This window comes from Natator depressus, chromosome 13, assembly GCF_965152275.1.
Source record: "Natator depressus isolate rNatDep1 chromosome 13, rNatDep2.hap1, whole genome shotgun sequence".
Taxonomy (NCBI): domain Eukaryota; kingdom Metazoa; phylum Chordata; order Testudines; family Cheloniidae; genus Natator; species Natator depressus.
In genome coordinates this window covers 20,129,695-20,273,873 of record NC_134246.1, presented here as the reverse complement: position 1 = coordinate 20,273,873, position 144,179 = coordinate 20,129,695, and the positions used below count along the sequence as shown (strand labels likewise).

At 43.4% G+C, this 144,179-nt stretch overlaps 2 protein-coding genes and 1 long non-coding RNA gene across 3 annotated transcripts in view; 1 reads left to right on the top strand and 2 right to left on the bottom strand.

Moving 5' to 3' along the window:
- The window catches only part of LOC141997773 (uncharacterized), a 13,174-nt gene extending 5,254 nt beyond the window's left edge, over window positions 1-7,920 (bottom strand). The window contains exons 1-2 of the long non-coding RNA XR_012641765.1: window positions 7,531-7,920; window positions 6,302-6,416 (exon numbers count right to left, since the gene is read on the bottom strand). This is a non-coding gene — a long non-coding RNA (uncharacterized LOC141997773). The remainder of the gene's footprint in view (window positions 1-6,301; window positions 6,417-7,530) is intronic.
- Window positions 7,921-21,441: 13,521 nt separating this feature from the next.
- On the top strand, window positions 21,442-46,284 carry KCNS1 (potassium voltage-gated channel modifier subfamily S member 1). The gene is made up of 3 exons (XM_074970183.1): window positions 21,442-21,559; window positions 27,589-28,581; window positions 44,835-46,284. The coding sequence occupies exons 2-3, from the start codon at window positions 27,616-27,618 to the stop codon at window positions 45,288-45,290; spliced, it is 1,422 nt and encodes a 473-aa protein (XP_074826284.1). The 5' UTR covers window positions 21,442-21,559; window positions 27,589-27,615; the 3' UTR covers window positions 45,291-46,284.
- A 21,451-nt stretch (window positions 46,285-67,735) lies between these two features.
- Window positions 67,736-140,208, bottom strand: STK4 (serine/threonine kinase 4). Its single transcript, XM_074970180.1, has 11 exons — window positions 139,916-140,208; window positions 134,236-134,316; window positions 131,147-131,275; window positions 129,415-129,529; window positions 128,689-128,853; window positions 128,081-128,248; window positions 126,887-127,024; window positions 125,224-125,352; window positions 121,367-121,553; window positions 107,075-107,232; window positions 67,736-71,197 (listed from the first exon to the last, which is right to left on the bottom strand). The coding sequence occupies exons 1-11, from the start codon at window positions 139,945-139,947 to the stop codon at window positions 71,039-71,041; spliced, it is 1,461 nt and encodes a 486-aa protein (XP_074826281.1). The 5' UTR covers window positions 139,948-140,208; the 3' UTR covers window positions 67,736-71,038.
- Window positions 140,209-144,179: the final 3,971 nt, after the last annotated feature.

The window sequence follows — 144,179 nt, the reverse complement described above, 5'->3', positions numbered from 1 at the left end:
TGGTTAATTGTAGTTAACTGCTTGGGGTTTTTTACTCTCCTACCATGTGACAGTTCACTATCTCACAAAAGGATAATAGAAGGCATGGTGGTAAGATATATAAGCTATTGAAACAGCGAGTTAGACCAGCAGTAAATCTGGGAGCTGTCCCATCTCCCCTAGTGTTTCACTATTACAAGGCCAGGTACTTGGAGGCAGATGGAGAGGTGAAACATGTAGCTTAAGGTTGCAACCCAGACCCACATGTATGTGTTTAGAGTGCAATCTGCAGTAAAAGGTATGTGTTCAGATCAAAGCCTAATCTGTGGCAGCATCAGCCAGGCCTTTGGGAGAGGCTGCCAGGTTCCTTTGTTGCTGAGTGTACTATCTCCACAGTGAGCTGGGTTTGTGATGTAAAATGGCAGCTTGCTTCAAGAAATGAAAATGAAGGAATATATTTTTACAAGGATCAAACATCCCAAAGACAGGATCAGGGCTAATTTGAACTGAAGGAGACATTGGAGTTGGAATAATGGGCCACAAAAACTTTGTTCCTCAATCATTGTCTTGACAGCCGTGCTTGCCGTGTATTGATAAATCAGGGAGATGCAGAGAGAACCAACCAAACTCCAGCTAATTAAACAGACAGCGGCTGAGTAGAACAGCTTGCAACAAGGTATCACCTTCAGCGGGTTCCCTGGCCTTTCTAGCCAACAGGAAAACAGCAGCTCAGGTAGCTTCAGATACCATGGTGATGGGCATGGGATAGATAGATCTGTTTAACCCACATGCATATATTTTTAGAACTCATTAACCCTTCATTTGCTGGATATAAAACACTGAGAAAAGCACACAGCTAACAGTAGTCATACCAGAAAGAGTTCCCCTTTCCCTGACTCCTGTGTGCGACTGCACAAGTGCATAGAGACTAAGGGCCAGGTTCACCCGTCCACTCCATCAGCTTTGTGCCACTCCAGATGTGCAGGCTGAGTCAGCCCTGTGGGTGTGTGAGACCTGGAATGGCCTTGACAGGTGCATGGTGAGAAAGCACGGGTTCAAATAAAGCTTCCTGTTTCGAGCTGGCTGAACAAACCTTCGGAGCTGGGGAAACAGGAAAAGGCAAACATTGTGGTGAAAAAGTAAACCACTTTTCGTTCTCACTTTGAACTGTTGGTAAAAGTGAGGAACAGCTTTTGTTCTTCCCCCACTCCAAGACTGGCAAAGTAACACCTGTTAGCTGGCTTCATGCCCACGAAGGCCCGTGCATGCCGCAGGGGAACAGCTGGTCGCTGCCTGGAGTGTGTACTGTAAAGACCTTGCTAAATGCAGTGTATTTTATGTGTGGCTTGTTCCTCCCAATGCACCATAGCTGTCTCCTCTAGCTCAGCCTCTTCCAAGTCAGCATGAGTGGCTCCTCGTTGTTATGCATTCCTGGGGTCTTTTAAAGGTAACTGTGCAATCTGCTAGTGTGGAGATGAAGCACTGTCGCTTAACCGGAGACCAATGCACATGCTGAGAATGGAAATTGAAAAAGCTTCAAATCCAGCTCTCGAGACGCATTACTCAGCCACTGCCGCTAGTCATCCTCCTTCATATTTCATTATTTTAATGACCACATAAACCCCTTTGGAATAGCAGCTTTGATAATGCACACATAATTGCCTTGGTGGAGCAGAGATCCTGAATTGTTTCAGCAGATGGAGAGACACAAAAGCAGAAGGGCTGGATCCTCTGTTAGGTTCTCAGGAAATTTAACACCAAACTCTTGGGGAGTAGCTGCTCTTGTTGTATGTGGCTGCAGAGACGGCAGGACATTCTCCAAGTTGAGAGGCAGGGTTCTGGCTTGCAGGGAGCTGAGGGCTGTCATCAGCACCGGGCAGTGGTTGCTGTTGTGTTAAAGTTCTGTAATGTTTAACTAAAAATAATCTGAGGGTTAAATACAAGCTGTGTGCTAAAAAGAACAACATGCCTGAGTGTCAGAAACTCTCCTGTAAAATGGGGGTGTTGATAATCACCCTCTACTGGGCATGCTCTCAAGATGAAGCTGTTCATGTCTGTAATGTATTTTCCCGGGGCTAAGTGCTCTTTCAGTGCTGAGCATTATTACCAACCTCATGTGTCACAGGTGGACACAGAAGCCTGCGCTCAGGGCTTTGCTGGGAAGGAGGACCCATCCTTATCCATTCTGTATTCGTTTCTCATTTCCTGGCATCCCAACTTTCCCTGTGATCTGCAGTGGGTTGGTTTAGTCTTTTTTTAAATTATTATTATTTTGCAAAAGTTTTTCAGATTCCTTTTTCACAGACCTGAGGCCATGCAGGAATCTGGCGCCTTTGGGACCTTCTGGGCAGCACTAGATCCAAGCTGTCTCCCAGTTCTCCATCCTTCGGCTGCCCCCTGTTAATCTCTGATGCCATTAGCAGGTAAGAAGGCAAAGAAAATGAAAGGGCTGCAGCCACAGGTTGACCCTGTGACCCCATCCTACTTCCCCAGCTTGACCGATCTACAACAAGAGGGAAAAGGGCCAGTTTCCTGCAGCTGATCTGCTCTGCTCTGCTCTCTCTCTGTCTCACATCTCTTCCTTTCCTTTAGCAACATGCAAAAAGGGGAACAAGTCACTTTATTATCAAACCACAAGAAATGCATCAAAGGGACAGCAAAGATTTGGCTTCATGCCACAAAAGTAAGGGGATGCCGGGAGAGGCTGCACCCTACGGCCTAGCTCTCTGATAGGGCTGGTCGAAAACTTTCTGTCAAAACTGTTTTTCAACAGGAAATTGGGTTTTCAACTCAGTGACATTTGTCATGAGAAGTGTCTGCTTTCCATGTGACTGCCACGATGCGCCGCAAGGGTAGGCCATGGTGCATCATGGAAGATGTAGTCCGATCTATAGAGGCGAATGGGAGCAGGCGGCACCTGCACTACAACTCCCAGGAGGCACTGCAGCAGCATTTCAGAATGGAAATATTCTCAATTTTGATATTTTGATGAAGCTCAAAACTGTCCATGGAGAAAATCCCTGTCGTCTAACCAGCTCTACTCATTGCTATCTAGACACTGTTGGAGGCTGACATATCCTTACTCAACACCCAGGGGCGGCTCTACCGACTTTGCCGCCCCAAACAGCCGCCGCCGAATTGCCGCCGCTGCAAGAGCAGCGGAGCTGTCGCCGAATTGCCGCCGCGCCTGGAAGAGCGGCAGAGCTGCCGCCGAATTGCCGTCGCGGGACACGGACGGCCGCCCCATTCTGAATGCCGCCCCAAGCACCTGCTTGCAAGGCTGGTGCCTGGAGCTGGCCCTGTCAACACCAGACACGTCTGGGGCAGTTATGGACTGAGCCTCTGCGAGCTTAATTCTGAGTTTCCCTGGCCTTGGGAGTTGATCTCTGACCCAGGGCAGTAGTGACATCACATGTAGCCTGTTGCTTTCAGTGGAGCAACACTGATTTACATCAGTGAAGGTATTTTGCATGGAGAATTGGGCATGCTGTCTCCTAACGCTGGCTTCAGGGTTGTCATCACAGCTGCTAAGAGTTGTGGGGTTTTTTTTCTTTCATTGCTGGGATCTCAGCTTATGAGGCCCCCCCGAGCTATGAGAGAGCTGGTGCTATGTATAGGTAGGACTCTCCATTCCAACAGCTCACACCATCAACACTAGGATGCTGCCCTAGTCTACAGAATTTCCTAAGCCCTCTCAGGACCTGCCAGCACACACTGGAGAGAGCATTCCTAGGACTTCAGCCCAATGTGCATATGACTTGCAGACCACCTGCCAATGGTTTGTCTGACATGTGGTTATATGTAATGATCAATATTTCTGACACTATCAGTTATCAATTTGCTGGCAATGGAGGCAGTATTGGAATGTTTGCTATGGTCTACACAGGAATAAAATAACGTGCAAAAATCATTAGCTCATTTTCTATACATGTGTACATTCAGCAAGACAGATGCAAAAGCAGCAGCTATTGTCTGCAGACAATAAGCTTTATGGTTTACTTCTAATGTATAGAACAGAGCCTGATAGATACCCATCTATGCGGAGGAGCAGAAATAACAATAGTAATAATAACAGAGATCAGTATAGTACCTTTCTCCCTGGAGAGTCCCAGTGCATTTTACAGGCTGTCTATATACAAAGTGGCAATTCTTCAACCAAAAAACTTCAAAAACAGACTCCAACAAGAGACTGCTGAATTGGAATTAATTTGCAAACTGGATACAATTAATTTAGGCTTGAATAAAGACTGGGAGTGGATGTGTTATTACACAAAGTAAAACTATTTCCCCATGTTTATTTCCCCCTCCTACTGTTCCTCACACGTTCTTGTCAACTGCTGGAAATGGCCCACCTTGATTATCACTACAAAAGGTTCCCTGTCCCCCCCCACCCCACCCCCCCGCTCTCCTGCTGGTAATAGCTCACCTTTCCTGTTCACTCTTGTTACAGTCTGTATGGTAACACCCATTGTTTCAGGTTCTCTGTGTATATAAAATCTCCCCACTGTATTTTCCACTGTATGCATCCGATGAAGTGAGCTGTAGCTCACGAAAGCTTATGCTCTAATAAATTTGTTAGTCTCTAAAGTGCCACAAGTACTCCTGTTCTTTTAACTGCGATCTCTGTTCCTTTATTGGATTCCTGCAGGTAGTTGGTTGGAAGATGCTCTGTTCTATGTTGTACTTGTGGCCCAAGAATTCTGAATGCAGCGGATCCTGCACAGAGACAGTACAATGCACAATGGCTTGCTGGGGGTCAATTCATGTCTTCTTTGCTCTAGTAAACTGCTGCTATTCATCTCCCACGCAAAGCTCGGCCAAGTCTCAGATGCACAGCATGACGCGTCACCTCAGTCTAGCACAGAACAGGTTCCAAGTCTCGAGCTAACAGCTTACAGTGGCGTTGCAGAGAGCCAAGAAACGTTTGAGATATGTATTTCTAAGCTGAGATTCTTGGCTCTTTACCCCAATTAAATCTACGAAGATCTCCCCGGGATCTATGTCATCCAGCTTTCCACAGAAGCTGGAACCACAGCACCCATCTGCTGCAGAAGATTTTGGGTTCTATAAAGCGATGAAGAACAATATGTTTGTGCCTTGCAAAGGGCACTGACGGCATCCAGCTAGCCAGGGACCGTTCATCCCACGCCCATTGTGCTCTTCCAAATTGAAAGCCCAGTGCAGTGCCAGGGCAGAGTGGGAGTCTTGTGCTCTCTCCCTGCTCAGCTGCTTTTGTGGAGGTTATCACGTCACAGCCCGTCTCGCACCTTGCTCCCTCATCCTCTAGACAAGTTGGTAAAATAATCCATCATGTCCAAGTCTCATGTGCAAGGAATCTTTTCCCCACTGGGTTCATGTGGACGTGGTGCTGACCAAAAGCTCGGGATCTGGAGATCTCAGTGGCTGTGATCAGCCACGTCAACCAACTGGTGACCTGCTGCTACAATTGAGCAGCCACATGGATTTCTTACTGGGGAGGCAGCTGGCTTACCTCCTGAGAGTGTGGTTAGGCCACAAAGCCAGGGACCCAGGCTAGGGAGCGGCAACAGCTGAAGAAGGGGGAATTTGAAGCACTGCTGCACTATCCTCAGACCCTCCTCTTCTTCCCTCTGTACAGGAGTGTCCCCCCACCCATTCCCTTACCTCCACAGCCAGCCAAAAGATGCTGAGGAGAAGACATTGTTCCTGCTAGGCTGAAAGAGGCTATATGACTTCACCCCTTGTCCCTATAATTACACCCTTGCCAGCAAGGTCTGGCCAGTGGCGTTTTCTCCCAATTCCTTCATTCAGTTTCCTTCCTTTGCTAGAAGCAGCTGGGATTTTATTATCTCATATTTACTGCAAGCCAAGCATAACAGCTCTTAACTTAGTCCTGAAGAGGTGGAAAGGCACAACAAAGAAAACAATCAGTGCCCTGTAACAACTGGATACAGAAATAGCACTTGAGAGTCGAATAAGCACAACATGATCTATTGCACCTGCCCTGACATGTGACGGGCCCTCAGCCAGTGGGGCCAATGGAGCTGGTCCATTTTGTCACTGGCTGTAGGGTTTTTTTGTTTGGTTTTTTGGGTTTTTTTTGCAAGGAGCATTGATAAGGGAGCTCAGGCCGGGCATTTGTTGAAGGTAACTCTGGCTCAGTAGAGAGGGACGCTGAGCCCTATCTAAACACTTCACAAGCACTTATATTTTTAATATAGTAAAGTTAAAATGGCAAAGACTTGCACAGACACGTGTGTCCAGGACTGAATACAAATTAGTACATTCAATTAGTCCAGAGGTCTGCACTAGTTTCACAAGTGACCCTGACTCTCAGCCTTACCTTCCTTGTGTTCTTCTCTCCTCCTCCTCCTTTTGTATCCTGCACTCAGGCTGTCAGTGACTTGGGCAGGCAGAACGCATGTGCTTCGTAAAGTACCAGGCACATCTAGGGGGCTCTGCAAGTAACAAAAAATGACAATGATGATATCTACACAAGCACAGCAGGAGTCACACCACACGACAAGGGAGAAGACTCTTGGGGCCTAATCCTGGCTCTGCCACTAAATGCTGTGTCTTCTTGAGCAAGTCAAGCATAGCTCTGTGCCTCAGCCCCACCCTATAAAAGGGGGAGAGGAGGCCACCACATGGGTGTGTGACGTTCGATGTGGCAACCCCCTATATGCACAAGCACTGCGACCTCACCCCTGCATGCAAACAACCACACACAAAACAAACCAATATGCACACGTGCCAGCCACCTGTATGCACACACACTGAACACATACCTATCTGCACAGGGGCTGTACTGGACCACTCACCTACACACAACACAAACCACTAAGCTCAGGCACCTTGGACCCTGCACACCCACACAGCTATGCATATATGACAGAAGCTATCTGCACTGGGATACAGGCAAATGCACATCTGACATATACACAGGGGCATCACGTATCATAAACAAGCTGTCACACTAGGGCAAGTCACTTTTTGGAAACACAGAGGGGTTTTGTAGCAAAGACAGCATGGAAGAGCCCAGAGTCCTCCAGTCATCAAAGATTGTTTTCAGTTCAGGATGTGTAGTTTCCTTCCGAATGTGGCCTCACACCTCCCCAAGTGCCAATCCTGTCTTGTCTGACCTCTTTGTGCCGACATGTCACTGACAGTTATATAGGTTAATAACATGCCATGTGACTGCAAGAAACAGGAAACTCTGACGCTGCGTCAATATTTAGCTTTTTCACATTATCCTTATTAAAGAGCTATCAGTGAGTCCCTTGGACAGTACATGCCTACTGTTCTTTATTTCCCTCCTGTACTGTATGCTCCCAGTTCACATGGGATAAGCATCCATTCATTATTTCTGGAGTTCATTGGTTGCAAACAACATGTCCCAAGATGCTATTCCCAACCACTGGATGTCAGAAAAAATTATATTAATTAAGGCTCCGTGAATTATTCATGACACTGGATTTAACATGAATCGGGGAGAAATGAGCAAAAGTTTACTGTGCTACAGATGATAACATTATATTCCCAGAGAGACAAAGAGATGTGGCTCATACTTACTGGGAAAGATCAGAGACATGGTGTCAAGCAGAGAAATACCCAGGTCCCAATGTGATCAGAGCCTGGCTGTTGAGATATGAAATGCAAGCAGTCATCCATCACCCAAATATCTTCCTGCAGCGGGAGTTCCTGTGTCTTGCTTTTATTAATAAGGCCTGGGCAGCTGGCTCTGTGATAATGAACATCTTCCGAGATGCACTACTGCTTTTTGTATTGTTTCTCGTCTCCAAAAGCTCACTGGATCAATGCACTACAGCTTGGTATTAAAGTAACTAATTATCAGCCTTATGAACTATGACTAAAAAAATTCTTCACTGAAGTGTTTTTACTGGACACATCTACAGTGTGTGAGGAAAACTGGGCATCTGCCCAGCAATGACTACAACACACACAATGCTTCAGACTTACTGTAAAACCGGGGATGATTTCGTAGGCAGTAGACACTTCTTCAGTTGTTCCAAAGTCCAGGTCAGAAATATGGAAGGGATCTAACCAGGACGACACACTTGTTACTTCTCTGTGACAGTGGTTTGGAAACTTATTGACTAAACATTTTTTTGCTGAAAAGTCCCATCGCATCAAAAGCAAAACATTGTGAAAACGTATCAATTACTATGCAAGTTTTGACAGGATAGTTTCTCAGGTCCAGGGTAGACTCTCGGGGAGGGGGAAGTGGAAGAGCTACAGAGAGAGAACAAAAACCTGGCTGTTCTGATCCAAAACCAGACGTTTCGACACTTTCATTCTGCAAAAACTTTTGAAAGTTCTTGTTTTTGTTGCAATGTGGAATGAAAAAAGAAAAGTCAAAAAACCTCAAAAGTTGTCATGAAGTGGAATTGTCATTTTTCCAAACAGCTCTGTTCTCCACGCTTGAGTCCCTGTAAAAAGCCAGCCCTTAACCCCCATTGTGAAGCAAAGCCACTTTAGCTCCCTGCCTGACAACTGCCTCAAAATAAGGGCATCGTAGAATAAGGGTAGCACAGAAACAGTGTAGTAGGCTCTATGCTCCACCTCCAACCCAGCATAGGCAGCATGACTGGGGGTAGGGGGCAGGGACAGAGTGCAGCAGCGCTCCAGTGATCCCTCACTGCTGGGACACCCCTGTGGGTGCTGGGGTCAAATGAGGACAGACAGGATGGTTCTGTCACACAGAGCTGGGTCTAATTTCTGCTCCCTGTCTTTTCTTTATGTCAGCTCCAGCACTCTGTACACTACTCCTCTGCTGGTTAAAATTCAAAGCCTCATAAAATACAGCTGACAAATAACCAAGCCATTTGTACAGCGGGGGAAGTTCTATATTTGACGTAGCACGTTCCAGATTTAGAAAGGAGCCCGTCAGTGAGCTCCATTCAGCATGAGGGACAAAAGCTGTTAAACAACCTTGCTCCAAACTGTCTTAGTTCTGTAGCCCTCCACCGTACAGGGGAGCGAGTCAGAGAGACCTGAATGCTCGGAGCGCTCATCTTCTTGGCCAGCTCATTCATTTCACAGATTGGTCTACAAATGCCAACCCAGTGACTCAACGGACTATTATAGGGTCAACATGCTTTTCTCATTTACCCACACCATCCATTTCTTAGCAGGCATCTTTTGCAAAGGCTTCCTGTCAGAAGCCCTCAAGCAATCCCACTTCACGGACAGGAAGCGGGTCAGAGTTCCAGAGCCAGACATTAGCCAAACCTACTCTGGGCGCACAACTGGCCAGGGCTGTACTTCTCCCTGTGGATCTGGCTGTGGAGTCTTGCTCAAGTCCCATTGTCATCTCAGACAATGAGAGCTGGGTTGAAGGATGAATTTATTGTAGTCAGCACAAAGTGAGCAACTGGGGGGCAGGTGTTTGTGATCTAAGGTGTGGGTCACGTTGGGGATCAAGGGCAGCTCTAGTTATAGGGAGGGCCTGAAACAGGGGAATATTGTGGTTATTGCTATTAATGTGTACAGATTTGGATTTTCAAAGGAGCCTAAAGAAGTTAGGTGCCCATCTTTGGTTGAACTTCAGTGTGATCTGGGTGCCTAACTCCTTTAGGGGCCTTTGAAAATCTCAGCTCTATAGCATAGTAAGAGCATAACGGGTAAAAGACATCCAGCCAATAAGAGGGCCCTGCCCCAAAGAGCTCCAACTTTGCAGGGCAAGATGAACACCGTGAGAGTGGGGAGGGATGCTTCACAGGTGGGCAATCAGGTGGTTTTGGAAGGAGAAGAAGGAGGTTGGTTTGTCAGTGTGATTGGGAAACTGTTCCAAGTGCAAGGGGTGGAATGAAATCAGGTGGAGCTGGCATGGAAAAAACAGGAAGGGGCTGAGAGAGCTGCATAGTGGGAGCTGGGATAGTCCGGATCTAACAGGCCCTGATGTTGATTTTCTGTTGTGCTTTTTCTCGTGGGAAACAAGTGAACTGAGAAAGATTCCAGGATAGACTGGAACTGACATTTGGTTTAAATTTGGCAATAGTTAAAGAGCAGAGCTGGGTTTCAGCACACAGAGAAAACCTGGAATAATCGCCATTGAAATGTCAACCCCAGGGCAAAGTAATCTTAGCTGCCTTCCCTATACACCGCCGCTCAGCAGGGATGTACCGTGGGGCAGCCCTGGCCAGCCACCATGCACTGTGGGGTAACACTGCAAAGCCCAGGGGTCCACACTGTGTGGCTACCACCACATCACCTGAGTTGTACTGTGGGACTGAGCTTCGGCAGCTCTGCTTTTCTCCTGCTGCTTGTGTCCGACTCCCAGCACCACCTCCCTGTCTCCTCCCATTGGGTTGTATTCCCCTCCTCAGCTGCCAAAATCTGCAGCTCTCTCCCCACCAACCCCTTACAGGGACAAGTCCCCCACCACCCCTGCCTGACTCCCTTCCTAGAATCAGAGCCTCTTGCAGTCTCCAGGAGAAGCCCCCCGAAAGTGGTCTGAAAGAAGGGAGGTGGGGGGGGGTCTATCATCACATGGAAGCAGCAGCTTTGGTAAGACAATGCTTAAAGAGCCAGCTCAATATTTATGTCATTGGCTTTTTGGCTGGGCCTCTGACCCCTTGTAGCCCTGCCCCCATACACCCTTTTAAGCACTGCCTGATCCCTCCCCCAACTACCAAACCCTAAAGCAGCATTTCTCAAATGCGGCCATAGTGGCTGCATGTGGCTGCGAGGGGCTTTCCTTGCGGCCACAGCTCCCTGGGCTGTGTATGTGGGTGTGTGGAGGGGGGGGGCAGTAAGAGCGCCTCCCTCTCCCTGTTGCTCCTGGATTCACCACCTTGGTGTTGGTTGCTGGGGCCGCCAGCGGGGGTTGGGCCCTGTCCCCCCTGGAGACACCAGGGGCACAACGCTGGAGGAGCAGGCAGCCAGTGAGTTCCCCACCTTCCCAAAGGCAATGGGACTCAGGCTTTGGGGTTCTGCCCTGGGGTGGCAGGGTCCCAGGCTCAGGCTGCACGGTGGCAGGCTCCAGCAGTGGGGCTTCAGGCTCTAGCCCCACACTGCCTCCCCAAGCCCCTCATCCAGGGCTTAATTTGTCCTCAGGCTTGGCCGGGCTGCGTACGTCTACTGTGAGAAGTTATACTTGTATGTGAGAAGTGATACTTGTATGTTTGTTAATGTCACTTTTCACAGAAGACTTAGTAGCTAGCAATAAATAAATTACAATGATTTGGAACATGTCTATGTGTACATTTATTTGTTTTTCCTGAAGCTAATTAAGTATTTTAGGGAAAAGTGTGAGAGCAGCCACCAGCAAGAGTTGCCACCAGCAAGAGCAAAATCTGTCCTGAGAACCCCTGCCCTAAAGCATGTGCCCATGGCAAGTGCTCTCCCACAACTCCCTTGCCCCAGACCTATCAAACAGCCCCCTAGAAACCAGTCTCCTGGGTACAAGGCTTTGCTCTGTGTGAGGTCTGAGTGATGACCAGACACAAGGAAGGCATCTGGGGCCTGAGACAACTCCCCTGGCAACTGATCAGCCTTCAGAAACACACCAGATGCTGTCTGCGAGTACCTGCAGCCTGCTGATAGGCATTTGCAAGATCTCTTCCAGGTAGTTCCCAGCCAGAAGGCTTTTGCTGCTGGGCGACGGCAGGACTGTATGTAGGACACAGATGTTCTCCCACATGTGCACCACATTTCCACTTTGCCGGCATCAGAGCTCGTATGTGAGGCCTGTCCATGCTCCATGTGACAGAGCAAACCTGTCTTTGCCTTTGTCCCCGCTGGGTCCATCTTGCTGCTCACAGCAGGGGCCTCCTAGCTGTCAGAGGCTCTGCCAAACTGACTCAACTGGGCTTCAGCAAGTTCCCTATTTCCTGCTCAGGTCCTAGTTGGGGAAGTTCTGCAAGTAGGAAGGTAAAACTGACAAGTGATGGGCTTCAAAGCCAATTTCCAGCAGCAGGAGGAGATTATCCTAGCTCTGACACCTAGCAGGGAAGTCAATGCCTCCCTCTGCCTCCCTGGAGGAGTCTCCCTCCGCTGCTGTAACACAAATGCCATAAAGCCATGTCCCTGCTGGCACACGGGTCCTTTTATGAAAAAAGAACAGGAGGCCTTGTGGCACCTTCTCGAAGGTGCCACAAGGCCTCCTGTTCTTTTTGCGAACACAGACTAACACGGCTGCTGCTCTGAAACGGGTCCTTTTACGGAGCTCTCACCAAACCTTGTTTGGGATTTGTAAACATGAAGAGAGAACTGATCTGTCAGCAGACAAACTAAGATTAGTAAGAGCATGGCCCTTGCCCAGGGCAGTTAACGGCTGACAATCTCACACTGCAGACTGAACTACCAGCACATGGGGAACATCATTGCTAGCCCTCCATTCACCCCCTGCATCCTGCAACTGCTCTGCTGCTTCCTGATGCAGTTTTGCTTATGCAGCCTAACCCAGTAGCCCCTGACCCTCCTCAGCCCTGGGATTCATATAGACGATACAGTTACCTGTGGTGCTGGACCCAAGGCTTTGCAGAGAGTTGGGAGGTGATGCTGAGTCCTCCTTATCAAGCTGCCCTGCAGTGGCTCAAGAGCATAAGTACCAACCTCAGGGCACTGTTAAGAGGCAGGGTACAAATCCCAAATTGGCTGTGAGTTTTATATTTATTTCACCAACCAATTTTCAAGTGGAAACTCCCCAGGCCCTATAACAGCCTTAATATGGAGTCACTGACAATCCCCTTGGGTACTTCCATTCTATCTTGCCACCCAGGTAAACTTACCTTTGTGATAGGTGGTTCTTTATACTAAGAATCACAGCAATATCCCAGTCCCAAAGGACCAGTCACTTACCCTCAGTCAATTGTGTCCTAGATCCCGCACCAAAGATAATGCTTGTAGCCAATCCTATAATAAAATGTACACATATTCCTTAAATAGGAAAAGGAAATAAGAGAGTTATTTATAAAGTTAAAGCACAAATGATACACAGATACACAAATGAGTTACAATCTTAAGTTTAACAAATTTATTTGAGCATAAGCTTTTGTGAGCTACTCGAATAAATTTGTTAGTCTCTAAGGTGCCACAAGTACTCCTTTTCTTTTTGCAGACACAGACTAACACGGCTGCTACTCTGAAACCAATCTGAAGTTTCAAAAGCTAATAGAAGCTTCTATAGTAAGCAAGCTCTATATGTCCTTTAGGGCTAACCCAGGCTAAGCACTGGGGTTCTCTTGCTTATGCTTAGAAAACCTTGCTCCCCAGAGTCCAAGCAGCATAGAGATACCGTTCCTTCTTGTGAGGGGTTTTTGCTCCCTTCCCCACATGTGCTCTGAGCTGTAAACTCAGCTGATGGGAGAAATCCACTTTCATGACTCATCTCCCTGAGGTGAGGGGGAAGAGATGAGCAACAAAGTCTTTTGTCCTCTTTAATGTTCCCCAATGGTATGCCTGGTGTCAATGGGCCTTCCTTGTTGGCCAAGATGTAACACCTTCTGTTGGAGATCAGCACTTCACACTCCTTAATGTCTCTCTCCTGTCTGGTGAGTTTGTTACACAGTCACAGAGGCTTACAATACAAATGCTTAAATATTACCTTACAATATGGAATACAGATGCTATAAGTGAGATTAATGCAGGCAGCAACTCACAAGCAACAATAAAGTCTAAACACTAAACACATTATTATAATTCTAATATCTATTTTAACAATATGTCAGGAAGGAATTTTTCCCCAGGTCAGATTGGAAAAGATCCTGGGTTGTTGGTTGGTTGTTTTTGCCTTGCTCTGCAGCACAGGGCAGAGGTCACTTGCAGGTTTAAACTAGTGTAAATGGTGGATTCTCTGTAATTTGAGGTCTTTAAACCATGATTTGAGGTCTTCAGTAACTCAGCCGAAGGTTAAGGGTCTATTTCAGGAGTGGGTGGGCGAGGTTCTATGGCCTGCAATGTGCAGGAGGTCAGAGTAGATGATCATGATGGTCCCTTCTGGCCTTAAAGTCTGTGAGTTTATAACAATGCTTGCACCACAGAGGTGACCCAGACTGGCTCCAGTTATGTATTTGCTAGTGTTCATTTGAGACATGTGGACCTGGGCATGAGCTGGCATCTGGTCTGCCAGCTTCCCTGCATCTACTTCTTCACTGACAGTTGTCAATTCCGCTGCTCCTTTCACAAAGGAAACTTGCGGGTGGAGGCCTTTGCTGGTACTGGCAGTATGCTGGGCTCTCGTCCTGTCTTCCCCCCTCCCTGCTCTGCTCCCTCTTTGCCTTATTCATTTTGTGGGCAGCATCAGTGGCAAGGACAAGGACTGAATGGGGCCATGGAGTCTGAATGCCCCTCTTCCCCAGATGGAGTGTCTCCAGGTCCAGTGAGGCTCAGAGGCAGAGAGGATGGTATGTGTGGGAAAGATAGTACATCCCTTGCACTCACTGTGCCTGTGTCCTGCAGGTATTTATCCATAAGGGACGTCTTTCATCAGCTCTGAATCCACTGAAAAGTTGCTGTAGGAAGCACAAGTGGGGGATGCATTTGGCAAAATCTATCCAGGGGAAAACAGCTGAGACTTTCCTCTTGGATCTGTGCTCTGGGGCTCCATTAATCTTTAGACTGTAACAGAGTCTGTTTTCAAACATACAGTCAAGCACCAAGTTAATTGGAGGCAGTCCTGGAACAGAAGATTTGAGCTTATTGAAAACATAAAACTACTGGGGCATTTCCCACTTGCCAAATATCAGGATCAGTGACAATTAATTAGCAATTAATCATTTTAGTTTGAAATATCAGACTGCATCATCACAGATAGATAGGCATCCTCAGGCTGTAGACATGACTAACTGGGTGAGGAGAGGTGAGATTTGCATTGGTTGCACCTGGATAAACTCGGAGTCGTATGAAAATTGCCAGGGGATATTCCATAGGCCTGTCGATAGAGCTCAGCAAATAATTGATTTTGCAGTTGCGAGGGGAGCTTGCAGGGCCCCTGCAGAGAGAACACTGGTCACATGGGGTCACATTTTCAAAAGGGCTCAGCAGCTCTCCCTTCTGACCAGATTTTCAAAGGGGCTCAGCATCCAAAGGGGCTAAGTTTTTTTAAAAAATCTGGGGTACAATCTTCAAAAGTGCTTAAGTGACTTAGAAACCCAGTTCCATTGACTTTCAATGAGACTAGGCTATGTCCCCTTTTGAAAATGGAAGTGAGACTCCTGAGACACTTAAGTGCTTTGGACAATTTTACTCCTACTCCCTTATTTTGGTGCCTACGTGGGAGCCGTGAGCTTTCAAAGATACTGGCCATGCTGCAGGCTCCCTTCCTTGCCTCCAGCTGCAAGAAAGAACAGATGGGAGAAGGAGACTGAATGAAGGGTAAATGTAGACATTGCAATCTACATATTTTCCAAAAATGATAAAACATTTATTGCGCTACAGACAACCAAAGATACAGGAAATACTTTCCTATCATTACTGTTGCAGGCAAGGAATTGCTGTAGGTGCCCAGGGATGTTGTGCATTTGGGACTGGAAGGGGAGGAATACGACATGGTCCAGACTTTGGAAAAGTTTAAGGCCCTGTGATCCATGTCACAGCTATTGCCAGTTGCCAGGTAACGAGTCCAAGCGTGTCCCATGCCCATCACATCTCACTATTTGTACTACAGGAGGAGAAATGTCATTGATGCTAGCAGACGCTCTGCCTCTAATAGACAATCCCGACAAGAGAGTCTGAATGGATTTATTGATGGCCTCTCCTGTGGTTTCTGGTAATACTCTTCTTTCTCTGTGTTAACCGATCTCCTTACAAATGGCCGCTGAGCACAGTGAGAGCCCGTCATCTTCATCATCATCATTACACTGAAGGCACCGCAGATGGCCCGAAGCACTGAGGCAGGCCAGAGAGGAGCGAGCAGGGTTGTGTGGTGAAAGCTCCAGCACTTATTAAGGTTTGTGGCTTCTTCCAGCTTGTTTCCATTTCCTGGCTATTTATGCTTGTGGGATTTCCATTTATTTATGGTAATCAATCCTTGCAGCTTTGACGTTTCAAGGTCACCTTGGAGGCCCTAGTGCACTAGTCCTAGCCAGGGCTTAAATTCTCAAAGAATATTTCCCAGAGTCCCACCATGGCAGGTGCCTGGGTCCAGGGTGTCAGCCCCACGGGTTTAAAAATATGTATCGGAAGCGCCACTCCGGACAGCTCCAGCTGAATTTAAGCCCTGGTCCTGGCCCTATTGAAGTCAATGGGAGTTTTGTCATTGACTTCAGTGGAACCGGGGCTTGAGCTTGGTTGGCTTGGAAGGAGGGGTGGTTGAGCAGGTAAACTACTGGACTAAGAGTCAGGAGACCTGGGCTTTATCCCGGCTCCACCCCAGGCTCCCTATGTGACCAAGGACAAGCCCACCGTGTGGCCATTTGCCTCTTCTATGCATTTCTGCATTTTCAGAAGGGGAATTAAACTCAGGGCCTGAGGAAGGCAGCTTAGCTGTGCATGGTCTGAAATACGTTATCTTCTGAAAGCTGCAGTTTCACAGCCTGGCACACAGGATGCCTCCTGTAGCGATAACCCCAAGAGACAATGAAGTGAGTCTCTAGATAACGGCACGGGGAGAAGCAAGTCTGTCAGCAGGCAGCAGATGTGTGGGGGGGGGGCGGGGGAGTAGAAGTGCAGAATATCTTTTTTTTTTCCAGAGCGATGCCCCATCATTACAGAGTGTGAAGGTTCCCCTGTGGAAAAGGCTCACAACAACACAAGGGGGGCAAACTGGTCTGTTGGTGCAGAGCCCAGCTGTCATGCGCTGAGAAGACTAACAAAAGCCATCTCCACTTCTGCCCTAATTTAGTTTTCTTGAACGGAAAAGGATTACTATTATTTTTACACCTAGATGTTAAAACCCAGTGTGCTAACCGAATGCCAGTTTGGTGATGGCTCTCTGCCTCACAAACTCCTCCTGCATTTTCAATTAGATACAGGATCCTTCTTCCCTTCCTGTCTTAAACTGCTGGGTTGTGGAGCTACATGCTGTCAAATGGTTGTGGCCTTTAGCCCCAGAGGTGGCTGCTTTTCCGTGATCCCTGTGTGTAGTTGGTAGGTCAGTTTGTTGCTTGGGAAGTGCTTTAGGATCCTTCTGTGCTGAAAGGAGTTATACAGATGCACTAGATTCATTTTTATCCTCTCCCCTGTATTTATTTACTGCTACATTACCATCGGCAATGGAGAGGCAACAAAGCCGACGTAAGCCAAGTGCTTTTTGCAGTGACTCATTGCATTCTTGTGATGGCTGCTTGCTTCAGACTATCCCTACCTCTGTGATTTGCTTCTAAACTGTAGAGAACACACAGGAAAAAGGCTTCTTCTCTCATTTCTGTGCAGGGAATTTACCATCCCTGGGGATAGCCACGCAAAGCCAGTGGGCATTGGTGGGAGGAGAGACACCTGTCTGCACAAAGGAAGAAGGGGGCAGACTTGCAAAGAAGAGACGGTAAGGCATTTTCAGCTGACCTGCTTTCGTGCCTATTTCCATCTCCACATCATCCTGAGTTAGTTCAGAAAAGTCATGCTCAGTACACATACCCACGCTGCACTGCTATACACAGTGGCATCTGGAGTACGCAAATAGAGAGCTCACAACGGAGAGGGGGGCCTGATTCTCAGTGACACTGTGGCCTCTGTTACCTGGCTCTGGCAGCATAAAGGGCCTGAAAGTGGGAGTAACTGAGTCCTGCTCACTGCAAGGCCCCTGTGGGGTGGGGTGAAAGGGCTTTGTGGAAAGAAGAGCTCAGACCTTGGTTTGCTAACAGGGGAGAACGTTCTCGCCCACATCTGAGGCTGTGCAGCAAGAGGGAATTTCACCTCAGCACAAAGTCTGTGCACCACTTAAATCCCAGTTAAGCCCTCAAGTCCCAGTTAAGTCCTTTGAGGGCTTGTGCGGGCCTTCTGCACAGGGGTGACTTTCACCCCAAATGTGCCTTTTCCTCGTCAACTTCTTATGCTCAAAGGGTCCACAGGGTTGTTGGCATCAATAGAAAGTATCAAGAAATGCCCAGGATTCCGGTGGCCCTTCCCAGCTTGAATCTACTGCCCCTTCCCTAGCTAGAAAGATCAAATGAAGGCAAGATGAGTCCTTTGCGGCACTCCAGAGTCCCTGATTTCAGACTGCAAACTCCTTGGGGCAACAATTTGCAGTGAAATCCTGCCCCGTGGAAGTGGATGGCAAAACTTCCAGTGACTTCAACAGGGCCAGGATTTCACCCCTGACATTTTCACTTCCCCGCAAAGCCCTGTGGGCACCGATGACTCTCCATAAATAAATAATAAGGGACCTGCCCCTCTCCACAAGAGTCACTGCCTCATCTGTCAGCTGGAGTGTTAGAAAAGGAGTTGGGGGGTGGGGCTCATTCTGGGCAGGGCTTGAAGTTCTGCTTTATGCTGGAGGACTCTTGTCATTGACGGTTATCTTTGCTGGACGGTGGTTTTTAAGTAAATGCATCAGAGGCTACTGATGGGCAGTGCATATTTTACAGCTAAATACAAGAAAGAAATAAAACAACTCAATCTGGAGTATTCCCTCAAAGGGTCATAAAGCAGGGGCTTCAGGGCAAACTTCCTCTCCAATAAAATGGCTGTCTAAAAAATATTTGGAGGAAAAAGAAAATCCAACTTGACTATCACGTAAAAAGGAGATGCTGAGAAAACTGAATTTAAAATACATCCCTGATCCCACTCTCAGGGCTGGGGTATCTGCCACCATAATTAATTATATGGCCACATATTTATTCTGGGATGCTCTGTTCAGATGAATTCACATACATTTACTCCCAAGTTTCCAGGCTGCTGAGCCATCCCTAATTACCATAAAAAATAAATAACTTTTGCTTCATATCACAGCAGAGAGGAATTTCCCTTTGTCTTTTGAGGCCTCCCTTGAAGACTCCCTCCCCCCAGCTGCCTCCTTCCCACGTAAACAAGCAGGTTGAAACACACAGAGACACTGACACATCACACACGGAAACACACAGATCCCCCAACAGGAACGAGCTCATTCTGCTACACAGAACCGTTACACTAATGACTAACCCAGCAGAGTGAAATGTGCAAAACCCAGGCAGGCTCTCACCAAAACTACAATCCAGGACCAGTTTTCAGTGGGACATGAAGCACACTTCAAACACAAAAAGGAGAGATGGCACAAAAAACGTGACCCAGGAGACATTGACAGAGATTGACTTTCTGCACAAACTACTTAGACTGTAAGCTCTGTAGAGCAGGGACCATCTTTTCATTGCACACCTGTACAGCACCTAGCGGCATGGGGCCCTTGTTTGTGTCTGAAACACAAGGGAGCAGGAGGCAGAGGTTTCCTCAAACAACCAGGAAGATACAAATACATTTTTTATCAAAAAGCAATAAGAGAAAACTGTGTCTAACCTGGAAGAAAGGTGAGAGAGGGCAGTGACCTGCCACCAGACTTGGAACAAAGAGGACATGGGATAAAATTCCATAGTATGAAGTCTCATTCTGGGCTGGTTGTGTAGAGATCACCTGTACAGACTCTCATAAATACCGACACAGCCACGTTGCATTCAAATGTAACCCCCAGCCCACACCCGATGGAGTGCTAAGATTTTTCCTTTCCCATCACTCTACCCTGGTAACTGACCTCTGATATAGGGTGTGGGAGTGTAACAGTTTCTGGGCCCTCCTGATTCATAGAGATTGCTCTGGGTGGCAAAGGCAGCCCCGTGAGCTGAAATGGGATGACTGCTATGCCTGGGGCTTTTCTGGATTCAATCATCCTACAACAATCTCTTCTTAAAGAGACAATGTCCTCCTAAGCCTCCCTGCCTAGGTCATTCCAAGTCAGTGAAGATGCCTACCAAATGTCCTGTCCTGAGAGCATCTCAAACATGAGGCATAGCCTGGTTTCCCAGACATGCACAATGCTGCCTCATGGTTCTGCAAGATTCTAAATGCATTTTGAAGATTGCCCGCTGTCTTAACTCTCCTGAGATCACCTTTCCACCAGACACAGAGTTTAGCAATACATGGACAAGAACTGCTGCCAGGGTCACATCCTTGTGCTGGGTGTGCCAGTGAACGATGGTGACCATGTGCCTGGAGCCTGAACACTCTGGGATAGATGCATCCCTGGCATAACTGCACTCATGTCAAGATAATTTCACCCAGGATAAATTTGCTCACACTAGCAAAAGTGGGTGGAGAATTCCTCCTCCACCAGCACTAGACTAGCCCCTGGGTGGTGCTATCTCATCCTGCTCAGAGCAGCCAGTCTATGGCAGCACTCCCAGTGCTGGGAGCTCAGGAGAGCTGCACTGGTGGTAGGAGGTTTTCACAAGCTAGACAAGCTGTAGTGTAGATGGCGGGTCAGATGACAGTATTAAAATGCCGGGCCTTGCTCCATCTCTCACTGCTAGTACCACCTGCAGCTGTGCCAAGGGGGAATTATCTGTCCTAACCTTGCCAGAGCAGGCAAAAGTTTTATATCCTCACTGGGAATACTTAATCCAGACCTTTAATATTCATTGAATGTGGGGGTGGTGGGGGAGGGGCTGTCATTTCCCCTAAAGCCCCTGCAGGTTTGTTCACACATCATACCTGGTTATGCTGCCAGTGCCGCGGGAAGAACATGTTGAATGTTATGCATGTTTAGTTTTTCCAATGACTACTCCACTACATGCGTGTCTTATCCCTGTAGGGCCTGATCCAAAGCCCACTGGCACCAACGGGCATTGACTTTGGTGAGCTGTGGATCAGCCCCAAAGTCCCTCTGCCCCCTCTCTCCTCCTCCTTTTGGTCGGTCGTCCCAGCAGATGTCCTGCCTGTTCCAGCCTGGGGAGCTCGCTCCTGGGGCTGACTTTTATGTCTGACACTTATTGGGGGCCGTTTGGAGACCGCAGCTTGGGGAATCTCTTTCTCTCTCGGAGGCACAATCAGAAACAAATGCAGCAGCTATTGACTGCGGGGGGTTATTCTGCCAGAGACCCCTTACGGGGCACTTTCCCGTTCGGACATTAATTGCCCCCCTCCCCCCTGGGGGTCCAGGCTGCCGCCCGGGCACAGCACAGCTGTAATGCAGCAGGGGGCCTGGGCACCGGCTCCCGAGCAGCCCGGGTTCCTTTCGGGGATTTGCTCCTGAGCTCACAAGGGAAGATCCGCCCTCGGCCGAGAGGGGCAGATGGCAGCTCGGAGCGCGTCAAATGCCCCCTGATCCCTAAGGAGTTTTTTCTTGCAGTGGATACAAGGGGAACTTCCAGACGGTGCCTAGCACTGAGCTGTCCGCTGGCTCCTGGGGCGGACGGGCTGGGCTTCGAAAGGCAGAGGATGGGCGCGCGCAGCCCGCTCCCGGGGAGGCTGGGCAGGTGCCTCGCGCTCACCCCTCGCAGGAGCGGCCAGAGGGAGCCCGGAGCCGGCACCGCGCAGCCCGGGCGCTAGGAGAGCAGGAGCGAGGGCCGGCCACCTCCCAGCTCCGCTTGCCGGCCGCGCGGGGCGGCCAGACAGAGGCAGGGTCCCAGCATGGAGGCGCCAGGCTCTGCCCGGGCTCCCCGGAGAGGGCGCAGGGGCTGAGGGGCTGCTCCGGGAGGCGCACACGCAGCGCTGCGGCTTGCTGGGCTGTCAGGTAAGAGAGGGGCACGCGGTGCCCAGCGCCTCGGGGAGGCTTTAGGGGCATCCCCACCCCCTGTGCCAGGGTCTCCCTCTTCACCCCTCCCCTGTACCAGGGTCTCTGCCTCCCCTCCCCCGGGTGGCACACACCCCGTGCCAAGGTCTCTGTTTCCCTGGGTGGCACCGCCCCACACACGCACCCTGTGCAGGGTCTCTGCTTCCCCTCCCCTGGGTGGCACCCCACACTCACCCTGTGCTAGGGTCTCTGTTTCTCCTCCCTGGGGTTGTTCTTCCCCCCCCCCCCCCACAGATCCTGTGCAGGATCTCTACCTCCCCTCCCCTGGGCAGCACCCCATGTGCCAGGATACCCTAGCCCATTCCCCAGGCACAGGTGGGCTTTAGTGGCAGCCTGTTTTGCCCTCCCCTCTTGCCCAGGACTTTCTGGCTGCCCGGGGCTGTGGACCTTGAGTCACTCACATGCTTTCCATGCAGAGCCGCAGGCTGAAGGAGGAGGGGGCTCCCACTGGCAATCTCTGGCACTGCTGCTTCCCACCTGGAGCAGAGGCTGAGTAGCAGGAGGGGGGGTGGCTCTGGGCTGGGGAATCCTGCAGTTAATGTGGGGATTCCCAAGCAGGGTCTGGTGCTTCCCCATTGCAGTGAGGTTGATGCACATTTGCTGCCACAGCCATCTGGATGGGACCCCAGGGAGAGGGGAAACCTCTCTGAGCTGGGGAGGGAGCAGGAATGCGGATCCCCAGTCCTTGGCCCTGGGATTTTGCAGAAAACCTCAAGCTGCTCATCCCCATCTAATGCAGCAGTCTGAGCACCTCTGCCCTGGCCCCTTGAGGCACCTGACTGAGCCATAGCATCAGCCCCTGGGAGACTGCTTTCTCCACTGGGGTCCAGGGAACCTCCCAGGGCCTGATCCCAAAGCCCATTAAAATCAATGGGAATCTTTCTGCTGATTTCAGTGCAGCAGGCCTCCAAAGAACAAAGAGGGTGCCCAGGAGGGCAAAGGTTGCAGCAGGGACTGTGTCCCTCTCCCGTCACAGGGAGTGCCCATTAGAGGCAAACTGCAGCTCTCCAGGCCAGGCTCCCAATGGCTTGTTGGGCATCCTTTGACAAAGAGAATCAGTCAGGGGAAGAGGCAGGAGGACTCTGCAAAGGCACTTTGCATGTAATAAAATTATTGCTAAGAATTCCATGAGTGCTGCTGGACCCAAAGTGCATTTCCCCCAAATAGCGCCTGCAGATCTGTTTCCTTGTCTTCACACACTAGAAAAACAGCTTAGATATTGCGGCCATGTGTTTTAATGCAATCAGCACTACTGCCCTCCCCCCACCAAGGGACACTTTACAGGTGACTTTCATACCTGGTGCATCGTAATTCACGTACCATGTAAACGTTTCTAGGATTCGACTGCAGCAGTTTGTCAAAAATATATTCACAGAATTTGCAGGAGTGAGGATTTAGAAGTGAGCTACAATGAAAGGATGGGTGCCTTAAAACTAAAAAATACCAGCCACGCTAACTGCTTCTGTTGGGGAAATTTGCTTTTAATCTCAGTCAAAATGGGAAGTATCCATGTGCTGGGCAAAGTTCTGAAAGCTGTTAATCTAAAGCACACTTTACACTTCAAGAAAAATACATATATGCGTTTACTTCAGGGCTGCGATTCAAGTTTTAAGCTTCTCAGCAAGTGCATAGTATATATTTCATTCTTCCCAATATTTTCAGAGAAAAAAGGTCTTGGCCATTTTAGAATAAATGTATATACCTTCTATTTGAAAGTTTTATTTGAAAAAAGTGTGTTGTCCAAGGAAACTGTTTTAGCATGTTGTATGGATGCACTTATATATATGCGATATATATCTACTGCCTCAGACGCCTGCTTCAAAAAGAGAATGTTTTCACAAGATTGTTTTTTATTTAAAAGCACAATGCATTTTTAGCATCCATCTATATGAAACTTGTGTAATTCTGATGACTGTCTCCTTAAAACACTTGAAATACATTATGTAAATTTAGCAAGAAGAGACCAGCATTATCCCAATGTATTTTTCCATTAAGGTATAGATTTTTGAATGAATACTTTAAACTAATGGGGAAATTTTGCAAATTTACACCTAATTCCAGACAGTCTCATTCGTATTCATTGTCCATTGTGCTGTAAAAAAGCTCTCCAAAAATCCACGAGAAAACAAAAGCTTATTTCTCTAAGTGTAAAACAGCTCCATGTCTTATTACCTGATATTGGAGATAGTGCTTAGGTCTTGACTCAGGGCTTTTTTTTTTTTTTTTTAAGCTGAACATTGTCACTAATGTAAGTGCAAGGAAAAAAAACAATGAAACCCCCCAGGGAGAGCCATCAAAATATTATTTACCGTTGCATTTCTAGACAGCAGAGTTAAATGTGGGCAGAACTAATGTCACCCATTAGAAAACTAACATCAGAAGAGACCAGTTCAGATTGTTCATGACACTCCCCCTACCCCAATATTTTCAATGCAAGAATGGGGATTTTCCCTCTAATACAAAAGGCTTGTGATCTCCACAGGCCCATTTTTCCCAAGCTGGGAAATAGCCAGGGCCAGCCTATCGGATGCTTTAAAGGGTGATGCATACATCTCGTATCTGAAGATATTACTACAAGAAGTTATCATGTGTAAAAGGAATTCTAAGGTGGAGCACAGCATTCAAATGCTTTTGACACCATCCCTGACTGCAGATGCAAACCTCTGAGCCGGCACAAGTTGCCTGTTCCCCCGAGGGCCTGATCCAAAGCCCACTGAAGTCAGCTGAAGTTTCCCTTGTTTTCAGTGACCTCTGGCTCAGGACATTTGAGCTGCTGCTTCATGGGGTGTATGCAGATGCTCAGGCACGATGTTGGGCTATGTCTCTTCCCCACAGAAGCTTGAATTCACAAGCATCCTTCTGGAAGGAACCTGGATTAGTCATCACTTCGCCACAGATGGACTGCTAGGAAGTGTTCCATGGAGAAGATTATAGGTCATGGAAATTCCATTTTCTCCCTTAAAAGTAACATACCCCCACCACCCCCCCATGTTCATATTTTTTTTAAAATGTTGATTTTGAAAGGACTTGAAAGGAAAGACACTGATGCAATTAAGCTCTGAGGCTTATCACAGACAATCGCTTCCTCCAGACATAGTGAAATGTGAGCGTTTGTTTTATGCATTGATGAGCGTGTTTCTTTACGGAGCTATGGCTCAGAGAGACAGTAGAGTTAAAGGATGCCTTTGCTAGGCTGTTTAGCACAAATCTGGCATTAGTCTTTCTCCCGGACCCTCCATTTCAAACCTGCCTCTGGGTTTTATTCCTATGACTAGACATGACTTGTGAAAGGGGAACTTCCAAAGTCCCTTTCAGCTTTTTTTGTGCCTGCATCTCTGTTAACGGGCACTCCGTTACCCACCCAAGACAAAAAGGATCCTTCTGTAGCAAAAGTTGCAGGCTCCCTGCTCAACTCCAGGCTTAGGCCATGGCTATACGTGCAGTGGCACAGCTGTATCAATGCAGCTGTGCTACTTCTGCAGCACATCTGGCGAAGGTACTCGCTGATGGGAGAGAGCTCTTCCGTCGGCGTAATAAAACCACCTCCATGAACGGCTGAAGCTCTCCTGCCAACATAGCGCTGTGCTCACAAACGCGTATGTCGGTGTAATTTATGTCGCTTAGAGGGGTGGTTTATTCATACCCCTGAGCGACATAAATTATACCAACCTAAGCTTTCGCGTAAACCAGTGGTTCTCAAGCAGGGGTACGCAGAGGTCTTTCAGGGGGTACATCAGCTCATCTAGATATTTGCCTAGTTTTACAACAGGCTATATAAAAAGCAGTAGCGAAGTACGTACACAACTAAAATTTCATACAATGACTTGTTTATACTGGTCTGTATACATTGTACACTGAAATGTAAGTACAATATTTATATTCCAATTGCTTTATTTTATAATTATATGGTAAAAATGAGAAAGTCAGCAAGTTTTCAGTAATAAAAAAGTGTGCTGGGACACTTTTTTGTATTTTTAAGGTCTGATTTTGTAACCAAGTCGTTTTTAAGTGAGGGAAACTTGGGGTTACACAAGACAAATCAGACTCCTGAAAGGGGTACAGTAGTCTGGAAAGGTTGAGAACCACGTGTGTAGACATAGCTTTAGAAGTGAGAAACATAAGCAATCCCTGCCTGACTCTCAAAACATTCTCACTGGATTTCGGAGACCAGTGGAAGCCACGTCCAGCCACTCCCGGCCTTGGCGTTTTGCCCAGTGACCTATGAACCCATTAGAAATCTAAAAATGTCAAGTTCTCAATGTTCTAAAAAGCACATGTCCTGGGGATGCAGTTGTGTAACGTGGTGGTGAATAAAGCTCAGCAATGTGGCTGAAGATGTCAAGGAAGAGCTTGTGTATAAACTTCCAATTGCAAACTCTTTGCTCCTTCCCTGTTGAAAAACAGGCTCCACACTCAGAGGGTTAATAATTAATGGATATTACTTGATCTCATTCAATCCATTTCACAGAGAGAAATCACAGGTTGGCAGCACTTACAGGAACCTCAAAGCATCAGTAGCTCCACTTTGAAGCCAGCAAGCTTTGGAATATTACATTGAGATCTTTTGAAAAGAAGTTCAGAGCAGGAAAAATACCTCATCAGCAATATCCCTGGAGTTGAGCCTCTACTATCGTCACTGTGAAGTACTGTAAGGGAATCTCTCTCTGATCAGAGCTCCAACCATTGTGCTGCATAGCAGCGTTCACTATTAGTGCCCTGTCTTTCACAGGGTATATGGCCTCTGTGTGTGGTGTGTTTTGTTTTTGTGCAACTTGTGTGTTTTGAGAGATTCACCATGTGACTGAGGCAGAGGAGCAAAGGGACTTTTTTAATACCAGGCTGATCAAAACCATCAACGGAAAACCCTGAGAAACTGTCTGTCTATGGAGAAATTTTAATCTCTGAAACTGAGCACCAATCTAATGTCTGTTGGCAAAGAGACCAGCACTCCTGGCAAAGAGACCAGCACTCCCATCCCACCAAAGGACTACTTTGAGATAGGGTGGTGTGCATCTTGCCATGCAAACCCTTGCATGTGAGCTTGAAAGAATTCTAGTGTTAGATTTTGTGCGCAAATTCTGTTTGCCGTAGCGGGCTTTATGGGTGCAGATTCGGATACCTCTGGAATCTTTAAAAGATTCTGCAGGTGTTTGTACCAACAAAGGGCAGGTGCACAGTTTTGAGAGTTCACAAGCAGAAGCCAGGTAGCCATCCCTCTGAAAGTGTGTCTAGATGACTTTAATATCTGCACTTTCATAATTTCTGATGTTAGTGGCAAATTTTCCACCAAAAATTTCATTGAAATAGGCACATTCCCATGAAACATTCTGATTTTGATTAAACTTTATTTTCTGATGGACGAGGACATTTTTTTTCAACCAGCTCTAATAAGAAAGTAAAGAGTTCTTAAGGCTGTAAGGCTCTCTGACTGGAGAATTGATGAAATTGTGATGCTACAAGAGCTGACAGTATAAACTTTAATCTACAACGGGGAAGAGGGTTTTTAGTCATACTGTTTAAAACTCTTTGGGGGGGAGGGGAGAGGAATAAACCCTATCCAACGTCAATTGCTAATTATCACTTTGAACAGGGGAATCACCTCCATCCTTTCAGTTAAGGTGCTGGAGGTCACAGTTAACTCCCTTATGTCTCAGTAGCCCTCAACAAAACTGGAGGCTCACATTTTGAAGGTAAAAAAGAAACGTGAGGGAGGGGAGGGAGGAGGAACCTCTCCAGAAGGGGGAAAATCTTTTCAGGCCTTCTGGGTAACATTATGCAAACCCCCCCCCCCCCCCCCAATTTTAAGTCCTTTGCAGATCATCTTTAAAAACACAGGGAAAATTAATCCACTGCCACCCAGGATGTATCTGGCCCATGACTTTTAACTGAACTGCACTTTTTTTTTTTTAAGACCACTACATAAAGAGACTGTACCTCTTTACTTCAACTGCACTGTCTATTATCTACAGGCTAAACCAGCAGCAGCTCCACTGATCATGGTCAACAAGACCTTAAACTACTGGGATCCTGATTTTGAGGACGATGTCATCAACATTAACGTTGGGGGTCTGCGAAGAAGGCTCAGCTCCAGTGCTCTTTCTAAATTCCCCAACACCCGGCTGGGGCGTTTGCTGTCCTGCGACTCGGAGGAGTCCATCCTGCAGCTCTGTGATGACTATGATGTAAGCGCCAGGGAGTTCTACTTTGATAGAAACCCAGGCTTCTTCCTATACGTGCTGCACTTCTACCAGACCGGGAAGCTGCATGTCATGGAGGAGCTGTGCGTCTTCTCCTTCTGCCAGGAAATAGAGTACTGGGGCATCAACGAGTTCTTCCTGGACTCCTGCTGCAGCTACCGCTACCACGAGCGTAAGCTGGAGAGCCGGCACTACAACTGGGACGAGGAGAGCGAGGTCAGCAGCGTGGACACATCCCCCGACGAGATCTCTGACTTCAACCACGACCTGCTCCGCTACAGCACCCTGCGCTGTGGCAACTTGCGCAAGCGCCTCTGGCTCACCATGGAGAACCCAGGCTACTCCATCCCCAGCAAACTCTTCAGCTTTGTGTCCATCAGCGTGGTGCTTGTTTCCATAGCCACCATGTGCATCCACAGCATACCCGAGTACCAGGTACTGGACGAGGATGACCACTTGCTAGACGACCCCGTCCTGCACAACCTGGAGTATTTCTGCATTGCCTGGTTCACCTTTGAAGTGTCCTCCCGCCTGCTCCTTGCACCCAACCTGAAGAAGTTCTTCAAGCACCCGCTGAACCTGATTGACATTGTCTCAGTGCTGCCTTTTTACATCACCCTCTTGGTGGATGTGACAGTGGGCAGTGAGTCAGAGCTGGGGAACCTGGGCAAGGTGGTTCAGGTGTTCCGGCTCATGAGGATATTCCGGGTGCTGAAGCTGGCTCGGCATTCAACTGGACTGAGGTCACTAGGGGCCACCTTGAAGGTAAACGCCACTCTATGTCCTTATCTATTGCTGTGGTGTTTAGGTGTGAAAGATATGTTTGGTATTGCAATAAGGTGTAGCTGGTAGACGTATCTACAGTACTTCCACTGGGGTCCCAGCTCATGGAAGCTGGAAGGTTCCTGAGGGTAATGTCACAAATCTTGCAGTACACTAAAAAAATCTGGCATGCTAGGCACTGTGTGCTCCCCTTAAAATGCCTGTTGCACTTTACATCCACACACACACTGCTCCCAAAGGTACACAGGCATTCACACTTGGATTTGTAGACATGCTTCAAGGAAAGCTAACGGCCATGTGATACTCCACTATGCCAGTCTCTGCCAATAAGGTACCAGAGTGGTCAGAAAGCACAGATGTAATGGAGCCAGTGGTGTGACTAGTTCCTGGCTTCATCTGGCCTGTGTTCTACGAGCCACACGGGCCAAGCTAGCCAGAAGCCACTTAATGTTCTAATAATATGGCACACAACATGGAGCTCAGCTGTGTGATCTACTCCCAAAACCCAGCTTCTTCAGCTTCATTCTACTTCTGTCTCCAGCATGGCTGAGGGGGGGCCTTCCTAGGAGCATGCTGCCAGGAGGCCAACACTCAAGCACTGATGTCCCTCCCTCTAGAGAGATGAGGAGATCCTGGGCCAGGTCAGCTCAGTCGCTCGCAATGCTCTAGTGGTCTGAGTGACTGGCTGAGGTGGGCTTTGCTTGGAGTGGCAAGCAGGTGCCAAGAGAAGGCCAAAAGACTGAAGGTACATCCAGTATAACAGGGCCTGGGACACAACAAGAGGCCCAGATCAAGGCAGAAAACGTAGCTTTTTGACAAAGAGCTGGACTGAATTCTGGGCACTTTCCCTTCTACACAGTCTGTAGTCTCTCAGGCTGCAATTCTGAGGGCTGAGCTGGAGAACGCTAGCACCCTGTCCTGAGCAGGCCAGCGGGACACAGGTCCAGACAGGGAGATGCTTGAGACACTGGCAGGATCTCTTTGAGCGGACCAGGATTCAGACACAGCAGAAGAGACAGCAGTTAAGCAAGTCTGGCAGGAAGAGGAGTCTGCAGTCTAGGGGCCCTCTACAGAAGGTATGCAACTCTTTACTGTTCAATGAACTGATGGGGGCTGAGGAAGAGTTTTTGGAGGTCATTACAAACCCTGCTATTAGTGTCCGTATTAGGACCCTCACGAGGCTGAAATCTCCATCCCTAACCCAGTCTCCACTCGCCTCTTGGCCATACCAGTTCCCCCCTGCCATTCTCCATTCACCACCACATAAATAGCAGCTGCTGAGGCCTGGCCCAGCCCAGCCCAGTCAGTTCAATCCTGCTGTAATTCCTCAAGGTCAGCTCCTCACTTGCCTCAGGCTCCCACGCATTGCTGCAATACAAACAATTAATCATAATAATAGCAATCATGTATCGTCTAAACAGTAGAGACTCTTACTGTAAAAAATTCCATATTGGGCACTGTGGCCAAAACCTCTCCTTTGAATTCCATCAGCCCACATGCCAGACAGAGGCACCTAAATACCATGCAGCTGTTCTCTTTACTTGCAGACACACTTCATTGTCTTTCTAGTTACTGTTCAGAGAAACAGTCCTACTCCCCTTTTGCCAGCAAAGTGATATACATCTAAACTACCACATCCCAGGAGAGTTAGGGAAATAACTATACTGCCCGCCCCACCTACTGTCGGACAGCAAATACATCTTTAGAAAGCTAATGGAGATACCAATTAATCTCAGCCTGTATTTTTCTCCAGGCCTTGGCAGCTATGTCCAAAAAAAAAAAAATTCATAAAGATTCCTTGCTATCAAAGTGTGAGGCTATGCATATTTGCTTCCACTCCCACAGAAAAACACATACAGATGATCCTCCTATATCCTCATCCATGTGAATAGTTCACCAGTGCAAATTTATCAGACTTCCCCCTTGTTTTCTCTCATTCCCTCTTGATGGGCCCCTCTGCAAAGAGTTGTTTTCAAAAGTCTGGTCACCATTATTAGTCATACAAAATTACCATCCCATGCACCCCATATTAACTTGTCAGTACCACATACCCTTATTTTCCTAAGTGTCTGTTAATTTCTATTGTATGCCCTTTATCTCTAGCCAAGGAGACAGTTAGTACCTTCCAAGAAGGTATTAGAATTCAAATCTGAACTGAAATGGTCACTTAGCATGTTTATACAGCACCTGGTCCATGAGTTGGACTCATAGACCCACCCCTGCAATACAAATAATAAATCCTGGAATTCCTAGGGATAGATGGGGTATCACTGTGGCTTTTAACCCTTTTCATTTCTTATTTTTCAGTATTGTGGTCACTCCAGCACAGCATACACACCAAAACCAGCCCGGGGTCAGGAGGACTGGATTGACAGTGGTGGAATGGCTGCGAAACCTGAGAAACTGGGAAGACTAATTCTTGGACATGCACAGAGACAAAAATAAATTAGTGCTAGGGTCCCAGGGACCTATATTATGATCCTCATATGTGGTTCTGCAGTGTATGGTCAAGAGGCCCCCTACCCAGACCAGCACACTTGAAAAGTGGTGTGATTTAAAATCACGAACATGTTTAAAGGCCTGAAACACAGCACATGTCTTAAGGCCCATGTTTTCAAGTGGTTTTTAAGATTGCTGTTTCTAAAGTCATAGCTGTTCTTACTTAAGTAGATAAAACAATTCCATTTCTTTCTGAAAACCTGTCTCAAAAGTGAGCATTTAGCTGAGGAATCTGGCAAAGGATGGCTACAAACATAATGTAAAATTGTTACTTTCTTGGTTGCAGAATTCCAATAAAGCTGTAGATGTGGGAAAGGCTCCCTGAACTCTTTCAGTATTGCAGCTAAGTGTGAATGACAGCACAACAGAGTGGGGACTGACAGGCTCATTGTATGTTATGCAGGGGGTAAAGCCTGGGGAACTAGGATTTTCCTGTGCTTTGATTCAGCCTGAGCCACTGATTCGCTGAGCAAAGTCTCTCTTGATCTACTTGTGATCCCATCAAGTCCAGCTGTAACATTTGGGAGAGATTGAAATCTCACTGAAAACACCAAACTGCTGTGTCAGATTTTAAGTCTTTTTTTTGCTGGGCACATAAATTACAAAGTATTGTTAACATTAACTTCCTCCCTTCTGCAAGAGCACACAGCATCAGAGGAATGAAAGCCCATTGACATAAGAGGGAAGTAGGGAGTTGGTATCATCTTTGGCAAGTGGACTGATTAGCATTAGTGCCACAGAGACATGAGTGGTGAGATTTCTGCTGTTCGTTATTGTAAAGAGGATGTTCATCAAATCACCTGGGGCCTGATCCAAAACCCATTAAAGTAATGAGCCTTCCCATTGCCTTCTGTGGTCTTTGGATCCAGCTCTTGGTTCTGACAAAGCCTCTCTAGGGGACATAGGCCCATGGGAAAGAGGATCTGCTACAAGCCAGCCCCAGCCCCACTTCACCCCAACCTAATTGTCTGCTCCTAGCTATTGTACTTTATTCTGTCCCTCCAGCCTCTTTTATTTTTATTGACTTTCTGAACAATTGGCCCTGGCATTCCATGCTGCGAAGAGGCTGCCTGCATGAAATTGACTTCCACAAGATGCTGCCAGCGAGGCAGCAGTGGCAGCAAACATCAGAGAACCTCTCTGCTCTAATTAGCCCCTTTCAGGGTTGGAAGGCCAATTTGTGATATGGGATGCAGCTATCATGCAATACAGGGGAGGTGCTGTATCTCATTGAAAGTCAGTGGTAATGCCTAACTCAGGCGCTTTGTAAAATCCCAGTAGGCATCTATCTATACCTTTAAATCCTAAATACCCTGGGCAAGTCGCTTAGGGCTAGGTTTACAAAAGTCACACAGGAAGCCTACAGCTAAGCCAGGAAGTGCATCCAAGTCTCCCGAGTCTCAGTCCCGTGCTCTATCCAGGAGAACATCCTTCCTCCCCTTAATTCTCACTTGTGCCTGGGTGGGACCGTGATTCCAGAGTCTTACGCCACATGGGCACAATAGAATATGCCAAGGAGTGACTTCCAGTCTTCACACTGCAGTCCCTTTTGTTTATTCATTTGTATCATCACCCTAATGTCCTAAGATTGAAGCTGAGCTTGATTTGATTTTCCTTTATTGCATTAGAGAAAATATCTTGTGTGCTCTTTTGAAAAAGCACTACCCTGACTCACGTGAAGGCCAGTTATGAGCAAACCTCTCTGGCTTTAGGGCTCCAATTTCATCAGAGCCAGTTAGTTTAGCTCCAGTAGTTGCATAGTAGGGAGTCTTCTAAAGCAGCTGGTATTGGGGTGATTATAGTAATTTCTTCCAAACCGACCGTCTCTCCTGCACAGTCACTTACTAGAAGCAGCTGTGTTCTTATGGAGTTACCAAGGAGCAATGCATTTTGAAAACAAACGACTGTGCGCAGGCAGCTGCCAATTTCCGAACATGACAATCTCAGATTCCTCAAGCCCCTGTGTTCTAGTCCTGGCCGCGGTTTGTAAAACTGAAATCACTCAACTCCTACTTTTGTTGCCCTCCAGTAACTCCCAGTAGCTAAACAGATACTCTTTAAAAATGTATAAACAATTTTTCTCTTGATTGCTGCCAGGCTAGGGCTGTTGAAGGTGCTGCTATGCTCCGGCCTGGAGCAAGTGTTTTATAGCCAGTTGGTAAGTCCCTGAAAGTCAGGGGCTGCATTGCACACCCTGACCTAGCTTTCCCCACAGGATGTCACGTTGGCATCCACAGCTGCAGGTGATGGTAGAGGAAGATTAGCTTGTTCCTCCTTTGAATTCTTGTCAGGAGCTGTGCAGTTTCTGATCGCACTCTAAGCAAGGCCTTGTTTGTACCCTGTTGTGGGATCAGCCTCCTTATTCTCTCATCTGGACCATGGACGTTCTTTTCCCAAGACGCTTGCTCTTCTATGTTCTTTGGGAGCATCTGTATCTGTAAACACTGTTTAATGGCTAAATAGCACAGTCCAGTAAAACGTGTGTAAACACACACACCAGCTGCTGGACACCTGAACATCCACATTCTGATTTCCTTCCTCCAACGGGTGAAAAGCAAGTTGGCAGGTGCCACATCACTGCGTGCGCGCACACACACACACACAAAAAATCTGCTAAGTACAGTCACTAGTTACAATCAGAAAGCTACTGAACTGCACCAGGAACCCTCCCATCTGAGGCATTGGGCACTCTGACTAGCATCAGGTAAGTATACCTCTTAACTTAGCTAGTTCTTAATCGCTTAATGTTTCGCTCTAGGTTGGCTGTTTTTTCTTTTTCACAGTCTGCACTGATTCATGCTGGTTTTGTCCATCTCTGTGGGTATGTCTTCACTGCAGAGCTAGCTCAGGCTCTTACCCAGGTGTTGCCCATAACCATTCTCCCATTCTCACACACACACACACACACACCTCTCTCACCTGACTTTAGTGCTTTCAACCAAGGCAAGCTGGCCTGGCTAGGGGTTTGGGTTACAGCCCAGGTTCCACTTTCAGGCTGGTAACCTACCCACTTTGCACTGAGAACATAGGCTGACTCATGTGAGTGCTGATAATCCTCCAGTGCCTACCCACAATTCCCTCTGTGGGCCCAGAAGGACAGACAAGTTCTCCCACTATTCACTGGGAAAGGATCAGAGCAGCTCAGCTTACTACAGCACAAAGAATCATGGGATATGTCCCCAAGTGTCCTAGCAACACATAATGTGGATGGTGTGGTACAGCTACAGTGCAGATGCAGTAATTCAGGTAGGGCTTTGCAGTGTGGCTGCTCACATCAGGCCCAGGCTAACTTGGGTGCTCAGACCCAGTTGCCAATCACCTGAGTGAACTCTGCAGAGAGAACACCCTAAGTTTTAGCCTCATATTTTGAACACGTGGTGTTATGAGCAGCACTTTCTCCATAGGCAGAGTTTGACTTCTACACTAGGGTGGGGGCAGCTCCAGTCAGGTCAAGGAGGCCACCCATGAGGAGGAAAATTCCATGCCTGCCCAAGGCTTGCAGTTCAGGGGGGGCAATGCCCCCCACTCCTCCAAACTATGCCCATGACCTTATCTTTAAAACGAACACACACAAATAATTTGTGATGCAGTTAGGACTGCTGCACTCAGAACATGCCCCTGGGTTTTGTCATCTGGCTATTTACTTGCACACACATCTCTGTACTGTCCCACATTGAAAACATGTCCCTTTTAGCGGTTGGGTGAATTTATATAAGGTAAGAAAACCAAGTGAAATTGCTTCCTTTTTGCTGAATTGTCCTTGCTATACTGACTGGCTTAGCTCCTTCTCTCAGGGCTAGAAGACAGAGTGGTTGCCATCTGCCCTGCATGCACAACTCCCAAGGTGAAATCTTGGCCCTGTTGAAGTCAATGACAAAACTCTCATCAACTTTAATGGGGTCAGGATTTTTTCCCCCAGTTTCATTTGATTTTGGAGGTCTTCACTTACTATCCTTTCTGCTTCCAGAATGTCTTCCCTTTCTGACCTGAGCCTTTTGAGTTGTAGTTGTTTTTACACATTCCCAGCAGATGGACAAACCACTTCAGAAGCCATAATTGGCTCAAACTGCCAAGCAAAGAAAATCCAGTCCTATGGAGGATCAACCATCTTGGATTAATCCTCCTTTAGTCTTTGGCATTTCCATCCTATAGAAAATTCCAATATTTTAACATTTGTTTTTGTCCCAAATCAATCTGCTGACTTTCAATCCTGAAACATTTTGTGGAATGGAAAATTCTGAAATTCAGATATGTCAAAATGTTTTGGTGTTTTCTTGATTTGACATTAATCTGTGTCACTCTGAGCTGTCATGGTACCTCATGAGAGTTGTAGGTTGGGTAACTCTTGTCCCCACGGTCCTCTATAGGCCCAGCTACCTGTCCAGACTACATCTCCCATGATACACTGTGGTTAGATGTAACTCATGATGTCCTGCAGCAGTCCGACCAGAGGAGATGACAGTGCACCATGGGAGATGTAGTCAAACCTTGGCCCACTGAGGAGAATGGGGGCCATGAGGCACTGCAGTAGCTCAAGCACATGTAGATCAATGTAGAACTGACCAAACATTCCAGTTTGGTTTGACCAACCAAAATGTATCGATTCAGGTCAACCTGATGCACAACAAAATTCTTCATTTTGATTTTTGCAATGGAAAGTTGCATTTTTTTGGCCAGACATCCCATGGAACATTTTAGTTTTGTGGAAAAGGCATCTTCTGTTTAAAAAAAAACCAAAAAATTCAAAAATGTTGACAGAAAAATCCTGATCAGCGCTTGCCATCACTAACCCATCTGCCCTTGTGGTCACCCTCCTGGCCTCTCCTATCCCCCATCATTAGGGCCCTACCAAATTCAGAGTAATGAAAAATGCATCACAGACCATGAAATCTGGTCATTTGTGTGCTTTTACCCTATAGCAGCGGTTCTCAAACTTTAGTAACCCGAGGACCCCCATTTTGATTTTAAAATTTGCCACAGACCTCCAAGCCCCCTACTCAGCCCCAGGCCCTGGCCCCACTCCACCCCTTCTCCCAAGGCTCCTGCCCCACCCCACCTCTTCCCTCCCCCCCGCTCCACCCTGCCTCTCCTCTGCCCTGCCTCTTTATGCCACCTCCCTTGAGTGCACCCTTTCCCCCCAGTCCCTCCCAGCGCCTCCTGCATGCTGGGGGAATGTTCCCCAGCACTGGGAGAGAGGGGGAAGAGTTGATCAGTGGGGCCGGTGGCCCCAGATATGATTCCACCCGTTCCTCCCCTTCCCTCCCAAGGCCTCCTGCACTCTGTGGAACAGCTGTTCCCAAGCGTGCAGGAGGCAGGGGGAGGAGCTGAGGGGGAGGGCCTGTGGACCCCCTGGAGTATCCTCGCAGACCCCAGTTTGAGAAATGCTGCCCTATACTATACAGATTTCATGTGGGAGACCAATGTTTCTCAAATTGGGGGTCTTGACCCAAAAGGGAGTTCCAGGGGGCGGTCACGGTATTGCCACCCTTACTTCTGTGCTGACATCAGAGCTGGGCAGTCAAAGCGGCTGTTGGCCGGGCGCCCAGCTCTGAAGGCAGCACCCCACCAGCAGCAGCGCAGAAGTAAGGGTGGCAATGCCATACCATGCCACCCTTACTTCTGCGCTGCTGCCTTCAGAGCTGGGCAGCTGGACAGTGGCAGCTGCTGACTGAGGGCCCTGCTTTGCAGACAGCAGCGCAGAAGTAAGGGTGGCAATACCGTACCATACCATACCATGCCAGCCTTCCTTCTGTGGTGCTGCTGATAGCGGCTCTGCCTTCAGAGCTCCTGGCCAGCAGCTGCCGCTCTCCAGCTGCTCAGCTCTGAAGACAGTGCCGCCGCAGCGGCGCAGAAATAAGGGTAGCAGTACCGCAAACCCACCTATAATAACCTTAAGAAGAAAAGGAGGACTGGTGGCACCTTAGAGACTAACCAATTTATTTGAGCATGAGCTTTCATGGGCTACAGCTCATGCTCAAATAAATTTGTTGGTCTCTAAGGTGCCACAAGTACTCCTTTTCTTTTTGCGGATACAGACTAACACGGCCGCTACTCTGAAACCTATAACAACCTTGTAACCCCACCACAACTCCTTTTTGGGTCAGGACCCCTACTATTACAACACTGAAATTTCAAATTTAAATAGCTGAAATCATGAAATTTATGATTTTTAAAATCCTATGACCATGAAATTGATCAAAATGGACTGTGAATTTGATAGGGCCCTACCCATCATCATTGATCCGTCCTCCTTCAATCACACACTGGTGCTCTCTTGCTAACTTAAGTGTTCAGGCAAGCAACAGCTGCTGAATGCTATCCTTACAGATGGTACAGAGATTGACTTGGTCAGCTACACTGGGAAGTTACTGCTGTGTTAGTTTTTCCCCATGTCTAAGCTGCTGGGGCTATCCCAGTAACACATAGGGCTGGAATGGAACTGCTTAGTCATTAAGTCCAGCCCTCTGCTATCACAGGTAGCCCTGTCATATAATCATGTTCATAAATTGCTCAAGCATTAGCAGTGAGCTCTTGAGTCTTATGTGACCAGTGCATGTTTTCAAGGTTGCTGAAAAGAGTTATTCTCTACTGCCATGCACAAAGACCTGTTAACAGTAAGGCCCAGCAGAGGCAGCTGTGTAATTCCCAGCACAGCACTTGATATTTAACACCAGGGCCTCCTCTTTCTTCAGCCCCCTTTCAGATGCTGGATATAGGTTCTATCACGTGTACAGCACCATAGGTTAGCATGATGGTTGCTGCTTTCTTCCCTTCATTTATACCCTCGGGACTCAGTCCTGTTCCCAGGGCATGGACGCACATCATGAGCCCCTTGTAAGATCAGCTGCTGCATGTTTGTACTGTGCAGGCCCTGGGGTGCAGTGAGGTGCATGACCTGGTTATTGGAGAGCATGATCAGGCTCTAGATGGAGTTGGTCAGTTGTTACTGCAGAACAGGAGCATTGGTCATTTACTCTAATTCAGTGGGGGGCAATTGCAGTTGCAAGGTGTTTCCAAAACAGCTGCACAGAGTTAAGGTGACAGCTACATGAAGGAGGTGCCTGGTGTATTTTGTAACTTAAGAAGCAAGTCTGGTTGCTGTACACAGACACCTGCAATAATGCATGTTGGGGCCCTTTGCTTTCTGGTATCTTGCTTCTCTGTGCTCCAGATCAGAAGGAAACACATTTTAAAACTCAGTTGTGTAAAAGCCATTTCCTCCTGTGCTTACCTTCTGAGGAGTGAGGTTAGGGTCCTGGGATTCTGCAGCAGCTGATGATACCTGCCTACAATGCTGTATTTTAGCTATGAGTGAGAAACACAACACCCTGTGGGCATGAACACTGGCTTTAACAGATCAAAAGCCTTCCTGAGCATGGACAGGGGAAGTCTCACACTTCCACAATCCCCAGCTGGTGTTTCTGCACTGTTGCCTTATCATTGATTTTCTGATTTAAAAAGTCAGAGCATAAAAGGATCCATTTGAATGAGCAGTTCTGTTGCGCACACATGCGATACTGACACACACACGAGTGATGCCATCACCTCTAAGTATCTGGGGTGGTGAAGTGGCACGGATTCCTCAGCACTGCATGGAAACCCCTGGAGAAGTCATGCTTCTTTTCCCGCGTCAGCAGGCAGAAACAGGGGGGAGTGGCTGTTGTCTCAGTGGTGGCGGTCCATCCAGTCCTCGCCAGTTCTGTGTTAGTTCAGTGTCCGATACACACTCTTCTCAGTGACAACAGTAGAGTGGGCATCGCCTCTTCTTTGGTTTGGAGACCTGAGCAAGGCAGAGCCAGTGTGCAGGTTGGATCACAGAAACCCCCTTGGGAACTGCCAACTGATGTGCTGAGACTACTTCTGCCCTGGCAGCTTGGGACTTCAGTGCCCTGCCTAGTTTGAGCCAGACCCGCTAGCCTGGTGCAAACCCAGACCCAGGTCTGAACCACATCCCACAAACTGCAAACTTAATTAAAAGCAGCTTAAGAAGCGTTCCTGTCTTTAACACTGATGCCCGACTGCCAACGGGGTTCAAACCCCAAATAAATCAATTTTATGATGAGTGGGAGGGGAGGGGAATTTCTTCTGTTTTAGCTACTATCTAGTGCTTTACTGGGGGTGGGGGGTGTCAACTTCACAGGACAAGGAGCGTCCTGTGAGAGCCTCCCATTAGGAGTGATTCTGTTCTTGTGCTTAAGGCATCAAAGAGAGTCAAGCAGGGGTGCAGGAACAATTTGTATCGTGGGGGTGCCAAAAGCCATTGAACCAAACTGTAAACCCTGTCTATAATGGAAACCACTTCAAGCCACCCCTAGTTCCAGCATCTATGAAGTCAAGTGGCAATTTTGCTTACTTCCAGGGACATCTGGACAGACTAGGATTCTCTGACTTCTTTCTGGCTGGTTTCAGGCCCCGGAACAGCTTGGAGATGACGTTGGTCCGTGTGATGGATGGTCTCATTTGAGTGATGGATGGGAGACAGTTTTCCATACTGATAATGCCAGGTCTTTTGAGACCATTGATCGCTAGCCAACGTTGAGCTGCCTGTGTGGAGTCTGAGTAGCTGGGGGTGGATGGTGCTGTGCTGTGGCTGTGAGTGCTGCTCTATAGATAAACCGACTCCCGGGCTGTCAGGTCAGCACCTTTCACTGACACTAACATAGGAAAGAGCAGTACTGAATAAGACTGAGGGGGAGTGACTCCCAGCCTGAGAGGGGCTTGGAAAGTTGGGGACTGTGTTTGCGTCAGGGGAGCAAGTGTGATGCAGGGGGAGCAGGAAGAGAAGAAAAGCGAATGGAGATTAATCTCATTTTGTTTAATATCATTCTGCTGAAAGGTGTTAACAGATGCCATTCAGCAGGTCTCTGATCTATAAACTGTTACAGACCTGGTTAAAGCCTAAGCATCCTTCATTCAGGCAAAATGGAAGGAGCAATTAAATACTTCTTTATGTTGTGATAACTGAAACAATAGGAGGCTACTGTCCAAAGCACTGGGACACGCTGCAAAGCTTGAATAGGGCTAAGGCCATGTCTACATTACAGGTGCTGCAGCAGCACATGTACGGTACTGTAGCGCCATAGCATAGTAGACACTTCCTGAAGCGACAAAGGGGTTTTCCCATTGCTGTAGGTAATCCACCTCTGCAAGCAGCAGTAGCTAGGAAGACGGAAGAATTCTTCCATCGACCTAGCTGTGTCTATATGGGGAGTTAGATCACCATAGCAACAGCTCTCTGTTGTGAATTTTTCACACCCATGAGCATCGTAGCTATGTCAAGCTAACTTTTAACTGTAGACCAAGCGTAAGCCATGTGGTCTGAGGGATTGCCCTAGGACTGGTTGCACATGCAGGGGTTCAGGGACTGATAGGCGTGAGAGAGAAAGCCAGCAGAGAAAGCAATGTTTCCAGTGTTTAATTACCACATTGTTAATAATTTGCACCTTATTTCCAAGCTGAATTTGCCTGTCTTCAACTTCCAGCCATTGGATCATGTTATACCTTTGCTAGACTGAAGAGCCCATTATCAAATGTTTGTTCCCATGTAGGCACTTATAGATTGTAATCAAGTCACCCCTTGACCGTCTCTTTGTTAAACTAAATAGATTGAGCTCCTTGCGTTTATCACTATAAAGCAGATTTTCTAATCCTTTAATCATTCTCATGGTTCTTCTCTGAACCCTCTCCAATTTTTCAACTTCCTGTTTGAATTGTGGACATTAGAACTGGACACAATATTCACAGAGCCAAATACAGAGGTAAAATTACCCAGATTATCCTGTTTACCTTTTTAAAAATATTGGCACACCATTAGCTTTCTTCCAGATTTCTGGAACTTCCCCAGTATTCCAAGACTTATTGAAAAACAACATTAATGGTCCAGTGAACTCCTCAGCCATCTTATTTAAAACTGTGAGATGTAAGTTATCTGGGTCTGCTGATTTACAAAGGATTAACTTTAGGAGGATGTTAAAACAGCAGCTACTGAGTGGAATGGAAAGAGTTATCATATGATATGACTACATCATTTGGTTCCCCGCCCCCCAGAGAAATATTTAGTGAACACTTCTGCTTTTTCTGCATTATTAGTGATAATTCTATCGTTTCCATCTCGTATTGGATCAGTACCATTGTTAGGATTCTTTTTGTTCCTAATATACTTGGAAAAAACTCATTGTCCTTAACGCTGCTGGCCATAGAGTTCTCCTGGTTAGGAAAATGCTTTATTTCTGTTCAGTGAAACCTATTTCCAATCGACTTAAGCTAAACCAAACTAAACCACTCTTACACTGAAATGAATGTCCCACATGGCCTTTGGTACAGGTTTAATTATCAGTTTAAATTCACACCTTAAGTGATACCAGTGTGACTACCTTGTGTAAACAAGCCCAGGAGAAAACATCCCATCTTTAAAGATTTCCATCTTTTTCCTGTCCTGCCTTGATCTACCAAGACTCAGGAAAGGACTCCAGATCAGTGCAAGGTAACTATCCCTGGGGGCTGGTAAGTGACAATAGATGACATGCTTCTGTCAAAAGCAGCCTGCCCATGTTTAAGGAAGGAGGTTGTTAAAAGGAAGAAGCTGTCACTCTGCCTGTCAGCTCCCCTTGGGATCATACAGCAAACATTGCCAGGTGAATAGAAATAAATCTCCACCAAAAGCCTGAGCTTATTCAAAAGGTTTGAAGAGGTTATCAGCCTCAGTTAGAGGAGCAAAGTGGGTTCATCAATTCAGTCAGTACAGCTCTCAGCCATTTCTCCAACACCCAGTAGGATGGGGGCTTTCTAAAGTAAACAGCCCTTCCCTTGCAAGGTGCAGTCCCCCTCACTCCTATTCCTTCCCAAGAACACAAGGCTTCCTCTCCTGCCAACAACACAAGAAAATTATTTCAGTGGGGGAGAAACTTCCCATTAGAAGATATCCAGAGTCCTGCCAAGATAAAAGGAGAATGTGTCCAAGTGTAATTAGAGGAGACCATATTAGCAGGGGTGATGGGGGAAGGGGTGGGAAGCCCTTCTATTTAGAAGCTTTTCTGGGAAGAATATTTTTCCTCTCCTCCCCAAAGGCCGAGGAGTAGAAGCTGACAGTAATGTAATGATTGCTATAAAAAGGTTAGAGTACAGTATTGATTCAGGAGGCTGCGTCCCATTAGCTCCAGGTGTAAATTACATACATATCCAGAGAGTTTATTTCCTATAACCGTTTCTCTGCTGCATTGACCTCTGGATTCTTGTGCCTTGATTAGTTCCTCCTGTAGCAGCCTCCCCTCACTACCCTCTGTCTCCATGTTGTGTAGGATGAGATCTGTATCTCTGAGCTGTCTGCACTGCTCTGTGTTTTGACTTCCATGTGCTGTCGCTGTGCTACTGTCCCTCCCGATTTGTCACTTAGGCCCTGCCTATAAATAGCAGGCTGCCCGATAGCTCTCGTTCAGCCCACGTGACTCTGTAGTCCTCCCCTCTGATGAATCGCGCCCGCTATTTCCCACCTGACATGTGACAGCACGACATGCAGCGGTGACATTGATGGATTGACACGCTACGGACCTGGCCTGTTGGCATGACAGCAGCTCAGAGTGGTTGGTGCGTGTGAAGGCGCCCTGCCCACAGCAGCCTTTCTTGAGACGTGCACGTGGCAGTTGCCGAGCAGAAGAGTCCTTGTCCTCGGCTCTTCTTTGCCCGAATGTGGCAGCAGTGCCAGGAGCACTGCCAAACCGTGCTGATGAAACCAAACCCTCAGCCCGCGGAATTAACAGGGCTCCAGCCTTGAACCTTGACCACCCCTTGTGCTTCCCACAGCAGAGGCAGCGACCCCAGGCCACAGTGGACCCGGGTTTGACTGTAAGTTGTCAACTTCCAGCCATCCCTCACTTTAAACTCCAGTGGAGCGCCAAGTCCAGGGGAGTGGTGGATACCCATCACCTCTAAAAATCCAGCCGTGTACACTGAAGGCCTAAAGCTGCAGGTGGGAGCCTAATTTTAGACCCCCAGGTTTGAAAATGCCGGTCAGTGTTATCTGTGCTAAAGAAGTGAAGCCTATAGCATTTAAACCTCCTGTGGCCTTCACTCGCAGCATACATCCCACCTCTAAGCCTCAGGGGGCAGAGGAGTCTGGAAGCACTGATAGGCTTGGCAGTGGTATGGGGCGTACCGTACGGCTGGACTGAGTGGGTCAGGGGGCAGGACTGAGCTGCTGGTCGTGGAAAAGAGTCTCTGGGGCTATTCTGATCTCTGCCTGTGCCCCGCCTGCCTTCACCCCCGCAGTTGCACCTGCGCCTCTTTCACCCTCCATCCTCTTTCCAAGCCCATCACAGCTGCCCCGTCCATCTGCAGTTCCTGCTCATGCTGCAGGTTGCAGTGTTGGACCTTTGGAACAGCAGCAGTGAGCAGATGTTTGTGGGGCTCTAGAAAGCACCAAAGTCACAGAGACCCCATTAATCTAATGCAGGGGGCTTGCATCAGTTCTAAACTCAGACACAACTCCTCTTCCCCTGGCCCTCCTAGCTTGGGAGTTCTGTGAAGGCAGAATGCTCTGCTCCCGAGGACAGGGAGCACCCTGCATTGCTCTCCAGCTCCCCAGGAAACTAACTTAGCAATGGTGACACACTGTCTCTAACCTTCTTCTGCCAGAAGGATGGATCGATCCCTCATGGGGTCTGGTGGTATGGAGGGGGTACAAAGAATCATCAGGAGGCTCCCAGACAAGCCTCCCATGAAATGGCAGTGACAAACAATGAGAGAAAGCCACACTAGCCTTGCCTGGCTCATGCCCTTCTCTTGAGCTGTACAGCTGCTGGCAGGGCCTTGCTCATTGCCCAGCATGTGGCTCCATGGAGGTGCTTCCTTCCTATTATGAATGCAGGCTTACAAGTGGTAAAAGGGAAGAGAATGACGGATATTGATTCGCTACTGGGAAATCAATTGTGTCCCTGACAAATGCTACAGACCCCAGACAGGTTCGCATCTCAGCTGCATACAAACCAGAGTCTAGTCTAAAGCATCAGTGAACACTCGGCCCATTTGGACTCCAGTAGCTCAGTGCAGAAATTCCATGAGCGCTAGGCAGGAGAGTCACTGGTCCCTCCCTGGTTCATTCCTCCTTCACAGTAACCCCACTGGAAATGGCCAGGGCTTGGCTGGTTGATCCTGCAATAGGCAGGAATTGGAATCAGCAGCGCAGCTCGAGTCAGAGCTGGAGAGGTGCCCCAGCAGGGCATGGATTTCAGGGAGCCTCAGTTGCCCCCATATGTAGCTCAAACTGGTGCCAGCTCTTGGATAGACGGCAAGTGAACACTCTACCCAGCAGCTGGCTCAAGACTGCCAATTGCAAACAATTAGAATAGCACGAAGCTCCCGCACCCAACAAGTGCAGAATTCTGTCTCCAGCTCGGCTTCCCACATTCCCAAAGAAATGCCTTTTCTCCATATGGTGGGAACCTGAAATCCTCTACTGGAATATTTAAGGTGCCCACACACCAGAGAGAAGGGAGAGAGACTGCTAGTTCTAATTCAGTGGGATGGATTCCCGCCTTCCCATGTGATACCAAGGCAAAGAGCAAAGTTCCAGGGAAAGAACATGAGACACGAGGCAGGAGAGCCAGTCGGAATATTAGAGAACGAGAGGGAGGGATGTCGGAAGCAAGCCTGGTTTGTATTCATGCTCATTAGGTCTTGTTTTCTGGCCCTGTAGACAGCGTCAGGGCCTCTGCTGACTCTCCCTTTGCTTTGCCTTTCAGCACAGCTACAGAGAGGTGGGCATCCTGCTGCTCTACCTAGCAGTGGGAGTCTCCGTGTTCTCTGGAGTGGCCTACACAGCCGAAAAGGAAGAGGACGTTGGTTTCGACACAATCCCTGCCTGCTGGTGGTGGGGGACAGTCAGCATGACAACTGTGGGCTATGGCGACGTGGTGCCAGTGACGGTGGCCGGCAAGCTGGCAGCTTCGGGGTGCATTCTGGGCGGGATCCTGGTGGTGGCTCTGCCCATCACCATCATCTTCAACAAGTTCTCCCACTTCTACCGCAGGCAGAAGGCCCTCGAGGCTGCTGTGCGGAACAGCGACAAGAAGAAGCCTGAGAACTCTGAGAATTATCCCAGCCAGAACCATGACTCAGAGGCTCTGAGGGAAGCCTTCCAGGCAGAAGGCAGAGAGGATTTCCATGACCTGACCAGAGACGCCCTTCCTGCTCACTGACCGTACTGAGGCTAGAGAGTACGGCTCCTCTCTGGCACCTTCTGTCCTGGAGACGCATGGCAGCAAGGATCTGGTTTGTATGGTACTGTCCCTTCTCCCCTCACCGCCTCTCTCACTGGAAGTGAACAGGAGCGGAGACTGCAGACCTGCTCACGCAGTGCATCGTCCTTCTGCCAGGGTGATGAAGCTACGAGAACTAGAACAAGAGTGACTCTGTGGTGCCCAAGCTATCCGGACGTTCATCTGGCCTCCCTTAGCACTCCACACAATGCTGGACTTCATCCTCTGCCGAGCAAGGGCCATTCAGAGCCAAGGGCTCAAAGCAGTATGCTCATCAGGTGCCAGCTGTTTGTCATCTTGAGTGGGGCAGCACGCAGCAGCTGTACCCATTTGGGCACTTCTTGAATTAACCATATTTACTGTATTAATGGCAATGCTGTCAGTGCCCCCCAAAGGACCTATAAGCGGGTGCCAGGAAATTTGGAATTAAACATAATGGACTTAGAAAAGGAAACCAACAGAAGAAACAGGGAGACCTCAATGTATCCAACTAGCCTCCAGGAATGGTTCCCAAAGTCCTTGGTTAGCTAAGGGCAATCATCCTGCAGCCTAACGTTCTGTCACTGTCCATCATAATGTTAATGCCCAGCCCCTAGTCCCCTTCCCCGCCCTCCCCTAGAGAAGAAGTGAAATCCAAATTGCAATAGTGTTCACAATGGATAAAGTTGCCAAAGGAGGGGGGTGGAATTCACGGCCTCACAATGTCTTCTCTGCAGCACTGGAGTGTGATGAGTAAGCCCATCTCAGACCTGGCTGGTTGCCTTGTGGGTATACAGTCAGGGCTGATATAAACGCTGGGTCCCATCCTCCTTACAGCTTCAGTCCTGGGAAAAGCCTAAGCTGGTCATATCCTTTCAGTGAATAAAGAGGAAAAATAAGGGTGATAAAGTTAATGGGGCCTAGATACCATGGTGAGGGGCGTACCAGGAAAAGAGAGAGAGAGAGAGAGAGTTACATAGGATGTTCTGTTTTACTCCTAGTGCATAGCTGAAGCTGGAACCGTCCTCAGGTGCCCTTGGAAGGACCCTCATCTCAGCGCATGCATTTGTCTTCATTAGTGACATGCAGTCATGACACTTGCTGTGTTCAGAGCATCATCCCCCCAAGGAGCAATGTTCTGGAGAGAGGCAGAAGGCTGGGTTTGCCCTGGGCTCTCTGACACCACATGGGAAGTCCTAGGAGAGATCTCAGTAAGGCTGTGAGATGACTTCATGTTTGCCAGCATTTCCCACATGTTCCCCAGCCTGGCACTGAGCCACATAGCATACCTGTGTGAAACTGGCATGGTGTGCATTGGCCAGACAGCCAGCAAACCCACTGCTCACACCAAATCTGCCCCAAGAGATGTGTAGAGAGTGTGTTTGTTGGCAGAGGTTGCGAGTGCTCTGATAGGAAAGCCCAGGAGAGAGCAGCTTTGCAAGAGATTTGACAGATGTAGCAAGAAGAGGCAATGTCATTGCTGTATGCGTGATACCCTAAAGCAGAGTGATAAACCATGGCCTGTACCTAGACACATGCTCCATGATCCCTATAGGGTTTTTTGCCTTCATTCTCACAGCTTTCTACCTCTGGCGAAATTGCCGAGTACTGGCCATTCCGCTGTGTGCAGTGACTGTCTGCTGCAGGCTAGTTACATAGCGAAACAAAACTCCAATGCACTGAACTGCTGGACAGGATAGTCTGCTGTGTCTGGGCAGGGCTTGTGAAATCTCCAACTTAGTTTTGGTTCCAAATTCAGCCATCTCTCGCTGACCCTCCCCACTGCTCTTCGCTGCCTCCTTGGATGTGCTCCAGTCCTTTCTAACTCTGTTACCCTCCAAGGCTTTTCAAACTTGGCCCTTCCAGCACCCACCCCCCTGAAACTCCTTATTTGCATGGTCTTGCTCCACTCCCCGCTCCACACCTGCATACAGAGAGTGGCTAACGTCCATCCCCAGATCTCTGCCGGGATGCGTTTTTGGTTCCAGAGACACATTTTTAGAAGCAGCCAAGGCCTTGTTTTGCTCATTCCGATCCCTAACTTTTAGAATGTAAGTTGCCCAGCACGTTCTTTTACCGTCACTGTCCCCCTCCTGAACCCTGCTCACAAGCACAGGTGCTCATCGCTTAACACTCCTGCACCCCCATTCCTTACAGCAGAGTTTATCATTTAGCTTAGCAGAGCAGAGCTGGGAGCTAGCTCCAGAACACAGTGTGCACATCCAATGGGTGATCTGACTGACCCCAGATTGAAACAAGAAACCAAGGACTACCATGTGTGGCCTCCGATTTACCAACTCACTAATGGATAGGAAATTGGGGTCGGGGGGGATTGCTGGCAGTTCCAGCCCTCAATAAGGCTAAGCCCTGAATGCAGAGGGGGGGAGTAAACCATCCCAGAAACAGTCCCTGTGGGTTAAGGAAGGTTGAGACACGTTGGCAGAAGGAAGAGAGCACATGATGGAGGTGGGGGGAAGTTCAGACACTGGTTGTCTGTGCGTTTAGCAGAGTTTCAGGCTCTGCCAGGCTGCACCTTTCACCAGCCACAACATTACTTGAGAAAATGCTAACTTGATTATGCTATTCCAGCCCTGGACTCCCTGCCCCCAGCTCTGCTGATGCCCCTCACTTCTGACCTGTACCCCCCTGCTATTCCATTCCTGGGCTCCAGCATGCAGCGCAACCCATCCTCTGCAGTCCTGACCCGGACACACACACCCCATTGCAGTTCTGCAGTGTCCCTGTCCCAGTTGCCTGCACTTCTCAGGGCTGGGATGTGGTGCCAGGGCAATGAAGACATCAGTTCTCTAGTATCTCCTGAAAACTCATCACTAAGGCTAAGATTTTGTCTCGGGTACTTTTAGTAAAAGTCATGGACAGGTCACGGGCTGTGATATTTTATTGCCCGTGACCTGTCCGTGACTTTACTAAAAATAATCGGGGGGCGAGGGGGGCAGGGCTAGGTACGGGGGAGGAATGGAATCCCAGAGTGGGGGACTGACAGACCAAGCCCCCTGCCATGGCGGGGGCACAGCCCCGGCTCCAGAGCTGGTCACAACTGCAGGATAGGGGTGTGCGGCCCAGCTGCAGCCCTCAGCAGAAACCGCAGGGCTAGAGCTGCAGGGTCCTGGTTCCAGCCAGCCCCAGTTTTAGGGCAGGGGCGCACAGTCCCAGCTCTGCCTCTTGAAGCCGTAGAAGTCATGGAGGCCCGGTAAAGTCACGGAATCCATGACTGCCGTGACCTCCGTGACTAAATTGTAGCCTTACTCATCACTGATCTCTGCCCTGCCAGCCAGCAGCAAACAGGAATAAACACAGACAGAAGCAATTAAAAACACTCAGGGACACACATTGATCCTTGGTGTAACTCTACTGACTTCAGCAGAGTCACACCAGGCTGGGATTTGACCTGTTGACTCATGTAAAAGATTTTCCATTCACTCCCACCAACTATAAGGCAAAAAAAATTATTGATAAAACATCTTAACCAGAATTTCCAAAAAAGGATCAATGACTCTCCAACAAGAGATGCAGTTCTGACACATCTGATGACATAGGTCAAGACACAGAAAATGCAGCTTGCCATTGGACCAAATGGGAAACCAGCCAGTTACAAACTGGTAAGGAAAGTTCCCTGCATAAACCAAACAAGCCCACTATTAGCTCTCAGAAATAAATGAAAAATCAGAGCTCTGTGAAGGGGCTCATTTTAATCTGACCCCCCGGTGAGTTCTCGGTGCCTTTGAAACATCCACTACTTTGGTTTGTTGTTTTAAGTGTAATGTCCCAGCCAGAATTTATGCACTTGCTTACCTTTGCAGACTGTGAGTTGCTCCACTGATTTCCTTGGGGTAATTTGCAGTGCATAGAGTTAAGCATGGGCGGGACTGGGGGCCTAACTGTTTGAGTTTGACTAGCTAGGTGTCTTCTGCATAGGGGGAAATCAGGAGCAGAAATGATATAAACTCATGTCAACTGATGGTATATCAGTGCTAACTGCCTGTGATGGGGTGTTCACCCCACACCAACTCTGAGAGATTAAAATGGTACAGATAGGTCAAATTAACCCTGCAGGCCACACCTGGTGGAGAGTCAGGCTTGATTGAAAATGACTAATGGCTGATGGGGAGGGGTGACTAAGGTATACAGCTAGGAAGTTTGTGGTAGAAAGGGGCTGTAGTGTGGAAGGTGGTAGTTAACCTATGGGTTAAAGAGGGAAAAGGAAGAAACCTAGAGAGAGAAGCCCTAGGATGCTGGCCCTGAAGGTAGGGTTTACCCAGAGGTATGGAGAAGAAAGCCTGTGGGAGGTGTAGTAGGAAGGAGCCCAGGGAAGGAGAATCAAGGTGAAGGATTGTGCAGACCTTGGCTGCAGATTATAGGGTCCCTGGACTAGAACCTAGAGTAGCAAGTGGGCCTGGGTTCCCCTACCAGCTGCTGGGAAGTGGCACAGGATTGTGGGAGATATCACCTTGCCAGCTGGTCCGGAGGGACTCTGTTGTCCCTGAAGGGGAGGACTATAGTGACCTGCCTGGAGGGCTGAGTCACGAAGAGGGAGTAACCTGAGTCCAGAGGCCAAGCCTATGGGGTGAGCAGCCAAAGGAGGGGGCATCAGACTGGATGAGAGCTAATCCCCGGATGAGACTCAAGGAGGCATCTCTGCGGTGAGTGTACCTCCAGGATGCTGACATAGCTGGGCTCTCTAAAGATCTGCCTTGTTTCCAGGGTGGCTTTTGGGTTTCTAGGTCATGTTTCTTGGTAACGTCATCAAAGGGGAAAAAATAACCAATTTGTCTTTCTAAAAATAAAAGCACTCCCCTCAAGCCACGTTCGAGTCCCCTGCGCTGGTCACGGTGTCAGACGCTGAGCTGCCTCTTCTGCTCTCCAACAGCATCAGCAGGCTAGGCTTCCTGCTGGGAGCGGTTGGGGAAAACAGCCACTCAGACTGACAGGCCTCCCAGCGTGATGGAGGGTCTGAGACAGCCAGGCTGGCCCAGGGGTTTCTGAAAATGCAGTGCTAATCTCTGTCCCTGTTTGGGGCCTGACCCAAAAACCCACTGCAGTTGAGGGGAGTCTCTCCATTGGCTTCAGCAGGCTCCAGAGCAGGACCCCTGAGTGACTGTAATGAATTCAGTGGTGTTCCCCCTAACAAAGAACCTTACAGCCAGCAGATGGAGATTAGTTTGCTCACAAAGGCAAGTGGTGCTCATGTGAAATTGTGCTAAAGGAAGCCAGCAGAGTTCAGGGGCTGGGGCTCGCTGCAGGCAGCCAGAGGCGGGAATGCTCCACCGCCCCTGCTCTGGGGCCTTAAGGGCAGGGTAGGCGAGACAGAACGGGGCTCCTCTGGGCCCAGCGGTAGGAGAAGGGGTGTGGGGTCCATTTGGACTGTATGGGTCATAACTGCTTAGAAGCTGCCCCCTTGGAGACTGCACATGGCAAAGGAACCCAGGCTGGCATGAAGCAGCTGGTTGGTGAGGGAAAGGCTGCTGTGTGGGTGATGGCGGCGAAAGGGATGCTGTCGCCCTCCGTGGGCTGCTGCAAAGCCAAGCAATAGGCCAAGCCCTCCTTGTGAGGCTAAAGTGAGCTGGGCTGGGCCTGGCCTTTGCTGCATTGGAGTAGACGGTGTGCTGTCTGGGATCTGGGCAGAGCAGTGTTCTTCTGGGCACCATGCACTGCAGAGGCCTCTGCCAGAGGCGCTCAGCTTTAACCCAGCCCCACTGGCCATGCTTTCTGGAAGCTTCTAGAGTAAATCTAGCCAGAAAAGTCCAAGTAGGAACAGACCCTCCGCAGCTGTAATCCCCCAGAAACCGGAGGTGGCAGGTACTCCCTGCACTGTCCCTTCCTGGGACTTCCTAGTCTTTGAAAGCAATTCTTTATGTCCCGTTCGACGTAAGGCTGGAGCCAGCATAAGGGTGCATTGTACCACGCATTTAGCTATTAGGGTCTTCAGCATCAAGAGCAGAAAATACAATTATGTGAGTGTCTCTCCCTCTACCCCTCCTCCCACCCAACGGGCACAACCTGTCCCAAACCGAGCCATTAACAAACAGCAGGGCTGGCAGCTCTGGAAAGGCACCAACGTTTCTTGTTCATGGCCTGGGTAAAGGTTCATTCTTTCTTTGTAGAAGCCAGGCTCCCTTTGTAACATTTAGGGATCTGTAACCTGGGGCAACAAGCTAACTTGGTTCAGTTTGCTTTATAAAGGTTAGCAAAGATTTCCCTTGAGAGCCTCTAGTTCCATGAGACCCAGGGACAGACCGCCAGTGGGCATCAATTTGACATGGCTCCCCAGAGTTCAGAGCAATGACACTGATTTACATCAACTGAGGCTCTATCCCATTGTAGTTAAGTGCAGAAAATAGCTATTCTAGAGCTTCTCTGCTCTCCTGTAACCACAGGGAAATGCTAATCTAACTCCCTTTAAATGAATGGGATTTGCTCCCTTCTAATGCTTTGCAAGGGTATCCTATCTGCACTGGACATGGAGACAATCATCTTTCTCAAGTGCAAAAGTAGCTTCTAGGCAGCCCCGGTGCCTACAGAGATGGGAGGAATTTGGGAAACCTCTAAAAGATTTAAAAAAACAAAAAAAACCCACAACCTGATTTCGGGCATTCCTTGCCCTGTATTGCAGCAAAGCAGGAGGCTTTATCACACAAACCCCAGCTCCGCATTGCTCAACTGCTAGATTAGTTGTTCTGTTTGTGTCCAAAGGCAACGAGCATTGTGCAAAGCTTAGAAGGTGGGGGTGGGTCGGGATGGAATGAGACTTCTGTGCTACTCCACACTGAGTGTATGAAGATGGGGGTGTAACTGTATCTCTGTGCACTGTTAACACACCTATGCATATTGGGTCAATGTGCAGGTGACCAGAGCCAGCCATTTGTGTTTGCAGTGACCTGAGTTGCAGGAAATGCCTGTGCCAATCAGGCCTGCAATTGCTTAACTATAAGCCTTGAAAATCTGCCCTTAATGTTATAAATGAATTATATGCAAATGGAAATACTTTGATTGCATGCCCTCCACTGGAGCATACCAACAAGCATCATTTTCTGAGCCAGTATGGCCGGGGGGATCAAGGGAAGGGGCATTGGGAAGGTCAAAGCTCTAAAAATTTTCTTGTAGCCACAGCCAATTTGTTTCCATGGCCTCAGCCAAAAAAAATTACATTACATTTACCTTCAATATTGACTTCTAGGGATGATTTAATCACTCTGCAGCCACCAAGATCAGGAAAAGCAGGTTAGAACTAAAGGGGAAAGTGACAAGACTAGACCTCAGGATGCATTAGAATTAATAAGTGGTTGTTGTTTTAAACTGAGATGTTCTGATTATAATTTATTGCCATCCATGGTGCATGGTCCTGGGCTCCCTGCCAAGCCTCCTCCTAAAGCCTGGGACCAATTGCTATCTGAGCTCTCACCATCTACTTGTGAATGAACCATTGCTACAGGGACTCCTTGACTGGGGAATCTGCTTTCCCTTTTATGGTCCCTGATCACTATAGTATCTGTGCACCTTGATGCTGGGGAGAGGGTGTTTCCCTGGAAACCAAGCAGAGCCCTGTAGAGAGGGGACTCTTCATGTAGAGGCCAAGGATGCTGGGTTTTAATAGGCAGCTTTCTTGCTGCAGAAACACAGCTTGATACTTACAGCCTTTATCTTTGGGTCTGGCTGAGCTGGGCTCAGTGTGGGATGTGAGGAGCTGGGAAAGTTGATTCTGAGCCACCTCTTTGTTCCTCTGATCCCAGGGTGGGCTGGGGACTGGTCCAGCAGGGACCACTCTGCCAGCTAGAGACTGCTGGAGTGTCACATCCCTTCCAGCTCCTTACACTGGTAGAGAGGTGGGAGCTGGGAGTAGACGCCATAGAGCCAGCTTTATGCCATGCCAGAATTCCCCTCTGTTAGGGGACCCCAACTACCAGGGAGGGGAACTGAGGACTTGGCCTGTTATGTTTTGAGTTCACCAGTACAGGGAGCTGCCATGAGTTCAAGCCTAGAATCACTTTGGGTGCTAGGATGTTGCAGATTACTGACCGGACAGGAAATACAGTAAAGGCTGCAGACCGAGGGATCAAATAGACACACACACACAGGGGTTTCCTATTAGGGTTGCTGATAGAAGAGCTCCTGGCTCAGTGTTAATCACACAGATATTTTTCTTATCCCAGGCTCTATAGTTTGAGTATTTGCTTGAATAGTGAAATGTATTTTTTTTTTTTTTTTAAAAGTCAGATTTTTGGAGGACAATGTGGATGCTCCATCATTTAAAGGTCTCAGAACATAATATGGTCACAAATCCATGAAGCCCTGGTTGTCATATCTGTGCAGATGAATAACCAAAGTGTGTAGTTTCTGCAATGAGATGTCCCAACTGGCCATCTGTGCAGGCAGCTAGGGTAGCGCACACGGGCACACAACTGCTAACTGATTCAAAGGGATCAAATGTGCATGTGCGAAAATCTGGGCCTAAAACCCCTGCCAACAACCCCTGCCGATTTTCATTCAGCTGTAGGGATGGCAGCTCTCAGCAACACGGCAGCATAGGAGCAGCTGCTCAGAGGGAGAAGTTAGACAACGAGAAACAACTGTTTAGTCCTTTCAAATCCACGCAGGAAGGACAACATGGGTGCATTGTAAACTTGTTCCAAGAGAGACATTGAGCAATGAAAGGCAGCTAGACTGATATTATTCATCAGAGTCTTCCAGTATGAAGAAATCAACATCGCTGTGATCCAAGCCTCACTCATTCTCTCAGTGAGAAGTGATCACTGAGGAATTACCCTTCTGGTCTGGGAGTCTACCAGCTCCTACTACACAATAAAAGAAGGGGGTTTCCCTTCACTCCTTAAATATTCCAGTAGCAAAATGTATTTAAATGTGAAAACCGTGTTAACTGAAAGAATTATGCAAATTAAAAAGCATGTAAAGTAATTTTATATCTATGCATGGAATGCAAACTGTATATTTTATTAAAGATCTAAGTGACCCACTCTGCAGCCTGGTTCTCTTTCTGGGGCAGCTCAGAGCTTTAATGTTGTGCAAAATTAAATTGGCTTGTTTGGGCTGGGACCGTTAGGAAGTTTGCCCCCAGCTATTGAAGTTTCAGCCAACCTATTTCCAGAATGACTTGATGGATACAGCAAACCAGCATATTCATGGCAATGCCCTGTTGGGTACCACATGGTACACGGGTCTGATTCCTGATTTGCAGAGAGAGAGTCATAGAAGGGGGGTGCCTGTGACAAGCTCCTTTAAAAGCAGCCTTAGACACTTGTGAGTATTTACAAGGGAATGTCAGTGAGCTGGAACAGAGTGAGGTGTCTGTTGCTGACACCTAAATAGCTTGGAGAATCTGGGCCCTAGTCCTGACTGGGTTAATTCATCTTTTTCTTGTCTTCTTGCCATGCCCCCTCTCTACACAGACACACCACACACCCCAAGCTGTTTGGGCTAAACACGTCTAGTTCCATAGCATGGATACCTGTAAAGTGGAGTTAACATCCTGAGAGCTCTCCTAGGGCAACTGAATTAACTGTAAAAAGAAAAGGAGACTTGGAGACTAACAAATTTATTTGAGCATAAGCTCACGAAAGCTTATGCTCAAATAAATTTGTTAGTCTCTAAAGTGCCACAAATCCTCCTGTTCTTTTTGCGAATACAGACTAACACGGCTGCTACTCTGAAACCTGAAGTAACTGTTTCAGAGTAACAGCCGTGTTAGTCTGTATTCGTAAAAAGAAAACAAGTACTTGTGGCACCTTAGAGACTAACCAGTTTATTTGAGCATGAGCTTTCGTGAGCTACAGCTCACTTCATCACTTCATCCGATGAAGTGAGCTGTAGCTCACGAAAGCTCATGCTCAAATAAACTGGTTAGTCTCTAAGGTGCCACAAGTACTCGTTTTCTTTTTTCTTTTTATGAAGTAACTGTGTCTCTCCCACTGCCTTTCCCCTAGAAGGCAGGCTAAGGGACCTTACACATTGCTGAGATACTTAGATTTTACCTCCTGGTAAATTTAGGATCAGCCACCCCACCAGTAATTTACACTTAGTTCATTAAACTGTCTGTCATATCTGCAGGGTGTGAAATCATGGATTAGTAGTTCCAAAGCCTTGTGAATAGGAGTGAACGTGTGCCAGGCACCTGGGTGTGAGACATGCATGGAAAGGATCCTTAACATTAAAAACTAATGTTGCATTTCCTAGGTATAAAGCAAGCCCCATTTGAACTCTGGCTCCCTCATCCCATGAAAAGGCTGTTCTGACTTCACAGGCCTATCAGAAGCTATTGGAAACAAAGAAGCAATTTGCAGGGTTGTGTTTTAAGAGGCTGTGCACTCCTGGGGCTCTGTAAACTATCAGGAATGGAAGGCTTTAAACTGAGTGGTGGCTTCCTCCTTCTCCATCTGGTAAATGTGGTTCCAGAAGGCTGCAACTGTGTGTAGCTGTTTCTCCTAGTAACCTGCCCTGCTTTAAAATCAACCTTTAACCCAAGTCTGGTGGGAACCTTCTGACCTAAAAATAGAAAGGGCTAAATTTAAAAACAGACATTGTTGTCATAACCTCTGTTTCAGCTACTTAAACATAAGAACATCCATACTGGGTCCATCTAGCCCAGTAGCCTGTCTTCCAGCAGTGGTCAATGCCAGGTGCCCGAGAGGGAATGAACAGAACAGGTAATTATCAAGTGATCCATCCCCAGTCGCCCATTCCCAGCTTCTGACAAACAGAGGTGAGGGACACCATCCCTGCCCATACTGGCTAATAACCATTGATGGACCTATCCTCCATGAATTTATCTAGTTCTTTTTTGAACCCTGTTATATCTTGGCCTTCACAACATCCTCTGGCAAGGAGTTCCACAGGTTGATTGTGCATTGTGTGGAAAAAAAATTACTTCCGTTTGTTTGGGTTTTTTTGTTTTTTAAACCTGCTGCCTATTTATTTCATTTGGTGACCCCTAGTTCTTGTTATTTACTCCTTCTCATAACACTTTATTTACTTTCTCCACACCAGTCATGATTTTATAGACCTCTATCATATTCCCCCTTGGTAGTCTTTTTTCCCAAGCTGAAAAATCCAGTCTTATTAATCTCTCCTCATATGGCAGCCGTTCCATACCCCTAATCATTTTTGTTGCCCTTTTCTGAATTTTTTCCAATTCCAATATTTTTTTTTTTTAGATGGGTGACCACATCTGCACACAGTATTCAAGATGTGGGCATACCATGGATTTATATAGAGGCAATATATTTTCTGTCTTATCTATCCCTTTCTTAATGATTCCTAACATTCTGTTAACATTTTTGACCACCGCTGCACATTGAGTGGATGTTTTCAGAAAACTATCCACAATGACTCCAAGATCTTTCTTGAGGGGTAACAGCTAATTTAGTCCCCATCCTTTTGTATGTATAGTTGGGATTATGTTTTCCAATGTGCATTACTTTGCATTTATCAATATTAGCAACCTCTTTAAAGGCATCTTTGCAGTAAAAGACTAGTGGGTTTTATAGAAGCCAGTGGCTCTCAGCCTTTACAGACTACAGTACCCCTTTCAGGAGTCTGATTTGTCTTTCTTGCATGCCTCAAGTTTCACTTTTCTTAAACTACTTGCTTACAAAATCAGACAAACATACAAAAGTGTCACAGCACACTATTACTGACATTGCTTACTTTCTCCTTTTTACTGTATAATTATAAAATCAACTAGAATATAAATATTTTACTTTATAGAGCAGTACAAACAAGTCATTGCCTGTAGGAAATTTTAGTTTGTAGTGACTGCTCTAGGGCTTTTTATGGAGCCTGTTGTAAAACTATGCAAATATCTAGAGGAGTTGATTTTACCCCCCAGAAGATCTCTGAATACCCTCAGGGTTGTGTGTACCCCGGCTGAGAACCACTGCTCTGTTCCCAACTATTTCTCTCTGCGATGTGCTTATGTGTGAAGCTAGCAGATTAACCACTAATGGCATAGCTACAATTTAGCAGCAAGGAGGCAAGAGCTCTCGGGCCCTCTGTATTCAGACCAATTAAGGAACTGGTCCCCCTGCTCCTGAACCATACCAACATAAAGGAAAAACTGTTGTTCCTTTGAGCCATGTGCCAGTCAGGCTAAGGTTTGCCTGATGTCCACGACAGGAAAAATACCTGCTGCCTTTCTTGTACCTCTTACTGGCCTAGGGAGAATCACAAGATGGTAGGAAACGGAGAAAATAATACACATTGACATTCTCCTGCAGTATGTAGGCCTGTGAGAAGGCCTTGGATTTTTGGTGATAATAGTTAAACAGAGGAAGGATTATCCCGTGAGAGGAAGGAGATCCCACTGGTTAGAGCTAGCCTGCAATTTTTTGTACCTGAACCCAGGTCTGCCAGCTGTCCTGTAATACCTTGGGCAGGCCACTTAGGCCCAGATCCATAAAGAGACGTAGGCACTAAAGTCCCAGTCTTGACTCCGCTGTGATCCAAACTTCTGTCAAACCCTGTGAGTCTCTCCACTCACTCAGCACCTATGTCTTCAGTGGAAAAGTTCCCTTGGTGCCTTTGTTTCGGCCATTGGGCGTGTGCGCTGCTGCCTCCCTCCAGGCAGCCAGATGCCCATCTCCCACCTAAGCCCCAGAGCAATCCACAAACGTGGGGGAGACAGGTGTTTGGCCACTTAAGTTTCCTGTGAGTAGGCATCCTCTGAACGCACTTGTCGTAGCTGTTCCCGTTCAAAACCTGGCCTGAACAGGCAGTGCTGCTGCCCACCGTATGTGTGGCGTTTAGCCCAGGGGTTAGAACTCTCCCCTGGGTTCAGTTCCTTTCCTCCTTCTAGGGGAACTAACCTGGGGTCTCCACATCCCAGGTGAGGGCTGTAACTATTGGGTGGAAAGTTATATATCCTCTTCCTTCTCTAGCCATTTTGAGTAGCACAAAGCAGGCACCTGACTCATTCCCAGAAGAAGCACCTGCCTGCAGCCTGGACTTGCACACCTATTTCTGAGAGAAGGGTGGGGCTTAGGCCACCTGCTCACAGTGGCCTCTCCCCTTGGTTCGTTTCGGTGGCTCCCCAGCTAGCGTGCTGGTTTTTGTGGATAGCATTGTAAGGCACCTCTTTCCCTGGGCACTGTACAGCCTGGCTGTCTCTCAGGCATTGTGCATTGCAGCGGTGTTCCTGTGACTCTTTTTTTTCCCCAGGCACTTATGAATTGGGCACCATGATTCTCAGCCTTGCAATGCTGAGTTCTCTTTGTGGATCCGGGCCTAAGCCTCTCTGTGATGTTCCCCGTCTGTCATGGGGATGGCAGCACTGCCTACCTGACAGGGTGTTACAAGGGTAAATACAGCCGAGCCTGAGATGCTCAGACACTGCAGTGCTGTGGGGAGCCATGTAAGTACCTCAGAGAGACCAAAGGAAACAGCAATCATAGATCTTGGACTCTTCAACAGATAGCTAGATAAGGCATTATGTCTGCCACTTGACAGTGAGGTGGCTGACTAACCCAGCTGAGCTATAGGTAAGTGTAGCATTAACCAGTAACTTCCCAGCCAGCAGCACCCAGGACCTAAGGGTGAAGGGGATTCTGTAGGGTGCCCAGGACAATGTAGAACACCCTGACAGTCACTCACCTTTACAAGCAGGTGCTTTGCTCTGCACTCCCTGAACCTTATGCTCCACGTCACCTCAGCCCCTGTCACGAAAGTGAAACCAAATGAAAATCTCTGTGGGCATCTACTACTTTTTGCCGATTGAAAACGGACTCCTGGCAGGCTCCCGGAATTACAATACAGACCTGACCCGAAGTTCAGTGAATGCTATTGCTATATTCTTCCTCTAGAGGGGCTGTGAGAACCCCAACTCTCGAACGATCTAGGGGACAGAAAAGCATCTAGATTCAGATACTCGTATCTTACTTCTGGACTTCTTTGCTTCCCCTCAGCTCATTAGATATTAAACCCAGCTGATCGGGGTCCTTGCGGATAATGAAATGCGGAGTAACTTAAACTGTACTAGAGATCAAGTAGCTAATACACTGCTGCCTTATTTGAAATATGCCTCCTAGGGCTCCAAAGTTTAGCCACCTGGTGGTTCCTCCTGCAACCTGTACTCAGACAAGCAATTCTATGGACATCAAAAGCATTGCTCACAGGAGGCAGGGGCGCAGGATCGGTCGCACAATGGAGCAGAAGGGCAGCCACCTTCTTTTCTATGAAGGTGTTGCTCACGGAAAATCCCAGGTGCCAGACAGTCTGCTGGGTGCATGTTGAGCCTTGCGAGCCAGGCCCTGGAGCCTCCATGCCAGCATCACCATATCAAAGCCAAGCTGTGTAACGCCCAGGCTGTGGTCACCCCTGCTTTTAACAATAGTCAGAAAACGCTTTGTGGTCCATCTTGCTCATAGGTCTGGAAGTGCCGCCCCCCAGATAAACTAATAGTCTGGAATAATGACCGAGCACTGAGATAGTGCTGTATACCCTCAGAGAACTGCACAAGCATCAGATAGTTACACCGTACAATGACCTGTGAGGGTTAACTATTAGCAACCCCACTTTAATTGTGATATAACAATCCACCAGGAATACCCTCCTTTTGTGTCGGTCTCCTACTCATGCTCTACAGCACAAGCTTGCCCTCTTTTATCGTAACTTTTCCCCAGCATACCTTTTTGCTGTTGGCGTTGTACAGTTGGCAGAATCAATCAGCTGTATCTCTGAAGTAGCCCTTGCTGCTTTCCAAAAACCCAAACCCACGCTCTTCTCCTAGGAGACTCTCTGCATTGACATTGACTCTTTGTCCTTAATGTTCCAGGCAGACAGCTCAAATGACAAACTCAGAAGAGCTGGAGTGGTTCCTGATACTCTGACTTCTACAGGACTTTGAAACCACCTTTCTGGCTTCTAGAGCACCTGTCCCCAGGGAAGGAATTGCAATGTATAGGGAGGGAAGTGTAGGCCTCTACTGTTTAAAGAGTTATCAAGCTGTCTTTTTAGCTAGAATTGACCAAATGATTAGCAACAAACTGGGATTTAATTTTCTCCTACTTTACAGCTAGAAAAAAATTATATATAAAAACACCTTGTTTAAATTCTAGCCTACTGTGCTCTATGAAATGACAATGCTACCCTATCTTTACCAGAGTTTCGAATGGAAAACCTGTCTGAACCCTAGTGCTAGAGCAAAACCAGTAACACCTGGGGCAAATTCTGCCGCCCTCAATTGAGCAAAACCACCATTGTCTTCAAAGGGCACTTTGCTCAGTTGAGAACCACAGAATGAGATTGAAGGATTAGGATGATTTGAGCCTCTCCAGCTCTTTGTGAGGATGCAAAGGGTTGTATTACTAAGTAATTATATCAGGATTGGAAGCCTATTGGGAAACCCTAATGGCTAGCATCCGAGATAAAATGTGTGGTGCTAGAGTTTGTCAGAGCTAGAAAGAAGTCAGAGCATGAAGGATGGACTGTGTGACTCAAAAAAATAAGTGATTGATTATAGCCCATTGTGTTACCCACCATGCTTCACTGCATGAATCCAAGTGCAAAAACCAGCTGTAGGGTTGAAAGCATAATTTGTAAGAACAGTACCAGACTCGCTCGCTTTCATGGGGCCCCTTAAGTAAACATTGTCATGATGGTGCCGTCTTCATAATTTTGCTAATCAAATTCCCTAATCTCTTTTCATAAAACTGATTGTATTTTCATGTGGGACAGTAGGTAAATCAATTAAACACTTTATCAAGTTGTTGCTACAAAAGCTGCTCTCCAGGCTGAGGAAAAAATGGTTGATTGATATTGATTAGTTTGCCTTGAGATGATGATGAAAAGGTAATCGGATTAAGTGTTTTCTTCTAGCTAAAGGTTATAAAACTAAGATTAAAAGGAGAGTTAATTTAATTACCTTTTATCACTGTATTACCTACCTCAAATGCTCAAAAACTATGAGTCAGGCCCCGCAAAAACTCATGAGATTAAAAACAAGCAAATCCCACACATTTGGGGTTATTTGCTTTCTGGTTTTTGAGCCTTTAAATTGTTGCAGGTGGGTGACATCAGACTTTTCTCTACAGCAATGAGGGCTAGAAACTCCTTTTTTAATATGAAAGCTGAGATTCTCTTAGTCATGTCTCTCTAAGTGCCGGGGTTTTAAGCAAAACATCAGATCTCTCCAGCCTCCTAATAAAATTATGAATTAGCCACACTAATATAGAAAATTCTGCTAAAGGAAAATATTTTTGCAGTTTATTTGCTTTATGCATTTGATAGCATTCCGTGTGTAGTCTGTCAGATTTCTCTTGTTTTTGTGTGCCTTTCACACAGCAAGGGGGGAGTGTGAACATAAAATAAATAGGAAAATTTTACTGTAAAACCACAACAGATGGTAGGGAGGACACGGGTGGGTGAAGTGGTCTTTACAGTTTGTTTTTGCAAGGTGCATATAAAGGAATATCCTAGCGCTTCTGGTAGAGATCATGCAGATAAACAAGTAGCTCTTTGCAGATGAGTGTGTTCTGTAGCTGAGTTCTCTGCATGCACAATGCATGGAAGAGTCCATTTTATACCATTGTCCCTAGCTCAGGACTCCTTAATTTTCCCAGAGTTGTATCTCGGTTTCTGAACAAGCTGTTCAGTGGTGGTGTGCTGGAGCCTGCTGAAATCCATGCCTGTAACACTGGGATTCTTTTTGGTTTCCATTGCTGTGCAATACATAAGATTGCTGTTTCTCAAAGAAATATTTATATTCTCATGCAATCTTCAGGCAGGGTCTCCAAGAGAACATCTTTGGATGCAGTGGAAAAATGTTCAGTTCTCCCACGGTTCATTTGCTGTTTGCATATTTTCCCAGTATTTCTGTAGTCTTACACAATTCCATGGTATAGATATGAAATCAGCCTGTTGCCTGTGTTTTATCTCCAGTGGGGGCCTTCTGGAGTCCAATAGCAATCAGTCGAGAAACAATGTTATACTTTACATTTTGCATTTATTGCGATAGTTGTAATACAAATATTCACTCATTTTTCTAGTGTTAAGGGAGTCCTCCCATGTGCATGGTTGCATGTGTCCAGTTCTATATCCATGACATGAGTAATAGCATTTTAAGCATCGGTAACAAATTTAATTAAAACCACTCTAAAAATTTTTGACTAAATTTCAAGTTCTCCCTTTAACTATCTCTTTGAGGTTCTTGGATAGACCATAGGTTTAAGCTACTCAGGAAGCTGGCTAGGAAGGATTTTGGACTATTGTGTGTAAACATTCAACAGAGAGAAAAAAGTACGACGACAATAATACAAACAAGGGAGCAGACAGAGCAGGATACTGCGTTCCAACAAACATGCATGCAACCAAATCATGAGTCCATCAAGATGTTAGACAGCTCCAAATCCCAGAACTGGAAGGGACCTAGAGAGCATCTAGTCCAGTCCCCTACACTCATGGCAGGACTAATTATCTAGACAATTCCTGCCAGGTATTTTTCTAACCTGCTCTTAAAAATCTCCAATGACTGAGATTCCACAACCTTCCAAAGCAACATATTCCAGTGCTCAACCACCGTGACAGTTACGAAGTTTTTTCCTAATGTCCAACCTAAACCGCCCTTGCTGCAATTTAAGCCCATTGCTTCTTGTCCTACCCTTAGGTTGAGAAAAACAAATTTTCTTCCTCCTCCTTGTAACCACCTTTTACTTTTTAATAAAAGGGAAACTTGGTAAGTCTTTGGCATATTTGTAGCAGGATCATTCCTATATCCTGTGAATGGTAGCTAAGTGACACTGGCGGTTTAGCATAAATAATTCTTATAGTTCAACTTTTTTAATGGTCAGGACATCCCCCATTTTAACAAACCACTTATTAAAAGGAAGGAGGCTTGGGATGCCATTCAGCTGCATTGACCAACCAAGTCGCCGGCAAAGGATGCTGCAATAAAGGACGGTGTTGGGCTGCAAACACCATCCTAGCCACTATGGATGTAGAAGCCCTCTACACCAACATTCCACAAAAAGATGGACAACAAGCCATCAGGAACTGTCACGGCAAACCTGGTGGCTGAACTTTGTGACTTTGTCCTCACCCATAACTATGTCACATTTGGGGACAATGTATACCTTCAAATCAGCGGCACTGCTATGGGTACCCGCATGGCCCCACAGTATGCCAACATTTTTATAGCAGACTTAGAACAACGCTTCCTCAGCTCTTGTCCCCTAATGCCCCTACTCTACTTGCACTACATTGATGACATCTTCATCATCTGGACCCATGGAAAAGAAGCCCTTGAGGAATTCCGCCATGATTTCAACAATTTCCATCCCACCATCAACCTCAGCCTGGACCAGTCCACACAAGAGATCCACTTCCTGGACGCTATGGTGCTAATAAGCTATGGTCACACAAACACCACCCTATACCGGAAACCTACTGACCGCTATTCCTACCTACATGCCTCCAGCTTTCATCCAGACCACACCACACGATCCATTGTCTACAGCCAAGCTCTACGATACAACCGCATTTGCTCCAACCCCTCAGAGACAAACACCTACAAGATCTCTATCAAGCATTCTTACAACTACAATACCCACCTGCTGAAGTAAAGAAACAGATTGACAGAGCCAGAAGAGTACCCAGAAGTCACCTACTACAGAACAGGCCCAACAAAGAAAATAACAGAACGCCACTAGCCATCACCTTCAGCCCCCAACTAAAACCCCTCCAACGCATCATCAAGGATCTACCACCTATCCTGAAGGACGACTCATCACTCTCACAGATCTTGGGAGACAGGCCAATCCTTGCTTACAGACAGCCCCCCAACCTGAAGCAAATACTCACCAGCAACCACACAACAAAAACACTAACCCAGGAACCTTAGAGACTAAATTTGGTTAGTCTCTAAGGTGCCACAAGTACTCCTTTTCTTTTTGCGAATACAGACTAACACGGCTGTTACTCTGTAACCCAGGAATCTATCCTTGCAACAAAGCCCATTGCCAACTGTGTCCACATATCTATTCAGGGGACACCATCATAGGGCCTAATCACATCAGCCACACTATCAGGGCCTCATTCACCTGCACATCTACCAACGTGATATATGCCATCATGTGCCAGCAATGCCCCTCTGCCATGTACATTGGCCAAACTGGATAGTCTCTATGCAAAAGAATAAATGGACACAAATCAGATGTCAAGAATTATAACATTCAAAAACCAGTCGGAGAACACTTCAAGCTCTCTGGTCACTTGATTACAGACCTAAAAGTGGCAATTCTTCAACCAAAAAAACTTCAAAAACAGACTCCAATGAGAGACTGCTGAATTGGAATTAATTTGCAAACTGGACACCATTAAATTAGGCTTGAATAAAGACTGCGAGTGTCATTACACAAAGTAAAACTACTTCCCCATGCTTATTTCCCCCCATTCTGTTCCTCACACATTCTTGTCAACAGCTGGAAATGGCCCACCTTGATTATCACTACAACAGGTCCACCCCCAACCCCGCTCTCCTGCTGGTAATAGCTCACCTTACCTGATCACTCTTGTTACAGTGTGTATGCATTCGATGAAGTGAGCTGTTGCTCCCGAAAGCTTATGCTCAAATAAATTGGTTAGTCTCTAAGGTGTCACAAGTCCTCCTTTTCTTCATGCAGCTCTAGCATATTTATTTTAGGGGGAGAGTGGTGAAGTGGCATGGGCTGGGAGTGCAGGGGGAGCCAAATTCTATTCATATTTTAAACAAAAACTGGCTGTCTGCTGGGACTTTAGCCACTTAACAGGGATTTAAATCAATTTGTGCTTAGAAGTAGCTGACTGGCGTTTTGGGAGACTGAGGATATTTCTGCTGATCATGCTTTTTGTGTTTGTTCATCAGAGCAGAGGCAGGTTTTGTTCTCCTTCTGGCACAAAAATAGCTGGATCCAAGAGCAAGATGGAAGAGTTGTCAAACATTGTTTCTATAGCCGATTCTAGCCTTCATCCCTTGTGCTCTTGTTTACCAGCACGAAGGGAGAATGTAGGCCACTGGAGGGATGGCTGGGAATAGGAGCATCCTGTGGCCCTTTCCTCTTGTGGCACCCGATAAAATGCTGAACTACCCAGGTCAGTATTTGAACCAGGAGACCTGGGCTCTCCTCCCTTCACAGAGCTCGTGTGTAAGACTTCCCAGCTCACTATTAGAATGTGACCCTAGAAACTTATCAAAAGGTTAAAGGAGATGAGGGTTTCCTGTTAGGGCAACATTAATAGTTCTGGGAGTTTACATTTAATTTATACCTCCTTCAAGTCTCTCTAACCTGCTAGGTTGTGCTATTTGTTTTAGATGCACAGAAGGAGGGGAGAGAGGGCCCTCCTGCCCGTGTTATAACTACCAATCTTGCCAGATATTTCCCATTTACATGGGACAAAGCTCAGGGGCATATGGTCTAAGTACCAGCTCCTGGCTCATGAAGCTTCTTCTGCATTCTTGAACCTTTGCTAGCTACATACTTTGCAAAAATAGCTATGGATGGCAGTGTGAATGATGCTCCTAGATTAATCCTATGCTCGTGAACTAGTCAGTATTTGAGACACAACAGTTCGAAGGTGATGTCCATGCTACAGCAGAAGTTGCACAGCTCCTATCTTCATTCTGCCTTTCCAAAATCTGCCAGTAACCTGTGTTCTGAATAGGCCCATGCTATACCCCATCTTCAGGCATTGGTCATTTTGCTGTAATACCTACAGTGTCCCCCACTCTTTAATTCAGGAATTGTGTTTAAATGCTCTGGCCTAATTTAATTTCTTCCAGCATGGCTAACCAAAGATGATGACTCTGCAGCCAGCATCAATTCAATTTCTTCTGCTTCACTTTGTCATCCTTCTCTATTAGAGATTTTTCCAACTGCAGCAGCAGTTCAAGGAAATGGTGTATAATACAGAGTGCACTGGAAAAGGAGGACAGCACAGTTTCTTTAATTTACTGCTAACTCAAATTTCAAGCTCTCAGGAATTATGAGTTAGCTCCCATGTTTTTAAATGACCCAATGGTCAGATACACCCCTCCACCCCCAAACAATTATTTCATTCTGCTCTACAGAGATAGAGGAACCATTAGGTTAATGTATAGTTTATAAACTCTGTATATCTAACATGTCCATCTTCCATCCCCAGAAACTGTAAAACTAAACTAACGAGGGCAGACCCAGGTCTTCTGCAGGGGACGAAGTATAAAGCTGGATAAAGAAACTCTTCCCTTGCTCACCAATGCCTTATGGCCCAGAACCACAAAAGAACAAGCGCAGGGATGCTGAGCATGGCTATACTTAGGCTTTGAGGATTCCATTGATTTACAATGCCCAAAAGCTGCATGTGTGTCTAGGTGCCCTGTTCTCCCCCTACCCCTTCTTCATTGGAGAGCGGTGTCTGAGAAACCCAACATACTCAGCAGGGAGCTGCCTAAACTAACCAGTGGGAGATGCTAATGAGGTGTATCCTGAACCCTGCCCCCCTCAAGGAGTTAAGTATCTAAGTCTAGGCTGGAGGGAGACACCTAGTTCTGCTTGCAAACCATAGCCATGAATCCTCCTCCTGGAGTCAGGCAGTTTAGACATCTAAGGCATTTGAGGCAGCGGTGGCTGTGGTGGTCCCCATGCTGCTTCCTTTATAACTTTAGTTTCGGGGCTAAGGCATTCCCCTGCTTCTTCCATAGCCTAGGTGAGTGCTCATCTTCACCTGGTTTGAGGATCATGCTGGAGCTACAGTATGAGAGAGGTGCCCAGATGACTTGAAGGAGGCAGTAGTTTGTATGCCCAGAGGCAGAAACTTAGGTGCCTATGGAACTTGTACAGCAAAAACGCAGGTGGAGTGTGTTTAGGTGCCAGATGAGCCAGGGTTTTGTAGCACTGAAAATCTCGGCTTCAAGCACTTAAGTCCCCAGCGTAATATGTCCACTTTCCCTTTGTGAAAGTGATCTTGGAGAGTGAAGTCCTAGGCACAGAGCAGGTACAGCAAGCGGCTGAGGCAGTGTAAGGTACCCCTCAGAGGGAATGAGTTCTGTCTCCATATGCACTTGCCTACTGTAGAGACTAACAAAAGGTGCTAACTGATTTCTGTGGAAAATGTCCAATAGAAACTGGACTCAACTTCTAGGTCATTGAAGAGTCATCCCCTGGTTAATTTATGGGCCCACTGCTGAACAGGAGTAGACTGGAACCAGTTCTCTCATGGCAACAGGTTCCACATCTTGTTACCAATTTCTGAACCAACCTATCCTCAAGAAAACTGCTCTGAAAGATCTGAGGATCTTTCAGTGTTTCTGGTGCTGACTCAAGCAAGCAAATACTATACTATTAAGAATTTTTTAAATTCCACATAAAGTCAAGGCATTATGACTTTCAGTTAGGGCAGTTTATTTGTCATTTTGAACAACTAAGGCAAGATATTTGAGCAAGATTATTCAAACAAAATCTCCTGTATCAAACTCAAAGGAAATGCAATAAGTCACTATTTCATACATATACAAACTAATGACAATACTAATATATACAAATACTCAGATCTTACAAAATAGCATTTCAAGTCAGCACTTTATGCCCGTATCACTAATTTGTTACAAAAAGTTAAAGCTACAAATTTCACATTATTAAGTCTCACGTAACTGACAGCATCAGCATCTTTGCAGGTTGGAAAGTGAAGATGACAGTTTGTCCAAAACACTTTTCAGCAATGAATATGGACCCATAAAGCATGTGAATAAAATTTCACAATGAAATGAACATATTGCTTAAAAATGTTGCCTGAATTGCCTTTCCTTAGGATATGAGCCTCAGTTGTCACAGGCTGGAGGAATTTAAGGAGTGAGCATATATGAGGCTCCTGCAGGGGATCTGAAACAGGAACTGTTTTCCCTAGTTAAAATGACCAATTCCTGAAGGTGAAAAAATTCCCATATTTGTTCAAACTCCAAAAGTAGCAAATCTAGTTGTAAGCCTCAATTCTTATGGGGATTAAAGGCAGATTTAAGAGAAAATTAAACCATTGGACCACTTACTTTCACATATTTGGGTTCTTTTACTGGGATTTTTTCATCAGCAACCATTTCAGTGAAAGTTATTTCACTAACACGTCTTTAGTCGTAAGCACTAATTATAGCAATCAAGTTATGTACTCAGTAAAGTGAAAACTGAAGTCAAGCACTGAACTTTGGTGTTTTAAGTAAAACATGGGCTTCTCAATGTCTTCCTGTTGGTGAAAGAAGTTGTCTATCAGTGGTAAATATAGTACAAAGGAAACCATTCCTAACAGAATGGTCTACTTGACATGTAAGCAACGCACGTAGCTTGCTACCAAGTCACTCATATTGTACATGTGCATCATGCCAGAGGCAAAATGTATATGTACTAGAAGTAACTAAGCCATAAGCCAGTATTTAAAATTAAATTGCATCTTGTCACTGGAAGCTTCATTTAACCAAGGGAATGGAATAAACATTAGCCCTAAAAAAACCCAACCCACATTTCAGCATCTTTAATAAATATTTTTGAGTGAGCAAACACACACATTGGATTAATTTTTAATAAGTACTGCAGATGGTGTGTGTATGTCCAGCATTATTAGTGTGCTGTATTGTCAACACAGGCACTTACTAGCCTGCATAGTTCATTTAAATTGCCAGATTCTTATTACTAAAAGATTGTCATCTACTAACACAAACAGAGGTTTAAATTATTTAGCTTGTGCTGTGAAAGTGATTAACTCAATTTACTTGATTTCTTTCAAGATCTTCATCCTAGAAACTTTTGCAATATTAGAGGCTATCAAAAGTCATAACTTCCCAACAGCTTGTTAATGTGGGTATGCATGAAATATATTGTTCCCAGGTCATGCCAGAACACATTGCCTATGCCTCTCTTTCCTTCCAGAGTCTGCCTGACTAGGCTGCTGAGCTCTTGGAGTCAGTTATATTAGCTCTATTTGCAGCTGAGGAATAAACTGAAGATATTAAAAGCCAGATCCTCAGGGGTGTAAATTGGCATGAGTCCTATGCCAACGGAGCTCACTGATTTACAGCAGCTGAGGGTACAATCCCAAGAAACAAGGTCTAAAACTATAATGCTTCCACCGGCTATGACTAGAACCCTTCTTGTTACTAGAAGCATTTGATTTCAGGAAACTGATATTTAATTGTGTGTGTCGTACCAAGGTCTGGTTCAGAAGGATGACTTGAAAAGTAGGCCCTCTGTCAGAGAGAAAATACTTGAAATACTTGCTCTTTACAAACATTTCATTTTATGTGGAATAACTAGATACAAGTGGATCCTAAAATTAAATCCAACATTAGCTTTGCTCTACTGCTGCCGAAGCACAGCACACCCACTGTGAGGTCTCTGCATCTATAACTGGAGATACCTGGATTACTTTTTCTGTTATGCTCTTCATCATGTCAGTGTAAGTTATTAAATCATTTCAAGGTAACCTGATTCACACTGATGGTAAGTGTACGATCTGGTGATTTTCCACAACTCGTTAATACCATGAAAAAGGCAGACTTTTCTATAGTTATCCCAGACAGAAAACACACTGTTTACCAGTATGTCCAGAAAAACTGGAAGAGAGATTGATCATAGCCATATTAAATGCAGAACAGGTTAAGTTGGAACTTCAGTCGCCCAGCTCCTCTGGCATCAATATATTGTTGTTTAATCTTTTGGGTAACCTAACTTTATTTTCAGCTTAGCTTTTCTGCCATACTTGACCTCTAAGTAAAACATTATGCAATTTTTCCATCTAGAGATGGAGGCTTGAAATTGTAAAGCCCTGTAAATCACCATAATTAGTGAAATGTTTAAATCCTCTCCTTCATGGAGCAAAAAATATCTGATTTCCCGAGTGTTCACACAGAATTTTTTAGCTCTCTAATGCTAGTAGGAACTAAATGAAGATATTTCCCAGGATGCAGATGAAGGGACATTTGCTGCGTTTTACATTGGAACTCTGCTTGGTTTTTGGTTTAAGTGAGAGACTTTTAAACTGCAGAATAGCATTTGATGGAAATAGAGCAATATGCTTAATCTACCACTATTAATTTATACAGTTCTCACAAGACAAAACTACGGTCTCAAAAAACATTTGCTTAAAGCGCACCGGGTAAGGCATGGGGCTTATTACAAGCTTTTTAAAAGTAAGATTTGTTCCTTTCCAAAGGTGGGAATAGTTTCCTGCATCTTCTTGTCTACTCTTTTCAGTGACCTCTTCAATTTGCTAACACTTTCCATGGTACCTTAACAGTAGTAAGATAGTTAAAATGTTTGAAACTGAGCCTGTACAAAAAAAAAAAAAAAAAAAATGCAGCCTTTAAACACCACAGTACATATTAAATTAAAAGGGAAGAAAATGGACTACTGAAAGTTACGTCAAGAAAATGAACCAACGTTAGTCTTATTTGTATCTGTTCCCCTGATTTAAAACAAGTTTAATCTAAAAACAGTAACATAACTCCTCTGAAATAATACACTTTCTATTTTAAATATATCCAACATTAAAACATACCATTATCCATCCATCAGGATGTCCCACTTAATGGCATTCCTGAGTTCAGAAAGGTGCTATGGAAAAATAAGTGAGCAGAAGTTTTGCTCCCTACTTTGCTAACACATTTCAATAGAAATCAATCTGCGTGGCAGTCATAAAAGCAAGGTTCTGATTGTTTCAGAGGGTGGACATTTATTCTACCAGTGGCGCTTTCAAAAGTTCTGCTGCCGACGTTTCTTGGCTTCGATGGCGTCAAGGATTGGCTGCCGTTTAGACTGATACTTCTGGCGGATCTCTTCAATTTCCTGTTCCATCATGGGATCGAGGGCAGAGAGTCTCCTCTGAAGTTCCTCTACGCCCCAGCTCTTTAACTAGCAGAAAGGAAACAGAATGCATACCAACATCAGAGCCTGTGCAAATACTGGACAGAAAAGATCAACATTTCTGCAGGGAATTCTGCTCTGACAGATTATAAATATTCACACAGCATCCTAACAGTAGGTAGAAAAATGGTTCTGAACTAACCAAGGAAAAAGCAAGAAGGGGTAATTGAGAAACAAAAGGACAAGTAAGTGACATGCTTGTAAAATGTACGTGTGTCAAATATGGGTTACTATAGCCCTTTCCACTTACATAATCCGGAAGCAAGCACCTTTTTCTCTTCATAACCAGGATTACTGCCAACAATCCCCATGCACGTTCCAAAATTAAGCTGCTTCTTGAAGCAAGAGAGTGGGAATCAAATACACATCACAACAGGTGGGCCAATTCCCAGGAAAGCAAAGAGTCGGTGCCTAGGCTTCAAGCTATTATAAAACCCTTAGAAAGGAACCTCTCATGATGTGTATGTGGCAAGAACTCCCACTCACTGTCTAGCTACAAGGAATTAAGAACCAGAGAGGAGTGTAGAAAATGTAAATTATAACCAGCTAGGAATAGCTTGCTGTGAGACCCAAAAAGCCAGAAGTCCCAGAGGTCAAACATACTGATACCCTACGATGTCCAAAATATATCTTTCATCCCAAATCGCGAAGTAGAAATAGTACATTCATCTTTCTTATGAATCAAGTCAGATTCCAAGGCCAGGAGGGACCAATGTGATAATCTTGTCTGGTCTTCTGTATAACACAGGCCATAGAACTTCCCCACGATAATTCCTAGAGCAGAGCTTTTAGAAAAACATCCAGTCTTGATTTAAAAATTGCCAATAATGGAGAAGCCACCACAACCCTTGGTAAATTGTTCCAGTGGTTAATTACTCTCATTGTTAAAAAGGTATGCCCTAGTTCCAGTCTGAATTAATCTAGCTTCCGCTTCCAGTCATTGGATTGTGTTATACCTTTGTCTGCTAGATTCTAGAGCCCATTATTAAATGTTTGTTCCCGATGTAGGTACTTAGACTAATCAAATCATCCCTTAACTTTCTCTTTGTTAAGCTAAATAGACTGAGCTCCTTGAGTCTATGGCTATAGGGTGTGGTTTTATCATAATTCTTGTGGCTCTTCTCTGAACCCTCTCCAATTTATCAAACATCCTTCTTGAACTGTGGGCACCAGAACTGGACACCGTATTCCAGCACTTGTGCCAGTTACAGAAGTAAAATACCCTCTCTTCTCCTACTCAAGGTTCCCGTTTATGCATCCAAGGACTGCATAGGCCCTTTTGAAAACAGAGTCACATTGGGAGCTCATGTTCAACTGATTATCCCCATATACATCTTTTTCAAAGTCACAGGATGGAGGACTCCATCCTGAGAAGCAGTATGGTCTACATTATTTATTCCTAGATGTACACATATAGCTGTGTTAAGACACATTGTTTGCTTGGCCCCTTACAAGAGATCTAGATAGTCTGTATCAATGACCTGTTTGCTTCCTTATTTACCACTAGGGTTGCCATCTTTGTAAAGGCTGGTAACTGGACCCCCAAGGCCCTGCTTCCTTCTCTGCCTCTTCCCCACTTCAGTCATTCGCTCCTCTCCCTACTGTGCCTAGATCATCTCCACCTCTCCCAGCTGGGCTCCCACTGCTCTGGGGCTGGGACAGGAGCTGCTGCAGCCTGACAAAGAGCTTGTGTTCAGGTAGGAGGCAACCTCAGCTGAGCAGGGGCTGGTGAGAGTTAATGACCCAGCACCTTCCCCTACTCCGCGGTAACCAGGCTTTTGGTGTCCAGTCAGTATATCTGACCGGAGACTGCCAGGTCCCCTTTTTGACCAGACTTTACACTAAAAAACCAGGCACCTGGCAACCCTACATGGCACCTGGACACAGAAACCAAAAACCAGACTGTCCGGGTAAAATCCAGCTGGGTGGCATCCCTATTTATTACTCCTACAATTTTTGTCATCTGTAAACTTTCTCAGTGATGATTTTACTAGTGGAATGGAAAGTGTTATCGGATATACATCTCGCTATATCTGAATAATGTGTCTTGTTCCTCTAGTGTAGCATCTCATGTATTTGATAAACCCTGAAAGATGTGAAATGAAAAAGTATGTATGGACCATGTGTCCACTGGATTTAGAGGACCAAAGGGATGTTTTTCTTTGTAAAATGATAGGAATTGTATAGCATAAGAAGGGAAAAGATAAGCACCTAACCAGGGTTTAAACTTTGAAATATTAGAAGAAATTTCATAAAATGGGGAACTTCCCATTGGTTTGGGCTAATATTGAAATACAATCCATGAAGCAAATCAAACAAAAACCCTCCGTCCAAGAGAAGCATTGAAGAAATTTGTTGTACACTGCCGCCATCTACTGGATACTGGCAGAAGCAAGAGAGAAACTTAGACCTGCAACTTGAGTGCCCAGGTGACCAGTGCCCAATAGAAAGTAAGAGAACTGTCCTCCTCCAAGAACCTGGAAACAGGGTATATAAACTTCATGCCAACGCATGGACTGCAAAGTTTGCTGAAACTCCACAGCCAGCCTCTCTCTTCCTCCAGGGTTACAGGATGAAGCAGAGTTAACTGGACCCACAAGCAAGCTTCAGAATTCAGACAAGACTTGGACCTGCCTTATGAACAGCTCTTAGCCCTGTGTAATCTTGGAGGAGGGGAGAAGTGTTGAGAGTTTGTTTCAGAATGTAAAGTACAGAATAATTCTGTATAAATAACTGAAAGTTGTCTTGAGTCTACATTGTTGAGTGAGACCTCAAGTAACCATATTTTGGTTTTTAAGTAAGTAATGTTACGTGCATGTTCCCCTTTGTAAGACCAAACAAACTAGCCAAAAAGTGACGTAAGAAATAACTTTAAGCAATTACTTTTGATATTGTAAGTTTGTCCCTTTCACATCAAAGCATTCAACTATCGGGGATCACACTCTTAAAAGTGTTTATCTGAAGACTAGTACATTCTTTTAATCCTTGGAGTACTGGAAACATGATAAATGTATTTGAGGTACTAAAGAATTGAAAACTGATTATGGTAACTGAATGTAAAAAAAAAAAGTACTGTGGCACCTTCGAGACTAACAAATTTATTTGGGCATAAGCTTTCGTGGGCTAAAACCCACTTCATCAGATGCATGCAGTGCAAAATACAGTAGGAAGATCCATTTTTTCATGTTGTGTGTGTATGTGTGTGTTGCCATACCAACTGCAACGAGACCAATTAAGGTGGGCTATTATCAGCAGGAGGAAAAAAAAACCTTTTGTAGTGATAATCAGAATGGCCCATTTCAAACAGTTGACAAGAAGGTGCGAGTAACAGTAGGGGAGAAAAAAATTAGCATGGGGAAATAGTTTTTACTTTGTGTAATGACCCATCCACTCCCAGGCTTTATTCAAGCCTAAATTAATGGTGTCCAGTTTGCAAATTAATTCCAATTCTGCTGTTTTCCAATGAGAAACTTAGGCTTAGTGATAATGTCTTCTGCAGTTTCCACAGTATGCATCCGATGAAGTGAGCTGTAGCTCACGAAAGCTCATGCTCAAATAAGTTGGTTAGTCTCTAAGGTGCCACAAGTACTCCTTTTCTTTTTGCGAATACAGACTAACACGGCTGTTACTCTGAAACCTAACATTTTAATTATTTCTCTTTACTTCTGTTAAATGCAAATGGCACTCCTCTAAATGTTTAATTTTTCATTATGCAGCTATAGTGGTTGTTTAGTCATTTACCAACCAATACCACACAGTTAACACAATTATTTCCTATTAAATAATAATTTGCCTTATACTTCTAATGACAATTGCTGTAATTTCAGAGTCCTCAATGTACTAAAATGTTAAGAGAAATCCAGCTAGTTAATTAAGTGCTCAGCAAATTAGTTACTCCTTTCCTAGACTTTTCTTAGACTGTAGAGTGATAATTCTTGGAAGTCACAAGGTTATCTGTTAGTAGATCCAGCATGACTCAGTTTTTGGAATTTCATTAGTGTTTTTATGCAAGATAAGACATTATTTCCCACCAGCAACTACTTTAAGATCATTATTAATACATACATTATAACAATCCTAGCACAAGAAAGCTTTTTAGCAAGACACAGTGATTTTGCCTATCTAGTATAAAAATTGTTCACTAGAAAGACAAGGTGTTCGCCATCAGATATATATACTTTAAACACGTTAATACAACTTTATTAGACAGCAGTCTAAAGCTGATGTATGGCCCCTGTTATCTTTTCGTACTGATTTAACGATCTGTTTTAGAGAAGATAATTATTCAATATTCTCCCCCTTAGGAATCTGGGGAATATAACGTAGTCAAGTAAAGTTAGACAAGAAGAAAACATTAATTCAATGGCGAGTATGTAGATTAAATGGCTACATCATCTTAAACCTTGAAATGGCTATCATTCCCCACAGAACAGCCAGCATTAATACGACAAAACTAAAGTTTTAGAAATGACATGACACCTCATGCTTCAGGGTTTATGCCAAATTCTAACTACTAGAGATTAGGAGGTTTCCCTGGGGAGAGTATTCTCTGTCTGCCTATTCTCTGCCTGCCTATTGCAGGGTTTCTTGCACCTTCTTTGAAGCAGCTGATGCTGGCCACTGCCTGAGACAGGATGCTGAAACAGGTGGACCACAGGAGTTGATTAAGAATGGCACTTTTTATGTTCCCAACATCACAGTACATGTGAAGTCTCAGACCTCATCTTCAAGGCTCTTACTGACACAGGCCAGGGACACTTAAGTAACCTCAATCTGGGATGAGGACCACAATTGTCAACTATGCACAAAGCAACTATCTACTGCAAGCCTAATACTTGTTTGGCTGGAGCCAATCTGGGACCAGAACTCTCACTTTCAGAAACCAAGACCACACCTCACCAGCCTCCATCCAAGTGCAGGGTGTGCTTTTGACTTGGCTTTCACAAATAAAAGCACACAGCACTTCATAACAAAATAAAATCCATAGACTATTTCTCCCCTTGGTGAGAGGAGAGACATGGAGAAGGTACCATATACAGCACATATTGCTTAATGCATCTGTGGAAGATACCATGCTGATGCGTAGGGTACAAGAACCTGAAAAGAGGTGAAAAATTGGAACAGCAAAGGTGTTGTGGGTCAACGTTGAGAGACGCATTGGTGGAGTGGTGGGAAGGAAACAAAATCGCACCTATCCAAAGCTAGGGCTATGAGTCCTTCACTTTAATTTATAATAAAATTATATGGGGTTATTAATATAAGCCACATATCTTTGCTGAAACCCTATGCAGTTAGTTTTCGGAGTAGCAGCCGTATTAGTCTGTATTCGCAAAAAGAAAAGGAGGACTTGTGGCACCTTAGAGACTAACAAATTTATTTGAGCATAAGCTTCCGTGAGCTACAGCTCACTTCATCGAATGCATCCGATGAAGTGAGCTGTAGCTCACGAAAACTTATGCTCAAATAAATTTGTTAGTCTCTAAGGTGCCACAAGTCCTCCTTTTCTTTATGCAGTTAGTGTAAACCCTTTTCATATGTCAGTAATCACAATTGTAATTGTAATGGATTTCAAATCCACTACAATCTGAATCCACTAATCTGAAAGGTCATTTTATTAAGGTTGTTCCCTACCCACACTGTGTATCACTACCAAAATAAACTCCTCTTTTGCCTAAAAAATGTCATGGCCCCCATTCTGTTTGGGTAATTGGGGCCCCAATACAAACCATACAGACCATTATTTTCTATAATCTATTACATTTTTACCTTACACATCTGTCGTGGAGCAGTGTCACAAACTTCAGTATCCCATGAATTTATGCTGACTGGAATTTATTTTTCTTTAGGAAAAAATGCCAGAGGCAAAATGATAGGAAAGAAAAGGAAAAATTGTCTCATGATGCACAGATATTTGGGGGTAGAGGTCGTCTCGTCCAGTCCCCTGTGCTGAGGCAGGACCACATATATATTGACCATCCGTGACAGGTGTTTGTCTAACCTGCTCTTAAAAACCCCCAACAACAGGGATTCTACAGCTTCCTTTGGAAGCCTATTCTAGTACTTCACTATCCTTATAGTTAGAAAAACTTTCTAATTTCTAACTTAAATCTCCTTGCTGCAGACTAAGCTGATTGCTTCTTGTCCTACCTTCACTGGACATGGAGACCAACTGATCACTGTCTTTTTTTATCCTATGCATCCGATGAAGTGGGCTGTAGCCCACAAAAGCTTATGCTCAAATAAATTTGTTAGTCTCTAAGGTGCCACAAGTCCTCCTGTTCTTTTTGCGGATACAGACTAATACGGCTGCTACTCTGAAACATGTCTTTTTTTATAACAACCCTTAAAATATTTGAAGGCTTATCAGGTCCCCCCTCAGTCTTCTTTTCTCAAGATTAAACATGTCCTAGGTTTTTTAGGTTTTTTTTTTTTTTTAAACCTTTATTCATAGGCCAGGTTTTCTAAACCTTTTATCATTTTTGGTGCTCTCCTCTGTACTCTCTCCAGTTTGTCCACAATCTTTCCTAAAAGTGTGGTGCCCAGAACTGGACACAGTGCTCCAGCTGAGGCCTCACCAGTTCTGAGCAGAGCAGGACAATTACCTCCCATGTCTTACATAGGACACTCTTATTAATACACAGCAGAATATTAGGCTCTCTCGCAACCGCATCACATTGTTGGCTCATATTCAATTTGTGAGCCACTATAACTCCAGATATATTTCTGTAGTACTACTACCTATCTAATTACTCCCCATTTTGAGTGGTGCATTTGATTTTTCCCTTCTTATGTATAGTACTTTACACTTGTCTTTAGTGAATTACATCTTGTTGATTTCAGATCAATTCTCCAATCAATCAAGGTCATTTTGAATTTTAATTCTGTCCTCCAATGTGCGTGCAACCCCCTCCCAGCTTGGGGTCATTTACCCATTTTATAAACATGCTCTCTACTCCATTATCCAAGTCATTAGTACAAATATTGACTAGGGCCCCACTAGATGCATCCTCCAAGTTTAACAGCAACCCATTGATAACTAATCTGAGTACGGTCTTCCAACAACTTGTGTACACACTTGATAGTAATTTCATATAGACAACATTTCCCTGGTTTTCCAATGAGAATGTCATGTGGGACTGTGTCAAAAGCATTACTAAAAATCAAGACATATCACATCTACAGCTTCTCCTCACCCCTAAGCTAGTGACCCTCTCAAAGGAGGAAATTAGGCTGGTCTGGCTTGATTTCTTCTTGACAAATCCATGCTGGCTATTCCTTATATCCCTATTATCCTCTAAGTGCCTACAAACTGTTTAATAATTTGTTCCAGTATTGAAGTTAGGCTGACTGGTCTATAAAATTCCCCAGGTCTGTTTCCCCAACCCCTTTTTAAAGATAGCTAGTATATTTGCCTTTCTCCAGTTCTCTGAGAGCTTATCTGTCCTCCATAAGTTCTCAAAGACAATTACTAATGGTTCTGAGATTCCTTCAACTAGTTCCTTAAGTACCCTCGGATTAATTTCATCAGGCCCTGCTGACTTGAATGTAGCTAATTTATCTAAATATTCTTTAACCTGTTCTCTCTCTATTCTGGCTTGTGTTACTCAATATAATTAATATTAACAAGGGGGAGGGTATCTGGTCTCCATTATCATTTTACTGAAGGCTGAAGTGAAACAGATTTTAAACACCTCGGTTTTCTTGATGTCATCATCTTCTCTGTTACGTAGACGACCTACACTTTGTCTCTCTTACTCCTAACGTATTTAGGAAACTACCTTGCCTTTTACATCCCTTGCTAGGTGCACCTCACTTGTGCTGTAGCCTTTCCTATTTTGTCTTTACATGCTTGTTCTAGTCTTTTATACTCATCTTTAGCAATTTGTCCATGTTTCCTTTTTTTGTAGGAGTTCTTTTTGATTTTTAGGTCATTAAAGAGCTCCAGATCGAGCCATATTGGCCTCTTACTATTCTTCCTATCTTTCCTTCACTTCAGGATAGTTTGCTGTTTTGCCTTTAATATTGTGTCTCTGAAAAACAACCAGCTCTCCTGAACTCCTTTTTTCCCTTATATTCTCTTCCCGTGGGAGCTTACCTACCAGTTCTCTGATCTTGTTGAGAATTACTCAAAATTAACAGCTTTATTTTTCCTGCAGATATTTCAAATGACCTCCTTACATCACACTGATACACAACAGGAGACAAACTATCTGATCAGTGATGCAGCTGCTCATGAGGAAGTCTCACCAACCCAACCAACTGTAAATTTATACATTTGTCCTTCAAATTTTGTACATCGTTTGTAAAGAGTACGGGAATCACGCTTCTATTCTGACAAACTCCCATACATAATCCAAACTGCAGAAAAAAGGGGACTAAATTGCTTTTCAATATCCCTGCATTTCTATATTAGATAAGGTGATGGGCACCTTAGAGATAGATAATTATACCCACGCCACCACTTGCTGAGAAAAGACTCAAGGCATCCATGACATCCCTTTGCAGTCAGATTAGGAAGACTTATAGATAACTTTCTACCTGATGCCATGTAATGTTTAAACCATCAATCTGCTTCTCTGAGTTTGTTTTTTCATTTCAATCCTTAAAAAATAGGAAAAAGATTAACACATTTAATTAGTCAAGTGAGGTGTTACTGCGATGTTTAATTTTATTGAATGTAAAAGATCCTAAGCAGAAAAAAATAATGAATAAATAATGGATCTAAGCAGACATGTTAGACATAGCCACCGGTTATATATCCAAGGGCACAGTGCTCTGTAATTTATACCTCTACAATTCTGCCAGCTCCAGAGACACTCTTATAACAGCTACCGTATTTCTAGCCAGACTATGCCAGATTTAAATTGCACAAAAGATTTAGCTTAAAAACACAAACTAAGAGTGGAAAATTACCACCCTTCCCCACTGCTCTAAACAAGTAAAAACAGGAGACACCAGAGTGCAAGTATTCCAATATAAATTATTCAAAATCCAAAGAGAGAAGCAAGCAAGCAAGCAAGCAGGGGTTCTATTAAATAGCATAGTGAAGTCCTTTTATTATCCAGAGAACACGTACAGCAGTGATAAAAGTGACCTTAATCCTGGTCTTCAGGGACCATTTCTAGGAGCAAAGGGAAAGAGTCATGTCTCATTTGTGACAAAAATGCCACTGATGGTGTCAACTGAGTTGTGCTGACATTGCCCACTAGGAGCTAGTCTGAAACCAATTTTATTTTACATGCTCTTTGCCAACAGCCCGTTAGCAATGTGAAGTCACTACTGATCTGGACCAGATCTGAACTAGTGACAGATGTAAAAAGGCTCCATAGCTTGTGACTAATTATATATAAATAAATAAAAGTTAGGAATAGAAAAGATGCAACTGCAATTTACCAGCAGCTTTCATACATTTCCCCTACAGGCTAGTATTTCTACAAGCCAGTTCTCTGGCTCCAGTGTATGAAATCAGATTCAGACCAAACTGCACACGAGCCACAAAATGGTCTCTGAGGGCAGCTAAAACCTCTCAATCCCAATTCTTCTTGCAATTCTCGTTATCTGCTGACATTGAACCTCACCCCTCAGTTAGCACAAAGCCCTTTCTTAGCATCTTTGCCACGGCTCATGCCGTTTAAGATTTTATTTTTTTTAAAAATAGACTCTCTAAAGCCAGCAGGCTGTCAGGAACTCAGGTATGTGCAGTCAGATCCAGTGGTTAGAGCTTAGGCAAATTGAACCAGAGTCAATAGCTAGGAACTGCGGGGCCAGATGAGGTGGTAGGAACCAGAAACAAGGTGGGGGTTTCTCCCAGCAACAGGTCAGGGATCTACCTTTTTACATAGATGACTTCCTGGCGCTCTTTCCAGGCTTAAATAGTAGGTCTGGGCCAATCAGAGGTCATGGGAGGAGCTGCCAGTCACCTCTACCATGGGCAGCACTTCTTGCAGTGACTGGTTTCCCAGGATGTATAGTGTGTTGACAGTGCCTCTGCCAAGGTTGCCTGGTGGAAGCGCTGCTCACCTGGAGCCCCACAGACCCAGGTTCAAGTCCCACAAATCCTTACACAGGCCGGTGTTGCATTTGCTCCACAAGAGCACAGCCAGTACTCCATTGCCAATAAGGGCACGTGGTTCTTTCAGCACCATAGTTCAAATTCACAACCAAGTACTGATTTTTGCTACAAAAGCAAACTACTGAGGTTAAAAAAAAAACAATCATTCCACGCTCCCCACACACACTTTCAGTAACTGACAATGGCTGAATAAGCAGTTTTATAGCACAAAATAAAAAATGCTTAGTCTTAGTAGCAAAACAATTGCACATTTTATTAACTATATTAACCTCTAAACTACAGTGTCAAATTCTTAACTAAGCTGTAAAATTCATTTTAGAAAATAAACTTTCCAGACAGCCTTTCACAAATGAATGGAACATGATATAGTTTGAACCAGTTACATCATAACCAACTGTCTTTCATCCTGGCTACAAGTGATTAATACAGGAATGCTTTATTTCTAGCAGAAAGGACACAGTTTAATTCCTTTCACAATTGGTTAGAGAGTTCTCATTTGATTATGTAGCTCTGTGCTTTGTCTCTATTGACTAAACTGTTGAGTTTTCAAAATAAGGTGTTATTCACCTCTGAAGTGCATCCTACATACAGTGCATGTCAGCCAAACACAAAGATGAATGTACACAAATGATAGAACAGAAAGCTTTATGAAAGAACAGGAAGCCATAAATAAACAAAGTGCTCTTCAAAAAGATAAATTAAATTCCTAAAGTCAAGACACTATGAAGCCACAGAAAGATTGGTTAGAAATTGCAAGGATTTTGCAGTTTTATTAAACACCCAGCAGTCTTCCATTCTTGTTAACCTGACCATTATTCTTAGGGATCAGAGGGGCAGATTTACAGTTTCTCCATCTGATCATCAAGCAGCTTAAACCTAGTTTTAGCTGTGAACCTGTGCTCAAAACACATCCCAAAGTTGCTGCAGGAGGAAGGTGGCAGGTAAGATTTAAGTAACAAATCCTAAAAGGCTGGCAGCCATGCAAAACCTTTTGCCAGAAACAGGGCATTATTAAAATCTCATGCTAGTATCTAGATGTAAGGGAACAGGATGTTCCCAATAGCATTTCCAAAGCCAACCTCAGTAGCCACAGCTAGAACTTAGTTGCTAATAAGATTCATTTTTTTCAGGAAAATACCAACAAAACCTAAAGGTTGTTAGCAGGAAAAACACAGGGTTTTTAGTAGGACTTCAGTGAAAAGGTACTTGTACCTAGTGCACAGAGAGAGGGGAGTCCCCTTTCCTTCCCCCAGTTACTCTTCCAACTTTCCATACACACTTTTCAATGGTTTTCAACTGATTTTCTCTCACATGCCTGGTTCTCACCTACCACCTTTTGCTCACATATTCTGACTGGCTTTTACTGTGCCTGGGCCTCAGTGTCAAACCTCCATTTCTGTTGTCTATAGAAAATAGGTTTTGCCAAATAATTTCATCAGGAGGTTTGGAAGTTTCCAAGATTAAAATACAAGAGGAATAAAGCTGAAGCTTCATGGGGAAAGAACCTCCTGATGGTTGAAATACATCTGAGCCAGACAAGTAAAGCTAACAAAACGACATTTTTTAAACTTTTATTAAATGTATTTTCCATTTATGCTCAGTTTCACACACCAAAATTTAACCACCTTTGAACGCCTATCAACCATCTAAAATGCCCCAAGGAAATTCAAAACAGCTTAGATTTTTATGTCAGCAGGGTACTAAACTGAGTATTTGCTTTTGGGTATTAGACAGGAGAAATTTAGATATGACTTGGGGGAAAAAAGTTACTCAAGCTATGCTAACTCATTAAATGCCAAAATGTGATCTGCTACTAGAGATCCAGTATCTTGAAAATCACATGCATCCAGCGAAGTGGGTATTTGCCTACGATAGCTTATGCTCCAATAGGTCTGTTAGTCCATAAGGTGCCACAGGACTCTTTTCCGCTTTTATCTTGAAAATGTTATTACAACATGTTTTAGGACTGATATGGATTTTCAGATTAAGTATTGTTTCCTATATTTGTTCCATTAAAATTTAACACAATTACACAAAAAATGGCATGCTATAAATTAGAGTAGGAAGCTAATATTTGAGACCCATTAGTGATTTTGGCTGCTCCTATTTTTGGGTGCCTGAGCTGACACCCACATTAAAGGGTTCCTGATTTTCAGAAAAGTTCTGCGAGTGCATCTGCTACAAATCAAACCCCTTTAAGGAACTGATCATTGGAATGGATACCCAAAAATTGAGGCACCCAAAATCATTAGTCACTTTTGAAAAAATCTTGCCAAAGGAGTGTTACACTATAAAGAGGTTACCCAAATGTAGGGTGCAGAAAGGAAGAAGCAAATAAGGATGGTGTTAAGGGTCACCATCCGCAAAGGGTGATGCTGCATTAATTACTGAAGGGAAACAAATTGGGCACAAAACTCTGAAACCCTAAGGAGGAAAGAGTGATTGATTGTTTTGAAGACAGTGGACAGACTGAGCAGGGTGAAAACTGAGAAGAGATACTTGTACAAGGCCAAGTGCTATTCACCTTAAGTGACATTAGCGAGACTCAGCGGATGGGCAAAAGTTTGATTGCAGAATAGCCCAAGAAAGGAGAGGAAGTTGAAGTATTAGGAGCAGACAGCATTCTCAGGGAGCTTGTATGTGAAGAGAGATGTGACAGTAGATGGAGAGGCAGGAGGGGTCATAGGATGCAGGTTATAAATAGCATGCCTGTATGTTATATAGAAGTCACAACATATCCTGGTTTACTTTATGTCTTCACGGCACACAGATAAAGAACCTTAAATGTAGATGGGCAGGTATATGAACTCATTCAAAATAAAATTTGGCATACATTTTAATTGTTACCAAACTATTTGCTTCAAATTTCAGGTCTTCATGAACTGGATATTTTGCAACAATTTGCAATACCATAAAATAAGTCTCACAAAATATCTGAGCCTCTTGTACATAACAATACAGATCAAGCTGCATGGAGTTGCCACATTTAACCCCAGAAGTGGCTACATTTCAGTGGCGGGTGAAGGGATTCCTATAAATAGTGTGTTAAGTGCTTAGAGATCCTTTGGGATGGAAGGCATTTTATGCAAGAGACTACATGCACTTGTGTTTCAATGACCTTGGCTCAAAGAACTATATCATCAATACTATCAGGATGTTTTCCCTTTAATAAAACCTAGGTCAATATCTAGAAATTTATTATTCAGCCTCCTACTAGTCTGTTTTTGATGCTTATCCACCTACATTTTTGTACTTTTCATTCTTCATTTGTAAACCATGAATTTTATTCCTGGGCCACAATTGCTGATTTGACGTTATTCGTACACAATTTATTTGCAACCCAACAAACTGTATCGAGAATCCAAACTTCAGTGTGTTACGTTAGACACTAAGACAGATAGTATGTAAAGTCTCAAATTTTCAAGTATAAGAGCTGTGACAGATGTAAGAGCTTAGGCCATTCTTGGTACAAGCCTTTTGCAACCTGAAACAATGGTTAAGCATCATGCCAAATATATGCACTTTTTAAAATAAGAGTCCTTGAGTACAGCAAATTATTGAACAATGCTACCAGCTTGTTTTCTGAGGTCCCAATCAACCAGCAAAAAGTTTGTAATTCTTCTGGCAAAAATAAGGTAAATGCAAAGAGGCATTTCATATGCTGAGCAGTGGTACAGAATTCAGATCTTGAAACTGGCAAGATTTTGGCTTTGTTAAAAACAGGTATTTTTCCTCTCTAGCACTTTCCCTTGAAATGCTGGCTCAACATTACCTGCATATATTAAACACTAACATAAAAATTAAGGTCTCATTCTCATCTACATCAAGACCCATGGAAACAGACAAATATTTTATCACTCTAGAACAAGTTGCCCAATGCAAGAAATTGTTTTAGAAATCACAAAACTGGGACCACTAATAGATTTAATTATAAACATGGTCAAACATCTGCAGTCAGTCAATCTTACTCATCTTGCCTTAAATACCACAGGGCTTGATTTTATGTATATTATTTTAAACATGCTAAATTAAGTCATGAAAAGATATTACAGTTAATAAGCACAAACCACAGTGCTCTGCTAATACTACTAATCTCGATTTTTTTTTAAGCCTTAAAATGTCAGTGAAGTTTGCCTTCACATTACTGAGAATGGGTGAATGCAAACACTGTGGAATTTCTTGTAAGATTAAAATACAGATATTAATTTTTCAAAGGATTTGAAAAATAAAAATCTGAACAGCACAAGCTTCTGCTTTTAATGTAACTTAATTATTTAGGTAGTGTTCTGGCTACACACACTGTAGGCTGTAGCATGTTGTATGATTCATACCATCACTTATGCTGGAATTTCCAAGAGGGAGAGAGGGCTGATACTAAACAGTAGGCATAGACATCTCTACACAGAGTTTTTGAATTGCTTTAACTATAGTGGTTTAGAAACTGATTTCCCATCATGGAAATAAGCACTTTCACACCAGCATAACTGTGTCCACACTAGGAGTCATACCAGTTTAATTATATTGGTATAAAAATGACACCCTTAACTGAAATAGTTAGATGAGTCCGCCCTCTCCACACACCCCCGCCTCCCGCCCCAAAACAAAAACAAAAAAACCCACCTCACCCAAAAACCTGAGTGTAGACCAAACCTTACTGGCTGTGAAGGAAAGAAAAGACATAGTTCAGCATACTTGGAATCCTACTCCCAGCTGAATCAAGTGATGGTATTTAAGACAGATTGGTTATGTTACAACAGACCCAGGACACTTGGAACTTGTACATTTATGTCAGTTCTACTCTACTGTTCATGAATATGGGCTTTTTGCCACTGCAGCTGAATCAGCTCACTGTCTCAGGGTTACACAACAAAGCATCCTTCTTCCCACTCCCTTTCTTCCAGGGCCCAAATCCTGGGGATTGCGGAATCTAAAATTTTCTACCTCTCCACTGTAAGCCAGTGGGCTTCACCACTGGTTCAGATACCAAAGAACACTCTCCAGGGATTCCAGTCCCTTTTCTTCCGGGATTCAGTACTATTTCTTCCAATTAAAGCTATTTAACACACGTTCAACACAATCATGTCCTTTCACCTCCCAGGGTCTTCTGCAGGGGTCTATCTACTCCATACAGGTAGACAATCCACAGGCCATCTGCCTGGGAGTCTAGACAAACATCCCTTCTCCCTTCTTCCTAGCCTGCTCCCTGTAGATTACATTTTGCAAGCCATTTGCCTGATAATCCTATGTAATTTGGGCTCTTTCCCCTGCTCCATGGTCTCCTGCAGAAGTCTACCAACTCCCTGCATGTCTCCAGCTCAACTGAGCTACTTGCTGGCTTTAAGAGGATCACGTGATCTTCAAGCTATCACCTGATCCTTTCCCGCACAACCTCAGTGGAAACAGTTGCTTAAATGAGCTGGGTTGCAGCCCCACCTGCAACACGTCTACACTGCAAAGAAAACTCATGGTATCGAGTCTCAGAGCCCAGGCTCCAGACCAAGCGGTAACATCTACATTGCTATTTTTAGTCCCACAGCCCCATGAGCTGGAGTCAATTGACCTGAGCTCTGAAACTGAGTGCCACAGGTTTTTCTTTGCACTGTAGACACACACTGTAGAGTCAGCTTACCTATGATATCCACTCTCCAGTCTCTGTGTCTTCCTGTTTTACAAAAAAATTGGAAAGGTCTCGTTTTTTGTTTCACAAGGGAATGGAAGGGGGGGAGGAGCCCTTAAAACCTTGAAATTTTTTCACAAAACTGAATTCTTGTTTTCTAGCCAGCACAACTTTGCACTGTGGCTGCTCACATCCAGGCTAGGCTAACCAGGTGCTTAGAACTGAAAACCATTTTCTTGTTGGGTTAACTGCAGTGAATACATGCCTCAAAGCACATCTTCCAGAAAGGCATCCAGTTTTGATCTGAAGACACCAAAAGATGGAGATCCTATGACCTCCCTTGGTAATTTGAACAGTTAGAACAATCACCTTCCACTGCTTAAAAAGAAAAAAAACTTTATATTTCTAATTTGAATTTCTCTGGTTTTACTTTCAGCCATTAATCTAGCTAAGAAAGGCATAACAAGAATCAAAGAGCCCTTAGGTACAAGCTATTTGCCCCTTGTGAAGGTACTCATACACCACAACCAAGTGACCTCAATCTTCCTTGATATTCACTACATTTTCACCACTTAGATATCTGACCTTCTGACCCCTTGTTATCTGAAAGGATTACTATTATATGCCAGTTTATGTTCAGACTTCATGTTTTCTGTATCAAGGACAGCAAATAACTTTAGCGCTCACCACAATTCTATTGTCCCTCCTATTTATACACATCCATTCTCTCCTTACAGGTCAGCAAGGCCCTTCTCTCCTGGATTATTTTCAGTCATTATGGGAATATTCCAGCCCCTCCCTGCCATTCAGTTTAATAATACAGAGACCCTGCCAGCTGGCAGGGAGGATGGTAGGGAGAAAAATGAGAGGATCAAAAAAGTCACAAGCATTTGTAGCTTTATAGACACAAATTCTCCTTTCACCTTTTTGACAGATTTATTTTCTTTGCTTTTCACCATTTGGAAGTTGTTCTATTTCCTCTGAGGGGAATGAGAAGCTAAAATGGCATCTTTGTTGCTGGCAAACAGTCAGATAATTCCAAATACAGGAAGCAATTACAGACAGATCATAGTGGCCAGTAGTAAAGATCTGTACATTCACTACACAGTTATTGTGAAGTGACTGTATATTGATTATGCAAATCAGACACCCACTTCCAGATTGTAGGGAACTGTATAACTGAGGAAGCACCATGCAGCGTCGCATCAATAACTAGACCATCACTGACTAGCTCGTATTAGCTGAATTCCATTTCAGTATTGATTATAATAATGCCTGAAACAGTTGAGAAAGGAGAGGTTCCTCCATCAGTGCTTTCATACAGCTGCTCCATATTGTTACTACTATCAGTAATGTACAGGAGTTACATTACAGGGGAAATTGGCTCCAAAACTCCATTCTCTGCTATGAATTATCAAAAAGATTTTTTTTAAACACAGATTTGATCAGTACATTTTAATCATATGAGATCCAAGACCATTTCCTTTTTCAGTCTGAGCAAGTATCAGCGCAAGTAACCTGTGTCATATCTGAAAACACACGCCAGACCACTTCATCTAAACAAAGAAAGTGACAAACTCAATAGTTTTTTTCTGTAACACTGAACTTCAAACATTTTAAATCTAAGCTCCTTCAGGGACCTAGAAAGTAGCTGACTAATCCTAAAAACCACAAAGGTAAGTTCTCACTATTTTTTCAGTAACTGAATTAGAACCCAAGCTAAGGTCATCTTGTCTGGACCAACAGGAGAGCTCAGCCTCTCTTGCTTATCCAGAAGATTTATTTTCTGGAAACAGCACTAAGAAAAGGTCCTTACACAATGATAGATTTCTCTTGCAATTTCAGATGTGTTCCCCCTGCCAAGTGATTATGATTTGTCCGATTTCCTTAAATAGAATCCTCAAAGTCTTTTTACACATCACAGTAAATTACAGTAGCTTCTGCTAGCAGTAAAATTAAACATGGAGTAAAGTTCATGTCATGCCTTCCACACAACACTGCTTGAGAAAAGAACTCAGCAAGCTTTCACTACCCAAGAAGTGTTATAATTAAGTGGTAATGAAACTGTTTGCATTCTGCAGAGATTTACACACAGCTTCCATTTTTATTATACCCTGCTGTGAAAATGCTACTGGAAGACAGGCAACATTGGAAAATTTGTTCAAAAGCTCAATGCCTAGCCAGTTAAAGGAAAAAAGGAGAGAACAGAAGTTCACAAACAAGAACTACAAGAATTGAACCACTTCACCAGCTACAGTCCACTCCCAATGGACTGACAGATTCTGCAATTCTCTGACCCACTCTAATTGTGCTGAGCTTCTGATAGGCTTAGAATCAATTCTATTTAGTAAAAGGCATAAGGCCCAAGGGATAACTTCAATGAATTATGGTCATTTGTCCAAAGACCTGATACATTTTAAAGCTACAGTACACTGCAATTTCCACAGCGTTTTTTTTTCCCCATAAAGACTGATAATTGAGTTAAACAAAGCAGCTTAATGTCTATTAGAGAAGGCCCTGAGTTGGATCTGCTTGTGGTTTTTCCAAGCTTACTCTTAAGTACCAGTAATAGATTAGAAACAATCATTGCCATTTATATCTTTGCTCCCAAGGCCCGGAGTGTTATAGAGGAAGGATTGTACCCATGGGCCCATTTTGGAGTAGAGAGGCAATTCTAGAGTACAGCTGGAAATGCCAGTCTGATTCCTCTATCCACTACAACATTCAGTCAATTTAAGGTACTAAAATCATTTCATCTGAGTGCAAAAGGGATGAGAGTTGCTTGAAAATCCTGTGAAAAAGCACTGAAAATGAACAGTTTATAGGGTATTTTAAAAGGAACAGCTTGAGCTTGCAGGAACGTGGGAGATGGGACCCAAATCTTTGAGATTTCAACCAAAGATTCAGATGACCTTTCAGAGCAACATCACCATATGCGGTCCCTTGTCTAGTTAATGACTATTTTCTCATGCCAGATTTTCATAAATTTTATTTTTGATTCCTAGTAGTCGTCTGTCTAACTATTTATTATGGCGCTGCAGCTATACACAAAACACGAAGGAACTAGACTAGTCACTTGCAAACACTATTTGTTTCAATAGAGACTGTTAGTTTTCAGGGACTTTAAGTATTTCCAACAGGTTTTTACCTCAATAGGTTCTATGTGGATCTACAGCTTTCTTTCTACTCTAATGGCATTATAAATCTGAATTTTTTAAAACTGCTGTCCATGGAGTTCAGTATGAAATATGTCAGGGCAAGCCTTCTAAGGAGCCCATTAGTTGTTTTATTCCACCACAGCTAATTGGAAATATTCAGCTGCATTAACTCCTCCATAAGTAATATCCTAAAAAAATCTGATGGAAAGCTGTTCAATCTTTCAAGACTCAGATCTAAAACCAAGACTCGGGAGGCCCTCATCCACCTCCTCTTCGCTGATGACGCCAGCAGTGGCAACCCGCTACGAGCCCATCTCCAAAACCTCATGGACAGTTTTTCCAAAGCCTGCCAAGACTTCAGGCTTTCCATAAGCCTAAAAAAGACGAACCTAATGTGCCAAGGAGTTGAAGCACCCTCCATCAAGATCAACAACTATGAACTTGAAGTGGTGAATGAGTTCACATACCTGGGGTCCACTATCGCAGTCAACCTCTCACTTGAAACAACTCAACATCCGCACTGGAAAAGCCACCACAACTATGTCTAGACTGAGCCAGAGGGTATGGCAAAACAAACTGACAGAACACACAAAGATTGATGTGTATTACGTATGTGTTATCAGCACACTTTTGTACGTGAGCAAGACAGACCTCAGGGTGGATATAAAAATCAATGATGTAAAAAAAAAAAAATTTTTAAAATAGGATTTTTTATTTAAAATGGATTTTTGATAAAATTATTTTTGAGGAAAAAACCTCTCATCATGGAATAGGGATTATACATTCTAATTCTATAGTAGGAGACAATATATTCATGTAATGTTTAAAAGTTTTGTAAATGAGTTCCAGTAGTTCATGGATTAGGGACCCAATCTTATGGGGTTCCAGGGACTTCTGTATAGATTATTTAGGTTAATCTTTTTATCTACCCAATGGGACTCAGTGTTCAGTCTAGAAGATACCATCAGAGATGCTTAGTTTTGCAGTTCTCAAACTGGATTTGTGTCTCCAGAGATAACATCCTTGTTAAGAGCAAAAATGTTTTTAAATAAAATAAATAAATAGAGGTGAGAAACAACAGACCTCAACCCTATTGTCCCTCTGCAAATTTGTGTACACAGTCAATCCCTTACCTCTTTCTAAAAGTGCAAAGTTTCAAAAAATTCAATGAATAGAAGATCGTTGGGGGCGGAATAGATCTGGACAAGAAGAAGAAGAAGTCTGGAGATAAATGTGAGAAGGGAGGGACAGGCAGTAGAAACAAAAGTGAAACTGTTTGAGCAGCATATTCCAGAATTCTTGAGGTCTGAGTGTAGCCTTCATTGATTTGAGATCTATCAGACCATTCTCTCACTAGAAGGGAAAACCTATAACGGCAACAGGCCGTAAGAGAGACCCAGTTTGGGGATACTTTAATCAAGTTCCTCTACCTGTGGATAAGACAGGCATGCATGCAAAATGCAAACAGTGCAAGAAAGAAATGCAAGGCCTGGTTGGCCGAATGAAACATCATGAGAAATGTTCCCTCTCAGGAGAAAGCTGCGTTGAAGATGATGAAAGGAACATGTCTGAACATGCAGGATCTTGGTAAACTTTTTTTATTTCATTCTTCTTTCTTAAGGACTGCCTGTCTTCGTTCTGGACTATTCGTGAATTCTCATGTTTGAGCAAAAAATATAGTTGTTACTCTATGGTACAACCATTTTAGATGCAGTTGTGATAAAAAATAAATAGCTGAAATAGGCAGATCTTCCTTTTACAATTTCACCTTTAAAGTAGTACTAAGTGTCAGTGAATGCAATGAGTAATACTAAATGAGCAGCATGGTGGTGGTAATTACTGGTAAATAACTGCATTGACTTATTTTGTTTAGGAGAATCCATCCTCAACATACAGGATTCTGAAGACTATCCACCTTCAAGATCACTATCATTTTCTATAGTTTCAGAGTTATCTGCCAATGATAGTGTTTCAGTCACATCATGAATGTCACAGTATATCACCTGTAGCAAAAATCTCCATCATCCAGAAATAGCCATAAATAAATTTGTGATAAGAACCAGCAGATTACAAAAAGAGGTAATTGATGAAAAAATTGCCCAGTTTGTTTATGCAACAAACTCTCCTTTCTATATGATTGAGAACCCACGCTTCATTAACATGGTTCAGTCATTAAGACCAGGATACAGTCCACTCAACAGAGCAGATGTCGCAGGCAAATTGCTGGATGAAGTGTATGAAAGAGAAATTGATCAGTGTGCAAAAGGTCTAGAGCGTAAAATTGTTAACCTGAGTCTTGATGGTTGGAGCAATGTCCACAATGCTCCTGTTGTATGTGCCTGTGTGACAACAGGAGGAGGGAATGTCTTCCTTACAGAAACAATTGATACAATCAGGAAATGCCCACACAGCAGAATACTTACAAGAAGTAGCAGTAAAAGCTATAACAAAACTGAAAAAAAAATTCAAATGTTTAGTATGCAGCTTGGTCACAGACAATGCTGCAAATGTATCCAAGAGAGTCCCAACCTAATAACATACGGTTGCAGTACTCATTTGATGCAACTCCTCACCAAAGATTTCAGTGTTCCAGAAATAAAGGCTAATGTTGTTGAAATTGCAAAATATTTCTGTAACAACCACTTTGCAGCAGCTGCTCTGAAAAAAGTGGGAGGACCCAAGCGAACTCTCCCACAAGAGGTGTGATGGAACTCAGGAGTGAACTGTTTTGAGCACTGTATCAAGAACTGGTTTCATCTGATGACAGTTTGTGAACAAAATCATGAAAAAATAGATGGCGCTGTCACAGCCAAAGTTCTCAACACTGGGCTTAAGAGAAACGTTGAACACATGCTGAGTACCCTGAAGCCTATTTCCGTAGCCTTGAACAAAATACAGGGAAATCGCTGTTTTATTGCTGACGCTGTTGAAATTTGGAAGGAACTGAGTGAGATCTTAAAAAGAGAAATATGCAATGACAGTTAAAATTACAAGCATTAAAAAAAAACAAATGGGACAAGCACTATCACCAGCTCATTTTCTTGCAAATATTCTCAATACTCAGTACCAGGGTCAAACCTTAACTGATGAAGAAGAGGAGGAACTGGCTATGGACATGGACATCCAGCAATCCTCCCTCCATAATGCCAACTATAATAAACTTCAGAGCTAAGGGTGAATCATTCAAGAAATATGTTTGCTGATGTTTTAAAGAAAGTCACACCAGTGAATTGGAAGTCACTTAAGCACTTGGAGTCAGAGACTATTGAAGTGATAATCTCACTTATAACAGCAGTAGCTTCTTCTGTAGAAAGACTATTCTCTTCCTTTGGACTAATTCATTCCAAATGGAGAAATTGTTTGGGACCTGAAAAAGCAGGAAAGATTGTTTTTCTTTTCCAGATTATGAACAAACAGGAAAATGAAGGTGAAGACGACTGAGTTAGCTACAGAAGCCAATATTTTAAGTTTCTCATGTTTACCTGGCTGACATAGTCAATTTAATTTTTTTAAGATTTCATTTAACTATTTTAGTTAAAAACAATTTTAACAAAAACAAACTGATTTAAATACAAATTGAATGCTTAACTAAATTAAAAAATTCATAGACTTGTTTTGTTAAATTATTACATGTTTGCTGTTGAAGAAAAAATTCAGAATACATAATGTTGTTTTAGTTAAATAAAACAATTTAAATGTGTCTGGTGATGTTTTCCTCCTGATACAGCATGTCAAGAAAATCCTCCAAATATTAATGATTAACTTGTTGAATTGGAGATATTTATGAAGTCATTGGGAGGTGAACTATCTACTTCAATTACCTTTGGTAAATGAAATAACCAGTCATTCATTTTCTGATATAGCTGTAAAACTAATCTGAAAAGTTTTCAAAATAAATCACTTTAAAAATGTATAGTGTGTACCTTCTAAAAATGAAACCTACATCTCTATCTCTGAGTTGTGAAGAATATGTATTAAGGTTATAACAACCAACAAGAATGCACTTGTGTAGACATCCATGATTAAATTGAGTCTTCCTGACTAGTGATTTAAATCAAATCCACCCTGATGGACCTTATAGTCTTATCAGGAAAAGGGGTTCAAAAGCTCTCCTAGTCTTGCCTTCATCAAATCTTTGGAATCTCCTGGTGGGACAGAGTCAACAACACTGAGGTGTTCAAGCGGGCCAGTATACTCATCATGCGAACACTCCTCAGAGACGCCTCCGCTGGCTTGGGCATGTGTGCCGAATGGATGATGGGCGCATCCCAAAGGACATTCTCTGTGTTGAATTGGTATCTGAAAAAAGACCCAAGGGATGCCCAAAATTGCATTTCAAGGATGTGTGCAAGACCTCAAAGAAATGGATGCGGACAACTGGGAAGATCACACTCAGGACCGCAGCCTTTGGAAACAAGAACTTAAAGGTCTCCAGAGTTCTGAGAGGAAACCGTCTAACTTAGCAGAGGAGAAAAGAGCTCGCAGAAGGCAGAGCCCAAAGGGTCAAATCATCACCTTTAAATGCGACAGATGCAGCAGAGATTGTCTCTCGAGTGGGTTTTTTCAGCCACAACCATTGCTGCCATAAAACCAACTGAGTAAATTCTTTACCTCTCCGGGGCACATCCCAGTGGTCTCTCAGGACTGAAGGATACCTACTACAGATAACAGCATAAAATCTTAGCAAAGGGGCTTTAGAGAGATAAACAGGGAAGACTACGAGTAATTACACACCTAGTACACCATTAGAATGAGCACAAGTTAGACTTTTCTATGCATGTGTCAAAACTGAACAAAGAAATAAAAAACATATCATGCGGAGTCAAACACAAAAGGAAGAAGAGAGGCATGGAAATGAGATTCAAGTATGTTTTGACCAGCCTAACACAGAAATTCAGATATTTGTCCAAACTAAACTGTGTACTACTTATAGACTGCAGCCAAGAAATGTTTTATAAATATTTTTAGACTAAGCTCCTTAGGCAGTGACTGTCTCTTCCTTTGGTTTGTACACCACCAAGTACGGTTTTAGCACTTAAATCAAAATAAATTTAAAAAGCACTTGTGCCAACTACCTTCTTCATAGAAAATTCACAAATAGGGCCAAGTGTCCCAAAACCAAAGATGTTTCCAATCTTCACAACTCCCACCTAACTACTTATCGCTCATGACTCACAATGGCCCAAGAGAACAAGTGGACCTTGTATAACCTTAAGGTCAGTAAGTCTGGGCTCTGAGGAAACAAATTCTGCACTGATGGACCCCTCCCTGAAGATACCCTAGCCCAGCCTCTTATGGTTGATCTAAGGAATTTTCAACTTTGTAACAGCTGATCAGCGGAGGTGGTAATGTCACATGGGAAAGAGGCATCTCTAAGGTAACCAGGAGCCAATCCATTTATAGCTTTGTAGCTTTAGTCCTGTAAACAACATTATAGGACGGTGTTAGGTTCATAATACTTCCATTTAAGAGGGCTGATAGGCTACAGTACAGCCATAATCTAAAAAGACTTCATTGCAAACCATAACAGCAGCTTATATATTTTACATGCATTTTTTAATTCACCCAAAGGATACTTTTTAAATTAAGCTATATATCAAGCACAGACTGCTATATATGATACAGAAACAAAAATGTAACTTTGGCAGCAAGAATAAGTTATAACAGTGAGTGCTCTGCAATCAAATCAATGTCAGTTTGTGCCAAAGTGAAACAGCATGAATGAATGATGACTCCTATTTTACAAGATGTTTTCCTCCCAGTGGGGGTGGGGGAGAGCAAAAAATGATTATCTTCCATGGCAGATATTTAAAAAAATATTCAAGCCACTGAACTACTTGACTTTTTCCATTTCAAATATTGCCACAAGGTTTTCAATCCAAAATGTGATGTGTCCCTATTTTGTGTTAAAATGGAATTCAGAGCTCTCAGTTTTTTTTATAAAACCTACACACAAGAAGCTAGCTGTAAATCAGATCAGCAATTTGGAGCAACCATGAATTCGTTTATGTGGTTTGCAATGCAGGTTCAAGATCACCTTCCCAGTACAAATGACCTTGAAACTTTGGTCACATTTAGCAAACAAACAAGAGATTGATTATAAGCAATAATGGACTTAGGAATCTTTTGAACAGGCAGGAGCAGAAGATATCAACATAGGACTGAATTAGTGTAGACAGTAGATGCAAACTATTTCAGAATCAATCTGGTAACACCACAGAGTTTTCACATATTTTTAACTAACTGATGGATTTGTGATGGAGATTCAGAACTGTTCACATGTACAGCACTTTGTATTGGTCATTATTGCCCATATGAAAGCATCAGTTGGTAACCCCATGCTCTGGGTGTCCCTAAGCCTCTGAGGGTATGTCTACAGTGCAATTAAAATCCCACAGCTGACCCATGCCAGCTGACTCTGGCTCCTGGGGCTCAGTCTAAGGAGCTGTTTAATTGCAGTGTAGATGTTTGGGCTCAGGCTGGAGTCTGGGCTCTAGGACCCAGTGAGGTAGGAGGATCCCAGAGCTCAGGCTGCAGCCAGAGTCTGGTGATCTACACAGCAATTAAACAGCTCTTAGGCCGAGCCCCTAGCTGTAGATGTCTACACTGCAGTGTAGACATGTCCAGTCCCAGCTTCTGGCAGTCAGGGTAACAGGTAACGGATCACATGATATTTGCCCAGTTCTGTTCATTGCCTCTGAAGCATTTGGCACGGGCCACTGTCAAAAGACAGGATACTGGGCTAGATGGACCACTGGTTTGACCCAGCATGGCCATTTTTATGTTCTTACACCAAAGCTCATTTCTAATAGGAGAGCATTTGATTAAGAGATTACAAGATATTCAATTTTTAATAAAAGCATCACTGATTAAAATTACTGCTGGAAAGGATGTGACAAACATGCCAGAAAGGTAGCAGCAGCACTTGCTTAAAAGAATCGTATGCAATGAGCAGGGATTGCTGGATAAGGAGGGCTGGGCAGGTAAATGGAAATGGCTAATTTTACGAGCCAAGACGTGACATTTAAAACCAATGAATAAAACAGTGCCTCAATAGAAAGATGTCTCATCTTATAATCAAACTTTCACAGTGAAGATTATATCTAGATCAGCGGTTATCAAACTGTGGGTCAGGACCCCAAAGTAGGTCACAACTCCGTTTTAATGAGGTCGGCAGGGATGGGATTAGACTTGCTGGGACCGAAGCCCTGGGTGGCAGGGCTCAGGTTATAGGACTCCTGCCAGGGGATGAATCTCTTGGGCTTTGGCCCCCGCCACCCAGGGCAGTAGGACTCAGACAGACTCAGGCTTCAGTCCCCTCTCCTGGGGTCGTATATAGTTTTTGTTGTCAGAAAGGGGTCGCAGTGCAATAAGTTTGAGAACCCCTGATCTAGATAGTATGCTTTACTGAAAGGTCTCCTTCAATTAGCAGGGACCCATCAGAGGGGTATAATTTCAATCTTGGGAATTCATAACAGTTCCTTTCAGCCTCTACAGTCTTAAGAAACAAGCTTTTTTTTTTTTTTTTTAACTTAAATCCTCTCCGTCTAAGTAGGTTGTAGCACGAGTGTTTTCCCATCAAAAGCAGCTTTTGCATTATGGATTCAATACAGTATAATCTGTATGTCTATTTTTTCCAGCTATGAATAGGGATGAAGTAACGCATAATGTAGATAGAAATATCCATCACTGTTTCCAGACATGACTAGTTAAAACCATGAATACCTTGCCAAATAAATTCAGTTTATGATCAAAGTATGATTATTTTAAAAGCTAGTGCCTAAGCAGTATTTTCTATTCCAGCCACTGCCAGTGGGAAAGGGGAGTATATGATAGATGAAAAAGAGAAACTTTTGGACAGAGAAATCCCTCAAGATTCACTGAAAGCATTTGGTCTAGTCATGAAACATTCAGTGCAGTTGAAGAAAGTAATGTTTTAATGGAAGCTTCCTTTTGCCCTACTCAAAAACTGTAGACATTCAAGTGAATTCTTGATACAAACAACCTTAATTCATTGCATAAGGCTCTGGGTCAGAAAAAGTACATTTAAAAAAATCAGAGTGAATGTTATTTTAAACACATGCTTTTCACAATGATTTAATTTAAGAATACTAAAAGTCATATAAAAGACTAAGTGTGCAAGATGGATTTTTTGTTCTAATAGGGATTTTTTTCCCCCTACCACCAAACTGGATTTTGATACTTCAGCCTACAATATCCATTCAAGCCATGTGATGGGGAAGAACCAACAAAATAAGACTTCTTTGGGATCTTATGTATTTTTCTACACTAACAGATTTGGGTATAAGCTTTCATGGGTAAAAAACCCCCAATTCTTCAGATGCATGGTGCATCTGAAGAAGTAGGGTTTTTTTACCCATGAAAGCTTATGCCCAAATAAATCTGTTAGTCTTTACGGTGCCACCAGACTCCTCGTTGTTTTTGTGGATACAGACTAACACAGCTACTCCTCGGATACTATGCATTTTTCTGTCTCTGGAACCTTGACTTCTATTTTCCAAGCAATTTCATAAATACAAGTGAATTAAACTCAGAGGGCCATATCAGAGGCAGAAAAGTTAAGTGGTAAACAAGCTCAAAAACATCTCACACAAGGTCAGGGTGTGTCCCTAGATTGTTATATGGAGTTTTTGCTATACCAATGTAATTAAAAAACCTTTTCTGTACAACCAGCTCTACAAATGCATCCTTGGTGTGGTTTTTCGCTATTTGAGATGGCTCTTCAGATCTCCTCCTCCGCCAGGTCTACACTACAGACCTATATCGGTATAACTACATTGCTCAGGAGTGTGAAAAATCCACACCCCCAAGTGATGTAGTTATACCAACCTAACTTCTCATATAAACAGCACCATGTCAACAGGAAAGCTCTTCCCATCAACACAGCTACTCACTCTCAGGGAAGTGGATTAACTATGCCTTACTTTTATTGATGTAGTAATGTCTTCATTAAAGTGCTAGAGGGCACTGCTGCAGCACTGTATGTGAAGACAAACCCTAGTTATCTAGCCTGCTACTGTCCTCGGGGTGTCAAAGTGTACAAAAAAAACCACACCTTCCTTCTCTCCTATAGTCCCACGCCTTTGATTAGCACAACTTCCACAAAGTCAGGCAAAAGAAAGGAAAGCCGTAAGTGTCAACAAGAAGTTGCTAATAAATGCCATCCAACAGCAGTGTTCAGAAAGACAAAAAGGAAACAATGTACCAGGTATTGGTATACACCAATGTATTCATAAGACAAATGACACCTGCACGAAGAACTATAATACATCAGACACTCTGGTCATTGTAAAGAAGAGCATGTTTAGAATGATCGATAAGCAATAAATCACTTGGTCTCGGACAGTTCCTCATATATCATTTGCAGTGAAATAAATGGATGGTTTCACTACACAACCACCAGATCATTAACATTCTTCTGAAAGCCATGAAGTTGCCAGTGCATCAGAAAGAAATATGTAATACAGCTTTAAGTTTTAATTAATAAAAATACTCTTAAAACTTTAAAAATTATCTTTCTACCTCTGCAGAAGAAACTGCACTGGGTTGTGAGCAACATGCCACTATGTTAGGATGCGAACAGCAGCTTTTGTGGAGAGACCAGGACTGAATAGGCTATGGAGCCTCAATTCACCTCTCACCCCATACACTAATGAGCCAATGTGGCTGGACCTTACGCTGCCCATGATGTACCTAACCTGAATAACTAGAGGATTCCAGCCTGCAGATGCTCTCAGTTTCACTAGAACTAAAATACAGTACATTGACTTCGCTTGTTCTGAAAACAACAAACTTTTCTTCTCCATTCACAGTATTATTTGCAGACATCTCAGTAAGAGTTAAGTTCAGAGCTCGGTGTGTGTATATGTATATATAATCATAGAATCAAAATTAATATGTCTAGACAAAGGGGAGGGGAATCCACAATGGCACTTCATCAACAATTCTGCAGGAGGAAGCTACTACTAATCTCTAAAATACTTTTCCTTCTCTTCCCTGCTAGTAAAATTACAACCGTTCTTTTATGTTTGTTTTGACTTAAAGATCCCAGAAATTAGCGAGATACTAAATACAACAGATCCAAGACTACACTGCCACAAAGGGATACTGACACAGCAAGAGGGGGGAAAATGCTTTGTTTTTAAAACATGTTGAGATGTTCTCAGTATAAGAGCTCAGAAGAAAAGTGTTACATTCCTATTCAAGTAAGAGAAAGGGCTCACTTTGGGTTACATTATATTGCAGAAGGGAACTGACCTGGACAATATCAATTAAAAGCTCCGGACCAGAACTAGCTTACAGACGTGCACAATTACAACAACTTCTATCATGTACACATAAATGGAGATGACTGCTTCTAAAACTAACAGAAGATAGTTAATATTGCCCTGTGGAAATAGTCTTGTCTAAATATGCACCCTTTAAAGTAATTTAATTGAGAAAACTGAGATGGCACCATTAATTGCTTTCAGGATACATCTGTTAATTACAGTTCTGATACCAACTGCATTCCCAATGCATTGCAGGGAATTTTTAAGAGACACAACAGATGGGGGTACATTTATTAAATTAGTTAAAGCAAATACATTTTACAAGTAATTTTTCCTTCAATTGTTTGACAGATTTCCCTTCATCACTTTGTGCATTATCTGAACAAATGAAAATCTGTGAGACAGTGAGGGATCGTCCTTCAGTATAGGTTGTAGATCCTTGATGCGCTGGAGAGGCCCTCAAGGAATTCTACCAAGATTTCAACGATTTCCACCCTACCATCAACCTCAGCGTGGACCAGTCCACACAAGAGGTCCACTTCCTCGACACTACAGTGCTAATAGGCAATGGTGACATAACCACCACCCTATACGGGAAACCTACTGACCGCTATACTTACCTACATGCCTCCAGCTTTCATCCAGACCACATCACACGATCCATTGTCTACAGCCAAGCTCTAAGATACAACTGTACTTGCGCTGATCCTTCAGACAGAGACAAACACCTACAGAATCTCTATCAAGCGTTCTTAAAACTGCAATACCCACCTGGTGAAGTGAGGAAACAGATTGACAGAGCCAGAAGGGTACCGAGAAGTCACCTACTACACGACAGGCCCAACAAAGAAAGTAACAGAATGCCACTAGCCGTCACCTACAGCCCCCAACTAAAGCCTCTCCAGCGCATCATCAAGGATCTACAACCTATCCTGAAGGACAATCCCTCACTCTCACAGACCTTGGGAGACAGGCCAGTCCTCGCTTACAGACAACCCCCCAACCTGAAGCAAATACTCACCAGCAACTGCCCACCACACAACAAAAACACCAACCCAGGAACCAAACCCTGCTACAAACCCAAGTGCCAACTCAGTCCACATATCTATTCAAGGGACACTATTACAGGACCTAACCACATCAGCCACACCATCAAGGGCTCATTCACCTGCACATCTACCAATGTGATATATGCCATCATGTGCCAGCAATGCCCCTCTGCCATGTACATTGGCCAACCTGGACAGTCTCTACGCAAAAGAATAAATGTACACAAATCTGACATCAGGAATCATAACATTCAAAAACCAGTAGGAGAACACTTCAATCTCTCTGGTTACTCAATTACAGACTTAAAAGTGGCATTTCTTCAACAAAAAAACTTCAAAACCAGACTCCACCGTGAAGCTGCAGAACTGGAATTAATTTGCAAACTGGATACCATCAAATTAGGCCTGAATAGAGACTGGGAGTGGTTGGGTCATTACAAAACCTAAACTTAACTTCCCCAATACTAATTTCTCCCTACTGTTACTCACACCTTCTTGTCAACTGTCTGTAATGGGCCACTCTCTTACCACTTCACAAGTTATTCTTCCTCCCTTGGTATTCTGCTGTTAATTGATTTATCTCGTTAGACTGACCTCACACTTGGTAAAGCAACCCCCCATCCTTTCATGTATTTATACCTGCTCCTGTATTTCCACTCCATGCATCCGATGAAGTGGGTTCTAGCCCACAAAACCTTATGCCCAAATAAATTTGTTAGTCTCTAAGGTGCCACAAGGACTCCACGTTGTTTGAGCTAGGGATGTAAATATCAGTTAAAAAAGTTAACCAGTTAAACGATTAAAATTATTTCATTTAACAGGTTAACCATTAACTGAGGTCGCTGGGGTCCAGCTGGCGTGGCCAGGGCTAGGGTCTGGCTGGCGCAGCCAGGGTTGGGGCGCAGCCGGCTGCCTGACTTAGGGTTCGGCTACACTTGCGAGTTAGAGCGCATTAAAGCAGCCCCGGGCGCCCTAGCTCACTACCCATCCACGCTGGCAAGGCACGTAGAGCACTCTGATTCCACGGCTAGAGCGCTCCTGGTACTCCACCTCGGTGAGAAGATTAACGCTTGCTGAGCCTTGGCTGAAACGCCTGGGCGTCAGTGTGAACGAGACGTTGCGTTACTGCGCTCTGATCAGCCTCCGGAAACGTCCCATAATCCCCTGAAGTCAAGTGGCCACTCGTCCCATTGTTTTGAACTCGCTGTAGGAATGTGGATATCCCCTTTGAAAGCTCCATTTCTGACAGCCGGCATGCTTATTTGCTCCGAGACAAAGCAACCATTACTGTGGAATGCTGTGTGTGAGAGAGAGAGGCGGGGGTCGGGAGGGGGGTCTGCTGCTGTCTGAACTTACAAGACAGCATGCTGACATGCTCTCAGCCCCCACAAAAACGCACTCTCTCTTCCCCCCACATCCACACAACACACTCCCTGTCACACTCCATCCCCACCCCTGCCATTTGAAAAGCATGTTGCAGCCACTTGCATCCTGGGATAGCTACCACAATGCACTGCTCTCAGTAACTGCAGGGATGGGAAAGAGCTTATTCACCAATACCTAGGCATGAACCAAATCAGATTGTTCCCAAAGAAGGTGGGTTATTTGAAGGGAAGAGCCATGAATTTTGTTTCTGAATGGCTGTCTCCTTGCCCAGCCACAGAGCTAAAACTTGCCAGTACAGGAATTCCTGATAGTTTAAGAGAATTTAGAGGATTTTAATGAGGGCTAACAGGCAATGAGTAAAGCTCTCCTGGGATCCCTTGAACAAAAAAGCATACCCATTTTCAACAACTGGATTTCTGCCAGGTATTCACTAGCAGCTCTGGAAGCTAGAAGTAGCATAAATGGCTAAATACAGCTGGGCTATTAACATAACTCTTAAGAGAAGCACCCCAACAGGCCTTCAAAAGCACAGATATTGTGCAGGTGGCTTCAAAACAAACCAACCCAAAATGCTCATTTGAGACTAAGGCATCAGGAGTTGACCCTAGTGCTAATAAATACATTCGGAGAGATACAATCGAAGATTCTGCTTCAATCCTAACTTTTTGCAGTAGAAGTGACATAGCTACAGGTGCCGGTAGGGAAACATAAGATGATATCCAAATGCTCTTGCAATGGTGTCCAACACTGCCCGGAGTGCCAGGCAGCAGGGAGGTAGCGTGGCCCCAGTGTCAGCCACCCTGAGTCCTCTGACAAAGCAGAATTAGTCCAGTGCTGGGTTCAGTCTAGGTTGAATGTGCTTTATATTACTAGTGAAAGTACTCTCACTTCAAGCAGTTTATGATATTGGGGCATTCAATTACTAAGCAGTTTAACAGATGATTTTTGCCTAAAGCCCAACATTAGGTTACTCTATTCAATTTTTTTAACTAAACAGGAGAGGTATTCAGCTTTAGGTCTTTGATTGGATTACATAACATGTTACTGTTAGTAACCCTCATTTAAGGGCTGCAGGAAATACCCTTGTGTATATTAAACAATGTTTGTTGCTTTCAAGTACTTATCCTACAGAAAAGAAAAACTGGAGAGTCAGCTCAATTATAGAATTAAAATGCAAGACTGTGGCATATTCATGCATGGAGGGAAAGCTGAACTAAGGAAGTGTACACTGCTTAGAAGTGAGATTTTTACAAATTAATGTATGAGGGGGACCCAAGCACTTTTAAATAATGTTTGATTTATTGCTTTCAAAATGCTTCCTTTTTGTGTTATCACCAAACTGGTAATCTATGTAAACAGCAATACTTCAGTAATAACAGAAGGCAGTAACCAAGGGCATATAACCGAGTCAAAACAGCTACTCATCACAGGTCTAAAAATATTTCTTCTCCGTTACAATGTTCTGAGCCTCTGTTTGCCAGAAGCCGGGAATGGGCAACAGCAGGTGACGATTACCTGTTCTGTTCATTCCCTCTGAAGCACCTGGCATTGGCCACTGTCAGAAGACAGGATACTGGGCTAGCTGGACCATTGGTCTGACCCACTAAGGTCGTTCTTATGTCACAGAACTTTCCTCTTTACCTTGTGCCTTCTACACTACACACATCCCTCACTGTGTGCACACTCCCAATGAACTAGATGTGCACTGATCCATAAGAGAACACCCCATTCTATGGCAATAAATTGGGGTCTTCACAGTTTTCAAGAAAGTCCCAGAATGTTTATATGAAAAATTTTTAGATGGATTTTGGTATCAACCTATTAGAATTAAAACAGAAGAAATCAATTTTTCCTCCACAACTCTTTTCAAGAGGAATGTGTATCCTTTACTATGCTAAAGTGTCTAGCTTCACATTGTTGGCCAATACGAACACCCATTCAATGACAGCGTGCACACATGGAGAAGGAAAGATATGCAGCACCCCTTAAAGTAAAAGAGGGAGAGAATTATATTATGTCAGAGGGTGGCTGACCCTTTTAAAAGGAGTTGGGCCTAACCCTACCTGTGACTAATGAGCCACCGCCCAGCTGAGGCTGTGAGGCCAGGATTCAGGTGACAGCTTGAAGATCACCTGGTCCTCATAAAAACCAACAGGTAATAAGTAACTCAGGTTAGCAGGAGAGCTGCAGGGGTAGGAAGGCTCCTGCAGTAGTCCCCAGGTCAGGGGAAGAGGCCAGTTTATATAAAACTCTCAGGCAGATGGCCTGCAGTGCATAATCTGCAAGGAACAGGCTAGGAAGGAAAAGGAAACAGAGAGGCTCGCCCTGACTCCCAGGCAGAAGGCCTACAGAGTGTAATCCTGTAGAGAGTAGATAGGCTCCTGAAGATAACCCTGGGTCAAGTGGAAAAGGACATGTTTGATATATTTTCTGTTATTCTGAAGTCCTTGAAGAAAAGGGACTGGAATCCTGTGGCTGGAGTGCTCTTTGGTGCATAGGCTGGTAAATTAACCTGCTGCTTATATACTATTTTTGTAAAATGTGTTTCTGAAGCGATTCTGAACATTAACAGTGGTGCGCAGGGGCAAAACAGGGCTTGTATGTTACAAAGGGCTACAGGAGAAATGTGCGGTGGGTCCTCTAGTGGAGTCTCCATGCCGGTCCTATTTAGGCTAAAGTGGAGAGACTGCACGATCTGTGCTTCCCTGGCTCCAGTGGCCCTATGAATCAGTGCAAGAGGCACAGAAGAACTGCAGATACTATACCAGCCTTGGCTGCAAGGCCTCCTCTGAAGCACTCTGTCATGACCAGGAGGTAGATTTTGCTTCCTGCATGGCTTTATGATGCTGGAGTAAATTTCAACATTAATTATTTCAATCTGATTCCTTCATATTACCCAAGATTCAAGGTAAGTTAAAACAGAGTACAATAAAACAAAAGCAGCTAACACAGAAAGAACTTGCGCTGAAATATCACTGAAAGAGACAGCTGAAAAACACCACAGTAGGGTGGATTATCCACCTTGCAGTACTGCTAACTCCAGAAATCATTCAAAAATCTTAAGTCTGATCCCCCAAAAAGTGAGATTGGCTTAAGAGTCATCATGAGATTTTAAATAAAATAAATTTAAGGTCCAGTTTTGCATTCTGGTTTTGAGACATTGAGGTTTGCATTTTCCAGCTTTTCTCCATTACTATCTATGAAGGCTAGAAACAGGTTTTGTTTTAAAAAATATGAAGGCTGAGATTTGCAAATAACGTGGCTCCTAGAGGTAAAGCTTTAAGATAAAACATACCAATCATCATGAGATTTGGCAACACTGATTCACACACGACACATTAAGGATTAATATTTTCCAATAGCCATGTGGAATTTTGGTTATATTTTAGCCATTACGCATTTCAAACAAAAAAGAATAAAATTACAAAAAGTTTGTTAGTATCTTAGATGTTCTTACATGAAAAATATACCCAGAGGCTGTAATGAGTTAGCATTTAAATTCTCCTTGACTTTCTATTACAATAGAACCTCAGAGTTACGGACACCTGAGGAATGGAGATTGTCCGTAACTTTGAAATGTCCTTAATTCTGAACAAGATGTTATGGACTTCAGCCGCGGGGGGGGGGGGGGGTTGGGGCTGCTGCCGCAGGGTGGTGTGCAGGGTAATCACAGCTCCAGGTGGGGGGTGGGTGAGAGCTTCTGCCCTTCGGGAGCACTAGAACTCAGGGATTTAGATCTTGGGGGAGTGCTGGGACTCAGGGCTTCAGCCCTGCAGCTCTGCTCCTGGTTTCAGCCGGGGGGGGGGGAGGGGGAAGAGGAAGAGAGAAGGGTGCACGATGGGGCTGAAACCGGCGCTCCCCTCATAGTTAAGCCCCAAGCCGCTATGCCCCCTGCAGGTCTGAAGCCAGGAAAGGAGCCGCAGGGCTGAAGCCCCAAGCCCCAGTACTTCCAAGGATCAGAAGCCCTGACCACCACTCCCTGCCTGGAGCCCTGACCCCCCTCACCCTGCAGCTGCAGTCCCAACCCCTGCCCAAACCCCAGAGCTAAAGCCCTGAGGCAATGAAGGGTGTGTGTGTGTGTGGATGTGGCTGTGGGTCTTTGTCTCCCCCCACTGCTGCAGGATTACTTCCGGTTCCACAGGGTGGCCAGTTGACCGGTATGTCTGTAACTCTGGTGTTTGTACCTTTGAGGTTCTACTGTACCTTCTCCAAATAAGAAACTTGTTAGTTACAGTAAGATTAACAGAAAACCTTTAAGATGGCCGTATTACATTTCAAAGTATATACTTACACATTCGTAGTCTCCATCCTGTGGTACTTTCCAATCAGAGGAATTTTTTGTCTGGCCAGATGCATTCTTCCCAAAGCTATTGAGCTGATTCTCCTTTTCTTTTTGTTCAAAATATTCCAGGAATGATGGTTTGGCTGGCTGCATTGTTTCATCGCTCCCTGGAAATATTTAAAAAATGGTAAAACAATGGTCACTTCTGTAAAAATCAGAAACTAGAGCATTTTATATTTCACCAAACAGAATCTGTCTCAAGCAATTAGTTCACTAATAATATTTGGCAAAGCTGAAAAGTACTATCTATGTGGAAAGCACTAGACAAATAGCTAATCTTCACGCCATTACTGTGAGAGAAGTATTATCCCCATTTGCCTCTGTTTCTCCATCTGTAAGAGGTTAAGAGACCACAGAGCCAGTTGCATCAGAGCCAGGATTAGAAGTCCAGAGGTTCTGATTGTTAGACCTGTGCTGAGTCCATCAGAACAAACTGCTAAGTGACTGCTAAGATATGCACTAGAAGCTGCATACAGACTTCAGCCAGCTGGATGCCAGCTTATTTATTACAAACTAGGTTGTATGCATTATAAAATATGAAAAAAAGGATATAAATTAAAGTTCAACAACGAATGAGATCAGAATCAAAATTTGTTTTACAAGTGAGAACATGCTACATTTTCCATTTGACTGGAACAGTACAGAAGGCCAGCTGCCACCACACTCCAAGAAAGCCCCTGTAAGTTCCTTTGTATAACGGTTACATACCCTGTCCTTTCCTGAAGGCGTGGGGAGGGACTATTAATTTTTTAAGGTATGCATGGGGTCGGGGAGAAATAGATTTTAAAATCAACACTTATTCTACCAGATTCTTTTGCTAGGATATTTCCCTTAGTCAAATACAGGTTCTCCTACTGGGTCACACAAGTTAGATTGGATTAGAAATAAGGATGGTAACATGCCCTGCCTTCTTTCAGCCACATTTACATTTGGATTGTGGTTTAATGTGATCTGTGCAGTGGTGCTGGAACTAGAGGTGCTGGAGGTGTAGCCGCACCCCTTGGCTTGAAGTTTTAACACCAAATACATGGTTTCCATCAGCAGCACCCCAACTCTAAATATTGTTACAGCACCCCTGGAGCCGTATACATTTAAGCATGAATTCACCCAACCGATCCCCTCTAGCACACTGTCACCCCTGCTCATCTTATGTCAAAAGTGGAAGTGTCTGGCCATACATTCAATTAGGACACTGACACCGTTTGAAACGGATGAGATTTGAGATGGGATCTAGGAGAAGCCCAGCCTTCCTCAGTTGAAGGATCATTAGGATGCCATATGGGGTTTATGGGTCAGGGGAAAAAAAGAGACAAAAAGTGAACATACTGTAGCCTCAAAGCACCGGGGGGGGGGGGGCGCAAAGGGGGGGGGGGATTAGACAATATAAGAACTGTTAGAAGTAACAAAATATTGAAAGTTTCAATGTGGATTCTTGACAGTATAAAAGGATAGGACTGTCAAATTTAAGACTTACCTGCTAGTGCAACTGGTGCAGTTTCAGATGTTGTTTAATATGTATTCAAATTTATGTCCAGCTGACAAACAAGATTTAAAGCAGATAATACTTTGTACAGAGTCTCAGCATAAGAATAAAAATATGCTTGTACAGAAGATATACTATTGCAGCAAGCTACACCTTAGGATCATGAAAACTGAAACTGTATTTACAAAGATTATTCACAGCTAAATGCAGTATTGCTTTCATTTATGATAAATTGCTGCATATGGTTTTTGTGCACATTACATATGAGTTAGTTCTGGAAGAGCAAGTCAACTAACCTATTCTGAAGACCCTGTTTTCAAAAGGGAATGTTATTTCATTGTAATAAAAAACACAGTTTGCTACACAATGCAAGAAATCTATCATGTCTAAATATATTAAGCATTACAGAAGTCAAGTCTCACATGTCCATAAAAGCCAGCAACTCATAAATTCAGCTTCCCACAACAGTTACCCCAGGTCAAGTGCTAGTATAAATGGCACCAAAATTAGCCAAACATAAGCCAGGTCTAGACTGGGTAGTTAAGATTACACCATCAAGTGCCACACAAGTGAATTAAGTATAATTGCCAAAACTAATAAAAAATGGGGCTTAAAATACATAAAATAGTCTCTTAAGTGATTTGCCAGATGTCCATAAGACAAATCTTTGGCAAAGAGTTTCACATTTTGGAGATATGTAGACATAAGCTTGTCAAAGATCTAAATTTTCCAAGAGACTGTATGCTATTAACTGGTGCTTTATTTTTGGTATCTGGAAATCCATACATGGTTTAGTCACAGAAGTAATTCTTTAAAGTAAAACTGACATATTATATTGTAGAACTTCATTTCCAGATTTTATTTGATTATTAATAGATATAATGGTTTGAATTCTTGTACCAACTTGATATTTTAAGGACATCTTGTATGTTTACAGAGATGTTAAATATAGAGTAAAGTGAACTTCCATAAAGCAATAAAATATTTTAGCATGATCCTTGGCTTCAGATACTGAAAGAGACAAAGGGGTGGCTGTACAAATAATGTGAAAATATCATTACAACTCTTTAAGCAACACTGCAAATATCTTGTAGTCTTTCCTGAGCCAGCAAACAGCTGAAGGATGAAAATAAATGCTTACACATCTGCATCATAACAGATGTTAAGACAAATTATTTTATTCTACCACTGGCAATAGTTTCCTTTTTTAAAAAGCCTCATTGTACAGAATCAGATCAACAAAGACACCTTCAGACAGACTGCAGCAAGGTCAGAGTCTGGAAACGTGTTTGCAAAGTAGAGAAATATTGTGCTATTGGGGATAATTACTGAAGTAGTATAGAACTCTAATTACCACTGTGGTGACAAAACATTTATTTAGAGAGTGAAGATACTCTATGCATACTCATTCTATGAGACTGCAAGATACTGTTAGAAGCAAGATGCACATTATAAATGTTAAAGTCAATGAATACAGAGCAACGTTTTATGTGGTGGAATTTTGTAGAATAGGCATGAACTCACGTTGGACAGTACAATCGAAATGAGGTTTAAGGGGCCTAATGTGAGTAGCTCCGATTGAGGACAAGCTGAAGGAGGCTGGGCTACACTGGTACGGGCATATCCAGCGGAGACCCAAGAGTTATATCAGTGGGATGGCTCTTGACGAAAGATGGCTAACGGGGAGACCAAAGACTCTGTACGCAGACCGGATATCTGTGGACTCCAGAGAGACCAATCTGCATGACAGCCGAGAAGAAGGCTACAAGAGTCGCCAACCCCGAATAAGCGAAGTGTCAAGAACGAGGAGGCAGCAGCATGAACTCATCTGTGTAAACACACACACACACACACACTCACTCTATAATGGTCTGGAGTTCTTTTTTAAAAATCTATATTAGAATGAACAGTCAAATTAGTGGTTTGAAAAAGTCATTTTTAAATACTCCTTCACAGAGTACTACTTGATTTTCATGAGCTTATATTCTTACTGAAAGATAATTTTGCCTAGATGTAGTTGCTGTACTGCAGGAATTAATTCAGAAAGTAACCTTTAATAAAATTAAAAAAAAAAAAATCTCCCCCTCTTCCCAGAACAGTAAAATTTTATTCTGCACCAATTAACTGTTGCTCACAGTAACATCCATGGATAGGTGCAGTCAATCACATCACTAGTTACTTCAGTCATGGAAGGGTCCTTTGGTAACTTCAGTGAAACCAAAATTACACATTTCTGATATTTAGTCAACTAAATTTCTGTTTCCACACAGAAGAGCAACATAGGGATACAAATAAAAGGCAAATGACTACAAGCAGCTTCTGGGTTAGATTTTGATAACTGTACAATAGTTAAAAGAAAGCATGTACTGTACTTCTCATCCACCACTAACCATGAAGTCAGCTTTGTCCTTTGAGAGATACAATAACCTTCAGTCTTTAATAGCCACCAATTAAGTACATTTGTACGGGACATATTTTTAACCTTAAATATTGATTTACTAGAATAATTTATTGAACTGATTAAGATGCAGGTTTACTAATTGACGAGGAAATGATGAATGGAAAAAGACTGTAAAATGACAAATCTAGCACAGCTCTGGGGATTTTTATAAATTTTAATTGCTACTATAATTTCAGAGTCAGGTTGCTTATTTAGAAAGATTGACAGAAATGCTCCTTGAGAAGGAAAGACAATACACCAAGTCAATGTCATTCTGGCATGGTAGATTTATTTTTGTAATCCTGACTTATATCGATGCCAGCTTTGCAGAAAGGTCATCTGCTATTAATTCAATACAAAGTTCACCTGTTTAATTCTGTTTAAGGTTTTCACAGAAACCAAAGAAGAAACTAAAAACTAAGTCTGGTTCTGTAAAGAAGGGTATCAGATATTGGCCACTACTGGAGGAAGACACCAGACTAGATGGGACATTTCCTAGTATTACAGGGTGATATCAAAATATTAATGTTTAAGTGAAAGTGCAGAGAGAGAGAGAGAGAGAGAGAGAGAATTGCTACTGGTTATACTGTGTGCATTATGCATGTCAGACTGGAATAACTTCTTTATGTAAGCATATACTTAGGACCTTAAAAAAAGCCATCTTATGGAGATGAATCAATATAGCTCCTCTGGAGCTGTTAATGTTTCATCATTTAAATATGTAGTCATCATTTTAGGAGCCATATTAATTACAAAATGGAACACAACAGCTCTGTTGGAGCCTTTCCAGTCTATTACATGTTTAGGATATTTATTTAGCACCATCAGTGCTCATAGCACGTTACTGTAAAGTTTGCCAAACGAAGAATAAAGATCAGAATCCCTACCCAAAAATGAACTATGAAAAAAGAGAACACTCAACTGTGCTGTTGGTATAATTTCTTTGAAAATTGAGAAATATTAACGTTTAAAATCTATTTTGGGACAGATGTTAAAAAAGAACAGCAGTGAAATGTCACTGCCATGGCTGCTCAGGTGAAGGGAAGATCACAAATCATGTATGGCAAGTCCCCCCACCCCACACACCTAAAGGTGAGAATTTTAAATCAGTGCTATACGAAGTACTCCATATTAACATTAAATTTCAAAATTACTGTTAAACATAGCCTTGTGTCTGGTAACTAGCCACTGCTTTGAATCTTCATTAGTGTTGCCCAATAAACTCTAATGGCATTTGGACGGGATTTTCCAAAACCAAAAGACTTCAATAGGAGTAGAAATAGGCCAAGGAAGAATGCTTTTGAAAATTCCACCCTATTATTCAAGTAAGCTTGCTGAGTAGTAAAACTATGAACGTAACAAGAATGTTTCTCCCCTACTAAAATAAATACGAAATAGAAACCAATGCAATAGGAAAAAAATCCTTATTTTACTATTTTTCCCTCTTTATAGAGATTCCCGCTCCATCACCGAAAGCACGTTCCGGAGCTGTTACTGGCTATGATAGAAGTACATCTATTCCTTCAAGAGCTGTAGCTCATGAAAGCTTATGCTCAAATAAATTGGTTAGTCTCTAAGGTGGCCACAAGTACTCCTTTTCTTTTTGCGAATACAGACTAACACGGCTGCTACTCTGAAATCTGTACTCTATAACCTCTTGTGTGTTCTTTAAATCCATGTTCTGTTTTAAACAGACCTATGCCTGAAGCATGTAGATTTTCTTCATTCCAAATCAGAGCTGGGGAAACTGCACTGCAAGTACATTAAGATTTTAAAAGTAAATGTTTAACCTGCAGCCCTGCCAGTTTGCTAATGGACATCTTCATGTACAGAACTATAATTCTATCTAAAACCATAAAATGTTCGCTCATGGGGTTCGTAATATTATATTAGAGAAGTTAGATATTGAGCATGTGTATATTTTCCTGATAGGAAGACTAAAGATTATCAAAACAAAAATTTGATTCTTTCCTCTAAACTTAATAGAAAGGTTTTTAATTAAAAATGTTGAGGATAAAAACGAGCTATTTCGTTTTAAACATTACCATGAAGTGCTGAAAGCCCAAATACACAAACATTGCACTAGTGTATAAACTGTCAGGACATGAATTGTTTTTAAGTCAGACTGTATTTTTTGGTGACAAATGATGTCACCAGTGGCTAATTAGACTACAAACTTCTATATGAGGAACCTATCAACACAGGATTATCTTGGAGTTTTCCCACCAACTACACACAGGTAAGTGCTTTGAAATTCTTGGATAGAAGATTGTAAATACAAAGTATTTTTCTTGTACTCTGTCTTTCATCATGGCTTAGACTTGTTGTATCGAACTATTTGATATGCCTATCCACTGAGAATGAGAAAAAGTTTGACAAAATCTGAGTAGTTGGGCATACTTTCTGGAATTACATACTAGAGTACTAGGAAAGAACTTGACTGACTTTGTTAGACAGACTTTAGTTTGCTCATGATCCTAGTAAGCTGCAGCATCTAGACAAGTTACTAGAGGACTACAATTAAGTTCCAGAGAGTGCGTGATTTGTGATAATGGGCTATAGGGTGGCAGGAGCATGAACACCAAGGACTTTGGAAATAACTTACTATTTGTTTTGTGGTAGCATGAAGAGACCCAAAATAAGGATCATGGTGCTCCACATCCAGGAATACAGAGTCCCTGTATAGAAAAGCTCCTGATCAAACTTTGTGAGGATGTATCATGTTAGTTTTAACTTTAAAAATCAGAAAAGCCATTGCTGTCTTTTATAGTTTAACTCAAAGGTCTAAGCTAAGCATTTAACAATAATAGTGCCCAATGATTACATACAATAAATGCCTAATATGCAAATTTCAAATGGAAATTGTAGTTCTGTTTGCATCAAGCTTTTCCTCAAGAGAACTATAATGGAAGTTTAAAAGCCACTTGGGATAATTTGTACAGAAACTAAGAAAGATTAACAGAACTGCATCATTTCATTCAGCATAGCAGAAAGAGGCAAATGTATTCAACTACAGCAAAAAGTATTCCACCATTAATTAATTTCCTACACTTTAGTAACATGACCTGCAATTCACCCACATGAAGTGCAAGGCATGCAGCATTTCACAACTCCTTAAATTTACACTGATAAGTCTTCCCATGACTATGAGAAAAATTTTCTCAGTCCCAAATGAAATCTAAACCATGCCTGGTGGGTCCTGCCACCACTGCAAAGCAACAGAGAACCATTACAAATAATTCAAAGCATCCAAACTAATTTATTTTGTAAACTATAAAGTATCTTATATTCATTCAAGAAAGAATATTTGTTCATAATGACACAGAAAAGTCTATGGTACAGATGATAGAGGAATCTTTCTATAAAATGATAAAAGGCTCTGTGCATGTTCTGTGATGCAAGAAAGCTAGTTAAACTGAGGACCACCCTTTTTGACATCTTCCTTTAGGATGTTTTATTAAGAACTATGACAATATTATACTAGCCCACAAGCAAATGAAGGGACAGAGGCTGCTTTCCTCCCCATACATCACCACAGGATTTTCTGACAGGGAATTCTTCTCTCTCAGCTTGTTTTCTTTAGTCATTGGACTAAATACATGAAGGCATTGGAAAAAAAAGCAGAAAAAGGGGAAACAGTGACAAGTTCTGATTGGATAACTCATTCCTAGCCCATATCATAATCTTACCCAGCAGCAACTTTACTTCGATTTGTTGCAATCTTTTATATCCAGGGTCTCGCACACAACAATCTAAGGATTTTGATTGGTATACAGCTGAATGAGAATACAGACGTGTCAGCAACTCCTTTTTTAATGTTTGTGGCCATAAAACTTACCAATGCTTAAGACAGAAGCTAATATTCATACATCACATTTGTTGCTGTTCTTCTGGGAGAAAAATCCTCAATAGCATAAGTAATGGCTAGTAAGAGGAATTCGGATTTAGAAGTGGCACTCTCTTTGATCAAAGTACTTTAAGATTTTATCTGAGAAACTATTTGTTCCCAGGAGGAGAACACTTCCTCCACAGTTCATTCTGGTCCTCACAGGAAATAAACTCCTAATTATTCTTAGAGGAGACAGGTAGGTCAGAGCTAGCCTGCAGATGAGATTTACTATTTTGGGATAAAGTTGTGTCTAATCATAAATAATTCACCTCTTTCCTCTACATCTTTCAAGATACTGTTGTGGTATACGGCCCACTGTATACTACTCAGTACTCCATTACTCATGATCCCCATCTTGATCAAGTCATTGCCCGTGTCCGGAAAACTTCTAGTTTCTATCACTGGCATTCATAGATATACAGTACTGTAAAAGCAATAAAGGCACTCAGCTGTATACTTCCAAGATTGCTACATTAAACACTTATATGTCTGCTTCCAATTTCAGAATGCTGGATGGAATTTATGTTCATGTATTATGGGCTTTATTAATGGTGAGGCCATGTACAATATTCAGCATGCAAAGAACTGAAAGTGGACAAGTGTGTAGCTCGGACTCCAATTGTAACCCATTTTAAAACACAATCTGTTGGGTAATGCCTTCAGATTCTCAATATGTTTTAGAAGACATTACTCTACTGTTAAAAAACACACCACTTTTTGTCAACACCATAATGGCTGTATATGTACTCCTACTGCTAGTCTACATGACTGTACTCACAGCTACATGACACGATATTCCTGTTGCACAGATGGGAAGTAAAACAAACAAACAAACGAGCAGTCATCTTCACCAGAGGTACTTCTGGTGTGTGAAGGTGAAAAGCAATACAGACTATAACTACCACAGGGAAATATGCCCAGTACTGAAAGAAAGTTCTCATTTGTGGACATTTATATTCACCATGCATCAACAGTATAGCAGGGGGGAAGGAAGTGTTTAGTCAATTTAGGTATTTATACAATGCTCATCGCAATATCTGAGGACATATTGCTAATAATGCTTTATGTCCCAATTACTTTTAAATGGTCCAATTCATTTTAGATATAAAGCTATACCACTGAAAACTCAACCTAATACATGAACCGGAAGTAGTGTTATGGAAAATCATCTTCTGAAGAATAGCAGAAAAATGCCAATGACATACTTCTGCAATAATCACATCATCCATTTCAATACCAGGCAACTAAACAACTTCAGACACTGACTGTCATTAAACCACCTAGAGCTGCCTCATAAGTATAGATAAATAACGCTTTATTCATTTGCAACAATAACCGAGTGTAACACCTAGTGGATGCCTTCTAAGCCAACCACATTTAATTATGCTGTGCATTTTAAATTACAGTTTTTACATAGAAAATTAAATTGCTTTACATGAAAAATTAGAGTTCTAACTAGTGAAAGGCCTATTGAATGTTGGCACTTAAATATTTCACTTTAGCTAAGTTAAAATATCAATATCTTGTACATTTAACACAAGACTACCAAGACTGTAACAAGTTCAGATGGCTCTTCTCACCTAAAAAAAATTGCAGAGTGCACGCACACCACTTTCACTCATTAATGAAATGCTGCCATCTCTAGAATAGAAGGCGGCTTCTTAACAGAGCACAATCATTTGCCAGCTTAGGACATAGGAAGAGATTTCAAGTAATTGGAAATTCCAGGTGAATTCATGTAATCATTGGATTTGGAATCTAGCTAAGACACTGAGGCTAATGCACCTACGCAGTGAGGAGTGCTAGAGGATCTTTATCTATCACAAACGGAGACATATTTTACATCATATCCAAATGACAAAGGGCATAGCGCTATTAGAGCTGCTAATGCCACACTGCTGCATTTGTATGCTACAATAAAGAGCCTCACTTGAGATCACTTATGATTACAGCCCAAGAAGGCAGTATAGTTATCTTACCTTCCACATCAGGTATGCTTCTACTCTTTAGACCTAAAAAGCTCCAAGGTACCAGTTTTCCTCATCTCAAGTCCTACCCATTTTATGGGCAAGTAATACAAGCAAGATGTGGATGAGACAAGATTTTCAATAGTGTCTACCAGCACTACGAATACTAGCAAATGGCAGGAAATATGTCTACTGACAAACATACACACACAAATAGCCTGGGAGATAAGAGAAGAAATTTTAATAAATTAAATACACTTATCAATTGCATGAATATTAGTGAAATTTATCATTAAAGAGGAAATGACAACTTTTTCCCCCCACTAGCAATTTGAGCTCATGGCTGGCTGAAGTGTAGTTTAGTAGATGTTTTAATAAGAAAGGACAATAAAAAGATTTGTTGTGGCTATACTGAAATAATTATTCTGGTCTCTGAGCAGAACAAGAGTTCCTTATATTACAAATGAGTGCCCTTCCTTAGTGCTTCAGAAGGCTAGCTTTTAAATGTTAAAATTAAAGGTTGCTCCAAAGCAGTTAAACTCATATCAAGTAAGCTCTTAACAATGGATTTACAACAACAACAAAAAAGATGTGTAGCAGTGCAGTTTAAATAGTTGCAGTTCTCAGAAAAATCAAAGACTCAAGGGTTAGTGCACAAAAGACTAGGATATCTAGTGATATGCTTGTTTTGGGGGGGAAGGGGGTCGTTTTTTTTGCAAATGTTTGAATATTTTGTTTTGAGTATCTCTTTGGAAAAACAACCAAGCAATTGTAAAATATTTAACCAGCCAAAATTAGTACATGATGGATTTTGGTACTTCTGTATTCAACCCTATACACAACAAGTACATTTAAAATCTAGTATATTTAAATGATCAAATCCTTTAAAAAAAATTTCATCTAAAAACAGAAGGTATGGCTCTCAAAGTTTCATCACGCATAGTATGAGTTGCTAGAGGAAACTGTTTCCCAGAACTTCCATAGAAAGCCTAGTATTAAATATGACATTTCAATGTCTCTCAGACCCTTTTTCATTTAAAAGGCAGGTTTTTTTGTTTTGTTTCTTTTAAATGGTACAAGAACCAGTTTTAGGCACGCAGGAGTTTCAGGCTCCTGGGAAGATTCTACTCTACCACTGCTGCTATGTAAAAGAATTTAGATCTTCATACTGTATTCACCTGAACACTCTTTACCATGATTTGCTAGACCAGTTATCATTTGAAAGACAGATCACTTTTAATACATGAATTAATGAAAATTCTCCAATTCCAATGCATTAAAATTACCATTATTTCACCCACTTAAGATTTTGAAAAATCCTTCCTCAAAAGAGTTCTGCTGCTGGTTTGATGACTTTTTATAGCTCAATCAATTTAACTGAACTTCAGGAGAACATTAACATGGAAATAAGTTGAAAAAATGGAGCATTTGAGGCAATTCACAGGAAAGGCATTTGCAAACTCCTAAGAGATTATTGCCAAGCCATCTCCCCAAGAAACAGTTATACAAAGGAATATTAATATGGACAGTGCACTGGGCTGCACTTAGGAATTCAATATTATTCTATTGGAGGAGGTGGAGAAGAAAGGAAAAGGAGTTTAAGCTAAATTTTAACCTGATATGGTAATTTTCCAAATGATGAAATCAACAAACCAACTGCATTGAAGATTATTATATATATATATTATATATAAAAAAAATTATTTTTTAAATGTAGGTACTCCTTTGACAGCAAGAGCAAAAATGCTGAATGAAACCAAGCTGCTCTGGATCCTCTTGAAATTATGGCATTAAATGTACATGTACATGAAAGTAGTGTGCACAAAAGTGACGTTGCCACTTGCACCAGGAACCTCACATTCATTCCTCAGACTGAGGAAGTCCTCTGACACTTCCAAATGTTTAGAAGCTCATCTTCCAATTCAAGCAGCAGCTGCCAGCAGCCTGTTCTGGAGCTCCCTCTTCTGGTTAGATGCTAAGACATATCCAACAACTGCAGTAGCCATTGTAGGATGTCCCTAACCACAAAATAAATGCTGGTTTTAAAGTTGGGTGTTTCATCTGTGAAAGTAAAATAACCACATACATCCTCTACAGAGAGAGTAATTGGAGGACAGAACTATTTATTTTCAGTTTGTAAGGACCACAAACTTTTGAGGTGAAGGTGAATGTAAGTGATGGTAAGTGAACTGAAATAGGCCAAAAATGAAGGGGTTTAGCATTGTTCAACTTTGTAATTGATACATTAATTCACATCAAAGAGCAATTCCCTCTTCCATCCAAGTTTAAACAGAATTTTGGTAGCATTCTTCCCTTAGTGTGAAGTTAGTGAATAGTTAACAAGTGATAGCAGAGGTGTGGGGAAATACTCAAAAGTGAAAGACTGATCATAGGCTTTTTTCTTAGAACAGAAAAAAAAAACCTTTAGATTTCTGCTCCCTTGAAAACTTGAAAAGCCATATTACTCAGATTCTTTAAAAGGAAAAACTCAATGTTTTCTGTTTCTGAACAACTGGTATTCTCACCTTAAACAGCCCTTTCCACATCTTCTTGGGCAATCATTTAAATTACAGTAAACTACTGTACATAGATGCCTGATTTTCCATCTCTCTCCTTGTCACAGACTATTATCCCGTTTCAGTCATGCTAACACTGAAATGCAAGTCAGCTTTGATAACTCCGTTTCCTTTCTTCCCATTGTTATAAAAGCAGACTTCCCCTGTTACTTATGGCTAATCAATATTTGCCAAAGTTTGAAATTTCAGCAGAAAAGCCAGAGTTTGCAGAGCTCTATATCGATTTGTAAGCATATTACTATGTGCTCCCTCTTCTGTTAGAAAAAACTGTCTTCACCGAGAGAAGATGGTGAGTCTAAAAAGCCAACAAGTGGAAAAGAGTTTTCATTTGACAGAACTAAGGAATTCCTGGGAAAAGTACTTCTTCTTAAGTGATCTGTATAATGTTTATAACCAATTATTCTTAGCTGGTCTAATCCAGTGGTCTCCAACCTTTTTACTCCCAAAATCACTTTTTGAATTTAAGGGCAATCCAGTATCTACCCCGCCCCTTCCCCAAAGCCCCACCCTGCTCACTCCATCCCCCCTTCTCTCCCACACCCTCACTCACTTTCACCAGGCGGGGGCAGGGGTTTGGGAGTAGGCGCGGGCTCTGGGCTGGGACCGAGGGGTTCACAGTGTGGGAGCAGGCTCCGGGCTGAGCCTGGGGCAGGGGGTTGGGGTGCAGGAGGGGGTTTGGGGTGCTGGCTCTGGGATGGGGCTTGGGTGCAGGAAGAGGTTCAAGGCTAGGGTGCAGTCTCCTGCCAGTACTTACCTCAGGCAGCGTCGCAGCGAGGCTAAGGCAGGCTCCCTGCCTGCCCCGGCCCCATGCCGCTCCCGGAAGGGGCCAATGCACCCCCTACTAAAGTCACAAATCTTTGTATTGATTGTTTCCATGGGAGTTCAGTAACTGAGAACTTAAACTCAGATCTCCAGTGCTGCTTCTTTATATTTTAAAAAAGAAGTACTGTTGCACTTTCTCCCATGTCACCTCAATGCCTGGGAGGAACTCCCTGTAAACATCTGCAAAGCCATTGCATTGTCCTCCTTAAATCTCTCCTCTGCCACGATGCCTACAAAAAACACCATCTCACCCCCACACCCATACCCTCCCAGATAGTGCTAGACAGCTGGTGTGCTGTGACTGCTACTTGTCACATTGTCCAGTTTTGTTTTCACCTTGCGTTCTCCCTGTACGTTATATTCACTGGTTGTCTCATTTTATACTCAGATTGCAAGCTCTTCAGGGCAGGCATCATCTTTTTGTTAAGTGTTAGCACAATGGGCCCTGATTCATGACTGGGAACCCAAGGCACGCTCACAATACAAATAACCAATACTACTTTACTTTTTAGAAGTAAAATCTCTCTAATAAAATGCTTGCATCAACTGAGTGGAACCAGGACAACAGAGAGCACCCAGTAACTTCAGACAGCACATCTCCTTAGAAACAGGAAGTGAGGCTGACATGCCATAATAGAAAAACCATTAACTGAATTCAAAGTTAGAAAACCCAGGATGGAGTTTAACTAGTAATTTATAATTATTTAGTATTTTTTGTCAAGGGAAGTTAGAGCAACACTAAGAGTATCTACAATAAATAGCATAGTGAAAGTACATAAAATTACCATAAAACTAATATGTCCCATTGGCAGAGCAGCTTGCTGAAAGCTATTACTCACTGTAATTAAAACATCCTTAGCTGCCATACAGAAGACATTTATTGTAATAATCTTAACTTTCCGTTACATTTAGCTTTCTCCCTTCTGCTGACATTTTATCCTACTATGGCCTCATTGTACTTTTTGACCACAGACATTCATGTGTTTTTCCCCACTTCAACCTTTGCATTTTCATCTGTGTGTGAATTAGGGACTATATAATCATTAAAAATAAGGAGTTCTTACTCTTCATGGTCCCCTCTTCTTCCTCTTCTTCCGTGTTTATTACCATTGTACCCAGCTGGGATTCCAGGGTTCCATCATGTTCTATCATGGTATTGGCTCCATCACTCATTGTACTGGCAGCTCTTATAGTACCAGTCTCATCTCCACTTGTCCGCACCATGGTACCCGAATCTGTTTCATCTTCTTCCTGTAGGAGGATGCAAGACATGCATTTACTGATCAGAGTTATCTTTTTTTTTTTTTTTTAAATAAAAAAGAGTGGCAACATTCAAAGGGAACTGGTACCAACTTCCAATATCTCTTTGGTATCAGAGTCTTACAAAAATTTTGTAAAGTCAGCAAGATGTTACAAATTATGCCTTTTCTTTTCTCCTTCCTATTCCCAAATGGGTAATGAAAGATCTTCTCCATTTCTTTTCCTCTAGCTTTATCTATTGTTAGAAATATGCTGGGATGACCACTTTGCAGACTGAAGTCTTCCACTTAACTACATAAGAGCAATATTAGCAGTACAAGCGTCCCAACACAGCCAGCTGGCATCTGAGCCCTGACCCAATGGCCTATCACTAGGAGTAATTAAGTCGCAATATTCATTCAGCCCTTACTGTCTCTAAGGGTAGGTCTACACTATGGGGTTAAGTCAACTTAAGTTACGCAACTCCAGCTACGTGAACTTAGGTCGACTTATTGTGGTGTCTACACCACGCTGGGTTGATGGGAGAAACTCTCCCGTCGACTTACTTTATACTTCTCATTCCGGTGGAGTACCGGAGTTGATGGGGGAGCAATCAGCGGTCGCCTTAGCAGGTCTTCACTAGACCCACTAAATTGACCCCCGGTGGATCGATCCCTGCAGCATAGATGTGGAGACAAGCCCAAAGATTGCCAGATACAGTTGACCTAAAATTCCATTCTGAAATGATCTAGAGATCACTGAACAGTTATTAGATGGCAGCAGTATTCAGTCTAGTCTATAGTGTGTATGTGCATGCTGAAGAGATAATGCCAGACTTTAGAAGCTGAGATTTAAAATAGTTTATTACTAGTGATAAACTCTTAAGGAATTGAAATAAACTGAATTTGCAAGCCTTTAAAAAAAAAAAGAAAAAAGAAAAAGAACTGTACATTAAAATCAAACCCAGTCATTTTTTTCAGAGAATATTTTTTTCCATTTGTTACCACACATTAACATTGTGACAGATATTGCAATCCCATGCAGCATCTTCGGAAGAACATACTGTATGATAGTTATGATTGGGTCGAGTATCATTGTGAGCCAGGGACTGTACAAAAGTCCAGAGGGAGGAGGGTTGCACAGCTTCACCACGAACTAAAAATAGTGCGGGGTGATTAAGGTGAAACACTCAGATTGTAAACACTAAAGAGGTACCAACCCCAGGGAGGCTTGCACATACTAGTTCAAAGTCGGTATTCCAGAGGCTAACAGACAAAGAAAGAGCTTTCGGTATAAAAACGCTGCATTTAAACTGACTCGACCCTTCTCTCTGATCCAGCAAATGGACAGGACCTTCTGAGCAAAGGGGATCCCAACCCTTGTGGAAAGTCTGCAAAGACCTGGGGCCCTGCTAAGACAGAAAGACTGAGGGGTGACCTCTGGTAAGCTTTAAGCATGCATATAGAAACTTCTGTTTTCTCTGTAATGCGTTTACCTTAAGAATAAAGGTGGTTGCTTAGAAAGAGCAGTGTGGTAATTTGTAAATGCTGGCAATATGCTGTTCACAGTCTTTATAGAGAAAGCAACACTCAGGCACTGGCCTTTAGGCACGCTGGCTTGCTGGGTATAGCACAGTAAAAGGCCGGGAGCTGTACAGCTTTAAAGGTCAGAAGGGAGCAGGACAAGGACAAATTGCTTCAGTTTTCCCAATAGCAAGGAGGCAGAAGTGAGCATGTACGATCTCGTGCTCGGTGTGGTTCGTAGCACATGTTCCAAGCAGTTGTGGTGCTTACTACTGTGCCTTGCATAAAACTGGTCACCAAATCCAGTCCGCCCCCAAACTATTGCTCCAACACAAGGCCTGCCGGGTGCTATGAGCTGCACTAAGCAAGAGACAAGTGCACACAGATGCCCACTTCTACCTCCCTGCTGTTGAAAAAAATCGCAGCAGTCTGGTGGGGGAGGGCAGGACTCAGCAGCCATGCATATTCGGGGTGGGGGGAGGGATATCAATACTTGACACTGCCGTGAATTTCATAAAAAAAAAAAAAAAAAAAAAAAAAAATCATCCATGATGTTCACAAGGCCACTTGTTATAAGTGGTAAGCCCCCAGTTGCTGTGTATATGTGATTGTGGCCTTTCTGATCCAAGCTAGTGTCACAAGGCTAACGCGCACACTTCTCACAGAGCTACAATACAAGGTCTCACCACTGTCAACATGTGGTAGTGCACCCTGCCCTCCTCCAGTGCCTCCATGTCTGAGGCCTCTGTCCCACTAAGGGTGCTGGTAGTTCACAGCCGAACTTCCTGAACACCAAACCAAGAAGACTGGGAAAAGGATGAACTTCAAAAGTTAATGGGGGGGGGGGGGGGGAGAAGGGGGAGGGGATGAAGTTTTACTGCAGGTGGGCAATAAACTCCCCCTCCAGCATTGTGAGAAGCTGCAGCAGAAAACCTACAGTGCCATGGAAGCTCTTGGTAACTCTTCCCTTCTAGCAGTGGTAATGTGGCAGGGCAGAGAGGCCACAGGAAAACATTTACACTAGAGGAATCCTTCCACCTCCAACTATCTGGCACCAGCTGTCAGTGATGCGATCACAATTCAGACACATAAGCAGCTGCACATAACCTTAGAGTCAATATCATGGTGACACTGTGAGTAAAGATTACTTCCATCCCAAAGCACAATGCAGCCCTAACTTCACAGTGAGGAAACACTGCATTTAACATACCTATATTTCATTGCAAAGCATGCTATTCAAATCTAGCTTCAGAAGAGGCTTGCTCTATAGAATAACCGTCTGTTGTCCATTTTATTCAGTCTGGTTGAAAGTGACGGAGCATGCTTCAAGTTGGCTTTTGACATGCTTTTGAAAAACCACCACTCACACTACAACACTTATTCAAAAGTCAAAACGTAACATATGAACAAGCAATTACTTGGTCTGCAACTCTGGACTGAAAAAAAGCACAGAACTCAAGCTCACAGCACTACACCATCAAAAGAAGTCTAAGCACACATCCCCTCTCCTTAAATTTGTGTCTGTTTCTATTGTACAGTATGAAGTTTCTATAAAGGGGTTTCTAAATCAGGAAGATGGTATGAAGAAAACAACATACTTGTGTTATATGGCAAAATAGAACACACTGAAGACTACAAACAAAAGGCCTCTCTACTACAGGAAAAACTTGATCCAGCCGGGAAAATGTATTTGAAGTCTTCTACAAATTTATTACATATCTTTAAAAGTATTTTCTTGGGCTAGTAACTGTCCTGTGGTAGGTGTTGTATCTACGTTCCGCTGACTCACTAAGGCAAGTAGCTCAATACGGTTGAATATAAAGGAGGTGGGAGTGGGCTAATAGAGAGCAGCTACAGGACATGAGTTGAGCAGTCCTACGCTAAAAAACCCAGGAAAAAATCAACGCCGGAATCAGTGACTGAGCTGAACACTATGTAGCATTATTATTAATTTCTGTGTTAAAGCAGCCAGTGGAGTCCTAATCCAAGACTAGGGCTCCTAGGTGTTATGATAATACAAACAATGACAATAATCAGGAGGGAGGAATTTTAGACTCTACCACATATGTGGACTACTTTAGAGCAGTTTGGGAAAGACACCTACTCACACATATATCAGCATCAATATTTTAAAGTTATTGTGCCCATTAAACACTCACTGAGTTTTCTTCATCATCTTGATCCAATTCACGCTGTTGTGCTTCCTGACGTTTCAGTTTAACGTCCATTGCCTCATTAATCAAGTCCCGCAGGATTGACGCTCCTTTTGCGCTTTTAACAAATGGATGCTAAAAAAGTAGATATATTTTATAAGCAGCAAATATGAAGACAAAGCAGTAAAACGCTGTTACCCAGAGCTATGCCTATCCCTGCTGAATTACAGTTGGTGTACACAACCAAGTAAAAACTTTATTATAAACTTTTATTTCATAATTTACCCTTTTAGTGATGGAGAATGAGAGACCCATACTGAGTCACGCTAAAAGGGCATTCCTGCATGACCCTGCATTCATACTTTATTTCTGAACTGTCATATCTAGAAATGAGATAAATTCATAACACCCAAGATAACACTATGGCTATCGCTTTCTAATAAGAGGCCAACAGTCTGCCTTCGTTATTTGCCTTCTGCTTCTGACACTCTAAGGATCAACTGAAAAGCCAGAGAGATAATCCCTTGATAATGCTTCAGGAACCAAGATGCACCTCTGTCATGGAAAGGAAGAGGTACTTTAGAGGAAAGAACTGGGGCTCCTCTAACATGGTGCAGAGGGCAGGTAACCTCCATCAGCTCAAAGACAGCAAAAGGAAGGTTAGTTATTAAAACGCCGAGAGTGCTTTAGAAATTGATTAGCTTTGCTTGGATCTCTGTAAGTAGTAGCCTCTGAGGCAGAGGTGGGCAAACTATGGCCTGCGGGACCATCCTGCTCAGCCCCTGAGTTCCTGGCCGGGAAGGCTAGACCCCAGCCCCTCCCCCGCTGTCCCCTCTCCCCTGCAGCCACGCCCCCGCGCAGGCAGTACGGCAGTGTGTCTAGCTCCAGCTGGGCAGCGCGGCTGCCAGACATGCTGCTCTGAGTGGCATTGTAAGGGGGATAGGGGGTTGGATGGGGCAGAGGTTCTGGGGGGGGGGGGGACGGGCGGGGTCAGAGGACTGGGAACATGGGGTGCGGTTGGATAAGTGTGGGATAAGCAGACGGCCTGTCGGGGGCAGGGGTGTGGATGGGGGCAGGGTCCCAGGCGGTCAGCGGACAAGGAGCAGGGGGGCTTGGATGGGTCGGGGGACGGATAGGGGATGCGAGCCAGGCTGTTTGGGGAAGCGCAGCCTTCCCTACCCGGCCCTCCATACAGTTTTGGAACCCTGATGTGGCGGCCAAAAAGTTTGCCCACCCCTGCTCTGAGGTCACAGAACAACTAGAGGCAAATTGGGATAGCTAGGAAATGGAGGATTTTGACATAACATAATCAGATATGGCTCTTTTCCAAGCATAGGGTCAGTTAAAGGATAAACTGTATGGCTTAATAGTAAGTGCCAGGATTTCTCTTTCTCAAAATCTTGAAACACTGACAAAAGCCAGGGGGCACAAAGATGCGTGTATGAGTATGGGAATAGAAAGTAGGAGATGGTCTAATTTCTAGGGAAGAAACTAAAGGTTTAAAAACCTCACGCAACTTGATCTTACACTGTACAAGTTGTACAGGGGAAGCACGAAGGGAAACCAACATCTCAAATTGCACAAATACTCATTGCCTGCACTGCGGTTTGTTTAGTTAAGAACTCCCTCTGATACCCTCTGAAAGCACCCCAGGTAACAAATACCAAACCTGGAGAAGCTGTGTAGCAGTTGCTCTTTGTTCAGGACTTTTCACAAGACACTGTTTTACAAAGTCCGTAAACTTGTCTGACCAGAGTTCTGGCTTCCGGAATGTTGGAGGAGGATTTGTAGGAATCATAAAAATTGCCTGATAATAAAAATAAAATAAGTATTGTTCTAGAGTTCACTGATTTTGGAAATCTTTAAGGTAAAAAACACAGAACAGACATAGATCAGAGCATAGAGACAGACCCTTGCAAAGTTATTCATGTACCAAAACCCTCTAAGTCTTTATGCCAATGCTATGTATATTCCCCTCCAAAGAGAACAAGGGATTTGTACTCCGCACGTTTCCTCCTATGGCAAAGCCACTATTTTGCATAGAGGGTGACATTTGCTATTTTAAACCACTAAAAGTCCTTTACTAAAAATGAAAGAAAAACAGGTGCATAATACAGGATACCCACTGCATGGACACATTCCACCACTCAAGAGATGGAACTCCCAAAAGAGGTTTGCCTCTGAAAAGTCCCGTTACCCAAAAATACCACGGTGGAAAGCAATGGAGTAACAAAATGGTGGGAATTACCAATGATCTTGTTCCTTCAGAACATCTCCTTACAGGAACTGACCTCGAACAAAAACACTGGTGTACACCAAATCTAGTGAGAATTAGGATGGCAAAGATTGGAAACAATATGACCAAGTGGAAGCGGAGGAATGGACCCCACAGGCAAATGTGGAGACCCTAAGCAAAGACTGGAGCACTGACTGACACATTACCCTCTAGCTGTACTCCCAAGGAACTATTCGAGATAAATGATAACACCAGATCTTGGCTGAGATTTTGGACCAATAAGCTATGATGATGACCTGAAAAATTGTGTTTACTGGTGGCTGTGACAAAAAGATTCACTTTGGATCAAACTCAAGACTACCCGTTTCCACGCATGCATATTCTGAACAAATCTGGTAATTTCGCATGCCTTGACACAAAAGAATCAAGTTGACAGATTCTCCTTTGAATATTTTTTCCCCATTTTACTAAATATTAAAAAGCACAAGTTAAATAAAAAGAGCTTGCTCATTTTCTCTAGGTTAAAAAGCTAGACAGCATCTTATAAAATGTTTATTCAGCTAACTGCCAACAGAGGCTACCTGCATTCTGCAAGAGAGCTATATTTGAAGAGGCCTCAGTCCTTACCCTCATTGGATGAATATCTGCATATGGTGGTTTTCCTTCAGCCATTTCTATTGAAGTGATTCCCAGTGACCAGATATCTGCTACACAGTTATACCCTATTTCTTGGATCACTTCTGGAGCCATCCAAAATGGGGTTCCTATAACTGTGTTCCGTTTTGCCATGGTATCCTAAAACGGAAGGGGAGGGAGGGGAAGAGAGCAGAAGAACAGACTATTTGGCAAGCAGAAGGAACAAGTTTGCCAGCTATTCATTAATAAATAACACTCTCCCTAAAGATTATACACAAAAATGATTCAGTAAGACTGAAATAAGGAATTTTGCACATCAGGATTGAGATGCACTGGCAGAGCTGTGTGGGGACTCAGTAGAAAACAGTAGATGTGCTACTACACACAACTGTTTTGGTGCTTTAGTTCTCTGAACAAGAAAGCCAGAGTGTCAGCCCGCCTGTCCCTCCTCTGGGCCCCACTGCAATGCATGTGCAATGCATTCATGTAAGTGCTAAACAATTGAATTTAGCATAATCTCTCCAGTAAGTGTTTCACTTGTACCTGTAGGCTGAATGAGACATTTCTACATACACAACCCAAGTAACAATTTTACTCACTGTAAGCTGGCCTGCTACCCCAAAATCTGCAAGTTTAGCATGTCCTTCTGTATTTAGTAATATATTTCCAGCTTTGATATCTCTGTGTATTTTCCTCATAAAATGCAGATATTCTAGTCCTTTGAGGGTTGCTTGTACTATTGTAGCTATTTCCTCTTCTGTCAACTAAAGGGGAAAAAAAAAAAAAAAAGCAGTTAGATTGGTATCTCATGCTGAAGACGGACATTTCCTTGAAATACAAATACAAGATTGCCATACTAACTAGCAGAAAATTCTAGGCAGTTCCAGTTACCAAGATATAGTATTATCTATACACAGTACAACTGGTTTACTTGGTCTCCCTTCATGTATTTTGTGTGTATGGCCCTTTCACAGGTAACTTGCTATTACATGACCAATGTGACTAGACAAGGTCAGCTATAAAAATCCCAGCACTGAAAAATCAGGATTCTATTTTTTCAGACATACAGATCATTTTAATCAGAAAACATTACATTAATCTTGAAGGATCAAGTTAGCTACCTAGCTAAACATCCTGGTTTCCAGGAGTGCTGGGCACTTGCAGCTCACAGGACAGCTAATGAGAGCTCGGGATGCTCGGGAAAAATCAGGCCAAAGAACTACGCATAGACTACTACAAAGCTACTTACTATAATATGTAATATTTAGAGTGGATACTTAAAACATGACATTGTATAAATATGGATTGTAAGGGGAAGGACATACTGTTTTATTTCGTAATCGAATTATATCGGACACAGATCCAGCTCCACAATACTCCATGACTATCCACAGGTCCGTGTTCTTAAAATAGCTGCCATAATACTTGACTACATGGGGACTATGGAAAATTAGAGAGAGAGAGTCAGATATTATTGATGAAAGCAATTTTATAAATAGGAGCACAATATAAAGTACAGCCAAAAAAAGATGCTAAGAGTTCAGGGTCAGACTTGGGATCCCAGACTTAAGGCTGATATAAGAGTTTGCAGGAAATGCTCATATCCTGCATATGGGGATTTCCTCTTAAATACCATAACAACCATTCCTCCCAGTTCTGCAATTTAGTTCTGAGACATGATGCATTTTACTAATCTAATAAGAGTTAGGTCTTTACAGTACACTAGATCAGTTTATCTTATCTACAGCTACTTCCTGGCTGCCCAAGAAGCAATAACCTACTCTATATTAACATATCAGATCATGAGAATGACCCTCTGTCCTTTAGAAAGAAGGCAAAGGCTGTCAAAAATGGAACAGTTATAAATGGACCAAAAATAAACTTACTCTGCTCTATGAATGACACTCTCTCTTATGTAAGAATTTAAATGTTGATATCAGAAGAGTTAGTCACCATGTAGGAGTCTCCCCAGAATGTTTGTGCAGAGAACAGAGTTATTCCATGATTCACTATCCCTACTGCTCACAAGTGTCGAGCAGTTGGGCAAAATGAAAGGTCCCATTTTAGGCCTTCTACTCTCTCTTTTAAAAACAAAACACTCAAAGAAGCCTAATGAATTCTGTAAATTAATTCACAGAATACTTTATGAACTGGTTCTAAAAAAGTTACATTTTATTGAGTCAGACAACGATTACCAGAAGGAAGAGGGAATAGCTGTAGAAGTGTACTCAGCAGAATTATAAATCATTGTGTCCATGTTTTAGTACTGCAAATCTTATTCATATTAAGCTTTGTTGCTTGCTTGCTGTTTAAAAAATAAAGTTCCTCAGACTGGAGGCTTAACACTAGACTAAGTAAGGACTTAGAAATGGTATGTGGCTTTTAAGTATTTAACCAAGGGAAACACTTTTGTAGCAGGAGGGCAGTTGTGTATATGATCTCTTCATAAGCTTTTCTGCTCAGACAGTTTTTTCAAAGGAAATGAGTGAAATCAGTGGGAGATGCACAAAGCCTGGTCTTTCATAATACAACCACCCTACTTGTGCAAGAGGAATTTTGAGTGTCCTCCAACTTAGTCACGTATTTTAATGCACTAAAATCTGCACACGCTAGTGATGGCTCTGCAAATGAGAATTCTGTCACCTTTGCAGACAGCGCACTAGCCTGTACATATGCAAAGTGAAACACATAAGTGGAACTCAGGTGGAGGCATACTGAGGTGGCGGGGGGAGAGGAGGGGGAGAAAGAAAAAAACAAAAAAACCCATGCATACATCGCCTGCTCTTTCGGTTTTCCAAATGGCACTTATTGTAAACAAATGTAGATAGTCTATTAAACTAGACTGAGGAGAAGCCAGCATAAGAATATTTTTAAAAAAACGCAATGTAAATCATGTCTCTTTGATAAACGTTGGCTAGTCCACCTCAGTGCAACAGCTGGTCTCACTTCTGAGAAGTGTTTAATACAACACAGTGTTTCCTAGATTCAACTGCTAAGCAGATCACATGCAATACTTTTCTTACGGGGTTGCAGATGGGATTCATTGCATGCACTTACCTGTCACACTGCTGCATTATGGATATTTCTTTTATGATCTCCTGCAGGTCAGACTCAACAGGAACCTGTTTAATTGCAACAACCTGACCTGTTTCTTTATGAATAGCTTTGAATACACTCCCATAGGATCTGTAACAATCAAAATGTGAAATACTAAATACAAGCAATACAACAGGTTAAAAACTGGCACACTTTCTGGTTTACACTTAGAGGTGCATCATAATCTGGAAAAAAGGGAACATTGTTTAATGACCTCTCCTACTAAGAATATCTTAATAGTTGATTTTTTGAACACCACATCCAACTTGGACATAATAAAACAGGAGTATTTGCAAAACTTCAGTTAATCTACAAGCTCCTGGTGCTATAGTAACAATGAGAAATACCTAGGAAAGATGCTAATCACCATTCCCAATAACCTTAAATACACCTTTTTACCCAAACTCCAGCAAACTCATTTGTCTAAACTATTTTCAATATACATTTAACTGAGGTGCAGTAAAAAACTGGTCTATACAGGTTTTTATATCATGCTCATCACCATAGTAACTGAACAACATGACTATATATCTATCTGTCACTTGTTGGTTCTCTCATCCTCTCCCCAGAGGGAGAAACATGTGCACTGGAGTGTCTTCTTTTGGTAGATTTTTCTGTCTGTTTGAATACAAGATATATCTGTTGATATATGTTTATATTAGAGAAGGCAAAGTGAAAAAAGTGAGCTTTGAACTTGGAACGGAAGGTGGTGAGGTTTATGATGGTCCTTAGTGTCTGATCAAGTTCATTCCAGTGTCTTGGACCAGCCCCTGAGAAAGTTCTGTCTCCCACATAACAAACTTTATTCTTATTGTTAAGAGTTCCATTGTGCCAGAGGAGTGAAGCTGTCAATCACAGTCCTCATCCCAGAGCTTTAGACCATCTTGAGCAATACTACATACTTTTATATATAGGCACATGGTATAGGAGTTTCATATTTTGCATGTTTAAAATTATGTTTTCATCCATTTCCAAATAAGGTACAGCAACAATTTCCTATAATGCATACAGAATAACTCTTGAGAAATGAGTGGATGTCATGGCAATAAACTTGCAGGCAACCGGGAAGTAAACCCAACTGTCACTTATATCCATCTAATTCATGAAGTACAGGGATGGTGTCCAGATTATCTCAGACGGAGGTAAAGCACTGCAATAGTTTCAAAGATGCAGGAAAAAATAGGATAACACAGGGACTTTGTTCCTAGATGAATTAATGCAGCATGGATTCTCACAAGACACGGTTCTGACCATAATATAGAGAAATCTTCGGGGCTTGATGGAGACGTAGCCAAGAAAGTCTCTATTTCACAGCACCACACAGTAAACATTGTATAAGATGTTCCGAGATAAGCAAATTAGAAAGACAAAGAAATAAGATGGGTTTGCCCCTACACTCCAATATTACGTTTTTCTACAAAATCAAGGTATTTGGATAACCCTCTCACCCCAAAAATTAAATCAAGTTATTGCTTCAATGAACAAGAGGATCTGAATAAGAAATTTCCTTTGAGACAGCAAGGCTTGGAATAAATAAGTTATAATTTCTTATAAAACTGTAGATAAATACAAAAGAATTAACATAAGAATTAACTTTTCTGAGGCTTTCCATTTTTTATTACCAACCTCTCCTCCAACATTAGTGTCTACTATAACTATTCCTAAATCTTGTCTCAAACACAGTTGTCTGTCTCCATTGATATACTGTAATTCAAATAGACCAAATATGTTCCAGCAATCTTGACGAAGAAAAACTTTTCCAGCATAAGTTTGTACACTGTCAGAGGTTTAGACTTCAACATTGTATTCAGTTATTGCGGTTTCAGAATTTCACACAGCACTTAACTGTTTAACTGGATGCCAGTTAGTAAGAATTTACAGTCCATCCATTTTGCCAGAACTAGATATTATTACAGGGCACTAGTGTAGTGTCAGTTTCATGGGTTCATCTTGAAATAGACTACTAAGTTTACAGAAGTTGTGTCTCATGATTTGTTCAACATATCTTATTCAGTCACAGTATAGGATTAAAAAGAAGAGCCTGAGCATCAGAATGCAAGCTAACCTTAACTTTTATGTTTCTTCTAGTTAGCATCTTCCCCCTAGACTCCACTGAACTTCCAACAAGGGGTTTTAAGATGAAAAGGAAAACGTTTTAAATTTCAGTTTTCAATGTTCAGCATTAATACAATTCTTCAGGTTCTCCACTTAGGAGTAGGGAAGTATTTTTTTTTTCCCCTCCTACACTTTGTGGGGAAATATGCCTCCCACTCTTGCTATTCTAGTGTTATGTATTTTTTGCTTGCCTCTGTGTCTTGGTTTACAATTAATTTCTGGTTTTTATATTTCAGTAACGAGGTGATGTTTTCTAGCTATAACCTGTACATTAAAAACCAGAAAAACAAAAGGGCTACTGTGTGTAACGCCCAACAATTGAAATGGTCATTTTTATTCTCAACAATTTAATTCTTCTCTTACTTAATTTATGTTCTACATTTTAATATTTGGATTAAGAGTTGATAACAAAAAAAGTTAGACAATTTACAACTACTTACGTTTTCTGATTCCCAATACTTTCCACTAGGAATGCTGATTCTTTGTCTACTTTGATTCAAACTGAGGTCACTGCTAAAAGGTATCATTAAAAATGCAGCTCCAAAGCCAACACTCCCATTCACTGAATGGAAATACTGAACTAGCAGTACGTATGTCTATAAAACAGTTTTGATACTGTCTTTATTGTTTTATCTAGTAAAAAGTTTGTTTATATTAGGGCTCTATCAAAAAAAATATAGATTTTATTTCCTGACAGTGTCCCTTCAAGCACTTTTACAGTTCCCCAGTTTAAAACTGGTGTTTACACAACTCAGAGCTTAGATGTAGGTGCTCCAATTGCAAGAAATATATTCAAAATGCCACCTCCCTCAAAAAAAATTTCTCTGTTAAAAACAAAACCAAAAAAAACACAACAGGTCTTCACAAATAGTTGGCCATTATGTGTATATGTTCTTGGACAGGTTTACATTCTCTACATTGTCTCAGACACTCACCCTTCTCCCAGCTTCTCCAGTACATCAAATACTTCTTCTGGTTGCTTGGTCAAACTATCTTCATCTAATTTCTTCAGCTGCCTGTGTATATATAAAGATGTAGAAATCAAAGAGTTTAAGATTCTGTAATTTGGTTATTTCTGAGAATAGAACTTTAAGTAAAACTCATTTTAAACCATGCAACTCCAATAATTTGACAAAAATACATTTTATCTTAACAATATAAAATTTAGTCTGCTTGAGGAATAAAATACAGTGGTTAGATGTAGTGTGAAGTAAACCGCATTTAGCACAATCTGAACACCAGGTAGTGCTATTTCTTACTACTACAAAAGGTAGTACAGGGGGGTAGCGTTTTATCAAGCACAAAGATCTACATTTCCTCTCAGTGGCAGGAAACAGTAAGTAGTTCAATGGGGGGAGGGATAGCTCAGGGGTTTGAGCACTGGCCTGCTAAACCCAGGGTTGTGAGTTCAATCCTTGAGGGGGCCATTAAGGGATCTGGGGCAAACATTGGGGACTGGTCCTGCGTTGAGCAGGGGGTTGGACTAGATGACCTCCTGAGGTCCCTTCCAACTCTGATATTCTATGATTCTATGTAGTATCAGAATATATTCCGGATCATTTCCACACCATTTGAACATCATGATGTCCATACCTATCGAACAAATCTTCAACAAGCTCAAAGTCTTGTGGCATGAAATAGTTTAGAAAAAGCTTGTACCAAGAGCCCACACAAACATTATTAAATTTATTTTCATGCCTTGGGGGGAGGGCGGTGCTTTGTGATGCACAAAGAAAAGGTTTGTTGGGGGAGGTCTTTTCCTTGCTTATTTTTCACATTTTAAATTCAGATTTTGTACATCTTGGAAGACTATGAATGACTGGAGAACTGGTAGGATAATGACCAAAAAAAAAAAAAAAGTAATAAAACTGAAATCTCATTAACTGAGATAGAAAGTGATTTTTAGTCAGACTGCTTAAGTCTCCTATAGTTGAAACACTTAGGAGCAAAGATGCCCGAGTTAAAGATTCCTATGCTCTTTCAATTTAAAAAAAAAAACCTTCTCAATCACCACAAAGCAGCAAGAAAAGCACAAAGCTGGTCTTTGCAGGTTACTTTTAACATACGCTACATACAATCACTACAAGGATCCGAACATTCCTTAAGGCCATAAGTTCTCAAAACCAATCCTTTACAATCCACTAAGTGACATATAATAGCCACAGGAAAAGATGCATTGCCTCCATTTAAACCCAAAACAGCTCAGTTGTGGATCCAAAAGTCAAGCACAACCCCGTTATCAGCCAATTTTGATTCCCACACTTAAGCCATGTTTAGGATGAAGTATGTGCGTAAGCCTATAACTTACAAATAAACATCTGATGGCTTCTATGAGCTGGAGTTACTACACATCAAGACAGCAAATACAGCTTTTGTATTTGTGATACTAAGGTGGCTCATCAGACGCTAGTAAAAAATGTAAAAAGCTTTGATGAAGTTTTTGAAAACCAGGAATAGAAGCCACGCTGTGCTCATTTTCTATTATGTTTATATACAAAAGCAATATAGCAGAAGCAGTACACACATGCGTTATGTACAATGGCTTCCTGAAATGAAGAAAATATTACAAACAAGCAGACTCAGGAAATGGCGAAATACTGAAAGTAGTCACTAGCTTCTCTGCAAAGATAGGCATTAAACCAACAGAACGTTACTTGTTTGAAAGAAAAAAAATCAGTAAATAGTCACCATATAAGTCACCATTTCCAAGCAGTGTGAAATGTGGAAATCTAAAGGACAGATACTATACTAAAAAAAGCATCTAGTATGAGACCCAACCATTAAGTATCAAGCTAGAATTTTAGAAAATCCAGGCACTACACAAGTTCATTAGAAGCCAACTTAACTTCTGGTTTCAGAGTGGCAGCCGTGTTAGTCTGTATTCGCAAAAAGAAAAGGAGTACTTGTGGCACCTTAGAGACTAACCAATTTATTTGAGCATAAGCTCTCATGAGTTACAGCTCACTTCATCGGATGCATCTTAACTTCTGTTTCTACTGACACCACCAGAATACTCAGATTCTGAACAAACTCAGAAATTCAAGTTTTATTTCATCATTACTAAAAAGTTCTGAATCAATGATGAGTGAGCCAATTCATTTAGAATATCCTGTATTTTACAGTGTACATTTTTAGAGAGGGTTGAAACCATAAAACCAGCATTACTGTATGGACACGAACACTCCAACACTGTATGGACACCCACTCCATCTGGGTCAAGTATAGTTAAATGTTTGCATAAACAGTTATATAATAAATGCACATTTCTACTAGTAGAAACGTTACTCCATCATTTAAAGAAAACAACTGCTATCTACACCACAGAACAAAGGAAGCTGCCTTTTCACTTCATCATTCAAATATACCGTTAGAAGCAGCTGCAAGCTACAGATAGTATTTTGACAAACTGAAACTTCATTCAATTGCTGAGATGCCTCTAAAATATCCCCTATCTCGGGTTGCTCAAGTACAGCCTGCAGTGAAATGATAGGAAGGTAACAGCTTTATTCAAAGGTTTCACTGAAATCCCAAGATATAACTGGTCTTCACATCCAACAGATACTGCTGTAGCTGACACAAATAAGATAAAGAACACTGAGGGACATAAGTAACAGTATACAAGGCTCTGTGCATAACTGTAAAGAACAAACATCTTGTCATCATGCTAATTAGTTTGCACTACAACTAAACATTTTGACCATTTAATGGAATAGCCAGGAGTGCAAAGAACTAACATAATTTCACTTTTTGCCAAATATACATGCAATAGTGACCTTTACTGATGTATAACTTATTATTAAGGAGAGACATCTGCAATTAAACATCTAATTCATTATTGACTAATTATGCCTGATTCCCCCCCAAAAACCAATTTAAAAAGCAACCTGACAGCAGACTTGACATCTCTTAGTACAAAAGGTGGGGTTTTTTTGTTTTTTGAATGCAAGACTTATGCTTCCATTTTTCAATAGAAAAGGTTTGAGTCATTTGTTTTTAACTTGACAGGGGTTTCCTCAAAGGGTGGAGGCCCAATTATGCTAACGTTGTTTTCACAAATTCCCATCTCTGCAAGCCTGATCCCACTATTAAACTAATCTAGTGGCAAAAAAACAAAAACCAGTTAATGTTTTAATATTCCAGGCTTCTACCCCCCTGGGGTTCTCTTTAAAGCAATTTGATGCCCCTCATTCATTCAAAGTGTTGCCATTGGTTATGGTGTTCTACAGCTAGTCTCCATCTCTCCCCCTCTTTTGTTCAAGTTCCTCAATCTTACAAATGGACATAAGAAAACTGAAAAATTCTAAGAACATGTGGACCAAGCAGATCTAACCTAAAAGATAACACTGTGTGTAATGTCACAAGAGATGTACGTTAATGGAAACAGAAAATTACCACAATTACCTGCAACGGCCACCACAAGTGTGACAGAATTGTTTCTAAGGTATTTTTAAAGTGCATACCTCCTTGATCTCTAAGTGCTCATTTGTTGGGAAGCCAACTTTCCCAAATGTCAGATAAGACATGGCAGTTATGAAAGGTATGATGGCGTTCATGTGTGTGCACGTGTATAACAATAAAACCCTTAGGCACTCCCTTAAGGACAAGAGAGTCTCTAAATCATCATCACCACTTGACAGACTTAGTGTATCAAGGTCCAGAAATATTCAGTTTCTGGATGCACAGAAATGTAGACTGAAATTTATTTGTGACTAACCAATTAAACAGACATAGCCAGTTATTTCATTGTGTAGCACAGAATTTATCACCAACAGGAAAGTCCACTGGTTTGTTTCCCTCAATGAAATAATTTAGCAACAACTCCAAGCACCATACTCTCCTAATTAACTGATGTTCCATGCAAAAGAAAAATTGTAGATACATCAGTATCCCAGCCAGTGTAGTCTTCCCTATTGGATTACAGTAAAGAGGTACAATAAGATGATACCAGTTTTTCTTTGCTTCTTTCTATAATTGTAGCCAGCTTTTTTTTAAAAAATTGTTTTTCTTGGTACCTTGTATATCAGAGATATTTTGATTTTTTTTTGTTTCCTTAAAACTGCAAAAAAAAATATTCTTAAAAGGGGGTTATAAAACATTTCTTTGGGTCTCCCACTGTGTTTTTGGTTGTCTGTTTAGACTGTAAACGCCTCAGGGAAAGACGACTATCTTCTGAATCTTCTACCATCCTGAACAGTGTCACAATTTTAACATACCCGTTTGATGGTCATAAGACAGATGCCTTATATAGAGGTATCTTTGCTGAAAGATATGTGGCTTTTGTTTTCAAGGTTTGGTGTCCCTAACCCCTGTTTGACAGAAGCTGGGAATGGGCAACAGGAGATGGATCACTTGATGATTACCTGTTCTGTTCATTCCCTCTGAAGCACCTGGCATTGGCCACTGTCGGAAGACAGGATACTGGGCTAGACGGATCCAGAATGGCCATTTTTATGTTCTGCTTACCACATTTACATTAAGTAGTTTGCAATTACTCCAGGTTACATCTCTCTTGTGTAATATTTAACCTACGGAAAAGTCTTGAAGTCTCTTACCATTAATTTAGGCTTGAATAAAGACTGGGAGTGAATGTGTCATTACACAAAGTAAAACTATTTCCCCTTATTTATTTCCCCTCCTACTGTTCTTGTAAAGTGCTGGAAATGGCCCACCTTGATTATCACTACAAAAGCTCCCCCCCCCCCACCCTCTTGCTGGTAATAGCTCACCTTTCCTGATCACTCTTGTTACAGTCTGTATGGTAACACCCACTGTTTCATGTTCTCTGTGTATATAAAATCTCCCCACTATATTTTCCACTGAATGCATCCAATGAAGTCAGCTGTAGCTCACGAAAGCTTATGCTCTAATAAATGTGTTAGTCTCTAAGGTGCCACAAGTACTCCTTTTCTTTTTACTGATACAGACTAAAACAGCTGCTACTGTGAATCCTATTCTTAGCTTTCTATGACTTGTGGGAGTGTTAGAAATTCATCAAGGGATGATAAACAACTGAAGGGAAATAAATGTAATATGTACAGAGCCCAAGTATAATAATTACCTGGATAAATCTAACACTCCCACTGCAGTAGGGTCCATGCACCAATATTAGTGAAGCTGTAGTGACACATGCTGCCTGAGGGAATTTTTAGCCTGTGGACAAGAGTCTTGTGACGCTGGTTGCTATGTCACCCATCCCACGGCTCCCTGCTCTCTCTGGGAAAACCTGGTATATCTAAGGGATGAGTCACTTATGAACCTGGGCTGATTTTAGAGGATTTAACCTTTCAGTGGGCAGGTTTTTTATTTACGTTTCCCACAATGCCACCCACCTCATCTCCCTCCCCCGCCTCCCACACACCGACCCCCCCCCGCCTCCCACAGACCGACCCACACCTCCCCTCATCCCCCCCGCCTCCCACACACCGACCCCCCCCCCCCGCAACCCTCAACCTCACACAGACCGACCCACACCTCCCCTCATGCCTCCACAGTCCGACCCACACCTCCCCTCATCCCTCCACAGACCGACCCACACCTCCCCTCATCCCCCAACCTCCCATGACCCAACCCCTAGTCCCGACAGCCACAGCCACAGCCACAGCCCAAGCCCCTCACCGGCGCGGATTGCGCAGCTGCACGGTCTCCATGGCGCCCTAGAGCAGCAGGGCAGGGGGCGCGCTCATTCTTCCATGACTCCAGCCGCTCTCTCCCGGCGCTTTTCCAAAGACACTTCCGCTTCACTTCCGCCTCCTCTCCACACGCCAGAACCAAGGGGCGGGGTTATCGTCACATGGTCTTATAGAAACCGCTGCCCCGCCCGCCTCCCGCGGCCGCAGGGGCGTGGTCCCTCCACTGGCTCCGCCCCTCCCCACTCAAGACGGGGCGCGGGCAGTTCTCTTGTTCATCGCTGCGGGCTGCCTCAGAGTCAGCCACCGGAACAGGGCCGTGCATTGAGGGCTGGAGCAACAATTTCCCAGCAGCCCCAGCGCCTCCACCTATTTTGCATACTAGTTTACATATATTTAAATATCCAATCGGATGGGTATCGTCCTGATTGCGTGAGGCAGTCACTTTGAGGCCCAGAACTCGGGAGTATGGACTCCAAAGCCCTTTTGTCTCTGCCCTAGGAACCACCCCCATCCCTTCAGGCTCTGCTCTGGGAGCTGGAAGTAGAGCCCAGCAGCCCTGTTCCTTTCCCTCTGCTTTCCTATCCAGTCAGCCTTCTCCTGAATGCGCACCAACCTATTATGGTTATTGGGGGACAGAGGACCTTAGCTTGCCCAAAGTTAATGGCCCTTAACCAGTGGAGAAGGGCCATTGAACCCAAGTAAATTGTGGGGACAACAAATGAAAAAAGGGGGACAGGAGTTATGGTTAAAGGTTAAAAATCAGGGAACTGGAAGGGCAGCCTGAGCAGAGAACTCCCAACAGCACCCACTGCTCCTTAAAGGTGTCTAAGGAGTCAGTGGATGCTGCCCAGAAGACCTCTGCTCGCAGGCATAACGTAACAAGGGATCAGAAATAAGCCTCACAGTTGCACAGCACCCCACCATCCAGCTTCCTCCTTCTGGTGTGATGGATGGCTATCTTGGCCAGCGCCAGGATAAAGGTGACAAGGAGGAGGTCTCACAACTTTGTGGCCCCGTGGATGGGATGTGCATAAATGAGAAGGTGTAGGGAAAAGTGGAGCTAGAATCTCAGTAAGAGGTTCTGAAGAAGCTGGAAGAAGGGCTGCAAACTGATGCGCCATACATAAATGTGCACTAGGGTCTCCCTCTTGCTGCACAAAGGACAGGTGTCAGGGGAGTTTGTGAACTGCACCAGGTACATACTTGGGCTCATGTCCCTATGGAGGAGCCACCAACTCTCCAGCAGGCCATGGAATCAGAGTGGAGTACAGGCTGGCCACTGGGGTGAATGTGCTCCAAGCTGCCACTGGGGAAGATGCTCAATTATTCACACAAGAGAACCAGTTTTCAGAGTAACAGCCGTGTTAGTCTGTATTCGCAAAAAGAAAAGGAGTACTTGTGGCACCTTAGAGACTAACCAATTTATTTGAGCATAAGCTTTCGTGAGCTACAGCTCACTTCATCGGGTGCATACTGTGGAAAGTATAGAAGATCTTTTTATATACACACAAAGCATGAAAAAATACCTCCTCCCACCCCACTCTCCTGCTGCTAATAGCTTATCTAAAGTGATCACTCTCCTTACAATGTGTATGATAATCAAGTTGGGCCATTTCCAGCACAGATCCAGGTTTTCTCACACCCCCCCCACACACACACACACAAACCCGCTCTCCTGCTGGTAATAGCTTATCTAAAGTGACCACTCTCCTTACAATGTGTATGATAATCAAGGTGGGCCATTTCCAGCACAAATCCAGGGTTTAACAAGAACGTCTGAGGAGGGGGGGGGGGTGGGAAAAAACAAGGGGAAATAGGTTACCTTGCATAATGACTTAGCCACTCCCAGTCTCTATTCAAGCCTAAGTTAATTATATCAAATTTGCAAATGAATTCCAATTCAACAATTTCTCACTGGAGTCTGGATTTGAAGTTTTTTTGTTGTAATATCACAACTTTCATGTCTGTAATCGCGTGACCAGAGAGATTGAAGTGTTCTCCGACTGGTTTATGAGTGTGACTGGTGTAGTTCATGAACACTAGCTCCAGAGGCTAAAGCGAATTGCAAGAGGAGGGGCAAGGCTCACCATGTCAGCCCAGGAGAAGTGGGAGCTCCCCTCTGTTATTAGCAGAAGAGGGAGTAGGGTGACCAGACGTCCCAATAAAATCAGGACTGTTCCGATTTTTAGTTTTTTGTCCCGTGTCCTGACTGATGCATGGTTGGGACGCCATTTGTCCCGATGTTGCAGCTTTGGCCACTCCGGCGTTTTTTTGTTTTTTGTTTTGCTTTGGCAACTCGGCTCCGGACGCTTTTTTTTTTTTTTGCTTCCCCCATGTGTCCCGATATTTTGTCCGTTTCTTCTGGTCACCCTAAGAGGGAGTCAGAAGAGACATATTTACTCTCTCTTCTCCCTTCCTTTAATCCTTGATTGGCTCTGATTCTTGCATTACAAAGTTAGCCCCAAGAAATGAATAATACCAGGTTCCTGTTTACAGCATACAGCAGTAACAAAGATTGCTCCTTGCTCCATATTTATATAATCATAGAATCATAGGACTGGAGTGGAGGGATCTCAAAAGGTCTTTTAATCCAGTCCCCTGTACTCCTGGCAGGACTAAGTATTATCTAGAGCAGGGGTGGCCAACCTGAGCCTGAGAAGGAGCCAGAATTTACCAATATACATTGCCAAAGAGCCACAGTAATATGTCAGAAACCCTCCATCAGCTTCCCCCAACCCGCCTGCTCAAAGCACCTCCCACCCACCAGCAGCCCCGCCAATCAGCACCTCCCTTTCCTTCCCAATCAGCTGTTTCGTGGTGTGCAGGAGGCTCTGACCGGGAGGAGCGAGGGCATGGCAGGCTCAGGGGAGGGGGCAGGAAGGAGTGGAGTGGGGGCAGGGTCTGTGGCAGCCCATCCCTGACAGGTGTTTGTCTATCCTGCTCTTTAAAATCTCTATGATGGAGATCGCACAATCTCCCTAGGCAATTTATTCCAGTGCTTAACCACCCTGACAGGAAGTTTTTCCTAATGTCCAACCTAAACCTCCCTTGCTGCAATTTAAGCCCATTGCTTCTTGTCCTATCCTCAGAGGTTAAAGAGAACAATTTTTCTCCATCCTCCTTGTAACAACCTTTTATGTACTTGAAAACTTTTGTTATCGTGTCCCCCCTCAGTCTTCTCTTCTCCAGACTAAACAAACCCAATTTTGTCAATCTTCCCTTCCAATCATTTTTGTTGCTCTCCTTTGGGCTTTCTCCAATTTTTCCACCTCTTCCCTGAAGTGGGGTACCCAGAACTTGACACAAAACTCCAGTTGAGGCCTAATCAGCATGGAGTAGAGTGGAAGAATTACTTTGTTAGTCTCTAAGGTGCCACAAGTACTCCTTTTCTTTTTGCAAATACAGACTAACACGGCTGCTACTCTGAAACGTCCCATGTCTTGCTTACTGTTGACTCAAATGGCCCATCTTGATTATCACTACGAAAGGTTCCCGCCACCCCCGCTCTCCTGCTGGTAATAGCTCACCTTACCTGATCACTCTTGTTACAGTGTATATGGTAACACCCATTGTTTCGTGTTCTCTGTATATATAAATCTCCCCACTGTATTTTCCACTGCATGCATCCGATGAAGTGAGCTGTAGCTCACGAAAGCTTATGCTCAGATAAATTGGTTAGTCTCTAAGGTGCCACAAGTGCTTCTTTTCTTTTTGCGGATACAGACTAACACGGCTGCTACTCTGAAACCTGTCATATTTAGCTTGTGATCCACTATGACACCCAGATACCTTTCTGCAGTACTCCTCCCTAGGCAGTCATTTCCCATTATAGTAGAATACCAGCTCTGCTATAGTTGAGATTAAGATATTCATAGATTTTTAAACCCAAAAGATATCATTATCTAATCTGACCTGCATTACACAAAGAACCTCACCCAATACTTTCTGCATCAAGCCATAACTTCTGTCAGAGCTATAGCATCTCTATTAGAAATGTGGCCAGTCTTGCTATAAAGACTTCAAGTGATGGAGAATTCACCACATTGTTCAAATTTTATTCACTATTCAAAATCATTGCGCAAACAGTCCTTGGTTTGTAGACTGCAGGGAGGGCGCTGGTGAGTGTTGAGCCCCATGGGCTGCAGCAAGGGAACTGGTTGGCAAGGGCTGTAGGGGCCATGGAGAGGGGGCACTTCCACTGCATAATGATTACACTTGGGAATGAGGGGCTCCAGGAGCTGCAGCAAGGT

Coding starts and splice junctions, on each gene's coding strand:
- KCNS1 (XM_074970183.1), top strand. CDS start 27,616: ATGGTCAACAAGACCTTAAACTACTGGGATCCTGATTTTGAGGACGAT. Junction 28,582..44,834: donor CACTAGGGGCCACCTTGAAG/GTAAACGCCACT, acceptor TTTGCCTTTCAG/CACAGCTACAGAGAGGTGGG.
- STK4 (XM_074970180.1), bottom strand. CDS start 139,947: ATGGAGACCGTGCAGCTGCGCAATCCGCGCCG. Junction 131,276..134,235: donor CTGGAGAAGCTGGGAGAAGG/GTGAGTGTCTGA, acceptor TGATTGTTACAG/ATCCTATGGGAGTGTATTCA. Junction 128,249..128,688: donor GGGTAGCAGGCCAGCTTACA/GTGAGTAAAATT, acceptor CTTCCGTTTTAG/GATACCATGGCAAAACGGAA.